Source organism: Vicugna pacos, chromosome 18, assembly GCF_048564905.1.
Source record: "Vicugna pacos chromosome 18, VicPac4, whole genome shotgun sequence".
NCBI classification, from domain to species: Eukaryota; Metazoa; Chordata; class Mammalia; order Artiodactyla; family Camelidae; genus Vicugna; species Vicugna pacos.
In genome coordinates, this window is record NC_133004.1 from 6,116,133 (window position 1) to 6,223,919 (window position 107,787).

At 44.5% G+C, this 107,787-nt stretch overlaps 1 protein-coding gene and 2 long non-coding RNA genes across 18 annotated transcripts; all 3 read left to right on the forward strand.

The window, feature by feature from the left end:
* Positions 1–15,643: 15,643 nt before the first annotated feature.
* On the forward strand, positions 15,644–18,352 carry LOC140686898 (uncharacterized). Of its 2 annotated transcripts, none has more exons than XR_012060902.1 (3): positions 15,644–15,847; positions 17,807–17,927; positions 18,193–18,352. It is a non-coding gene; the product is annotated as an uncharacterized lncRNA (long non-coding RNA). The 2 variants fall into 2 exon arrangements; XR_012060901.1 differs by lacking the exon at positions 15,644–15,847 and adding an exon at positions 17,254–17,501.
* Positions 18,353–20,460: 2,108 nt separating this feature from the next.
* Positions 20,461–32,681, forward strand: LOC140686886 (uncharacterized). The gene is made up of 12 exons (XR_012060888.1): positions 20,461–20,693; positions 20,812–20,893; positions 24,128–24,214; positions 24,549–24,708; positions 25,589–25,673; positions 25,803–25,890; positions 27,618–27,746; positions 28,089–28,221; positions 28,609–28,662; positions 28,939–29,133; positions 30,902–31,011; positions 32,407–32,681. It is a non-coding gene; the product is annotated as an uncharacterized lncRNA (long non-coding RNA).
* Positions 32,682–42,580: 9,899 nt separating this feature from the next.
* On the forward strand, positions 42,581–80,071 carry LOC140686883 (uncharacterized). Of its 15 annotated transcripts, XM_072942048.1 has the most exons (11): positions 42,581–42,984; positions 43,459–43,739; positions 44,266–44,344; positions 65,295–65,321; positions 67,133–67,191; positions 68,078–68,201; positions 72,775–72,834; positions 72,993–73,090; positions 73,369–73,489; positions 78,590–78,699; positions 80,044–80,071. In XM_072942048.1, exons 1-6 carry the CDS (start codon positions 42,792–42,794, stop codon positions 68,093–68,095), a joined length of 657 nt encoding a protein of 218 aa, XP_072798149.1. In that variant the 5' UTR covers positions 42,581–42,791; the 3' UTR covers positions 68,096–68,201; positions 72,775–72,834; positions 72,993–73,090; positions 73,369–73,489; positions 78,590–78,699; positions 80,044–80,071. The 15 variants fall into 15 exon arrangements, 1 of the variants encoding a protein (XP_072798149.1); XR_012060870.1 differs by lacking the exons at positions 42,581–42,984; positions 65,295–65,321; positions 72,775–72,834; ... (2 more) ...; positions 78,590–78,699; positions 80,044–80,071 and adding exons at positions 50,383–50,552; positions 67,389–67,541; positions 68,462–68,724 and having other exon boundaries at positions 43,464–43,739; XR_012060867.1 differs by lacking the exons at positions 42,581–42,984; positions 65,295–65,321; positions 72,775–72,834; ... (2 more) ...; positions 78,590–78,699; positions 80,044–80,071 and adding exons at positions 67,389–67,541; positions 68,462–68,724 and having other exon boundaries at positions 43,479–43,739; positions 44,211–44,344.
* The last annotated feature ends 27,716 nt before the right edge of the window (positions 80,072–107,787 follow it).

The following is a 107,787-nucleotide window of genomic DNA, read 5'->3' on the forward strand; positions in this document are numbered from 1 at the left end:
TTAGAAGCAGCAGAAAGCCAACTAGCGAGCAACAATGACAAAACTGACCCACCTGCAGTTGGACATCATCTGCTCTGAAACGAACCTCTTAAATTTCTTCTTATTAGTGGATGGTTTTCAAAAATATTCCCAAGGAGATGAATCTCACTCCATTTTTCTGGATTTCTTAGGCCTTCTATGACTTTAACTGCAGGCTTCATTTTCTGCACAACATCTGCAGGGAAGCCAGGCAGAAAACGTGAACAGACCCTGCAGGCCGCGGCTGAGGCCTCCCGTCAAACATCCTTGTTGTGCAGAGCCTACGTTCATGGGACCAGTTTCATTACTGCTGTAATTAGTTCTTGTCCAAGTGTCCCACCGGAAATGTTTCTAGATAGAACGTGGCCTGACGCAGATGAGCAGTGGGGATGTGGGGTGCAGATGACACACAGACTGGAAGGAGAAAAGGGAAATGTTTCTTCAGGCTTCAGTTTGGAAGATTTCTGATTTTTATATGGACATTAAACTTGGTCAGGCTGAAGCACCATTTGCTCTAAGACGGGGTGATGTACATGTATCCCTACAACTTCAAAAAATATGTTGAAGCTGGGCGTGACAGCCTAGGGGACAGACAGCTTTGAGTGACACCTCCGTTCCAGGATGCCTATGATCTCGGGCTCACAAAGAGGAAAAGAATACACATATTTTGCCTCTGTAGTTCTATGTGAAATTATTTTGACCCTTGCCGGATGGTGTAAGATCAGAGAGCATGTAGTCTTTCGTACATCGCAAAGACGACAAGTCTTCTTGATGAGTCAGCAGACTGTTTCCGATGGCCCGGGGTCTATGCCAGACATTAGCTGTCTAGACAAATACCACACAGCCCCCCATCCCTCAAGGAGATCACAGTGTGTCGTGGAAGATACAAATTTAAATAGATTTTCAAAACAATGTGGTAAGAGTCACTTTGCATCATATATACTATATGTTCAGAGGGGCTCTTGCACTGCCTGGGGCTGTGTTCTAGAAGGTAGGGAAGGTGTCAGAGAGGAAATGCTTTCTGCACTGACATCTGACGGATTCCAGCAAATCTCTAGACCAGGAGAGTGCGTGGTGGGGACGGGATTCTCAGCAGCTTGCGTGTCTCGTGCAGACCCCTGGTCATGTCTAAGAGCACTTTGCACTTAGGGAAGGAAGGTCAGTGAGGCTAGAGGCTGTGAGGAACTAACGGAAGCTGAGGCTGAAAAAAAGCAGCAACGAGGTGATGAGAAGATGTGACGTTAAATCAGAGAGCGTGGACTTCCTCACACACACAGCGTGGAATTCTTTGCGGTTTTAAGGAGGAGAGTGACACAGATTAGTCATTAAAAGTGAGCAAAGTGGATTGTTCACTCTAAAGTACTGCACTGGGGAGACTAGAAAGGGGTGGGAATTAATGCAGTGGGGAGCAAGGAGCAGGGACTTAGTTGGGGGACATTAAGGAATAGAATTGTAGTACTGATGGGGTGAGGGAGTGGAAAAATAAAGGAAAACTCCCAGATGTTTGGCACAGAAAAGAGATGGGACAGTGATGCCATTGTTTGAAAAAGTAAAACTAGTTCTGGGCGAGTGTAAATCCAGACAAACAGAGCTTGAGGTTTTTATGTGCTAACCAAATGTGAATGTCTACTTGTCAATTAGAAATATATTTCTGGGACTGAACTGAGATGTCCATGCTGGAAAAGATTTGACAGTTAATCATTGGACAGAGAGCAGTTGAAGCCACGGGAATAAATGCCGCCCACTGACAGTTTACCAAAGAAAAGGGAAGGAGGGCACTTCTGGTTCAGAAAATATGGCAGACCAGAATCTTGAAGACCCACTCACTTAAGACACATAAAAACGTAGGACAAAATGCTGCCAGTGTTTTCCTGTTTTTTTTTTAAGGGCACGTTTATTGTGGTATGATAGCTGTACAATAAAATACACATATTTCACATGTACTACTTGGTGAATTTGATAAATGTCTACACCCAGAAAACCATAACCACGATCAAGATAGCTAACATTTCCATCACTCCCCAAGAGGGGCACTTTTCGAATCCCCATATTTATCCCTTCCCATCCCCTTCTCTCCCTGTGAACCGTAAGTTTGTTTCTCTATGTCTGTGGGTCTGTTTATCTTCTGTATTTAAGTTCATATGTTTCTTTTTTTGATTCCACATATAAGTGATATCATATGGCATTTTTCTCTTTTTCTGGTTTACTTCACTTAGAATGACTATCTCTACGTCCATCCATGTTGCTGCAAATGACATTATTTGTTTTTTCATGGCTGAGTAGTATTCCATTGTATAAATATACTACTACTTCTTTATCCAGTCACCTGTCAATGGACATTTGGGTTGTTGCCATGTCCTGGCTATTATAAATACTGCTGCTGTGAGCATTGAGGTGCATGTGACTTTTTGAATTAGAGTTTTCTTCTGACATATGCCCGGGAATGGGAAGGCTGGATCATGAGTTAAGTCCATTTTCAGTTTTTAAAGGAACCTCCACACTGACTTCTCTAGTGACAATGCAGCCCATCTTGTGAAAGCAGAGCCATGCTCAGAAAGTAATGGGTATTTCTAAGGGCCAGACATGAAGTGCAGTGAGTGTGGCCTGTTCAAGAATCAGAGGGCAGTCTGCCAGGGCTGGAGGAGAGTGACAAGGGAAGTGTGGTACAGGTAGGAGTCAGACCATGTGGGGACATGGCAGGCTGGGATAAGGAGCCTGGACTTCCAGTAATCCCTTGGTAACCATGGGGCACTGGTTCCAGGACTCACCCTGAAGTCAACATCCATGGATGCTGACGCCTCTTGTATAAAATGACATAGGACTTGCATGGGACTCATGTACATCCCCCCATCTACTTTTATATATATATACAAACTTTTTTTATTGAGTTATAGTCATTTTGCAAAGTTGTATCAAATTCCAGCATACAGCACAAGTTTTCAGTTATACATGAGTATACACATATATTTGTTGTCACTTTCTCTTTCACTGTGTCCTCCTGTGTACTTTAAGTTATCTCTAGATTACTCATGGTATCTAATACAACATGAATGTTATGTAAGTAGTTGCCAGTGTACGGCAAATTCAAGTGTTGCTTTTTGAAACTTTCTGTTTTTTCAACAATATTTTCAATCCACCGTTAGTTGAATCTGCTGGATAGGGAGGCCCTAGATATGGAGAATCCCCAAGCTCCTCCTTCCCACATCCTATATTTTCACTGCAAGCACTGAAGGGGTCCAAACATAGAAGAGACCCATCTACCTGCTGGAAACCCTGAGGAATTCCGTCAGCGTATGTAGAGCAGGAGAGAAGGTTTAGGGCCAACTAGTGGGAAAGGAGGGCCTGCCTGGAGAGGATGGAGGAAGGACAGTAGTGGAAGCCATCACGTACTCTTACTGGAACTAGCTGACAGCAGTGAGGGACGCCAAGGAACTGGGTACACGTCACGTGTGGGGCGATCCTGGCCACCAGGTGCAGGGTTCACATAACTGGGACCCAGTTTGCAAGATCAAAATAACAAGGAGGCAAAGGGGCTGCCTCAGTCCCAGGATCCTGACAACGGCCACAGCGACGTGACCCCAGCTAATGCGGTTCCCCTAGTAAGCCAGAAAAACGAAACTCTGAGCCAAGATATTGCAGATTCCACTGCAGCCACATGGATAACTAGATCTCTAACCTGACAAAATGTAACCACCAGAAACAGGAATCTTTCCTTTTCTCTTCCTTTGGAACTTTGGACAGGGAGTCACAAATCTTTGACGGGAACCACCTATAAACCAATAGAGAGCTCACTTTTTCAGGAATAAGCATGGAGAAAAAGAGTGGGGTGATGGTTTAAAGCAGAAGTCAAAGTTGAAGCCCATCTGAGAAATGGTAAAAACATGTTTCTCAATGAATTCGAGTTATGGCAAAAAGAAGGAGGAAGGTTAAGGAAATCTCTATTAATATCCATTCACCATAAAAGACTAGCCAGCCATAAAAAGACAACACCTTAAATTAATAATTTTTTTTTTGGTGATGAAAAACAATGCCTTAATTTAAAACAAGGCTTGGGCCATCAACAACACTCTGAGAATTGTTGACGAGGAGAACATAAATCTGCATATAGATATGTAAGTGTTCCAAGTCCACCACTCAAAAACAATTAGTCAATCATGTGTCCAGTTGATTGGGAAATCCCAATAAGAAAATAACTCAAAAGTGGGAAAGACATGGGATTAAATAGTGGTAGTGAGCAATGAAATCCAAGATGTATATACCTATATTTTCTTTGTTAATGTAACAAACTTAAAGCAACTGTCTAAAAAGTAGTAACTGGAGCACACAAACACACACACACACAATTTAGAACAACAGAGAGGTAAAATATGCTAAATTTGTCATTATTGAGGAACAGGATCTAATAGATTATTTCATTTTTGAGACTCTTATAGGAATACTGGTCCAATTGCATAAAAATTTATGAACTTAGAGATGATTTATAAAGATTTAGAGAGAATTTTCTTTAAGAGGCAATATAGCTTCCAAATCACTGAAGAGAAAATTAACAATAAAAAAATTAATTATTCTAGGTAATATGGAGTAACACTGACCATATTTACCACCCTAAAATAAACCACAAAATGGATAAAATATATGAAGCAATGATTTTTAAGACACGTGGAAACGATCATCCACTAGGACCTTGCCTTGCCACCTCGATACCAAGGCTCCTAGGCCTCCTACTGCCATCACAAAGGATGTCCACCAGGAGGCGACATTTCCTTCCTCTGCTCCTACTGCAGAGCCAGTCCTGAGCAGTCCTTTTCCAGGTGTTGGCAGGCAGCTCCCAGAAGTGCTCTCGTGGGCCTTGGTCCCTTTTGGCCACCAGCAAAGGGATCAAGGATGAGCAGTGAGCCTCCTTCCTCATCCAAGACCTAGGAAACTATCTGACTTCTGAGCAGCCCTTCACTCTTGTCTGCTGTCTGGTACTCTCCACCCGGCTTCCCGAGTCCCCGGCACGGGCAGCCTGCACACTGGCCACAGCCCATCAGAATCTGTTCCCCCGCCAAGAGGCCATGCATGATCATGAGCAGGGCTCCAGGCCTCTGGAGCAGTGCGGCTTGGACTGGGTCCTGGCCCTGGGCGCGCGAGCTCCATGCCCTTGGTTGAGTCAGTCAACATCTCTAAGCTACAGTTTCCTCATCAGTAAAATGAGGACATAATCAATATGGAAAAAAAACAGAATCTGAGGGGGACTAAATTTCTGGTGATTGAAGATAATTTTAATTTTGATTTATACAGCAAAGGACATCATACAATTTTTACTACATCGTATTTCTAAAGGACAGCTTCTACTATTAAAAGTAATGCATGCACGTACACACAAACACACGTGCAGACACACTGGCTCTAGTCCACATACATCCCCACGGGCACACACACATGGAGTCATGTACCACCCACACACCCATAACATACGCACAACCACACACATCCTCAGGCGCACACACACACATAACATACAGAACCACATACATCCCCAGGTGCACGTGAGCACACACAAACACACAGTCATGTACAACACACGTCCCCAGGTGCGCGCGTGCACACACACACGTCTTACACACTTTGGCGTTATTCTAAATCAATTTACAATTGAGGGTCACAGTGTCCATTGTTTTATCCACTCAGAAGGTCCTGACTTTGGAGCGTGAAGCAGGAGCTCTCCTCTCTGGAGATGGTCTTTACCAATTACAGTCTCAGTAGAGCCAACATAACTGCTCTGGACCTTTGGAAGTGCAGGCCAGAGCATACCTGGGAGCTCACATCCTGTACATGTAAACATGTTAAGTGCAGTAGGTTCTAAAGTCCTGCCTTTACAAATATACGTTCATTATAAGGGGGAAGACCAGGTTCAAATTTAGAATTCCAAGACACAGGGGAGTCCGGCAAAGAAAGTGAGCGTGTGGGGAGAGCTGATTCCCAGTCTCTGACCACTTGCCTGGCCCTTTTCTTCCCAATGCTGGGTCCATCCCTTGCCACAAGTGGCCTTGGATGTTCACAGGGGGACACTCAAAACTCACATTCGGGATCTGCTCATACCCTCCATACATACAGCTGCCCTTTGGCCTCTCTGTGAGTCCTGGGAATCTGAGCTTCCGGGAGAGCCGGTGCAGGCACTAGGAATGGGTCAGGGGCTGCTGAGACAGGGCATCTGGGGTCCTGGGCTTCTAGAGCATGGGATGGAGCCAATGACCCTGCCCCCTTGGCCCTGCTGACTCCACCCCATGGAGGGCGTGGCCAGAGGAAGTGTCAGGGCCAGAGGGACCCTCTGCAGTGCAGGACCCAGGGCAGCGGGCCCCCTTGCCGGGGTCTAAGAGCAGCAGGCCTAAGGAAAGGTCTGAAGAGGCTGTAAGGTATCTTCATTCCCATTAATTAAACAAAAATAAAAGCATACCACAGGCGTGAGTGGAAAGGGATTTGTTAGAACAAGGGAAGGCACTTGCCAAGGTCTGGCCATAGAGGGCTGGTGGGTTTGTCAGGTTGATGAGGAACCAAGAGGCTGTTAGTCCCTTCTGGGTCTAAACACCTCTTGAATTCCTCCGGGTGACACTGAAATGCAGTGAGACACGGAACTCTCTTAAGTTGTTAAAATCTTCATGGTGAACCATTCAACTCTCTCCTCATTCTTGGCTGCGAAAGCACGATAAACACAGGCCAGAAACTCATCAGCCTGTTGGTTGGTTCACTATCCGTCTGGCGCCTCCTCTTGTAGGAGCCTTTATCACATCACCCAGGGCTGACCCGGCTCAGGATTATAGCTGATTTTCCGCAGGTGGCATCACTTGCTAGTGACATGAAGCAGGCACGTTAGCCACCTCCCAAACACTGAGGCTCCTCCTGGGAGGAGCCTTCAGACCCCCAATCCAGCCTCTGCACCACGATGTTCCTTAGTGTCACTACCGGTTTGCTGCCTTGGCCTCTAGCTTTGACCAGATCCTCGCCAGATTGTCGATAAATATCACCCATATACCACATCTAAGCTTGCGGTCCAGATGTGACCATGGTTCTTATTTTCTTCCCATCGATGGATTGTTTGATCTTTGTGTAATCATGTCGACAGCAAGGCCAGTACAGCCCTCTTGAGGCCTCCCCGAGCCGCCTCTGTGTATAACTGTCCTAGCACCCCAGGGGATCGGGTCTGAAGCCTGGCACTCAGACACGAGGATGTCAGCTGGAGAGACAGGAATCCACTCCTGCTGTGGCTTCTGCTGTGGCTCAATGTGGCCATAAAAACGGATCCCACAGGCCCTGACGTCACTTGACTCACTGCAGGGATGCTCCCACACTGCCGCGTTCCCCCAGAGACTGAGGGCTTTCTGCTTGTTCCGGAAGGCCCCACCCCCGAGGGGACACTGGGTCCAGTGGAGCGTCCAGCCTGCTTCCCCGCCAGCCCTTAGGGCCTTTGTGGGGCCTGGAACATCAACTAACCTCCCCTTAGGGACCCCTTTGTCCTTTGCAGCCAACAGACCTAGGTCATAAGCACTTTAACTCACCTGAGGGTGTTTTCCTCACTTCAGGGGCAGTGAGGACTGGGCTTCTTCACACTCCAAGTGCCCCCGGTCTGGATGCAGACAGTCTGGCTCTCCCCCCAGTCCTGCAGGTTCCGGCCACACCTCCTGCTGGTCACGGAGTCTGTGCTGTATTCTCTTCCAGGACAACAGGTGCACTCTGCCCCCCGCCCCGTCCCCACCAGCAGTGGCAGAGGTGGAGGACAGGCGGGTGAGCTTGGGCCTGAGACACTGCCCTGAAATCAGTGCCCCAGAGGCCGCTGGTGACTAGAGGGACCACGGGGAAGAAGGCAGCATGGGATGGGAGGGGGAGGAAGGTTCAGGATAACGAGATGAAAAGGGGAACAGATAGCACCGTGAGGACCTCGACCATGAAAGGGAAGAAGATAGACAGTGACAGCTGGAGCGGTGTTGGCGTTAAAAGCTGCGGGCATTTTCATTTAATTTTATTAATTACCATTACATATAGTGACATATTTTTATTTGATTAAAGATTAGGTGCCATGTCATATAACAGGATATAGTATATTATTTATTAAATAATACATAATAGCAGATATACTAGCATGTTATGTTCTGTTTATTTATTATCAGATAGTATATAATACATATGTAGTTATTTATATACATAATATATAATTCATGCATCTATATAATATATAACACATAACAATGTAGGATTATGAATATTATATTTTATAACAAGATTACATAACAATAATGATGTAATATTATCCATTGTATATCTTGGCTCATGACACATTCTCACCTTAGGTGCCTGTCAGAAGTATTTATATATTAAAATTAATATTATAAGAAACAGTTGTGAACCTGTCACCCAGCACCAGAACAGGACTATTGACAGTGACATACTGTGTCCTATCCTGCCCTAGGCCTCTTCTCACAGGAAGCAACCAGCATCCTGAATCCTGGCTTACACTTGCCTTGTGTTACTTTCACACACACAACATTTAAGATCAGTTAAAACAAATGAACTGCAGGTACATGCAACGAAGTGGATGCATCATACACCCTATGTTAAATTGAAAAAGTAAGCCCAAGAAGGTAGCCTATAGTGTGCTAAGCTTTTAACTGTGTATATAAATGTCAACTAAACTCACTAAATTAAGAACAACTACAGCTAGAGTCCAGGTGGGAGAGGGACAGATAAAAGGTGAGGTGAGCAGATTTGCTGCAGGTGAGCGAGTTCCCTTCAAGTAACATGTCATTCTCTCTGAAGCAGGAGGCAAGGCCATCTGCTGGGAGTCAGGGAAGAGACAGAGGGAAGCTTAGAGGTGTGCAGAGAGTATAGAATGTTGACACCACTGTGTGGCAAGTGGGGAAATGTGCTCACTAGAGAAATCCTGGAGGATTGCCTGGCAGTGGCAACATGCTGGGCATTGATTTGTAGTCTTAGAAATCTGTGCTGGGAGAGCCTGCTGCCTGCAGGCTCAGAACAAATAGAGCTGGGTGAACCGAGATGGAAGTCATCCTGGTGAGGAAATGAAAAGATCAAGGGTCAAGGGGGTTTTGTTTGTCATAAAGAGAGTGCTGACTGTGGATGCAGAGCTGGAAGGTGGGGAAGTGGAAGTAAGAGGAACGTGGACAGGTAGGAAAGCAGAGGAGTCAGTGCATGATGCCCCAGTGAGGGTGAAGGAGGGCCAACGAGGCTGGTGGAGAAGCAGCTGGATGGCTAGAGTTGGGCACATAAAGGAGAGAGGCTGGACCTGGGGTGGAGACACGCCCGGGTATGAGCCCGCGGGTAGGGTGAATGGGAGGTGTCTGGCTCAGGCTGACGGAGAAGAAGACCCTACAATGACCATACTGGGTGGTGGAGGGAGAATCAACATTGACGTCTTGATGGTAGGCGGTGAGGCAATACAGAGTTGGTGGTCCAGCTGCTCCTGACTGAGGCAGATGAGCAGGGAGGCCAGGGTGGCAGGCACTGCTAGGAATGGACTGGGTTTTCCAGGTGTTCCCAAGAGAGGAGGAGAAATCACCTCATGGGGGAAAGTGAGCACAAGGAGGTCAACCCAGGCTCCTGATCAAACGGAGAGTGTGAGGGGGCAAATCGTCAACTCCAGAGATGGTGGCCTAGGAAGCAGGGACCATGGGTGAAGTGAGGGGACACTCAGAGAAGAGAGAGAGATGAGTCTTCTGGGTGTAGGGGGAAGAGAGGCCCCAGGACAAAGGAGCACAGGGGCACAGTGATGAGGATGGACTGGCTCTGTTGTGACACTGCAGGAATGGCTGGATCTTTGTCCTGAGGGCTTAGTTTGGGGGGGCTACTGGCCTCATGAGGGCCCCCCTCTCAGCAGCCTGGACAGATGCTCCCGCTCCTGATAGCTCTGTGGCCACCACTGTTCCCGGAAGGGCTCTGCCTCCATCTTCTATCAGACATTCCTGCCCAGTCCCCGACTGCCAGCGAGGGAGCCTGGGCCTCACAGCCGTTTGCCGTGGAGGGACACAGGCTCCTTGGAGAAGCAGGCTGATCTTATTTTTCTCCGTAACCCACGGCCTAGCAAAGCGCCAGCCTATGGGTGGGCCATTCAGGGGCTCGGATACTTCTTAAATTAACTCAAAGCAGTAGAATAGCAGAGCTGGAGGAAGTGACCACTGAGCTCACAGAGTTCACTGCCCACACCCCCATTCTACAGATGAAGAAACAGAGGCCAAGCAGCCAAGGTCATGCTGCTCTTTAATGCTGGCCTCTGTTGGGCATACCAAGTGATGAGCTGCACTGAAGGGCCTGAGAGGGGGCTCTGGGGTCAGACAGCTTGGGTTCAAGTCCCACCCCTGCCATTTACTAGCTGTGTGATTAATGACTGTCCTTCCTGTAAAGTGCCACCTCATTTGTTTGTCATGAACACAGAGTTCCTTGAACAGCAGGACAGAATTCTTTAAAGGTTTGCTGTTGCTTTTGTTACTATTATCACCAAGTGAACCCTGAAATGAAGAACAAAGACAGCAAGATTTTTTATTTTAAAAGATTTTAAAATACGATGATGACTGTTTGATCTAATCTATTCAAGTTTGCATTTGACCATTATTAACAACTGCACAATGGATGACTTTTGAGGAAATGTTACTTCATGTCTTTAATTCTCACTAACTACACAGGCTATTCAACAGGAAGCAATTTTTTTCCAGGAAGAGGGACAAAAAGTTAACAATATCTCTGTACCTCTCGGTTCCCAGTGAGTTGGTTGTGATCTGTCAACCCAACTTTGGGGAAATGCCCGCTCCTCCTGGGCTCGCTGCACTGCCACGTGGCCTCCAGGGGGCGATTTACCCCCACACAAATCCAGTATCTTGGTTCATATCTTTGCTTCAGATCCCTCAAGGACTGCCCATGCACCAGGGCCCCATCTGCCCCGCCAGTCTCACCTGCTGGCCTCCAGGAAACTATCCTGGGTCTCAACCATCCTCTGTTCCTATGCCCGCCCCACTACTCTTCATTTTGTCCTTCAAGTGTGGGCTCCTGTGGCTTGCCACCAAGCAGGGGTCTCCCAGTCCTCCACCTTGGGGAACTGCATCGTCCTGCACAGTGCCTAGCGAAACTGTGTGGAGGCCGGAAGAATACAGAACAACAGGTGCTCAGAGGGGCTGCCTTTCCCACTGCAGGGGCCCTGGAGAGCTTTCTCCCAGCTGGTTATTCACAGGCGCTGAAGCTGTGGAATCTCGATCTTACCAATTTAAAGGGCATCATCACTAATTACAAAACAAATCATTTTTTCAGTAGCAAAAGGAGAAAAGACTTTGTGCCCCATGCCCCCATCTTTCTTCCTCCGCCTTCAGAGGTGATTCTCACTCTCTGGGCAAGGGTAGAAAGCAACAAACAGAATATTATTTTTCAATGATTCTTCTTTCCCACTCTGAAGATTGCATCCCAAGACTGATGAAGGCTAGGATGGTTTGGCTTCCCTGTACTGAGTATTCAGAGGCTCAGGGTGGAGGGGGTTAGGGAGATAATTCAGCATTATGGAACCAAACAGAGACATTAAAAGGTTCTACTCTAAACAGAAAGGAAGCAGGATGCTATAGAAATGGGAAAACCATCATTGGAAATGAAATAACGAGTTACAAGACAATAAACATGAAGATGTAAAAAAGAAAAAGTATATCAAAATACAAAAAGGTGGGAAAGGGAGACGGTAGCAAGAAAAGATAGATTTTTTTCTCTTTCTTTTTCCTTTTTCTCATTATTCTTAGGATGTGTTGGAGCCTACGTGATTATCAGTCTAAAGGAAATAGATATGATAATGGGTTGATATACTTGAAAAATAGGGTAACCACAAATCGAAAGCATATAATAGAGTTGAAAAAAAAAACCAAAAAAGAAACAAACTCTAAATGGCTTAAAGACTTAAACATTAGACAAGACGCTAAAAAACTCTCAGAAGAAAACATAGGCAAAACATTATTTGACATATATCTCAGCAGTGTTTTCCTAGGGCAATCCACCCAAGCAACAGAAAATAAAAGCCAAAATAAACAAATGGGACCTAGTTACACCTATCAGCTATTTCAAAGCAATAGAAACCATAAGCAAAATGAAAAGACAACCTATGGAATGTGAGAAAATATTTGCAAAAGATGAGACTGAACATGGCTTAACTTGTAGACTATAAAAATAGTTCATACAACTTAATAAGAAAAAAAAATAAACAACCCAATCCAAAAATGGGCAGAACAACTAAACAAGCAATTCTCCAATGAAGATACACAAATGGCCAATAGGCATATGAAAAAAAGGCACAATATCGCTAATTATCTTAGAAATGCAAATCAAAACTACAATAAGTTATCATCTCACACTACTCAGAATGGCCACCATTCAAACATCCACTCACCATAGATGCTGGAGAGGCTTGGAGAAAAGGAAACCCTCCTACATTATTGCTGGGAATGTAGTTTGGTGAAGCCAATGTGGAAAACAATATGGAGATACCTCAAAAGAATAAAAAAAGACATCATTTGATCCAGCAATCCCACTCCTGGGCATATATCCAGAGGGAACCTTAATTTCAAAATATACCTGCACCCCAATGTTCACAGCAGCATTGTTTTCAATGACCAAGACATAGAAGCAACCTAAACGCCCACTGACAAATGACTGGATAAAGATGTAGTATTTAGATATAAAAGAATATTACACAGTTGTAACAAAGAAGGAAATAATGCCATTTACAGCAACATGGATGGACTTGGAGATTATCACACTAAAGTGAAATAACTCAGACAGAGAAAGACAAGTAACATATGATACCACTTATATGTGGAATTTTTAAAAAAGATACAAATAAACTTATTTACAAAACAAAAACAGACTCACAGACTTAGGAAACAAACTTAGGAGTTTGGGATTAACAATTACAAACTACTATATGTAAAACAGACAAACAGCAAGGATTCACTGTAGAACACAGGGGAAAATGTTCAGTATCTTGCAACCTATAATGGAAAAGAACCTGAAAAAGAATAGACTATGTATATGTACAACTGAATCACTATGCTGTATACCTGAAACTAACAAAACAGCTGTATATCTGAAACTAACTAAACATTGTAAATCAAGCACATTTCAATTAAAGAAAAGATAAGCTCTAAATAGCTGTATTCAAAGAAAATCTTCAAATCTTACCTCCTACAAAAAGTAAAATGGGAAGCTTGAGCAGGACCAAATTATACTGAATGAGAGGTTACATACCTTCTCCAGCACATGGCCCATGGTACACATACATCGTGTTTTCCTTCAGGTAAGAATGGCCCTTACTGCCCAGGGAGCGAGTCCTGCTGGGACAAGGCCTCTGTGGCAGTGGCCTCCTTGTCACCGCTCCATCTCACCAGAAGGCCAGGGTTTTCAGAGGGGAGGGAACACAGAGCTCATACACTTCAGATATATTTCCTGAGAAAAACTGTGGAAAGACCAAATTCACCTGCAGTGCAGGAAACATGAGCACGGCCCCTAAGCAGACTGACAAACCCGAAGCAAGACGGCCCGATGTTCACATCGGAACCAGAACAAAAACCGTCTGGCCCCAGTTAAACGATCACCATCTCACCTGCAATGAACTGTTCGTACTCATTGTCAGGGATGTTTCTGTTGAGACTTGAGAGATCAAAAAAGTCAGACCAGGGAATCCGGACCTGGTGGATGTCCAGGCTCTGCTAATGGTAGAGGCGGCCCCAAGGGGGTATCACCAGCACCGACTCTTCCATTTTCAGCAGGGTCTTCAGGAGGAAGGCGATGTGGATACAGACGCCCCTACGGAGGCTGAAGCCCTCCGGAGGGTTGACATAACACAGAAGGTACCTGGCAGGGAGCAAAGGAGAGCGGGTCTTCAGAGCCAGGTCTCTGCACAGGAATCCCGGCTTAGATAGAACAGATACAATGGGAATCTCTGCACAGCACATGGCCTAGACTCAAGACACGTTCAGCAGCTTCTGGTTTGTATAGTGGAGGCACTGCCCACCGATCTCTGTGTGGCCAATTATTTCGAGTCCGGGAGCACATGCAGAAGACATCTTGGCATCTGTCTATCAACGCTAAGCACCTGACTAGTACCTGAGCACCCGTTCTCCAGGGAATCTCAAACTTCTTGGCCTAAAGACCCCTGTACACTCTTAAATACTGAGGACTTCAAAAGGCTGCTGTTTATGTGGGTTAAATCTATCAATAGTTCCTGTGTTAGAAGTTAAATAAGAACTTTAAAAAATGCTTATGCGTTCACTTAAAAATAATAACAACCTACTACATGATACCATTAATACTCTTAAGCAAAAAATAAGTATATTTTTCTAAACAAAAATCATTAATGAGAGGAATAGCAGTGATTTTAATTTCTGAGAATCTCTTTTGGACTGGTGAGAGCTTAATTCTATCTGCCTCTACATTACCTGTTTTGTGATATCACAGACTAGGTTTTCCCTGGAAAACCCCACAGGAAACTCGGGTGTGCAAGAGTGTGCAAAAGGCAGGTGACTTCCCGGCGTTCCTACGAAAATAGTCTTGCATCTTAGGGGCCTCGGACTCACTTTGATAACTGCTGCCCTACCCTAGGCGAGACTCTCCTACACAAGAGCCAGGCAAGTGTCCTGGCTTCTTTAATGAGTTACCGCAGCAACACCCCTCCCTTCTCTGTGTTAATGTTTCCCACAACCTCCATTACTGCAGATGAGGATGTAATCCTCAACTGAGGCCTCTAATCCCAGAAGACTACCAACCTTGAAAGGGAGGGCCCATCTACCATCTCTACACCCCGCACAGTCTATTTTGAGTCAAGCCCTAGATAACTGCTAATTGACACTGACCCTTGTCTTATTCCTGAGTTTTAGCGAAGGAGCCAACATCTGGATGGAACTGAAATTTCCCTGCTGATATACAAGGCTGATAAACCACCCTATTCCAACATCTGATTCTGGGGCTCTTCAAAACGCGGGTAAGGCCCCGCTTCATAAAAGACGGGTCCTCCACCTGCCCTTCCCAGGGGTTCTGGGAGGCCGCGGCCACGCAGGGCTACCCGGACTCGCGGTCCAAGCCCCAGAGCCCGAGGGGGAGGAAAGCCGGAGGCTGTGCCCCAGCCCTGTCCCCCCCGCCCCAACCCGCTCCCCGGCACCACAGCCCTCCCCGGCCGCCACACCAACCCGGATCCCACCCCGGTCCATGACCACTGGCCCCGCCAACGGCGCTGCCGTACGTTTACCGTCTGTGAGACGCCGCCCCAGAAAGGATGTCGGCCGCCGACTGACGCGGCCAGAACTAGTGGCCCGGCCAAGCAAGCCGCCATCCCCAGCAGCAAACACCGCCATGGTCCCGGGCAGCTGCACACTTCCGGAGCCCGCTGCCTGCCCCAGAAGCGCACGCCGGCCCGCGAGGAGCGCGGCGTCTTTATCCATGGCAACGCCGCGGGGCCCTCCCCTAGCGCTTGCGTCTGCGTCCTCCCGAGGCTAGACGTGCGAGAGCAGAACTTTCGGAGCCAATGGGAGCAAGGGCGCGGCCAGGACGGGGGTGGGGGGAGGCTTATGGGGCAGCTGGGTGGGGCCGGGGCGGGCGGGGCCGCGCGGAGGTCCTCAGCTGCAGGTGGCACCGGCCGGAGGCTGGGGCAATGCTGCCAACAGTGGGCGGGGCGGCGGGGCAGCGGGGCGGGGGCACCCTCACCTGTCTGTGTGCGGGGCTCAGCCTGGGCTCCGCGGCCTCCGCTTGCACCGGAAGTGGACCCAGGCTACCGGTGGGCAAGATAGAGGACTGAGCCCAGGCAGGCACGGCTGGCCAGGTAGGGCACCTGAAGTGCAGATCCGCCAGGCCGGCTGCCGGCCTTGAATACGCGCTGCTAGGCAGTTTCCAAGAAGACGGGATCTGTCCCAAGAGGGGAGGTAGGGCAGGGTGCCAGATGCCTGGTTGGGTGCGGTCTTACAGGAGAGCCACGTTGAGAGGGTGCAGAGCAGCCCCTGTGTTGGCGGGGCTAGGAATTTGGGGTATAGGGTGGGGATGATGTGTGCCATTCCCTGTGGTCTCCCAAAGAACTCGCACCCCCAAGCAAAGGACCCTGCTCCCTCCACCCTTCACTGCATCCCCTGCCTTCCCCAGCACCACCGCCCCTGCCCCCAGAGTGTCCCATGACCTCTCCCCACACCAGGCACCGTCCCTGTTACAGGTACTTATCTCCTGGTGGTTCCAGCCCAAGGGTGGGGGCTGTATCTGACCAGTTAGGATGCCTGGAGCCTTTGTATGAAACCTCAGACTATAATGCAGGCGTGCACAGAGGCCCCTCAAACAGGATTCCCTGCATTCCCTCCCCACCACGCACCCACAGCGCAGCTGCCACACCAGGCCAAGCCTGCTGGAGGACCGCTGTTCCCTCTCCACCTGTCCCTGATCAAGAGTGCACCGCCCACACTGCTGGGTATTTAGGGGGCCTTAGAAGAGCAGCTGGTATTTTCATGGACAAATATTTGCTCTTTTGGGAAGAGTTGAGTGCAAAGGGATGTAGGGTATGCCTTTTCTGTTGTCCTGGAACTGGTGACTAGGATGCAAACTTAAGTCAAAGCAGTTTTTAGAGAGAGCCGCAATATATCTTACCCAAAGATCACTGTTCCCCTACAAAGGCAACACCACCTGGCGGGTGGGGTCCTGGTCCCTCTTTCTGGAGGTTGGGCTTTGCACCCTCCAGCTGGGACACAGCCCGAAACAGCTCTGAACACGCTCCAACAGGCTTTCCCAGCACAAACTGCCTTTATTTTGAATCTGGCTGAAGGAAGCAGCTGAGAAATCTGGGTAAATCTTCCTGGGTGTAACCATGCCTTTTGTGCTGAATGAAAGAGCGGCTCTCCACATGCTAACAGCTTAGAACTGAATGTGTGTCGAAGCCTTCATGCATGTAGCATGTTGGGAACAGCGTTTCATGGTGAGGGGAACTCTATAACTTACATGTGTATGGGGAAGCCCTCACTCCAACAGGGTTTTCCTGCACAAACTGCCTTTATTTCGAAATTGGCTCTTGCTGAGAAATCTTGGTAAGTGTTCTTAAGTGTAGCCATGCCCATTATGCAGGATGAAAGAGCGGCTCTACACTTTTTCACATCTCAGAAATGAATGTGTGTTGAAGCCGTCATTCATGTAGCGTGTTGGGAACACAGAATTTAGTGGTGAGAACTATGTAAATTACATGTCTATGATGAAGCACTCTCTCGAGCCGGGTATTCCAGTGCATACTGCCTTTATTTCGAAACTGGCTTCTCAGAAGCCTGTGGTCTCCACTGCAGGTCTGTCTCCAAACCCAGGGCCAGCATGGTAACTCTGCTCCCCCTGTCTATTCTGGAAGTTCTAGGTGTCCTCCATGGCCCTTCCACCATTATGTTTTTGGAAAACCCCGCAGATGGAATGGGCCTGAGAACAGGAGAGCTGGATGCCAGAAGCCACTGCCCAGTGTGAGGCTCCTGGGAGGGGCATCCCCTCTCCGTGGGCTCTGATCTAACCTCCCCTCTCCCCCACCCCCACCCCTCTCCTCCTGCATTTCCTGATTGATCCCTGGATAATGGTCCATACCAGGAATAACCTGGGAGAGGTTTTATGAGTCTTTAAGTGGAAAAAAAAAAAGAAATCTTTAGACAAGTTACTGAAAGTAACTTCCAGCTTTACCGGGAAAGACCTCATTCCAATGTTTAAGGCTAGTTGACAGGGTGTCAAATTGCTCAACCACTCACATCTGAGCAAGTGCTACCTCTCTCTTCAGCTCCCCGCAGCATCCACCTGTGGCAACTTGGCCAAAAGAAGGCAAGAAAGCTCTTTCCCCTCGCCAGCACCAGCGTGGCTTTGGAGTCAGTGGAGGCTGAGAGAAAGAGCCCCGCCCTGAGGTTTGAGGGGCCTCCAGCCACAGCCAGAGGAGCGGGGGTTTTCAGAGTGGCCCAGCAGGGAAACCAGGCAAGGCCACCTGGCCCAAGTCTTCCCTGCCCAGAGAGCCCCATGAACTGCTTTGGGCCACACTCCCCGTTTGGGCCCCCTGCAAAAAGTTACCACGGGAGCCACACCTGAGAAGGCAGAAGGACAGCCCTTTAGCCTGGGGTCCCAGCAGGTGTGTCCTGTGAGACCTGTGGCCACATAAGTTACTTGTCTCTCCAGGTCACTGAAGGGACTGTGCTGGGCATCTTGGTGGTCAGGGACATGGGAACACCTCTAAACTCTGAAGAAGGACAGAGAGACTCTTCCTGGAAGCAAGGATTCCAGGGAGACACCTTGCCCAGAAATGGGGGACTGTGTCCTGAGTAGACCCCTGGGAGGCAATGTGGGGCTGTGGGGTCCTCTTCTGAGAAGGGAGCAGGTGAGTTTTCCGGGGGTGGGGTCCTGCTTTGTCCAGACATGTCCTTGTGTAAGACTCATTTACAAACACCTCCAAGTCCACCTAGGGGTGGCCCCAGAGGTGGGGGTAGAGGAGGAGAGTGAAGGGTGCAGACTTAGGGCCCCCTGAGCCACCCAGGGAGCCAAGGGTCAGTGGGAACATCTTGGGAGTCTAGTGCAGGGGTGGAGGACAAGCACTAAGAACATGCCAAGTCATGCAATAAAGTGACCCATGACCACGAGACACAGGTGGCCGTACACCAAAAGAGGCAGATAGAAATTTAGACCCAGGATCTGAGAACCTTGAGAGGGGCTGGAGGGTCCCAGGAACCCTCAGGAACAGCTCTTCTAGGGGCACAGACATCCCAATACACACATTTCTCATGGAAGCTTTTTGGGGTGCAGAGTGAGTTACCAGGATCCTGAACTTAGTATGGAATCCCACCCCCTTGTTCATCACGGTACCTGGCAATAAATTGCTGTCATTTGTCCCTGGACATGCACAGGGGAGCTGACTGCTGTGGGGGTCACTGCAGGACTAGAATCTTCTGGTGTCTGCTCTGTGACCACAGAAACCCAGGGGGATTTCTCAACGGGAGAACCTGGAGACCATGCCTGCAAGGACCACCCTCATGGGATGGCCAAGGAGCTCGTGGTACCCAGGTCACCAAGTGACGAAGTTGTGAGGTTGCCTGGGGTATCCTGGGGGCATGTAGATTTCTGAGGTCAGCACGTGGGCCCAGCACTGCTGGATGGTCTGCACAAAGAGGGCCCTGCCCTCCTGATGATGGCTCTTAACACCTGCAGGGAAACTGCTCCCAGGGCTCCTGGAGGTCCATATTGAGAGTGTCCTGCCAGCCTTGTGGGGTCACCTTCCCCTGATGCAGAAGCAGACCTCTCTCCCTTGAGGCCCAGGGGACATCTGGCTCAGGTGCCACCTGTGTGCCCTGGACACGCAGAGCCCCAGAGCTCTGGCACAGCCTGGGGTGTGGTGGTGTCCGGGCAAGAAAGGCCCTGGGAAGGGGGTCATTCAAGGGCAGAGGCCACTCTGCAGGGATGCTGGACCTGGCAGCAATGCACTGCTTCAGTACTCCCTTGGGTTGGGTCTCCAACCTGTGGGATGGAAGGGCCTCTCCTTCCTGCGGTGCAGTCGGGGGAACTAGATCCATCGTCAAGGTCAGCCCTGAAAATGGAGGCTGCGCTACCTCCATTCCTGGAAAGAAAATCAGTCCCCTCCAGTCCAGGAGATTCAGAAAGTCATTCAGCAATGTTCGGGGCCCCCACTTTAGGCTTTGAATTAGAGCTGAGCGGCTTAGGAGGCCAGATCCCTGTCCGTGGCTCCAGGAGCAGGCTTTCTGCTGGGGGACAGGATCCTCACAAACACCTGTGTCTTTGTGGGACACTCCCCTCTGACAAGCTGGAAGGCAGGGTGCAGTTGTGGGAAATCGTGTTTACATGAGCAGAGGGCCACCATGTGGTGGGGGCACAGGAGACTGTGAGAATGAGTCCCACAGCCTTTCTGGAATCAAAAAACTGGCAAATGTGAAAAAGTGCATAATTTGTTTTATTGAACAGGCTGCTTATGTACGTTTGGAGGACCAGGTTCAAGGACTCAGCATCCCTCCAGGACAATAGCCTCAAGAGAAGAACAGACAGAGCAGGAGGAGATCTGGGGTTTCTCCCAGGAATGAGGTGGAACAGGGATTTCTGCAGATTTGCAAGGAGTCCCCGACCACTGAGCATGGGGTTACAGCCCCACGAGCCCCTGTCATGTTTGGCTTGGGCTCTGGTTCTGGCCTGATCATGTATTCTTCCAGCAGAGTTCCAGAAACTCAGAGGGTGGAATTAGAGGGGCTGCGTTTGGAACCTAGTGAGGAGTTGGAGGGTCCTTTATATTGAGTCCCTTCATCCTAATCACCGTAGCTGAAGCCCAACACCCCCCAGGCCTCCATGGTTGCCGTGGAGGGAGAACAAGCCTGGCAGGCGACCTAGGGGTCCCACTACTGTGTCCTTCCCTTGTCTTCGTTCCCTTTCACCCCGGAAGGTGTGATTGTCTCGTGTCATGGTGGCCTCCACAATGTCCCTCCCAGTAATCTCTCTTCTCCATCAGGTGGGGTTCCCAACCCCGCTCAGCCTTCTCTGCATGGGTGCTGAAGGACCAGGCCCACCTGAAGTTCTGAGCTCGAGCAGTAAGGTGGAAACAAAGAAACCAATGGAAAAAAGAAGCAAGTGATTGTGGCAAAGCTCCCCACCACAGAGAAGCTGCCCTGAGTGGAAGGGAGAGTGTGGGCATGCCCGTTTGTTTCCTGTCGCCCAGTGCTCTTAGCTTTCTTATTGCCTACCTGCATGGTTACAACAAAATGATCTGCAAAACTGAAAATATTTACTCTCTCGCTTTTACAGAAAAGGCTGGCCAGCCTCTGGTCCGGTACCAGGCAAGAGATTGGAGTTCCTTTCCAGTTTGGAAACATCTTGGCAGGCCCAGGTTTGCAAAGGTCTTTAAGAGTAGTTACGGAGTTTTGCTTTTAAACTTTTTTACGGCTGTATATACTTGTGAGATGTGGTTGTGATGTATAATTCTGAGCCGGGATTTTCTCAAACTGTTTCTCACTTCTTATACCAGACATTCCTAAATTCCAAGTGGAACTGCATATTAAGGAAGCCATGGAATTTAGCAAAAGGATACAGATCTCATTTCCTTTTAAGCATCGATGTACCTCCATCATGGCAGTATTTGTTATGTGTTATTGATAGGGGAACTAAGTAGTAAACAGATTAATAGAAAATAGGGGATTTTAGGTACACAGGTTCATCTTTTCAACATTGTTTGTAATATTTGCAGTTTAAGATGACCATTCCTGAGAAACAGGCAGCCTCCTAGAATGAAATAGCATTTCCTCTGAACCATAATTAATTTTTATTTTGTAGACAGCAGGAAGGGTAATAACACGTCACACATTTGGGGACGTCAAAGAGAAAATGTAACTTTCTGGGAGCGCACTCCCCCGCCTCCCCCTGCCCTTTTTACTGTCCCATTCTCCCTGGAAGGCTCTTTCTTATCTTCTGCTCATGGCTCCAGTAACTCTTTCTTCCTCCTTGTTCCTCAGCTGGTAAGGTTAGTTTTCTACTTTGAACAAGCAAACAAGCCAACAGAAGAGAAATTTCACAAGCAACTCCCAGCACATCCGCTCGCCTTCTGATGTCTGTGACCTCACTCTCGGTGCCCCACCGCTTATTAAAAGTGGCATCGAAAGCCAGTTCCTCCAAAAGTCCCCGAGGCCCCATCCCTCCCATCTTCTCTGGGTTGTCACTCCCAAAACCATCCTCTCTTTCACTGCCTCATCTATTTTGTTCTCCTGCTAGTTGGCACCATCAGTATATAAACGTCCATCCTCTTAAACCAACAGCACTCCTTGACCCTAATTCACCCCCACCAATTGCCACCCTGTGTCTTTGCAGCAAATCTTTAAGGAGTTGTTTAAACTCACTGTCTGCATCTTCTCTTGAGCCATCCCCTTTTACACCCATTCTGGCTTTTCGCCTGATCCCTCGCTCTATGGAAACTGCCCTGTCAAGGCCATCAGTGACCCCATGTTGCTAAATATAGTGGTCAATTTTGACTCCTCATCATGCTTGGCCCCTCGGCAGCATTTGACCCAGCTCTTCCATCCCTCCTACCCCGTGTTCCTGCTTCACTCAACCTCCAGCCCATCTCTCTGTCTGTTTCTGCTTTTGGCCTGCTGGCTGGTCCTTTGCCAATGTCTCCTGTTTTTTCCAAACATATACTGTGGGTGTTCCCCAGGGTGGGTTCCTGGGCCTCTCCTCTCTCTCTCTGCTATTCCTTTGGTGGAAGCAACCCAGCCTTGGAAATTGGCATGCCATCAATTTCTCGATTTCTCCAAAATTCCCTGATTTCCCCTTTCCATCTGAGCCTTTATCCCTGAGACTCACATCACATTCTTTTCCTTTCATTCATCTTGCTTTCACATTCATACATATGTTCTACTATGAAATTACTTTTCCAAATTTTGAATCAGTACATATATAGCATGTAAAATGCTCAAATATGTATTATTTCCACTAAGATGCTAATTCTACCTTAGAACATTTCTGCACTTCTGTATTTATGTGAATAAAGCGAATAGTATTTCTACAAGCCTCATAGTTAAACACTGTTAGTTTGGGGCTATTATGTAACATGAAATAATGGTACATCAACATAGTCGTTTTTCATTTATTTTTATGTAACACCGAGATGAGGTTTTTGCCCTGAAGACTGGTTTTATTGAAATTTTACCTACGTTACGGACAGTCAGTTTATGTGAAAGCCCTCATTTCTCCCCTTTTTGATATATGCTCCATTTGGCTATATATAACATATAACTTGGCATGAAACAAAATTCCCAAATCATTCACATAATACAATTAATATGTTTAATTATATTTTTTAAATGTTAAAAAGAAAAAGAAAACAGATTCCTCTACCTATTAGGCACTTCTGTGGCAATATGTAACACACCCCTTAACCATGACATTGAAGAACTGAGCTGATACCAGCCCCTTTCCACCTGCTCAGCCCCACCTTTTCCCATCCCCTTTCCCATCTGGAGAGGACATCCCTCCCATTGTCCAGGCCCAGATGTTGGAACCATGTCCTTTCTCTCTCTTTCTTTTACACTCACAGACAGCAAATCCAGCTTGTTAGAAAATTCTGGATATTCTGTCTTAATTAAATACCTGCTCTCTGCTCCCCGCCCTCCTAAGAGCCACCTTCAGCCTTTCCTGGATACCAATAGCCTTCTGTTTCCATCTTTGCTTTCCTACAATCTCTCATCCACACAGAGTCAGAGGGAGCCTGTAAAAACATACATTGGGGGTGGTGGGTGTTGCTCAGTGGTAGGGCGCATGCTTAGCGTGCTTGAGATCCTGGGTTCAATCACCAGCACATTCATTAAAATAAATAAATTACTTCCCCCCAAAAAACACAAACACAAAAGCATAAGTTGGACTACATCACCCCTCCCCTCAAAACTCACTAAACGGGTCACCATGTCATTAGGAGCCAAAGTCGTCACAAAGGCCTCAGGACCCGGCGTGCTCTGCCTCTCTGCCCACACTCTCCCCCTCACTCTGGGGGCCTCTGGCTCCGGCTCTTCCTTCTTCCTCCGGATCTATTCTGCTTCAAGTTCATTACTCCGTGAGATCTGCCAGGATTGCCTTATTCTCTCCTGCCTGCCTCCCACCCCACCGCCATCACCCGAGTTTGCTCATATCACTCTTTTTTAAAAATTTATCCAAACTCTTGTTACCCCAACATGCTGCCTGTTTCCTCTGCTAAAATTCTGAGCCCCCAGTGATGGGGAGTCATGTCTATTTTGTTGACTGATAAAGCCCGAGAGCCTTGGGAACGGTCTAGTTAGGAGATTCCCGTATGTAGTAGGAGCTTATACACATTTGCTGAATGAATGTAGATGCCCTGGTCCAATCCGATGGAGCACTTCTGTGACGTGCTCAAAGAATAACTCTCCTTTCCACCTGAGAGGGGGTGACAACTTCCCTGGTGATTAAAGGCAAGAATTTTTTGCTTTATGCTGTTAACCTTAGGCGGGGAGACTGGGGGATCTTCATATATATTTTTAAATTTGGTTCACTCTGCAGTTGGTCTTTGGTCTCTGTATAATTTTGAGAAACTCTTTATGAGTGATCATTCTTTGATCAGATTGAACAGGTTCCAGGGGGAAGGACCAAGCCTGTCCCATCAGCCATTCTATGTGTCTTGTCCTGGGACCCAGTGGATGCTCAGCATGTAAGTGAACCGACAGGAGTGAGTGAAGAGATGGGAGCATCTCATTATTGTGGCGGATCTCTGTCCAATGCCTTGAGATTTGGGGAAGGGTTTACGAGTGCAGAAGGGAGAGGTCAGGTCCTCTGTGCTTTTCCTGAGTGCCCTGGCCTTACCCATTCCCCCAGCCCCCTCTGGGCAGCCAAGCCAAGGAGCTGGGCCACCAGGGGTTGTGCTGATCAATAATCCACCTTCACCCCAATTCCGGGGGTAGGTACACATGGTTGTAGACACTGGAGTCAGGTCCTTGGAGGAATTCCTCACCGAACTATGTTTTGGACCTTTTATTTTTCTCTAGAACCTCCAGCTGAAGAAGATTGTTTTAGACACATGAAAGTTGAGGACACCTTCTGTCCCCTCGCAACCCAGGTGGGGCTGGGAGTCTGCTGTTTCTATAGCCGGTGGGCTCGTGTTGATTTGGGCATCCCTGTGCCTGAATTCCTGCAGTACACTCGGTGGTAAGGTTGGGGGTGCCTGGCAGGGAGGGAAGCGGGTTGGGAGACTGTACAGCTGGGCTGATGTTAACCTGGGGTGAGCGGGAGCTTGCTGATGCATGGCATCTCGGGGCAGGGAACTCTCCACACTCAAGAGGGGTTCCCACTCCCGCAGGGTCCCTTTGATCAGGGTGCTGGGCTGTCAGGGGACCACAGGGGTCCCAGTGAGGATTAGGGTGCCTTCAGGCAATGGGAAGTGTGGGGTCCAGTGGCAATTGAATTAACTGTGCACCCAAACCCAGCCCCCACCTCTTTCAGCCTGTTTCCTAATCTGCAAAACTGGAATGTTATTAAACATCTCACGGGGTCATTGATGGGCTGGGACAGACTAGACAGTCAGGAGCTGGAATTCCTCTGTCCCCTGATTGTTTGCCTTCTTTCTGACTATTTGCTCTCACAAGCTCAGTCTCTCTGTCTCTCGCTCTTTCACTTCTAAGTGTCTCTCATGCTCTGGTTTCATTTGATTTCCAACCACCGCCCCTCCCCTCCGCCAAACTCCAGATGAGTGAACTTGATTTCTATGTGTCAGTTCCAAATTCCCAGGAAAGATGCTCTGTCACCCTCTGGATCTGCTGTCCAACCCATGAGTTGTGGCCAGAGGAGCGAGTCCTTCTGGGACCAGCAGAGGGTCTCTGCCGAGCCCCCAGCCACCACTGTGGGAGCACATAGCTCTCCGTGGAGGAAGTACTGGCTGTGACCTTGTATCACTAAGTGTGAATTTATGTCTTCTCTTGAACCAACTTCATCCTCCTAAACAAAGATGAAAATTAAACACTCCCGGGATTTGTGTCATGGAACACTCAGGGTGGGGGCTAATGGGGCTGGAATTTCTGCTGTATTTAAGGGGCTACACTGAATCCCCAACGAGAGCCTACAAAGGGAACAGCACCGGCCCCACCCGGCACTTAGGGCGCTGAGTCTGCGTGACGGTGAGCCAGGCTTCTGACCACAGCTCAGGGGTCTGGTCTGAACAGTTAGCCTTTGAAACCAACCAGCTTTGGATTCCTCAATCCCACCCTGAGGTTTTACCTGAACCATCAGCTTCTGTATCTCTGAAGACAGATGCTGAGGACCCTTCACGTAAGCCGTTCGCACAGCCCTGTTCAGGCCTTTGTGCTGCACGGTCTGCCCGGCGAGCTGACCGAGGTTGGTATTTTACTGATGTTAGAAGTAGTCTGGTTTCCCGATGTACTGTTTCACTGAACAAGCAACAGAAGCCACTTCTCGCTGATAAAAGCAGAAAAGGGACATAATTAAAAGATACTGGGAGGGTGTGTGGAGTGGCCAGGACCGGAGCCAACCCAGGAGCTGTAGGAGGTGTTAGGGAGCCCCAGGCACCAGGCTGGGAGGGGTGCTACCGGGCCCCCTGCCACCCCAGAAGGGACCCCCCTCCACCCGACCCTCCACCTCACTCACTGCAGGTTCATGTCCCGGCAGGGCCAGGTCACACTGAAGCCACCAGCACACACCTCAGTTGGGGAGCTGGCCCCGTCTAAGCTGCGGGCGTGCCTGGTGTGGGGAGAGGCCCAGTTAGAGGAAGGCAGTTCCCCTACTGTTCCGAGTTAAGGTGCAAGTCAGTGCCCATCACTCAGGAGAGCCAGGCTGGACGGACCTCATTGTGGTGCCTAGGCTGTCTGAGTTCACTTATTACTTTCTACGTTTGAAGGCCCTGGAGGGAGAAAAAGTGAAGGTTCTAGTACTTATTTTGTGTTTCCCACGTACCAGGTGTGGTAAACAAGCCACTTCAGACAAGGCCCGGAGCAACCACGTAAATAGGCCACGGAGCAAGTCGTGCAGTCAGGCCTCTGTGGTCCCGAAACCCGTGTCCCCATCGGCTCCATAGTTACCAGTGGAAACTAGGGGGATTTATGGGACTGTGTGCTCCTGTGAGGGCTGGGATATGTGTGTTTAAGTCCACATCTTCAGAAACTCGGCTAGAACCACAGCCACTGATTGCACGGTGGCAGAGGAAGGGAGTATTCCAGCCTCTGGTCCAGCTCGTGTGGAGCTCAGTTCTTCCTCCTGTCCTGAAAATAACACCAGATCTGAGGGAGCTGCAAACCCACTGCTCTTCTTAGATCCCAGAAGACTGAGGGGGAAAGCTGCTTCCAACCCAGAGAGGTTGCAAAGGGAACAGCGGGCAGGCTTGGAGAGTCACAGCTCCCAAGGCAGAACCTGCTTTTGTAAGAACCCCGGGGGCAGGCAGATTTAACAGGTCCCTGAGGCCAGCAGGAAGCTCAGTGTGGGGAAATCAGAGTGTGACAACTCCAGGGGGCCAGTCAGAGGGGCCCCATGCTCTTTTTCATGTATTTTACATCCAGGACCGTGTCCTGTTCTCAGAATGAAGGTCAGAGGATAACTCCTCATGCTTCCTGCCTGGAGAGGAGAAAATAACTGTATTGAAATACACCCAGAACATTCTGTTTCATTGGGGGAAGTTGTTTTTTGTTTGTTTTTTTAATGAGAAATTATTTTACCAGAGCCTAACCAACCTGGGAGAAGGGAAATCCCTTCTGTGTCACCCAAATTGGGGTGGGGGGAAAGAGACACACTTGTGGAGGTCACAGCTCAGGGCACAGGCTCAATGAGAACTAATCACAGGACTGCAGATGCCCTGCTCTGTCCCGCTCCCCCAACACCTTACCTCCATGTCAGTAGGGCCCGTGTGTAATAACAGGAATAATACTAACAGAAGTAAATGTCTCAGGAGTGTCTAGGGAAAACCCAAAGACAGCGGGGAGATGAAAACAAGGACACACAGGCTGTTTTAGCCTCTCACACCAATAGCTGTAGCAAACTACACACAGCCCAGCCCCAGTAGATAAACAGACAACCTCACAGAAGAAATTATTTATTTTGGTTCTCTTACCCAGTGCATTCCATGGTGCATCCTCGCCTAGAATTGAGTGGAAGCAAGTCCATCTCAGAAGGGACATAACTGAAGAGGGATGGCTTCCCAGACTCTGAGGGGCAGAGAGAGCACCAGCCTGGGTTAGAGAAAGGTGAGGGGTGGGGTAGGGTGTGGGCTGCCTTCTTCCCCATATAAGGAACCTTCCTGAGGCCAGCACAGTAGGAGGGAGGGCCATGGGGTGGAAGCAGCCAGACTTCATCCTGAGAACTGTTGGGATGCCTCAAAGGGACCATTCAGGTGCCCAAACTGGGCCCTGATTGAGGGAGCCAGTCGGTCTGACTCAGAGCCCAGGACTGAGGTGGGCTCACAGCAGGCCGGTATTACTTGGCGGATCCATTTCACTTCTCCGAAGCCCTGTGTAAAACATGAAGCGTGGACGGCCTGGTGAGCACAGCTCTGCCCTCAAGACCGGTTTCAACTCCTCTCTTCCCAGAGAACAGCATCTCTGAACCCGTCCTGGGTGACCTCACAGAGATCACCCTAGTGGCCCAGGCTAGTGACCGGGAACATGTACCTTCCTGCAGGCAACCCCTGACGTCCACTGATGCATCATATACTGGCAAAGAGTGAGTCACTGTGCATTGGTCTAACAGCAGAGACTCTGCCAAAGGCCCAAGAGGTGGTGTGTGGGACATGCAGGGGTGCAGGAGTGTAAGCAGTGCAAAAGTGTAACTGGTGACAGGGGTGCAGGGGCTGTGGAGGGCGCAGGCATTTCAGGGGATGTGGGGGTGGAGGGATGCAGAATTGCAGAGAGTAGCAGGGGTGCAGAGGTGCAGGGAGTGTAGGGATGCAGGGAGGTGCTCAGGGACCTGGCCAGGATAAGAAGGCAAGTGCACATCCTTGCAGTCAGCCTGACCCCGGTAGGCTATTGCAATGCTTTTGGGCGGCGGCGGCGGCGGTGGCGGTTGGGAGGCTGCCCGGGCAAGCCGATCGATTTCTTCTCTTCCCTGCAGCCTGGCCTGGGGTGGGGCTTGGCCGCCGGAGATTCGCCAGATGTTGCACTCCAGGTAAGCTTGCTCCTGGTAGGTGGGGCGGTTAGGTCAGAGGGCGGTGGCAGCGGCAGAGGGGCGGAGCGGGTCTACCCCTGGTGAACGGGTGGAATAGCTGCCTTGTCCCGGCTGCTGGGCCTGGGAGCGGCCTCTTCTTCCCCAGGTGGCCGGACACTCCTGTCCCACTCAGCTTGCTGAGTGCGGAGTGGGGGCGGGGCCGTTAAGGTGCGGGACCCACGGGGGGAGGGAGGCTGCCGCGGGGGAGCCGATCAATTCGCTCCGCTCTCCCCGGAGGCGGAGCCAGGGGCGGCTTCTGCTGCCCTAGAGGCGGGACGCGGGTCTCCAGATGAACTTGCTCCTGGGAGGCGGCGGCGGAGGCGGCAGGGGCAGGGGATGTGTTCCAGGGAGTTGCTCCATTTCTTCTCTCCCCCACGGCCTGGCTTGGGGGCGACGTCTGCCGCCGGAGATTTGCCTGAGGTCCGACTCCAGGTGAGCTTGCTCCTGGGAGATGGGTGCGGTGCGGTCAGGGGGCTGGTAAGGTGGTGGCTGCAGGCATAGGGAGGCTGCCCCAGAGGAGATTGTGGATTAGCTCCATGTCTGCACCGCGTGGCCTGAAGGCGGCCTCTGCTGCTCCAGGTCCCGGGACACCCCTGTCCCACTTTGCCTGCTGGGGGCGGGAGGCAGGGTAGTCAGGGTGCAGGGGTGGCGGTGGTCGGGGGCCTGCAGCAGGGGAGCGGACCATTTGCTCCCATCTTCCCCGCGTCTTGTCCTGGGGGCGGTCGCTGTTGCCCTGTGTTATGAGACGCGTGTATCCTAGTCGGCCTGACCCCGGGAGTTGGACTTGGTACTTTGGGGGTGGTGGCAGCAGCGGCAGGTTTTCCCATGGAACTTGTCCATTTGCTCCCACTTCCCCCCATGGTTTGCCCTGGGGGCGGTCCCTGTTGTCCCAAGTTCGTCGGACGACCATCTCCAGGTCAGCCTGCTCCCTAGAGAAGGCCACTGTGAGGTCATGGGCAAGAGTGGTGGCTGCTGCGGGGGTAGGGGCTGCCTTGGGGAGCTGGTGGATTGGCTCCCGTCTCCCCGATGGCCTGGTGTGGGAGTGGCCTCTCCTGCCCCAGGTCACCAGACGCACCTGTCCCACTCAGCCTGCTGGGGGAGGGGCGCCCTGGGCGGTGCCTTTAAGGTGCGGGGGTGGCGATGGCGGGGGTAGAAGACCTGCAGCGCGGAGCCTGTCAATTTGCTCTCCTCTTCCCCGTGACCAATCCTGGGGGCGTCCTCTGCTGCCCAAGAAGCCGGATGCCCGTCTCCAGGTCAGCTTGCTCCTGGGAGACGGGCCCGATGTGGTCGAGGGGCAGAGGCAGTTGCGACGGCCGGCTGCCCCGCCTAATGGGGCCACTTCTTCTCCTCTCCCCTGACCTGGCCTGGGGACGTCCTCTCTGGCGCAAGATTCGCCTGACACCCCACACCTGGTCTGATTGCTCCAGGAAGGTGGGCGCGGTGAGATCAGGAGGTGGAGAGGACAGGGGCTGCCCCTGGAGAGCTGGAGGATAAGCTCCAATCTCTCTGCAGGCCTGACGTGGGGGCGGCCTCTGCTGCCCCTCGTTCCCAGGTCACACTTCTCCGGGTCATATTTCCCCGGGGTTGCGGTAGGGTGCGGGGGCGTCGGGGTGTTGGCGGGGGTATGGAGCCTGCCGCTCGGGAGCTGGGGGTTTAGCTCCCATCTTTTCCGCAGATTGGCCTGAGGGCAGCCTCTGTTGCTCCAGGTCGCAAAGCAATTTCTCTGACAGCTTAGCCACTGGAGGTGGGCAGGATGGGCTGAGAGGGCTGAGGCAGCCGCCAAGGCAGCGACGGAGGGGGCTGTCCCTGGCCAGCTGGTCAATTTGTTCCCATCTCAACCTTTGCTGCCGCAGTTTCGCAGAACGCCCTTCTCCAGTTTATTCTTCTCCAGGGAGGTGGGCGCAGTGCATGCAGCCCGAGGTCTGGGCTCTCCCTTGGGAGGGGCAGAACTCTCTTGTTCTCCTTTGTCTTTATTCTTCAGCGAAGTGGTTACTGGACGCAATTCTTAATTCTGAGAAAGTGTAGCCTGTGTTATGGAAGAGCTGCTGGACAGTGAGGTTTCTGGGTGGATTTTCACATCAGCTGATGCCCCAGGCAGGCAGGAAAGCTATTACTCAGAGCTTCTTAGTCTGGGGTTGGGGATGGCCCCGCCATCCTCACCATGCTTTTTAAAAATGTGTTACTCCCCTCTTTTTCCTAGGTGACATTTTAGGTTATTGGGTCTCAGATTGCTGACACACTCATCCCTGTTCTCAGACATCTTTTAAACTTGGGTGAAGTGATAAGTAGGGGAAGATGATTTACTGAAAGGTAAGAATACTTAAATTCGCATTAAATCTACATTCTGTCAATCTTTCTAAAATGATTTTCCTCTGATTCTAAATCCACGACCTAATGAATGTTGTACTCCTGTGTAAATTATTGATCTTCACATCACATTTGTTGAGTGGTCAACGAGATTTGTTAATTAGATTATTCCTGAAAGGAAAAGTTCAGGCTTTTCAGAATTCCTTGTCTGATGTCACCCAGGCAGTCACAGTAGAAGACAGAGCTGATATAAAAATCCCTCAGCTGCCTGAACTGCAAAGCTTCTGGGATTACTGATCCCTGAAATGCAGGTGACTCTTGATGATAATCTGGGGGATGGTTTAAATGATCAGATTCTTCCAGTCCTATAAATGGGTTCCGTGGCCCCAGCCCCGGGAGAACTGGACATAAGGGCCATATCGTGTGTGGTGGGATGGGAAGGCAAGGTGTAAGAGCTGGAATCACTGAGATTCCACACTTGCTAAACACAGACTCCAGAGCCTAATTGTTGTCAGGTTCTGTTCTGGATTTGAGAGTGTGTTCATACATGATTCTTGCCCTTCTGGAGTCACTGCCTGGGTGGAAGTAACCTTTACATAGATCTGTGGAGGATGACATTTAAGTAGATGGGCTGTTATGGTTCTCAATGTGCCCAGGCTTGCTCTTCCAGGCACTCGTGGGACTAACGCGAGTCATGTTATTCACTCATTCACTGATTTATTACCCTTGAATTGATCACTCGTCCCACAGTAAGTGAAACAAGGTAACAGGAAGCTGAGTTTTGTCCCCTCTCCTATCACTGATTGTTTTTCAGTCGGGCGCCCTGCGTATGCATTGTGAAACGGTGGTATTTCGTGCCCAATGGGGCAGCACTGTCAGTTCTGAGAATCAGGGGAGACACATGGGTAGGATAGCACCCTGACACACATGGCACCCCCCATCCCATGAGACAGAATTGTCGATGCTCAGGTGACCCGATGTAGACTGCGGTGCTAAACCTGAGCATGTTTAGTTATCCTGGTGGCTATGAAAATACAGACTACCAGTCGCTACCTCTGGAGACTCTGAGGGTGTGCACCCCAGAATTCTGCATTTTAAGAAGCACTTTAACGAATCCTGATGAAGAGATCTGAGTGTCCCACGGAGAAACACTGGTGTGCGAGGCACCAATATTGAGGATTCTCAGGGAACGATGTCTTTTTAGGATGGTCCATGGGCCCTCACTTTAGACTTTTGCCTTGGGTTTAATTGTATGTGTTCAGAAGTGATGTCTTTCGATTCCAGTGCATGTCAGCATGCTCTGTGCAGGGATTTACTCTCAGTAGATGGCAAAAACTATGATTCTTTAGGTCACCGAGCTACACTGTGAACGATATTTTATTTTGGTTTTCTTTGTAGCAATGCAGAGTCTCCCGAGAAGAGATTTAGACTCAACAGCTTTGTGTCAGACTTTGGAAGACCGCTGCTGCCCAAGGTGTTCTCTGGCAGTGCAATGACGAATCTAGGTCCCTCTTTCACTGCTACATCAATGAAGTGGACCACTTGGACAAGGCCAAAGCTGGTATCCCTACCATAGCCCTTTACAGTGTTATTCGGCTCCAGGAAGCCATCAGATGCAGCAGGTGGCCAGAGGAGGAGCCGAACAGACTCATGAAATGTGACATCCCCAACTTTATCAACACGGACCAGAACTCTGCCTTTGTGGAAGATGATTTCCTGATTTTGTAACTACAGATTGTTCTAGAAAATAAGCCAGTTGCCCAGAACTCACACAAAGACTTGAATTGAGAAACGTGCTTTCTCAGGTATCTTTCTGAAGATGTGAAGTCTGTCTTTGTATGGAAGGAAGTCCCCTTTCACAAAACTGAATGTGTTTGTGTCTGAGAGAGGGAAATGGAGACAGAAAGACGAAGAAGCAGAAGAGAGCCCCCTCAGAAGAGATCTAGTTAAGGTGAGTTTTGTGCCTTTAAAAAACATTTGGGGTTTTAGGGGGAACAAAGTATTTACACTGTCTTATTCTCCTCATTGGAAACCTTGGCCCCGTCGTCAGAGTCAGCGGCCTTGAACGGGGGTTGCACGCTGCGTTTCATCTGGCACTGCGACTTCCACGCTCTGCCTTTAGCACGTTGCTTTGCCTGTCAGGGTTGCCACCCTTTTAACTGTAAGGTGAGGAGTCTGGAGTAGATGATCCACCCCAGCTCTGCTGTTTTGCAAATTTCTGATTTCGTATTCGGATGAGTCTGGGATACACCCAGAGCAGTATAAACCAGGCCCTACCTCCTGCCTATTGCTGGGGCATCCCTCAGGTCTGTGCCTTCTACTCAACCCTTTACTGAGCCCAGCTTTTGTCAGGAGCCCAAGTGCCTACCGGTATGGCAGGGGACTTGTCTTTCGTGGTCACGGTGGCCAAGAATTCTATTGGTGTGCTGAAACAACTCTTCCGAGATCCTCCACCCACCCCTGCTCAAACCTAATGACAGCACTACGGTTCCTTTCCTAGGAGGAGAATCAATCCATGGTGCATTTTATGACAATCCTGTTCCCAGGGATGCACGGAAGTTTATCAGCTGAGTGAGGGGAGGTGCCTCTGTGTCCCTGTATCTCTGTCTGCTGACAGTTCGCTGCCACCGGCTACTGAACAAGAAAAGTGCTATTCACCATGTTGTGTGTTTTCCAAATGTGTAGGTGATGGTCTTGTGGCTCGTGCGTGGGCTTTGATTTGGGATGGTGAAGGGCTTATAAATACCTCATCAACATGTATTCGAGGTGGCCTGGTGCCACACAGATTTGATTCATGAAGGCATCAAGCCTGCACACTGGTTTGGAAACAACTTGGTTTTGATCATTCACACTGCATGCATGACTCGCTGCTAATCTCTGGGTGGTTTTTTCATTTCAGATTTATTCACCCCATGTCTTGCTTAAGCTGAAAAATACATTTATTTCACCAGAATATTCTCTGATTCTTTGTTTACACACATCCAGTTTTTTTAATTCCTTTAAAAATGATTCTGTGTTTATAATGCCTCCTAATTTCTATCATCTCTATGTTGCCAGTGGTCTGAGACATGCACCAGATTTGATGCCGGAACAGTTCCACCAAAAGAAATCCCTTTGCCGTAATATCTTTTGAGGAAAATATTATTCTTTAAGGCTCTAACAGTAAATCGTAGAAGAAAGCATGGAACATTTCTTGTAGTTAATACATGTTCATGCGAAAAGAAATGATATTTTCATTAAACAATGTTGATTTTAATAACTTTTACAAATGTGAACATTATTATTCATAATTTAAGTAACCAGATAAAACCACAGTTATTTATTATGAAGATTGAAAACTATTTACACGGTCTCTTAATTAGAAGTAGCTTTATTAGAAGACTGAAGGGTATTTAAAAGATGGAAAAATACCCATGATGACACCATCATTTTTATTAACTAAATATCAAGAACTGTGCAGGGATAAGATTTAACCCTCTGCAAACTGCCAAGTTAGCATGAGGTAGTTTGTGGATGCTGCCAGAGGACAGGACACTCCCCCAGGATCAGAGACAAAGGACTTCCTGCCAGCACAGCAGGCAGCCTGTGGTTCAAGTTCATATTGGTTCCTGAGTTCCTTTCCTATTGCTGTTGTAACAAAGGACCACAGACTCAGTGGCTTAAAGCAATACACATTCATCTTCTCACTGTTCTAGGGTGCAGTAGTGCAAAGTCAATGTCAGTGGGCTAAAACCAACGAGTGGCCAAGGCTAAGTTCCACACCGAGGCTCTTGGGAGGGATTCATCATCCTACCTTTCCCAGCTTGCAGAGGTGCTCACACTCCTTGGCCCAGGGCCCTGTGTCACTGTGACCTCTGCTGCCACTTTACATCTCTGTCTCTGACTATATAGATATAGAGGAAGAGTCTTCTACATCTGGTATGGACCCTTTTTCCTACATGGACATTGTATCCCTATTTATGTGCAGATGAAAACCCCTTCCCTCCAGGGTGCGGTGGCATCAGCTCACAAGATGACCACTCTGGGCTTTAAGTGTCCTCTTTGTATTGTCATCAGGGAACTTCTCTCTCCATAGTTAGCTCTGTGTTAATTTGTTGTTATATTTTACCCAGAATTACTGAAAGTTTTACTTAAAAGGGATCCTAATTAGCTCTGTTTACCTGTTTCCAGAGCTGAAAGCTTCAGTTCTAGAGTAGCAGTTTGATTTTTCCTAAAAATACATTCCAGTATATTTCTCTGGTGAAAGTCTCTACCCTGTTATCTATTGTCCCATCATTTCCTTATTTTCTTGAATATATTAAAAGTATTTTATAGCCTTTATTGGTAACTCTGATGCCTACATCACCTGGGGTTTGCATCCTTTGTCTAATGCTCCTTATTCTCATGTTATCTGTCATATAGTCTGGACATGTTGCATGTCTAGAAATTCTTTATTACATGGCAGACATTGCAAATGAAAAATCCATGTTATCTTCCGTGAGAGCTTTTCTACCTTCCCGTTAGGCAGACAGTGTGAGGGACTGATCATGTCACTCCAATCAGGCTCTGAGGTGGATCAGGACTAAAGTGCCTTTTTTCTTAAAACAGCTTTGAGGTATACTTGGCAAAATAATTTTCACACGTTTAAAGTGTACAGCTTAATACGTTTTGACGTAAGTATATCCCCAAGGAACCATGACCACACTCAAGACAGTGAACATACCCATCACCCACAAAGCTTCTCTCCTGACTTTTGTTGTCCCTCCCTCCCTCCCCGTCTCTTCCCCTGGGAACCATTGATCTGCTTTCTATCACAACATATTGGTTTGCATTTTCAAGATCCTTATATGAATGGATTCATGCAGTATCTACTCTATGTTGTCTGACTTCTTTCATTCAGTGTAATTATTTTGAGAATCATCTGTGTTGCTGTATTAATAGCTTGTTTGTCTTATAGTAGAGTATTGTTTAGTGCTGAGTTTTTACTGAAGAGTTTATTGTGAGCAGTGTTTGTATAGACCATCATTTCTTTCTGCATTTACTTCTTGATGGATGCATGGGTTATTTACAACTTGTGCTATTATAAATAAAATAGCAGTGAATATTTGGTTACAAGTCTTTGTATGGACATATGCTTTTCCTTTCTAAAGCACCAGATGAGGAATGTCTGGATTATATGGTACACAGGTGTTTACCTTTTTAAAAGAATCTGTTAAAGACTTTTCCAAAATGGTTGTACTATTGTAAATTCCTCGTGGTGTGTATCAGTTCTGGTTGCTCTACTTCCTTGCCAGCACCTTGTAAGGTCAGTCTTTCTAACTGTATTCATTCTAGTATGTATGTGAACTAGTATCTCACTGTGGTTTTTAAAAGTATTTCTCTAATGACTAATGACACCTTTAATCAGCATCTTTTCATATGCTTATTATCCATCTGGATATCTTTACTGAAGTGTGTTTTCTGGCCTCATTCATTCAGGTGTTTGAATTATTATTGAATTTTGAGACCTCTTTATTCTGGATCAGATACAAAGAGAGACCTTTATCAGATATATGATCTGCAAATAGCTTCTGTCTATGGCTTGTCTTTTCATTTGCTTAGCAGTGTTTAGAAGAGCATTGAAGAGTCTTCATGTTCATAAAGTTCACTCTATCAGTTTCTTTTTAAAATAGATGATACTTTTGGTGTCATAGCAAAGAAAAATTTGCCAAACCCAAGGCCATAAACCTTAAGCCTATGCTTGTTCTCCTAGCTGTTTTATAGTTTTAGATTTCCTATTAAGATCTATGATCCATTTTGAGGTAAATTTTGTATATTTTGTGAGGTGTGGATCAAAGTTCATTTTTTTTTTTTTTTTTGCGTATCACGATCTAATTGTTCCAGCACTACATGCTGAAAAGATCCTTTCTCCACAGCATCCTTTTTGAGAATCAATTGTCTGTATAAGTCTTGGTTTAGTTCTGAACATTCTATTGTGTTCCATTATTCTATTTTCCTGTTTTACACCAACACCATAATTTCTGATTACTGTAGCTTTATAAAAAAAAGTTTGAAAATCAGATAGTGCAAGTCTTCCAACTTTGTTTTTCTTGTTCAAAGTTGTTTTGGATTTTTGGGATCCTTTGAATTTTTATATGAATTATAGAATAAGTTTTTAAATTCCTTACATCCAGTTCTGCCAAAATTCCACCCATGTCTTTGGCCGTCTCCAAAGCCACATTTTCTGAAGAAGTCTCTCTAGATCCCAGGTGAAAGGAATTTCTCTTTCGTCTGTGCTCAAATCACATTTGATATTATTTGATTACATTTAATCATATTTGCCTGTATGTACTTGTCTGATCTTTCCAGCCATTTAGTAAATCTCAAAAGATTAGGAATCTTGACTTGGTTCCCTCTGTGTGCTGAGAAACTAGTTCTATGCTTTGCAGGAGTGAGCCCTGCAGTAAGAGGTATCTGCAGCACACATCTAGCTCATTGCTTGAATATTGTCAAGGAATTCTGCAGATTTAGAATTGTTTATTGATTGTTGTCTCCAAGACGGCTCAGTCTTTTTTATTTCTATTGCTACTGCTGCAGTTTCAAAGAACAATGGGCTAGTTATTTTCCAAATATCAAATCATACTCTAATTGTGTTGTCACGCAAATTATGTGCTGCTGTGTCTTAACAACCTGCTTAGTGTTCACAGGCTCCTTCACTCATGGAAAATTTGGGAGAATGTCATATCCTTAGAGATAGCAATGCTGTCTTTGGCGACCTGAGCAGCAGTATCTGAATTCACTCCTGCTGTTTTTCCAGTGTCCCCTCTAGACCTCCTCCAGCCCTCCATGGGGGGCCCTGCAGTTCTGCCCTAGAAAAGCCTGTTGCTTCTCAGGAAGACTTCCCTATGAAACATAACCATGTCCTTCTTGTGGGGACATTCAGTCCAGAGACCTGAAAGCAGGGGAAAATATTTAGCCTGCTTTTGGTAGAACCTAAATTCTTCCATACTTGTTAGAAGCAATTTCAATGAGGAAACTGTTTTGGCATCTAACAAATCAGCATAAATGACTGATGAGGAAGATCAGCTTCCCCATCCCACTCAGTCGTCATGTGGATGTGACACACACATTGGCAAACATTTTCTCCTGTGAGCAACATAAAGTTCAAGACGTTATGAATGGCTTTTTGTTTTTATTTCTTAGTCTTTCCACATTCACTGTGTCTCGTGAGATTATATGAATCCTGCTTATTTTCAGCCCAGCACTAAACTTTTTAAAAGGATCACGTGTTTAAAAGGCTAGTGGACAATTTTTTAGAAGACAGAAATCCTTAGATTTTGGTCCCAGAGTTGAATCTTGGTTAGTGGTGAATGAAAATTCCCGTTAAAATTTTAAATTCAGTGATATAAAGTCTTAAAAATAGTTAAATATTAGTCAATTTCATTAAACACTATAAGAGTTATTTACCTTTAAGCCTGTTTCTGGGGCAATTTTGCAATGATTCCCTCCCTTTATCGATTCCCTCTTTATCAGAATCCTTGAGAGGCCCCTGTCATCATTGTCAGTATCATCATCATCATCATGGAACTGATTCTTCTGGAAGATTCTAGGAAAATAAAGAGATGGACGGGATTATGTGTAGGTCAGTGTGTGCATATACAATAAGAACAGCTGTCAGACATTAGATGCAAGATACCCATTTCATTTAGGGGAGAATGTGGTCATGAAATCCTGATGTGGTGAATGAAGGAAGCGGTGGGAACAGGATAGTCAATGGAAAGGAGGAGGAAGTGAGTGAATTGTAGAGCATAGATCCTTGGTTAGTTGATCAGCACATTGGTGAGAATGAGGGGAGTGTGATGGCAGAATCATGTCCCTCCCCGGCCACAGGGTAGCCACCTGTGACATGTTACTGTACATGGCAAAAGGGATGACAGATATTTTAGGATTAAAAATCTTAGAGGATTTCTGTCTCCTAAATTGTCTATTAGTTAGCCTTTAAACCCATGATACATTATTATAGATTAGTGCAGGGGCACAAATAAAAAGGATTCATATAATCTCACCAGACAAACTGAATGTAGAAAGGATAAGGAAGAAAAACAAAAAGTCACTTATAAGTGCCTTGAACCATAAATTGCTCATGAGGAAATGTTACACAAGGTGAATGTCACAGCCACATACATACTGCCTGAGTGGGATGGGACAAGGGGATCCTGAGATGAGACAATAGGGTGAGTAGTCTGGATTGTCCAGGTGCGCTGAATGTAATCACAGGGGTCCTTAAAATGGAGGATATTTCCCAGCTGAGTTTAAAATCAGAGGGAGGTGTAGCGATGGAGCAATGTTCAGAAAGGCTGCTGACCATGAAAATGGAGGAAGTTGACGGGCACAAGCTAAGGAAGGTGGGTGACCTCTGTAAACTGGAAAAAAAAAAGGAAACATTCTCTTCTAGACCCTCTAGGAGGAAGGAACCCTGCTGGTATCTTGAATTTATCCCAATGAGAACTGTGTTGGATCTCTGACATCCACAGCCATAAGCTAATAATTCTGTGCTGGTTTAAGCTATTAAGCTTATGGGAATTTGTTACAGTGGTAATAGGAAAATAACATAGTGAGTGGTAGTGTAAGGGATTAAAGGTCTAGGATGGGGTGTGGAGAGAATTCTGACATTTACACCTAAAAACAACCAGGTGAAGTGGGAAGGTGTTTTAAGGAAGACCTACCTGGCAGGGCTGTCAAGCAGACTGGAGTGAGCGAATCCTTGGAGTTAGAGGAATCAATTAAACCTCACAAGGAAAATAAGAAATAAAATGTAGCAGGGCTTCAGTGTTAGTAGATGTAGGAATGGAAATGGGCAGAGAGATATAAACATTATTTTGAAATTAGCTACAGGTTTGATGACTGCATGTTTGGGAGAGTTAGCCGATGTGTGGACTGAATGCATCCCCTCAAAATCCATATGTCGAAACCTCATCTCCCAGGGTGATGATATAGGGTTGCGGGGCCTTTGGGAGGTGATTAGTAGGATAAAATGAGGTCATGAGAGTAGAGCCCTCATGAATGGTATTAGTGTTCTTATACAGGGCCCCAAAGTGCTTGCTTCTCTCTCCTCTCTGGGCCATGAAGATAGTGGGAAGACAGCCATCTTCGAGCTGGCAATCCTCTCCCAAATACATTGACCTTGAAAGCCTCAGCCTCCAAACCATAAGGAATATGCTGGTTGTTTAAGCCACCCGACACACGGTAATTTGTTACAGAATCCCAGACTGACGAAGACAGTGGAGAATGCCACTGTGTTTTGCACTGATTGCCTGGAGAATGCTGAAACCCAGGGAAGTGGGCAGCACAGACGTTTACTCATTTAATCCTGCCAACACTGTAGGGGATAGAGTCTACATTTTCCTCGCTATTTAAAAGGTAAGGAAAAAGAGGCACAAATAATAACAATGACAATGACAACAACAACAACAACAGCAACAATAATTTGTCCAAGATTCACACAGAACTCCCTGGAGGGAGAGTGAGAATTAATACTTATGCAGGCTGGCCCCAGAGCCCCTGCTCATAACTACTAAGTCAGATCACCTTGCTTATTTAATCAGTTTTTTTCAACTGTGATATGAGTGTACTGTGTCCAGTAACTTATAATTTCAAAATACCTCACTGTAAGGGAAACATTAGTCGCAGGCATTACAACCCACAGAAAGCTAGACATACAAAAATAACTTGTTAAGGCAAGATAACCAATAATGTTTTTAAATATTATACCTGCTGACCCTTTGCAATAAAGTGTTTATTTATAATTCTGTCTGGCTACAGAATAACATCATAATCCTGCATGTGGCTGGTGGCTCCCGTGTTGGACAGCACGGGTCTAGAGAATTTAAATGACTTGCCCAGCCTTGCCCAGGAAGCTCGTGGTGGGATAAGAGCTATAGTCTGGGACTGTTCCTTCCTATCCAAGTCCCTCATGGAAGTTTAGAAGCTTCTCCTTTGGTGCCCAGCTGTCTATCCGTACTTATGACATCTTGTCAGGTGCCCCGGCCTGCTCCTGAACATCAGCCAGAACCCACTTCTGCTCTTTTTTGGCCAGGTAATACCTTCTAGCAACTTCCATTGCCTTCTTGGCATCAGTTTTTACATGGAAGGGTAGTGGCTAGAGAAGGAAATGTGTCCACATGACAGGTTTTTCATAAATATAGTAGGAGTGGTCAAGAGAAGAAAACCTCAGGAATACGAGTGGAAGCAGGTCATTTAATATACCAAATGCGTACTTTCAATGTATGTTTGTGTTTCCGAGTCCACGCTTGTTCTACTCGTGCATTATAGGCCAACACATCAGGAGACAAGGATTTGGGGCAAGAAATAGCGGCTTTAATTTGTAAAGCCAGCGGAGAAGATGGTAGACCAATGTCCTGGAGAACCATCATTCCAAGTCAGAATTCAGGCTCTTCTTATATTAAAAAGGGGAAGCGGGAATGCTTGGTTGTTGCAAACTTGGTGTATGAATTCTTTGTTGTTAGAATCCTTTGTTCTTGCAGCTCTTCACCTGGGTCAGATCCGTGTAAACCTCCAACAAGCAAATGTTATTTTCTATTCTGTACCTTGTTATCTTTATACGAATGGAAAAGTGATAATATCCTTCAAAGTCAGAGCCTTGAGAATAGGGTCTCCTGTATATTTCAGGATCTAGGCAACATTGTTTCACAAAAGGTGCAGAAACAGCAAGACTAAGCCTAGGAAACAGGGCACAGGTTTAAAGTCAAAGGAACAGATCTAATATGGAGTCAGATTTGTTCTTTCCTATTTCAGTAGTGCCATGGAGAAGGCACTGTGGGCAGCTTTCTGTAGGGTCCTGGAGGCTTTCTCTCTCAGCCTCTGTGCGCCTCTATTGAAAACCCGTCATCGCTATCTGGCCTGCTGGAAAACCAGTCCGCCTGTTTTGCCCTGAAGTTGTGTTCTGTTTATAACTCATCTCTACTCCTTGGAAAACAACTCAATAAAAACTCAGTTGGTTTCCCACCAGCCCTGAGCAGGGGTGAGGGATAGCATGTTATTATTTTATAAAAAAAATATATAAAAAAGTTTTAAAACAGCACTGGGCACATAAGAGAGAGACAATCGATGCTTCCTGGCTTAAATCGAAAATGATGACTCAGTGAGTCTATGGCTGCTGTATTTGCTGAACTAGTTACTCCTTTGCTCCATTACACATTTATTTTAACTGAAAAAGAAATATATGCATATGGTTAAAAAAATTCAAACAGAGCAAAAAATACTCAAGTGAAAGAAGTTTTCCCTCATCCTCTGTTCTTACACGCCTCCCTGGAGATGCCAATGTTTACAATCCTTTGTGTGCTTTTCCAGATATGCTATGCAAGTTCCCACCAATGTATGTAAATTCCTTTAAAGTTTTACTTATTTTTAACTTTAAGGGATTTAAATCCTCAAGTGGCTTCTGCCACAGTAATAGAAAAGAAGAAATCTGACTCCATATTAGATCTGTTCCTTTGACTTTAACCCTGTGCTCTGTCTCCTAGGCTTCTTCTTGCTTGTAAAACAATGTTGCCTAGAGCCTAAAATATACAGGAGAGCCTATTCTGAAGGCTCTGACCTTTAAGGGTATTTAACACTTTTCCAATCATATAAAGATAACACGTTGCAGAATAGAAAATAACGTTTGTTTTGTTGGAGGTTTACAGGGATCTGACCCAGGGAGATAGCTGCAAGAACAAAGGATTCTAACAAGAAGGAATTCCTACACCAAGAAGTTTGCAAAAACCAAGCACATAGGAAAGCAGCCTGAATTCTGACTTGGGGAGATGGTTTTCCAGGACATTAGTTTGCCATCTAGGTCTACAGAAACTTGCTATTCCATGCCCCAACACTTGGTCTCCCAACTTACTGGCCTGTCCTGCACTGAAGAGAATGAATTTGGACTCAATAACACTTCTACCTACCTAGCAAGTTGGACACTGGGACTGAGGGCAGCTCTCCCACACACAGGGGCCTACGGTGAGCCCTTGATTATTCCCCGAGGTTGGGGTGTGGTTTACCCAGGAGGGATGGGGACTCTACACCAACACTCAGGCAGTCTGCTCCTTCTGGGGCTCTGACATTTTACCTCCCGCTCCCTGCCAGCCCAACATTTGGGACAGTGGCGCTAAGGCAGAGATCGTGCCTGCCTGTTTCCCAGCGTGTAAAAGGGGAATATGTACTCTTCCCAAGGTAGTTCTGAGAAACAACACCTGCGGGTGCTTGGTTCCCTAAGCAACAGTAAACCTAGCTCCTTGTGGGGGCAACGGGTATGATACCCGTAGGGTTTCTGCAGAGACCTTAGCTGGAGGGCTGGGCCAGGGACGTAAAATATGAGCTGTGGGCAATGACGGGTAAGAGAAGGGTGTATAGGCAGGACTGCTGCCTCCTTCGGGGTGCCACAAGAGGTAAAACGCTTTCTCCCCATCTCTGTTACTCCCCTCCCAATTCCAGATAACTGCCTTCCCTCTGCTCCTCCTGTCCATGTGTCTCCCTCCACTTTTCCCCGCCTCCCCTCCTCCTCCCCTATTCTCCCTCCCTCGGTTCCCCTTCTCTCTCAGGACCCAGAGCGGATCGCTGGCCCTCCTGCGCATGCGCAGTTGCTGCCAGCTGGACCGCGGGTTGGAAGCTCCAGCTCCGAGCCGGGGATCGGCCCCAATGGCTTCTCAGCTCTGTCGCCCTGTAGGCCTTTGGCTACTGCCTGGGGCCGGGGCCTCTGGCTGTGGAAGTGCAAGGTGAGGGGATATCGGGAAAGGGGTGAGGCGGCTGCGGGAGGGCGGTCGGCGTGTCACAGCCCCCCAGGGCGCCAGTCAGCGTGTGTTCAGCTGGATTGCTCGGGCCAGACCCCTCTGCCCGCGCCACCTGCCCCGGCGCCCCGGCCACAGCTGTCCAGGGCCAGGTGTGCCCCTGCCGCCTCTTGGCCCAGCCGGGCTCCCCTGAGTCCGCGGCTGGCGTCCGCTTCCCCTCTCCCGCCCGCGAGTCCTCCCCTCCCGGGCTTCCTCTCCTAGGCCGCCGACCCGTCCCCACCACTGGGCGGGCTGTGTCCCGGGCGGGCGGGGTCTGCACACCCGGACGGGGCGGGCGGCTTGGGCTGGGGCTGGGGCTGGCCTCCGAGCGGGGCTGCAGCCCGCGTCCCCCACCCCGCTCTCCCTGCCCCGCGACCCTGGGGCTGCCTTCCTCTCCCTTTCCCGATCCCTGAGGTCCAGATTAGCGGCGTGGGCGCTGCTCCCCAGGCTGAGAGCCCGCGGCTGTAACTCCCAGCTTCTCCTGGTGGAGTCGGGAAAAGGGAGCGGCAGTGCTGAGGGAGCTTCTGTCTCCTTGATCAGGATTTCTGCCCCAGGTAAGTACCTTGAACACTTTCAGGTGTTATGATGGCGGTGCTTGTTGATGTCACATGTTTTTATACTGAGAGGGATTACAGTGGTGAAAGCAGGGCTTGGTTCAGTTAAAAATGAGCTGAAGGCATGAGGCTGTCTCATCCTCCATCATTCACTCTCCCAGGGTGAAACGTGAGACCGTCGATCTTAAAAAGATACTTATAGTCCCTAACTAGTCCAGCCCAGCTATTGTGTGTTGACAGGAACAGCACAACCTGAGGCGTTGGAGACCCAGGGACATTGCACTCCTAAAGAGCTCCTGGCAAAATCTGTTTTTTTTTGTTTTTTTTGTTTGTTTGTTTTACTTAAATTGTGGGACAGACTAGTAGTATAGAGGGAAAAATAATTGGCAAGAAGGATTTTTTCATATAACAGATTTATTGTGATATTGTTCACACACCATGAAATCCACCCACTTGAATGTTAGAATTCAGCAGCTTTTAGCATATTCACATTTGTGCAACCATTATTATTCCAGAACGTTTTCATCACATCAGAAAGACCAGTTGAAATGCATGACCTATCCACCCCTTCCCAGTGGTGGTTCTAAAGAAGTTTCTTGGCTGTTCCTGACCATAAATTAACTTGTTACATTCCATGAAATATCTGGGAGGAATTCTAATCAGAATTGCAATGAATCTGTCTATCAAAGCAGGAAGAATTAATGTCTTTATGGCATAAACTTCTTCTACACATGAATATATCTGGGACCCTATCTTTTCATCTGTCCAGAGCCAGGCCTATGGGAAATCCTCATTAATTCTTGGGTTTGTGAATGATGAGATTCAATACATCATTAGATGCAACTGTAGCCTTTCACTGAAGAGAAAAGTAACCTCGTAGAAGCCAAGTGGTTCTCTGATGGTTAGAATGAGTGACCGCCAGTGCTGGAGTATTCGAGTGGACTTGGTGCTTGCAGAGTTCTCCACCACCTACAGCTAAGGGGATTACCGTGTTCTTTTACTTTTTTTTTTTATGGCGTTGCTTTTATTTTTACTTATTATATAAAATTATTTTTTATTGAAGTGTTGTAAATTTACCATGTTAGCTTCAGATGTACAGCAGAGATTCAGTTATAAGCTTATGCATATGTATATAAATGTTTTTCAGATTGTTTTTAGTACAACTCATTACAAGAAATTGAAAATAGTACCCTGTGCTATATAGTAGGTCCTTGTCATTTATTTTATATTTATTAATGTGTATCTGTTAATCCTCCCTTTCCTGCCTGCTAACAACAGTTTGCTTTCTATGTCCATGGGTCTATTTCTAGCAGCACCGTTTTTGCTAGCAATATATGCTGGTTGGCTCTTTTCTGTTTCAGTAGTTCCATCTTATGTGTGGGCGTTTTTCTTCTGGTGGGCCTGTGTGTGGTTTGCACACGTGATAATAGAGATCTGTATTTGGGAAAACTCCAGGCCTCGTGTAGTCCCTCGTATGGAGCGCCCACTGAACTGATGCTTGAACTTGGAAAAAAACAGTAAATGTTGGAATTTCCACTATGGTTGAGACTTCCAGGTTTCTATAACCTCTTTAGCCCACCTAAATTTTGGCTGCACCCAATACTGGATAATTTGGTGGAACTTCATGGTATGGTGGTGTAGAGACAGGGCCTTGTATGCTTCTTCTCTTTCCTTTTTCTAACAATCATTTTCCTGGGCCTTCCAGGTACTCCCCCAGAAGGGCCCAGGGCTGGCTTGGTGTTGCACTGAGGCAATATTTGTTAATAAGTCCCTTTCCTCATCTCTTCTGAGCCTCCATTTCCTTCTCTGCACAATGAAGGCTTAGACTAGATAAGTGCTTTTCAGTTTCTTTTAAAGCCATGTTTCCTTTGAGAAACAGAAAATTCAAATCTCTCCTCCCATCACAACCCTTTAGATTTTGACACGTCCTCCAAGGAGTCACATAGCTCTTTGTGGTAAATTGACGTGATTGTGATTCCACGTGACACAGAAAAGACTCTTCAGAGATTTATTGCAGGGAGAGGGCAGGAAAGGGGCAGTATGTCACACTTTCTTGTGTGAGCACTGGAGCAAAGGCTTGGGTTTAAATACAGTGTCTGATGTGGCATCTCTCTAATCTTGCACAATGTGATAAACCTCTATCCCTAGTTTCTTAATGTGTCAAGTTGGGGTGGTAATGTTTTAAGGCTTTTGTGAAACATTATACACATAAGCCATTTGTGTCTCGGTAGATACAAGACCTGCTAGAGAGTCGGAATTTCTTTAAAAATACATATATATTGTCCACATCACTCTGTCTGTGTGTATTTTGAAGTTCCTGGAGGGTGAGGGTTGAGTGTAATGTCCATCGTGGGACAGGTGGCCCATGGGTCTGTGTGCCTCATATTGCCCCCTCCTCCCCAGTCCTCTTCCTCTCAGTCCAGGATGAAGTTCCCTAGTAGATTTACACACAGGTCTTGTGGAAATGGCTTTTCATTTTATTGTTTCACCAAGGAGGGTTGCCATCATGATCTCTGTGGTCAGGTTTTGGTGACCTGAAGGCTATGCAATTGGGGATTTCTATTTTATAAAAAGAAAAAAAATTACAAATACAAAATTAGACCTAGGTTGGTGGCAGGGGCTTTTGAAAGTGGGGACCATTAGCTTTTTTAGCTTCAGGTGCAGTGGCCTCTGGCCACGAGGACACATCCTCATGCTCTGAATTTGGAGGGACCAGTGGGTTCAGTGGGAATATTTACTGAGTGCATCTCATGGGCTGCGCATTCTCTTATTTGTACTGTGTGTTCCTTATTTGAGACGGTGAGCTGATTTAAACTCAATAGCCTCTTTAAAATAATAGACTTTTTATTTTTAGATGTAATGTAGATTCCCATGTAGTTGTAAGAGATAATATGGAGAGGGCCTATGGACTCTTTGCCCAATTTTCTTTAATAGTTCCATCTTGCAAAGTTGGTGTACTATTCATTCGTGACTCACTAACCCTTTTAGGTTTGTGTTATTGCCCTCATTTCTATTTATGAATAAACTGGTGTTGAGAGAAGCACACAGGTCTGCCCAGGTCACCCACGTGGTTAGTGAAGATTTGGGTGCAACGTGGGCTTGGCATTTCCAAGCAGTACCATTATGATGGTCTGTGGCAGGGAGCAGCATTCACTTTGCTTGTTTATTCATTCATTCAACAAACATTTATTGAATAAACTCTGTGGGTCAGATGCTTTCATAGGGTTATCTGATTCTTCAGCAGTATGGAGAATCAGGTAATGTTTTCTTTTTCTTTTTTTTTTTTAATATGAGAAAAATATCTCTGAGAGGTTATAATCTCCCCAAAGGAAAAATAGCTCATAAATGAGGGATAGTACATTTGTACAGTTCCTTCTTCTTATGCAGGTGGTACCCTAGGCATTTTACATTTGCAAACTTCCATAATCCAGATATATTCTTGTAAGGCAAGAAGTTTTTTTTTAATTGAAGTATAGTCAAGTTTACAATGTTGTGTCAATTGCAAGGTGGTTTTTTTTTGAATTTTGAATGGAGAAAATATTTTTTGAGGGGGTTAATTAAGTTTATTTATTTGTTTCATTTTTCTAAAATGAGGTACTGACTGAGGAATGAGCCTAGGTCCTTGAACATGCTAAGCACGTGCTCTACCACTGAACTGTACCCTCCTCCCCAAAGCAAGTTTTCTTACCCATTATTCTGCACCTTAGGAGTTCAAATAAATTGGCGTTGAAATCCAGATATTTTGATCCTACTATGGTTCTTTTCATTATATCCTGCTGAGGGGTGGGGAAGCAGTTCCTTTATTCATTCATTTATTCAGCAGTTTTGAGCACCGACTTTGCATCAGGGCCTGCCTAGGTGCTTGGAAACAGAAAACAAGAAATGATCCTTTTCTGCAGGGGATGGAAGCCTAGACCAAAAGCTGGGTAATGTGATCTGAGCTTCAGTAGCCATGTGCAGATGCTGAGGACAAAATTATCCCTGATTTGCTTGGACTTCCCTTGCCTTCTGGCTGGTGCACACCAGGTCGCCGCATCCCAGTGAGGCCCGCAGCCCACAGCACAGTATGTACATCGATTTACCCTCCCTTCTCGGCAGGGCCTGCAACATGAACGCCCCTGACTACGTGCAGTGCGCTGAGGACCACCAGACTCTCCCGATTGTGGTCCAACCCGTGGGGATCATCTTAGAGAATTTCTTTTGCATCTATAATGGTATCTCCTTGGTGAGCCAGATCAGACCGTGCGGCTCCCAGTGGGCACTCTGTATCTACTATAGGTATCTCTATGTGCCCGAGAATGGATGGAGTGACTTCCAGACCCACCGCAATGTCGTGGGCCTTGTCACCATTACTGACTGCCTCTTGGCCAAGACCTTCTAGAAGCTCCACGCACAGAGGAGCTGTATGGCACCACGCTCTACGACTCTCAGCTCTTTGTCTTTGTGCTGTATGGGGAGGTGGCCGAGCAGCCGCACACCGACGTGGCCTTCAATCTACGAGGACTGCGGGTGGTGGAGAAGAGGATCGACGACTTCACTGAGTCACTCTTCATCTTGCCCAAGTCCAAGTGGCTGGATGGGGACCCCGAAAATTCTGGGGAGAAGACCCCCCTCCTCTACATCCTATTTGAGAAGGAGGACTTCGTGGGACTGGACACAGACAGCAGGTAAGTCAACCTGAAGGCCGGGCCACCCTGGCTGTGTGACAGATTGCTTCCCTACATCCAGAATGGGATCATCAAGGAGGAGGGCTTTCTTGTAGCCAAGGCGGGAAGGAGGTGTAGCCCGCCGGTTTTCAGACGTTTAAAACTAAATCCGCCTTTGTTTCAGAGAGATCCTTTTAGGGTTAGTGTGGACACTTACTCCCCCTTTTCAGCCAGGACACTTGGGGGGACCCCTGGAGTTGCTGTCCAATAGAGTAGCCACAGCTACTGATGTTAGTAGTGCTGGGGAGGAGGCCGGTCTGAGCTGAGATGTGCTGTAAGTCAAATGCACATCAGACGCTGAAACTTGTCTAGTAAAAAGAATATAAACTATCTTGTTACTTTCTATATTGATTACACGTCAAAATGATAGTATTTTACATACAGTAGAATAAGTAAGGTCTGTTCTTAAAATCAGTTACTTGGTTTTTTTTTTGTTACATTTTAAACGTGGCAACTGGGTAACGTTATTTACATGACTCTCATTTCATTCCTGTTGGACAGCCTGTCCTGGGACAGTTTCATCCCTTTGCTTATAAATGAGACTCTGAATCCCGAGACGCAGAACGAGGTGCTGGTTGAGCTCAGGGTGGAGCCGATGTCTCCTGCCTCCCAGGCCCAGCACCAGCACGGCTCAGGCCCTCTCCCCTGCCTGACAGCCACCATGCCAAGTTAGGACATCAGAAACACTGCCAGGGGCTTCCGAATTAGCTCCTTACGCAGGGAAAGGTGTGTCACGGTGTATGGGACACAGCAGGGAAAAATTCGTCCTCACTTTGTCCCTGTGATTAGGTCAAAGGCCCCACTCTGCCTTGGAAGTGCAGACGATCACTTCTGGGCTGCCTAACCCCTCACCCTCTACTATGTTTCCCTGTGTATCTTTCAAGCTGTCCCTCGGGCAGAAGAGGGTGAGACGTCTTTGCCGAGAGGTGGTCCCCCTTTACTGGGGAGAGTGAGGTGAGCTGTGTCCCCCCGGCCTACGGCCTCGGGCCTTGAGTCTGGAGAGCACTCATGGCGGTCCCACAGGTGACAGTCGGAGGACATGGCACGTGCTGCCGGGCCCGCTGTGCAGGAGGGGCTCTGTGATTCTCTGTCATTCTAAGGTCAGATTCTACTTTCTTGTTGTTGGTAAGATGGAGGAGAAGATGCCAGAGAATTGATAAAAAGAAAATCCACACCAGTCCTGTGAATGACAGACACAGGGGATCCGTGTCCCACCTGTGTGTGGTGCCTGGCGGGCTCTGGAATAATTTTCACTTCCTCCCCGGACATTCCTCTATGGCTTAAGGAAGGGGAGAGGCATGTCGTGGCCATGATCTGTACTTGTCCTCACAGGGCCCTGTGATCTACATGCCCACACTACACTTCTGCTCCTTGGAGATGAGGTGTCAGGTTTAGGAAACTGGGCACTGCTGAGGGCATAGCTGCCAGAACCGTGCTACACCAAGGCTGGCTCCGTTCACCTCACCTGTCACCTCCTGTTGAGTCCTAAGGCGTCATTCAAGGTAGGTGCATCGGTGCAATGAAAGCAGGGACCTCCTTCACCCCCTGGACAGACTGGTGGGTGATCAGTGGAAGCCTGGAGCCCTGCCCCAGCCCCACGCCAGTGCCTCCTATTTTGTCATAGGAGGCACTGGTGACATTTTTGCTCAGCAACTGCTTGGCTCTGATTCTGCAGAGCCAACAGAGAATGCCAGCTTGTTTTTGCCTTTTGAAGTCTGCCCTTGGGATTTGGCGGAGTAGCTGGATGTGTGCTTAGCCCATAGTGGTTGATACTGTCACCATTGTTTACCCAGAACCTCGTGTACCAGGCATGGCTGCCGGCATCAAAATACAGCAGCGCATTAAACCTCCCTCCTGGTGGGTCTGTCTGTTCTGGTACCATAAGGGCTCAGCCAGCATCTGAACGTCAGTGAGATAACGTGGCCAGTGAGCTCGGGTCAAGCACGTTCTCCTCCAGTGACTTTTACTCCATTGTTGCTTTTACTATTACACAGTCATTAATTTTTTAAACAATGCTTTGGTTCAGGAACAGAACCTAATTCTCCCCTGTTCCTCTTGGTGGGAGTGAGTAAAGTTGTCCAGCTTGAAATGCGACCACATTTTGTAGCTCAAAAGCTGTCTACACGCATCTAGGTGAAGTTTTGGTTTGGGGCGCTGACCACGTTGGGGTCCCCCGGCAGCATCGCTCCCCTCAGGCCCCTGCCTTCCCTGGATCAGGAGGTGAGGGTGGGTCTCACCGTCCCCGCGTCCCTGTCCTCATCACACTGACGTAATTTCTTGTAAATGCTGTCAAAGTCATTTTTGTTCTCGTGTGTTTCTAATTTTGGCTGTTCCTCTATTCCTTTTTCTATTTTCCTTTTACCCTTATACCACCCCGTGAGCATGTTGTTGGGTCTGAAAATGTGGGCTGTGCACACCCTGCATTGGAATAGCCAGATCGCCCTCTGTGCCGTCTCCATCGCTATAAAAAGCAAAAACTTAACAGTTGCCATGATTCGTATATTATCCTAGTCATCTTATTTTCTACTTTTTTGGAATTTTTGCTATGTTAGCACATCACCCACTGGAGTTTGATATCTGTTAAAGTCCTTGCTTTGAGGAACCTGTTAGTTCGTCCTTATATTTGGTAACAAATGCTCTCTTACTAATTTTGTTTATTTGTTTTGAAGAAGTGAGATGCGAATTGATTTAGGCGGCTGCTGAGGGATATTTTCATGGAGTATTTAAACTTGGAAAGTCAAATTCTGCAGCACCTTGCTTGATTCTGGCTTTTACACAAACGTGCTCGGCACATGGTTCCTGGCTGTCGCTGTGTGACGTGCGTGACGGCGCTTCCTGGCCGGCGGTCACTGGTGAGGAAGTGGCCGGCTCGGGGGTGAGCAGCTGCAGGGGACGCTGTTGGAGGAAGCAGTCACCGGTTTTTTGTTTTTTGGTTTTTTTTTTGCATTCACCTTCCCAGTGCCATTTACTTTACTTTGCATTCATAGAGGGGCAGGAGCGGGCCTAAAACCATGCCACTCTTTTGTTCCCTTTATGAGGCTGGTTTTTCTAAGTATCAGGAAAACATTGCCTTGTCCTAAGTAACTGGTTCCCTTGGATCTGGTGGACACAGGGACCGCTAAAGGGGACCGTAGCTTCCTCTCTGCTTCAGCCAGTGGGCATTCAGAGCCAGGTCTGTGGTTTGCCTCAGCAGCCGTGCAGGCCTCCCTGCACCGGCCTTTACTTTTACCCCTTTTTGGCAGTAAATAGCTGACTCTGTGTCTGTTGCAGCTGATGTCCACCACTGACGGCCGTGTGGTTATTTTGCGGTAGTGAGTCTCCAACACCCCTGTCAGCCGTGAAGGGACCTTGCATTCTCACCCCGACCCTGGTTCATCTCACCCAGGGAAAGGGCTTGGCCACCACCGTCATGCTGGACATGAGGCCTTGTTTCTCCTTTCATGCTCTGGTCCAAATGTGGACACTTCATCCTTCACTGACTTGGTCTCGCTTGAGACAGTCCAGACTTTCTGAAAGAGTCCATCACATTCTGGGGGGGAACAGAACAGAAGTAAGAGTCGCAAGTAGGAGTCTAGGCTGTCTGGGTTGGCAAATGCAGGCTGGGATCTGTGATGGCCGGTCTGTGCCCTGGAAACTGGCCTTTCCCGTGGCTCCCGAGAGAAAAGGGGTCGGAGCGAGAACAGACTTGCCTGGGTTCCTACCATCCTCATCTGCTCACTGACAGGAGTGTCAGCTAACTAGGAGCTCCCCCAGACCTCGGGCCCTTCAAACCTCAGATCACGGGAGATCCTTGAGTCCCTTCTTCTGGTCCTTCTTTGTGAGAATCCAGTGCCTTCTGAGGTGACTGGCAGCAGGAGATGCCTCCCCCTCCAGGGAACTCCCTTCGGAGGACTGTGACTCAGTGCACCTTGCTGTGAGCTTGTGGGTTTCCATCGTGCTCCCTGCAGAACCAGACTTGAGACTGGCTTAGCGACAGAAATAACAAGACTGATTCCAGGGCAGGGCCAGGTGGAGGGAACAGTGGAAATTGAATGTGACCTCAAACACCTAGGTGGGTGCTGGGGCTGTTACTAAAATGGGGAGCCTGGGAGGTACCTGCCAGGAATCGAAGTCTAGAGTAAATGGTGGACATAAGGCCTTTTTTTTTGACATATGGCACTTTTAAGATGCCATTTGTCATCCAAGTTAGGACTTCCAAGAGGCACTCGTGTCTATGAGCCTGGGGCTCAGGTGAAGGAGCCGGACTAGAGATACACATTGGGATTCGTCATTCTTAGCTGGTGTTCACAGCCGTGCAAGTGGATCAGCTCATCTCAAGAGGTGCAGACTGTGTCTGAGGGGGGGCAGGGCTGTGCCTGGTTTGGAGGAAAGCCCGGACCATGCAGCTTTGGTGTGTCAGTCAGCGGCGTTTGTGATTTTCAGAGCAATGGCATTTATCCTTAAGGTTCTGGGGGGTGGGCAGGGCCACACAGGAAGAAATCTGAAGAGAGGGTTTTGGCCACGTGTGCGCGTCTTGGGACGATCCAGAGGCTGCAGGGTCCAGAAGGGGAAACTCCTCAGAAGCTGGAGTCGGAGTGGGGAGTTGGGAGAATGTAGTCACACTCTCCTGTGATGAAGGGAGGGAGGCCTAGGGAGTCCGCACCCTAGCGGACTCTCTTTCCCATGAACAAAAGGCAATCAGACAGAAGATTTGAGGTAAGAAGGGATGGGCGTTGGGAGAGGAGCCAACCTGGAGAATGGTGGTTGAACAATTCTTGAATAGTCTCCCTGAAACATAGAGTTAAAAAAACCCAGACTCTTAAGAATATTGATAGTGACTGGGGAGGAGGCAGTTGTTTTTCTGACCTCCTAAGGGTAAGGTATGTATCCGGGGATATACAGAAGAATCGGGCAGTCTGTTCCTGGGGCTACACCCTTACCAGGGGGAACAGTGCAAGTTTAAAGGGGGAGAAGGGCAGCGGAGGGAAACTAGCCAGGTCCCGTGTCACGTACCAGTCGGCCGCCCTACTTGCGTGTTGCATTCACATCCATGCCTCCCAAGTGGGCGGTGGCAGCCCCGTTTTGAAGATTGGGAAGCCTCCTCAGAGGTTTAAGGAATTGGTTCATTTAGCAGCTAGTAAATGCTGTAGCAGGATTCCAGCAGGGCCTTGTCAGACTTCAAGGGCATGTTCTCTCTACTAATTCCGGTTGTACCTGAAATGGTGAAGTGAGTCAGTTTCGGAGCCTTTCAGAGAAAGTACGCTTTAAGTGCCTCAGGACTGTTGCACAAAGCTCAGTGTTCTTTCATGGTTCGGAACCACCGCAGTGCTTTTTGCCCCACAGATGTAAGGTCTTACTCCTTTGACGATGGCGTGGTTGTAAATGACATACAGGTGCAAAACCACACTTAGCAGCTTCTGAAGGGAAACTCTCCTGTTCTCCCTTGATCGGCTTTCTTCCACGGGATGTAACTGTGCTGCAGCTAAGGCCTGAGCTTTCCGTATGGAGTGAGGGTTTGATATCCAAATTTAGCATAAAACAGTCAGATGGAGAAAATCGAAGATGACAATATATTTTGGGGTTTCATTAGACAAGACATACTATCTGTTAATGGCTCATAAAGCTAATGAAATTGAGTACAGAACATTGCATTTCTTACTTTCTACTGAGAGCTGTCTTCCAACATAAGGTTCTCTGCTTTGGAACTTCAGCTCAGCCACTAGGGCGCCTGTCATTGTGTTGGTGTGATTGCATTTACACAGTGCATGTAATCTGGGCTTCCTTAGCCCCAAACACTCCAGTGCAGAATCATAGGCTGTAGCCATCACTTAGTTATACAAATACTTCTAAAACTATATGATACCAAAAAAAAAATAAATAAATAAAAATAAAGAGAGAGAGGGAGATTGCCTTTATCAAAGTTCCTTTGGATTTTAACTGCAAAGTGTTGTTGAGCAGCTCTGGTTTCCTTTGGATATGAATATATACATTTCTTTGCATGTAACTTGGATTTCAGGCTTGAACACCAAGCTCTTGTTTTCCATGAGCCACAAAAATCATAGCCAAATGACACACGTATGAAACAGTTTATTCTTTTTATCTGAGACAGAATCCTTGAATTTGGGACTTGAGCTGCGACTTTCCTGTTTGCTCTTCCCACCCCTCTTGTCACCTCACTCCTTTTTCCCACGTGGCCTCCAAGAGGTCATGGTCTCATAGGAGCAGGTGGACAAATACCAGTTGGTCGCCAAGCAGTGCTGCTGTAGATGGAGCCCAGCCAAGAGCTAAAGGACATCATCAGGGAGGACTTCCTGGAAGAAATTGGCTCTACATTCAGTTCTGGGGACAGAGTAAGAGTCAGCCAGGGGAAGGAATCAAGAGGGTGACTCAGGTGGCAGGAGCAGCCCGGGTAGAGGCCTGGAGGCTTGTGGGGTGGGGACTCGGGGAGACTGCCCTGTGTGGTCCAGGGTGGTGGGTGACCCTGCTTTGAAGGACACTGGAGAGGGCCTAGGGGTGGAGGGCTTTGGAGGAGCTTGGTTTTTACTAGAACTGACACAGAAGAGGCAGTGAAGGGTGTCAGCAGGAAGTGACCCTTAGGAGAGCAGCTCTGCCTGTCCTTTTGAGTCCCACCCCTTCATTCTTTTATTCACAACACACGCAATTCTGAGTGTCTAGGGGAGACGGGGTGGACCCACAGTAGTAAGCAAAATGTACTTGCTTCTTGAGAGCTTAGCAGTGTCAGAAGTTGACTTAGATTAAAATGTTTTATTAACACAGCAGGGCACCTAATCCAAAGTGCGGAGGTTGGAGGGAAGGAAGACTTCCTTGACAAACAGTTAAAATGAGCCTGGAGGCTAGTGGGAAGTAGCAGCAGGTCACGGGGCCCCTGAGGTCACTGGGGACCTGGTACTGAGGTGAGGATGGACAAGCAGGGTCGGGGGTGGGGCTAGAACTCTACCAGGGAGCCTTTGATGGGTTTGAAGTGGGGGAGATGTAATCAAATTTGTGCTTTGGGAAGGCTGCCTTGGCTGTGTGTGTGTGTGTGTGTGTGTATGTGTAGCGGGGAAGAGGGGGAGGGTGTCACCAACTGGGAGGGTCATTAGAAGACCATTCACAGGCTCGGAGGCCACCAGTGGGAGAGGGGCGTCGGGACTGCTTGGGGACCGCAGGGGCAGAGTGGATGCCGGGTTTCCTTGTGTGGAGGGCTTGTTAGCGGGGTCGCTCTAGCGACACCTTGTGGCTGGAAGTAAACAGATGGAGGCCGCCAGGTGGACTTACCTCTTCTCTCCTTCCCTGCCTTGTGTGATGATCTTAGCTCTGCCAACATATGGAACAGAAGAGCTAAGTTCCAGAGTAGCCCAGGACTTTGCTGGGCTCGTTCAAGTGAGAGCAGATAGGATTTAGGCTTGTGTTGAGATCTGTAAGTTAACTTAGCTAGAAACGTCCTGTCTTTTGGATTTTCATAGGGGTAGTAATTCTTGATAAAGATTGCTTTCTTGGTGAGAGGAATTTTAATACAACTGATGTCTTTCTCAAAAAATATCTTATCTTTTAAGAAATTTAATATTCAAAATAATAGGAATATTTTAAAATGATAAACTAAGGCTTTCGTGTAGTTTCTTTGGTTTCTGAGTTGATGTGTAGGTAGACCCTTTGCATTACATAATAGCACATCTTTGACAGTATTTAAAGAGCTGTTAGTGAGCGCCCCCAATTTGAAAGCATCATTAAAGCTTGCTCTGAAATAGTGAAGTCATATAGGTCTTGTTTGCAGAAGCCAGATATTTGGTTTATAGTGTGCAGCATAGCTCCCTTTATAAAATAATAATAGATTCAAAATTAACAAAGTGGAAAATAATTGATTTTTTTTAAAAAATGAAACATAAACTTTCTTGTGCTATTGTTGCAACTGGAAATTTTGAAAAGAAAAATCCTATTGTAATATCATCTAAGTGAAATCCATATATGTCTGTCACATTTGAATAGTAACTGCACAGTGGTTTTTGAAGTCAGGATCATTCCAGCTCAGATACTGGCAGTGATGGTTGCTGGTTTTCAATGGAAGAGCCTAAATTTGCTTTCTTAGCTTTATTCTTTTCTTTTCTTATATTTTCTTTTCTTTTCTTTTCTTCTCTTTTCTTTTCTTTTCTCTCTCTCTCTTTTTTTTTTTTTTTTTGGGGTAGTGCGAGGGTTGAGTAGTGCTGTGCCAGCATGATTTGGGGGCAATTTGTGGGCAGATGTCGTGCAGCAGCAGTGAGATATTTCCATGCATTTTACTTTCCGGACATCACCAGGGAACATGTGTGGTTTGTGCCTGCAGGATGGGATGCTGCAGGACTCCCTGGTCCATCAATGTTATGTCTTGGAGCTGCTCCGGTCAGTGAATGATTTTCTGTGGCTTGGAGCTAATGTGGTCTGATGCAGATGATCAGATGTGTAACTAAAGTACTGTTACTTGAAATAAGAGAAAAGCTGGCAAAAATGTCTCTAAAATACAGGATGAGGGAGGAGAATTGGCTGAGCTGCTTGCAGTGGGGAATATTCTCAGGTGACTCCCTCACTGTGTCTCCTGTCACTATCCCCCACAGCCCTGCATGGCAGTCCTACTGAAGCAACCATGCACTTTCTCAGAAACGCGCTGAATTTCCTTGTGCCTCTGATTGTTCACTTTTTTTTTGAAAGCACATCTTGCCCTTTGCTTAAATGCCATCCCTGCTAGCCACCACTTACACTCATTCTTCTGGACCTCGTCCATATATAGCTGCTGAATGAAAGAACAAAATGTAGTATCTCCATTTAGTGGAATATTATTCAGACATAAGAGTGAATAAAAAAGAAAAAATAAATAAAGGGGAATATGAAAAAAGCCATCTGCTCTGGGTAGTCCACCCTGACTGCTAACCCGGCCTTTTCCCTTTGAAACCCCACCCCTTATACCCCACTCTAACTATTTTTGATAGTATTTACCACCTTCTATTAAAGTTTAACATTTTCAAAAAAAAAGAGGCATGCTGATACCACTTCAACATGGGAAAGCCTTGATAACAGCACGTTAACTGAAAGGAACCAGACACAAACGGCCACATATTGATTTCAGTGATCTTAGAAATGCCCAGAATTGGCTCATGCAGTGGCAGAGAGCAGATGATGGTTGCAAGGGGCTGGGTGGAGGGGGGTTGTGGAGTGACTGCTAGTGACAGGGGTGTTCTATTGGGGTGATGAAGTGTTCTGGAAATAGATGGTGGTGAGGGCTGCACAACCGTGAGTGTGCAGAAGACTGCTGAGCGCTGTCTCTGGGAGTGCTGGTTGTTGGGGCGGCTTTATTTTGTTCTCATCCTGTAATGTGAAGGGTCATCTTGTGCTGAGACCATTCAACTCCTGTGAGTGGTAAGGCTAAGAGACTTTGCAGAGTCATGTTTCTTTTTTCCCCCTTGCTGAGTGTAGGCAAAAATGGTTTAAGCTTGAGAAAGTGCTCCATATGCAGAAATGTCTTTCAGTTTTGGCTGGTGTAAAAATCTTGTGAGCTTTTTAATCACTTAGGACAGTCTGTAGGGGGAAACAGCCTGTGAAGCCTGGGTGAGACTTGGAAGAGCCGCGCTACCCTCCCAGACACGGGTGGGGATTTCACCCCCATTCAGGCAGTGAAGGGCCAAGACCCGTGAGAGGAGTTGACAGTCATGAATATTTATGTGTATCCGCTGCTTCATCTTGGATATTAATTTCTAGCTGAGTCATTTTGTGGTGGCAGCCTCATCCTACATCAGGAATTTATAGTATCTGCTCTTTGAGGTGAAGAGCTGACAGACTTGATTATTTAACAGTCTATCTTGTATTGATATCTCAGATTCCTTTGTCAATCGCAAAACAGCAGAAATACAGACGTCCTTTAATGCCGATGTGACCTGGAGCAGGTTTAGTTTCTGTACCTCAGTGACCTTATCTGCGTGTGGGGAAGATGATAACAGTGCTTCCCTCAGAGGGGCTGGTGAGAGGAGACTGAGAAGCACAAATGGAAGACTTACACGAGATGCTCATGAATGACAAAATTTAGTGCTCTCAGCCTGGTGAGGCCTCAGGGGCAGAGATGTCAGAACAGAGCAGTCCTAGCCGGAGTTCGATCCGCATTGGCAGGTTTTATGATCACTATCACCACTGTGGGTTATCAGGTAGTTTTAAGACTTGGTAATATGAATTCATGAATAATGTTAAAGACTAGACAACTCAGATCCGGTTGACATAGTTCTCAAGATTTCCTGTGAGAAATGGATATTTTTTCCCCATCTTAAATCTGAGTGGATTCTCTAAAAAAATTCTGTAGTCCTCCATCTTTTTCCTTTAATTCTCCTTTTTTTTAAATAAAAGTTTTTAAATGGAGTTACTGGGGACTGAACTGAGGGCCTCATGCGTGCTGAGCACATACTCTCTCAACTGAGGTATACTCTCCCCCATAATTTTTTTAAACTTTACTTTCTTAGTATTCAGAGGTTAGAGGCCTCTAATTCTTTTTGGAGACTTGTCCATAAACCGGTAAATCTAAAATTAATGGACAAAATTTGGTTTATTAAAAAAATCATTAGAACTTTTATCAATCCATTCAAAAGGAAATGCTTATTGAGTTAAAATGTTTCTCCTTTATGGTGATTTCTAATTTTTGGTCTAGCTTAACTTATTAAAAGTAATCCTCATCATCATAATGACCAAGCTTGCTGTGAGTGGACACCTACCAAAGGCTAAACTGTTTTTCTCATGTTTTACTTCAAAGCAGGTGTTTGACGGTAGGTATCAATGTCTCCTTTTTGCAGCTGAGGGATTGAGAGGTGGGCAGCTTGTCCCAAATCAAACGCAGCTGGCGGTGCCTAGCTCGGTGCTGGAACCCAGGCTGCACAGGATGCATTCTCAATTTCTCCTCTGATCAGCCTCCCGTTGAGTGGTTTCCCGAACTCCTGTGAGTCCATAAATGACCGATTTTGGCGATCTCAGCCTGATGAGGCCTTCAAAGGAGAGACACCAGTGAGAATGTGAGACAGAGTGGCATAAATTAAAATTGTACATTTTCACAAATGTTGCATTCTCAGGTAATGACTTAAATAGTTTATGTTTTCTTTATATTAGTGCTATGTAAGCACTAAAAACAAAACATTAAAAATGATTATAGTGCAAAATAGGAGTGGGCTTTGAAAGTCCAATCATTGCTAATGATGTTGCTTGTTTTTCTCTAGTGGTGCTTATTGACAGAATAATTTACAATGACTGAATTTGTTTTATGTATGTAGTCTTAGTATGGAGGAAAAGTTTGTCAGTGCGTATTGAAAGTAAAATCTTTACTCTTTTCTTTCCTGATGATAAATATGTACGTTGTTTCCATGGCTTAAGTATATTTCCTCATTTGTGAAATTTGAGTGATGCCGTTTACCATGTCTGACTGTGAGAGGTAGACGCCTTGTATACAAAGCATCCAAGAGCTGCTTAGTAAAAATGTGCTGTCACAATGACAGATAGTTTAGAAGGATCAACTGTGAATACTAAAGAGGGTGGCTTGTTTCTGATGCATATTCAATATGGATATATATGAATATGGCTTAAAGTAACAAGGATTCAGGGTTTTGTGTGTGTGTGTGCGTGCAGTATGAAGTTTTAATGAAATCTGTATCATTCTATTGAGACAGGGACTAGTTAAATTGACTTAAGCAGACGACCTTGAAGATTATTTACACAGAATGTGTATTGTTACAACTCAGTGTTCATGCTGCCGTGTAACTATACACTCAGACATTTAAATTCGTAGGACTCTGACCAGAAGCATTAAGTTTAGAAAAATCCACATTGATCATTTTCAGGGAATAAGCTTCTCTCTTTTGTGATTAAAGAAAATTTTGATTTATTTTTCTGCACTCTTAATAGGTTTTAAAATATCAAAACATTGATTTGACATGTCAGCTTTTTTAATAGAAAAAAGCTCATGCTGTTTTAATATGTAAATAAATGTTTTTGTATTTCAATACACTTCTATGATTTCCTGGCTCTTTGAGAAGTATTTTGCAAGATACTTAGATTACCTCCTGTTGGAAAAATACAGACATGACTTTTATGAATATAGGCCTAGTACAGGTCTGTTGGTTTTTGCTACAGTGCAAGACATGAGGACTAGGAGAGCAGTATGTGCTACATAAGCTTTTAGTTATCTGATTCTTGTTTCTGATCCACAGGCAATTTTTGTGTTGCACCTTTCCAGGCAACCAGGAAGGCCTTTTAAGCCATAGGTGGCGCTGTTACACCTTCTTACAGTCTTAAATTTCCTGTTTGTAAAGGAAGTCTTAAACAACGTTTTTTTTTTTTTTTTGATTCCTTTGCTTAGTGCTTCAGGGTAGCACAATGTCCATTATGTCTGACTACCTGGAACTATTATTCTGCTTATGTCTTAGTTTTATTCTACCATCTCGCTGTGAACATTTCAGACTTCCTGTGCAAACAGTTGCAACATCGGACTTTTCTTGCAGTGTTAGAAACCAGTGAGCCGGGATTTTATAAAAGAGCTAGAAGCGGCCTCTGGAGCACCTTAAAGCTGAAAAGTGTACTGAGTTCCCTAAGTATTATCCCCACCGCTGTGTGTCAATGGGTGGTAGGAGATTTGGTACATATACAAAGGGGTGTGGTGTTTTGACTTGGGTTTGCGTGCACGCGCTGCCACTGAGCTACGTGATCCTGAGACAGTTCTTTCTGAGTTTTTCCCTCATCTGTGAGATGGGGACACTCATTTCTGCTTTGTAGAATTGTGAGAATTAGAAATTATGTAAAGTGTTTAGCACAGTGTGTATGACAAGAGGGCTCATAATCTTAACTGCTGTTTGGTGTGAAGCCATCATTTGATAGTCTTTGGCAATTACTGAGAAACAGGAAAATAAGAAAAGCTGGTTTTATGATGAAAGATATTTGAGGAGGTTCCATAGTTCCTATACACATAATTTAGCATCAGCAGAGTCAGGACAGTTAGACAGTCGCCCTGAACCAATGTTAAGCCACAGAATTTTTGTTACTTCATATATGTTGGGGCTTAAGGGGACCCAATACTTATACACATGTTGTGTCCAGCAGCCAACTGAGAGATGACAAAGAAGAACAGGCAGGCGATAAATGTCTCCTTTATTACTGATGAAGCCACGTTCTCCATGAAATTCAGGGCTGTGGGAGAGTGAGTGTCATGACACTATGTCCCAGAATTAGAGACTTACGCAGTCCCAGGTAACTCTGGGCCACAGCGAGCATTCCCTTGAGAGATTCTGACCCATAATGCACAGGACTGTCTTGCCATGGAACTGAGCATCCCGGCTGCTTCCTAAGGGTGGCCAACACTGGAGGGGAAGGAAAGCTTTCATATGACCTGCTTGTCTCCCCGGACTCACACCTCAATCTGTTAGTGTGAGGAGGGCTAGCCGTGGGCCAGTGGTCAGGGGTGTGAAGGGAGAAGCAGTCTCCCATGGACCAGAGGAGTGGGGAGGAGGGAATCCCCCCTCAGATTAAACAGGTGGTGGCTTGAAACAGAAGGGTGCTCCTCAAGAGTTTATAAGAGGGGAAATAAGGATTTCCTTTGGGACTCAGAATAGTCATGAAACACAGAAGATGATTAGATGGGAGACTTGTAAATCACTTTCTTATTAAATTGAAATTTGTTGGGCACCAAAAATGTGCTACATTCTTTTCTGAGAGTTTTACAGAAATGAATCCTCCAATTTTCACAACAAGTGAGTAAGAAAGATTTGATTGTTATCCCAGGTTTACAGTGTGGAAATTGAGGCACACAGAGGGTAAGTAATTTGGCCAAGGTAACAGAGCTAGTAAGTGGCAGAGCTGGGATTTAAATCGTGGCTATCTGGTTTCCAGGCTCCCAGGGATGGGCTTTGGGTGTTTACAGGTATCTGCATCCCTGGATCTCTGTACCTCTGCATCAGTTAGACCAGAAAGGACAGGGAAAGTGGAGTTATACAGGTACTCACAGTCGTGTTTCAGCCACTGTCCATGGAGTGTGCCCCGTGATTGGCATTAATTGTTTTCCAGGCAGTAGATCTGTTCTTATAACAGAAATTTAGTCCATTGAGTTAATCTAGAAACCCTTCCTGCTCTGCTTCTGTCCACGCTTGCCATGTGACTGCCTGCCCGAGATTGGGCCGTGGAGGAGACTCTGTACTCATGGTTGAACTCTGATATTTCAATCTGGTTTGTAGTTTCACATCTCCTGTTACATTAATAAATTGAATTTCTGGTTTTCTTGCATCAGTGTGTCATAAGTTTGCTTAATGTGAAACCAGTCCATGGGAGCCGAGGGGTGCTGACGGTATAATTTCTGAGCATGTGGCATTTCTACCCGTGCAGAAATGGCTGGAGGATGTCCACCTTCCTCACTGATTTCTCCCAGCAGCAGGGTCCTCTCCCACCCCCGGATGTGAGGATGGGATCTCTCTGAGTAGGCCATTCAGAGGCCGAGTCCACCAATCAGATGAAGTACCTGGAAGTGGGTTTAATAGAAGAAAAGGGCTTCCAGGTAGTCCGATGGGCTGTTTGAGTCCGTTTGGTGAGAAGATGTCCACTGTCTGTGGTTGAGCTGCTTCTTTGCTGTTTAAAAGTCTGTATTACATGAAGGGATTTTAAAAAGCAGAAAGGTGTGATTTCAGGTGGTACATCCACACCGGTGAGTAGTGCTGGATGACCGCCTGTGTGAGGAATAGACAGAGTCTTACAAACTTCATAAAACAGCTTTTAAAGCTCTTCCATCTGAGTGCACTTCGTATGGGGTCCAGTTCATGACTGGTCGCACTGAGAGGGCACGTAACTGATGATGGCAGAAAGGACACGGAGGCATCAAAAAGGTCCCAGACATGTTTTGTTTTTAGAGGATGGTGCACAGAGTAAAATATTTGAGCTGGTTTTTCATTGAACACTTTTGAGTATTTTCTAGGTCTCCCCAATCCCCCATGGTTCCATGCAGCTGGGTGTCCCCTCAGTGCAGCTCTGTCAGCGCTTGCCCTGGGCTGACGCGGTGTCACGGGGAGCAGGACGGTCAGTGTCCCCGGCTCCTCCGAGCTCCGTCTCCTCATCCGCAGAGCCGGGTTTCTCATCCGTGTCTACTTAGTAGGATTGCTGAGAATCACACGTGATGGTTGTCAGGTGTGATATGTGGTTGTCTCTGTGATTGGCGTATAGTCAATATTTGATAGAAACACATGATTTTTATTATAATTGTGGCTCCTAGATTGCAGTGGTTTTTAGTCTGCATTTATTTTTTTATATAAATTTATTCTTATTTTTAAGTAAGCACTTGTATTTATTTATTTTCATGAAGGTACAGGGGATTGAAGCCAGGAACATGTGCGTGCACAACAGGTGCTCTACAATGGAGTAATACCCACCCTCCTTGTCTGCACTTAAAAATAAATATTTCAATACACAAAATATTTCTTAAACACCATCATGGGTCCTATTTTCTGCATAGACAATTGAATACATATGCCATCTCAATAAGAATAAATGTCATAGGGACATACCTTTCTAAATCTGTTTACGTGTTTTAAAACGATCATAGCTAGTGAAAAACACGAGTCTTGGATCCACTACTTCTTAGGGTCTGCTTTGCCATCATGGGGAATTACATTCTACAGAGAAGGCTAATTGGATCTCATTGATATTTGGATGATTTTGCAATGTTCAAGGCTTTCAAAAGCTGACCGTTTTGTATTTTAAACTAACTACAAAGTTATCTTCTAGAAGTTGTAAGTCCTTAGCTTGTGAAGTGCCCAGTAATTCAGTTTGTATATGTCTGTGTCTCTGTGAAAGTGTATGTGTGTGATTTCAGGAATGTAGCAATAAGTTCCATATAGCCTTCTGAAATCTTTCTCCTCCAGTTCAAGGTGTAGGTATATATTTACACAAATAAATTGATACTCTTTTGTGATTTGGCATATTGGTGGGAATAAGAGGTTCTCATAATTGTTTCAGAAGGGTTGGGGAGCATGAGCTTAGAAAATGGGAGGAGATAGAGGCAGGGAGGTTCTTTAAACTTTGTGCAAGATGAGAAACAGTAGCTTTTCTTTTTTCTTCTAAAGCAAACTGGCACTGAATTGTAACATACTAATACTCAGAATTGCTTTTCTGATCAGAGACAAGTGCCTCAGATTTTTCAAGGCAACATGAATGATGAAATGTGTTTTAGCAGTTATCTTTAAAAGTAGTTTTATTTTTCAAGTATAAGTCTATAGACTGTTCTTTTTTTCCAGCTGTACAAGAATTTCTCATTGATCCAGGTACGTGATCAATGTGTTTAGTTTCTTTGGGTTATTTATTTTTTTTAAGTGCTTGATTCATTCTGGTGTGAATGAATGTTTAAAATTTCTGGATTTTGATCTTTAAAACTTGCTGATTTATCAGAACTGCAAAAAACCTGATGTTTGTTCCTTGTTTGGTGGGGCAACCTATTGATTTATGTTGTCTGTTATAGAGGGAAATTCTTCCTCTAGCCTGTAGATAATTAAGTGAATGGTTTGCAGTGTGCCTTAAAAATTATTTGAATGCATTGCGCATGTTTGTCCAGTGAATTTTGGATTGAGTCATAATAATGACTTTGCTTTGATTCTGTGGCTTTTGTCCTCTCCACAAGAATTTGAATTCTCTGTTGCATTTTGTATTCGTGTTCTTAACAGGGGAAGGAATTTTGCATTTTTTACAGAGGTGGGTTTTCCTATCCCCTCTGAATTCCTTCTGTAATTGATACAGCGAAAATCTGTTATTGCAGTGCTTAATTATTTCATAAAAATTTTTTTGGCTTAATCAGAAACAATGACAAAGAATGATAATAAAAAATACGAAAACCTTCCTTCCTTTGAAGAATAGAAATGAGGTGGTCAGGCTCACGCATGCTTTGTACCTGACACACTTACTCTCATGTCATTGTGTATCATGAGTCGGAGATGGAGTTGCTTCAGGTTTATAGATTTTTGTTTTAACATTTGTGTTGAATTCATTCTCTAGGCATGATGATTCCTGTTGCCTTTGTGGAAAGTGTAGATGAAGGGAAACAAATGCTTTGTTTTGTTTTCAGGAGGCCTGAGATGCTGATGAGAAAAGAGTAGAGGGTGGGCTGAGGAAAATAGTGATAGACCCTCACCTCCAGGCTGAAATTGATGAACAAAGAAATCAATTAAGTGTATTGGTATTTGACTAATAGAAGTCAGACAGCCCAGACTGTCTAGTTATGCCCAAAGGAAAGTACTGAATTCACCTGCAGAATTAGGTGCTTTACCATGTAGAAGCAGCTTAGAGCAATCAGAAAAATCAGTCTTATGATGAGATATAAAAAGAATATAATATCTTTTATTTCTGAAACTTTTCTACATTAAGTTGTGTAGAGCTAAAATTAAGTTTCAAGCACCAGGAGTTAAGAGTTTAGGTGGTTCTGTGGGATCGTTATTCAGGGATGTGTCTAGACCCTGCTGGAGTGGCCGAAGCTGGCAGGAAAAGATCCAGAGCCAGGATTTTTCATCCTAGGATGTCCTCCATAATGGTTCCATGTGGGAGCCCATGATTGAGTTAACAAGTTGTAACACATCCCAGCCGCCTGTCAACTTTAAGAAGAAAAAAATGTGCTTATTAACTGCTTTAAAGCAAACACCTGTGCATCCTCACTCCTGTCTCCTTGCCATAAAAAGCAGAGACAATGCCTTGCTTGCATATTTGAGGTTATAGATAGCACACTGCTTATTGCACAGCAATGACCCAGGCCCTCAGCTATAAACGCCAGGCCTGCGTGGTGTTAGATAGTCTATTATCCCCAAAACAGGGACCAGGCTGGTCTGGTGGTCTGCTTTGTAATGAACATGTCTAAAAAATGTATCTTGTTCCCCTCAGCCCATGACTTCCCTAAAGGTAAACTAAGCCTTAGTACTCATGGTGGAGTCTACAATCTCTGTCTCATCCCTTCTTTCCCCAAGTTCCTGCCTACTATCTCACAACTGTTATTGACTTTTTACTTTGATTATACACAATAAATATGGGAGCATTTGAGAGACTCGTGGATTTGGCTCCCTAATCCCTCTCGCTTTCTTTCCTTTTTCCGCAGTCTTGAGAAATTCATTCCGTGTCGGTAAGACTTCCGCCAGCCAGAACCCACAGTTCCAGGTGAGAAGGATGCAGGCTTTATCCCTCCTACCCGAGGGAGAGAGAGGAGATAATTGAGATATGCTCCCCTGTGGTCCCTTCCTGCCCCAGGGCCACTCCAGTTCACCTGCAGCCTTCTGGCCTCTGCTCACAGGGCCTCTGTCCCAGGATTGACCGCAGCCTTTTATTCCCTTGTCAACATTCCCTGTGCCTTTCAGAGGTTGCTCTCTTCTCTGCAATTCAACCCTGGCAGATGTGATGGTGGTCAGCGTGCTGATGGGCAGTTACTTGGGGACTCCCAGGAGCCATGCTGATTCTCCTGAGTCATTCGGGGTTACAGAACTGTCAAGCACTGCAGGAAGCCCATTCACGTGAGTTCAACACAGCATTACATCACTTTCATTTTATTTTTGAATTTTCAGTGGAGAAATTATTTGTAGCACACTGTTCCAGATTTTAGGCCGCCTGCTTTCCTCACCACCATTTCCTTGTTGGCTCTGGTGCTTGTTTTAAGAACCAGGTTTCTTCTCTGGTCATTTGTAGCAGCTGGGCTTTTCGAATCCTTGATTTGCATTTGAAGCAGAATGCTTCTTCGTGATGTCAAACTGATTTTCCTTGTCATGTCTGAATATTTCTTGTACACTCAGCAACAGTTTCAAGTGAAATGCTCTTGTCCAATTTCGGTTAACTAATATTTGCTGATCTCCTGCTTTCATGCTGAGGGCAGTTTCTTCTTCCTGTAATAAATGTTAGCAATTTGCATTTACTATGGAAGGTACTAATCCGAGGTGCTTTTGTTCTTAACAGTTTTAATACAAATCACCCATTAAAATGTACAGCGGATTTTACTCTATGCCCAGAAATGTGCATCCCAGTCAATCTTAGAATATTTTCTTCCCCCCAACAGGAAACCCAGTATGCATAAGCAGACATTATCAACTTCCCCATCCTCCCCAAGCCCCAGGGAGCCACTCTTCTGTCTCTGTGGATTTGCCTGTGCTGAACATTTCATGCAAATCGAGTCACTTCATGTAAGTGGAACCGTCTATTTTGACTGACTTCTTTCACACTGAGTAACGTTTTCAATGTTTGTCCACGTTGTGGCCTGGGTCAGTACTCTATGCTTTGCTATTGCTGAATAATATTTCACTGTATGGCTGGGCCCCTTTGTTTACCCATTCATCACGTGATAGACATTTGGGTTGTTTCTGTTATTTGGCTCTGAAAATTAATGGCGAAAATTAATGGTGAATATTCCTGTAGGAGTTTTTATGTTAACATTTGTTTTCAGTTCTCTTACTTGTGTGCCCAGGAAGCAGAATTGCTGGATCATTCAGAAGCCAAATGTTCAACTCTCTGAGGACGTGCCAGGATGTTTTCCAAAGTGGTCACGCTGTGTTACATCCTCACCAGCAATGGCTGCGGGCTCCGCTTCCTCTGTGTCCTCATTAGTGCTTGTTAATCTTTTTTTGATTTTAACCTATTGTAGTGAATGTGAAGCGGTTTCTCCTAGTTGTTTTGACTTGATTTCCTTTAGAGCTAATGTTATAGAACACCGTTTCATTGTGCTTATTGGCCATTTGTATATTTTCCTTGAAAAATATCTTTTCAGATTCTTTTTTCATTTTTTAATTGAGTTGCCTTTTTATTGTTGAGCTGTGGAATTTTTTTTTTTTTGATACACAAATTCCTTATCAGATAAATGATTTGAAAAAATTTTCTCCTGAGTGTTGTTTTTTCACTTTCTGGATGGTGTTTTTTGAAGCAAAGTTTTAAAGTTTAATGAACTCCAATTTATCTCTGTTTTCATTTTTCCTTGTGCTTTTGGGGTAATATTTAATATCTGATGTATTTTATTAAAACTTGTATATATAAAATAACTTAATTCTTAGGACCGTTCTAGGAGATGGGTGCGGTTGTTGTCCCCAGTCTATGCATCGGAGACTGAGGTGCAGAGAATTTGACTGACATATTAGTGTCAAAGCTACCCAGTGCTGTGGGAATTCAGACCCTCATGTTTTTCCCTAGCATCTGAGCTCAACACCACCATGCTCCAATCTTTCCAGGAAACGTTAATGAAAAAATCTTTACTTTTTTGATTTCTTGTTAGATTTTTTTCTTATTGGGGACCTCAAATTCTCATTTTCTTTTCGGATATCAGTGTCGATTTATTTTAGGTCTCATGTAGGGAGAAGCATTGCTATCAGTTAACTTCTTTATTACTCACTCTCCAGTGATGATTGTTGCTAGTTGATCTAATCAAGTCATGCTTAAGTCTTTCCTGCTCATGACACTAACAGCAGAGTCATGACTTATAGAATGCTCAAAGAAGAAAGTACTTGATTGATTTTATTTTGCCAACCAATCAAACCAATCAAATAAAACCCTGGTGTTGACACAGACTATAAGCCCTCCAAAATAGGGTCACTGTCTTCATTGTGTTTCATTTGTTGGGTCACAGTGTCTGGATAGTGCCTTGCTGTCCAGCAGTTTTGTGAGGATACGGTGCTCGTGAATCATTGTAAGGACAGAAATTTGACAACAGACTGTGTTGTTCATTTCACGACGGAAAAGGTAATATAGAATTACTGTTCAGATCTGTTTTAAAATTAAGCTTTGAATTTTGAGAATAGTTCAAGAAGCCATACAAAGCTCTTTTTCACTAATTTTAGATCTATCTTAGACACATTATGTTTACATAGCAGAGTAACTTATCAAGTAGATTTGACAAAGGAGTGTTATATTGATTATTTGTTTTAGTTGAAATATTCTACCAGGGATAAAGTCATAAGTGCCCATAAATGAACAAATATATTTGTATTTAAATGCAACATGGGAGCATACTACATATGTTTCTATATAATATATATGACTGTGTGTTTTAATCTTTCTGTCAGTGTTTTAATAGTTTTTCAGCAATTTTGTAACTTTAGAATTCTTCTAAAAAAATCACCCCCAATTCTAGTGCAGTTTGTACTGTGTATCCTGTCTTATGCATGGGATTCCACTGTCCCCTCAGTGAGGAATTTCCTCTCCTATTGTGTTAGGAGCAGAGTTAAAGGAACTGTGATTTCTAGGCCTTTGCTCTCCATGCGTTTGCAGTTGGCTCTCAGTCACGATTTTCCCTTTCCAGAGTTTTCATTGTTAAATTAGAATTTCTGAAAATAACTATTAATATGTTGCATTGGTCTCCCTAGAAACTTGACGTCTTTGTGCTTTTCAGTTTTCAATTTATGAAAAATGCAAATGCACTCTTGTTTTTAAGTTGTCCTTTTTCAATAGATATTTATCTCTTAATTGATAGAATAATTTTTCCCAATGAATGAATTGGTATGCATGTTTTAAAGGATAACTTACTTTTTATTTTTCTTATTGTAACAGTAATATTCATTGTAGAGAATTTAGTAAATAAGGATTAACACAGTAATAACTTCACAATGGCCTCTAATCTCACCTGGAGATACAGTTGTAAGGTTTGAAATTGAGAATTATAAGTCCTCTCAAATTTTTCTTTTTCAAGTACGTATAGGTTACTGAGATCCTCGAATTCCCATATGAATTGTAGCAGCAGATAGTCAGTTTCTGCAGAGGAGCCCGCTGGGATTGTGATCGAGACCACGTTGAATATACGGATCGCTCTGTGGAGCACTGCCATTCCAAGAGCACTTTCTTTTGATAGGGGAATGTGTGTGGAGTGTCTGTCCTGGTATTTAGGTCTTCTTTAACTTTTTTTTTCAACAATGCTTTGAGTTTACAGAGTATTATTTTACTTTAATTATCTTTGCCTTTATATTGAGGACAAGTGTGCAAGGTACTGGGATCAGAAGTGTATTTGAGCCCCGCAACTTGCTGCCACCATGGACGCTGCGCTCTTGCTTCACCCGCTGTACAATCTTGCACAGAATACGACCTCAGTAACTCTCTCTTGAATGAATGATTATATGATTGTTGGATGATGCTTGAGAGTCCTTGTGATGATTTTTTTCCCCAGCCTTTCCCCAGTTCTTAACTATGCCCTTTCTCTTCCTAAACTCCAGCCTGGGTTTCAGCCTGCCTGTGGCATTGATTTTCCTTGTCTGTGGACTCTTCCTTTCACTGGTTCCCGATAATGTTACATGTGGGCTGTGGAAAATTGCTAGATGTCAAGAAAGAGCTAATCCATTGTAGGCCAGTATTTTTAGAGTTTGTTATTGTTTTATTGATTGAAATTAAATGAGGCTGCCCCCTGAGCCCTCCCGTGAGCACTTTTGACCTTCCTACAGCTGATACTGCTCTAGTTGCTGCATGTGCCCTTTCCCCAGCCTTGATTTTGTAATTGAATAAGTCACCATCACTGGAGCCCTCTCTTTAAAAGATAAAGAGAACATTTGCTCCTTTTCCCTGTTTGGGGACTTCAATGAGATGAGATCCCAGATAAAGAATGGAGCCCCACCTCTTTCTGACCCCCGCTGTTTCCGTTCCTTTCTTCAGGGGAAAAGAGTACAATTCAACAGTATAAAGATTGATTGTGAGCTAATGAGACAGACAAGACAACCGATCATTTATTAAATAACCTTTCATGATAGAAACAAATGTATTATACACACAAACAGCACACAAAGCACTGTAGTACCATGGTTACAATCGTGGGTCCGAGTTCGTGTCCTGCTCTGGAGAGACCAGTCCTGTGAGATGGAGAACTGGTAAGTCGGCTTAGCCTCTCCAGAACTGGTTTTCTGTCCTGCAGAGACGGGGCTCGCTAGGCGTCCCCCCCGTAGAGGTGCTGTGGGGTGTAAATGACGCACGTGGGCAGCCTGAGCACAGCTGCTCATTCCTCGTAAGTGCAGGGTAGCATAGCTTTTGCGGTGATGGCTTTATGACCGCCCCATGTAGACTGTCAGTGCTCTGAAGGGATGCCTTGTGGTTTGGAGATGGGATTCTCACTTCTGTAAATACCCAAGTATAGTGTTATTGGGTCCTGCTGATTTCAGTCTATTCTTTAGAAAGTACATATTGTAGATATATTTTTCAAGCATGCGTGCTTTTTTTCTTTTACTATTTAAAGTTCTACCCTCTCATCTCTTGGTGTTACTTTTCATGGAATCCAGGAAACAGTCCTAAGCTACCTGCCTCTTCACACTTTTCCGTGGTGGTTTCCTTCCCTGATTAGAAGAGGGTTTTGCATAGGAAATTTTATTTGCTCCCCTTTTCTTGGAGTCTCTCTCTCTGTCTGCCCATCTCTCACCTCTCAATCTGTCCATTTCTCAACCCACTGCTTCTTCTGACATGTTCCAAAACGCATTTCAGGTAGCTTACAGAAGAACAGATACCAAATAAACAGGTGAGAAAATGGGGCCCAGTTCAGACAGTGAGGCTAGGAGGCGAGCCTGTGTGAGGGTTGCAGGCGTGAGACACATGCCTCTGCCATGTGACTTATAAGATCGACAGCAGCAGTGTGCTTCAAGCTCCCAGCAGACACAGGGAAGCAGGATTTGAGGGAGATGCTTACTGGCTGTGAAATAAATAAGTGACTTAGGAGAAGCCCAGCCTTTCCAGCTACTAAGGCTTAGGAGAATATTTTGAGTGTCTTCCAAAATCAGAGTATGGCATCTTTTCTTTTTTCAGAGTTCTATGTATAGTTGGTTACATTCTATACCTGGAAATTTCTCCAAAACTGCTTCCCACGTGAGTCCCATGGCTCGGGGATTGGGTGGTTCTGCTCATTGATGGGGGTTGGCCAGAAACAGAAAATGAGAGCCTCAAAGGGGCCTGGGATTTGTCAGTTATGTTTTGTCAGTGCTGTAGGGTTCAAGAAATGCTTTCACCGTTTCTCTCCATCTGAGGCGGCAGCGTAATCTCTTACCAGCATCAGGAGCTCAGGGCCATGGGATGGTGGGGGCTGACTGCACTGCCGTCAAGACAGCTGAGCTAGTCACTGCAGGTGTGGTTCTTTTACATACTGCATTTCATGTTCTTTACTAGAATGTTTCAACAGGGAGTTAATTAACTGAGTTAATTAACATTTAATAAATATGATCTTTGTTGAAAAGACAGTTATAGGCAGAATATAAGCTGTGAAGTCTTTAAAAACGGTTTCATTACTGAAATTTCATTTGGGGAGATACACGGTTTATCTTATATATGGCTCTCTTTTAAAGTAACAAAGAAACAAGACAGAAAAGGCAGAGGATGATTTCTGTTCTTCCTCTCGGCTTGCAGGTGCCCTCACCCCCAGTAGCATCAATCAAGACACCAGCACTGACACTGGCCGTGCTCAGAACTGCCTCAGCCCTGAAGACACTGCTGACAAATGGAAGGGGGCCACGCCCTGTTACAGCAGGTGCTCTCACTTTGTGGGTCCTTATGTAACTTCGTGGTGTTAATCAGGATCGCCCGTCCTACATTGTGTGATGCTGCTGCTTTGTCTCCTAGTTACTTGTTTCTCTAAGTATTCTTGTATTATTCTCCAATGCATAGTACTACACACCTAAAAATGCTTTTTTTCAGATGAAAAAGAATGTGCATTTAAAATAATAACTCTGAAAAAGAGGGCAAAAAAGGCTATCCTTGTCCCGCTATTCAAAGATAATAATTAACACGTTAACGTATATTTTCTTCAGTGTGGATCACCTCTGTCATAAAAAACCAGAGAGCACTCTGTGACTGTTTACTGTGTGGACACCTCCATTTTCCACTCGGCTTTTTATATGTTTTTCTACAATATTCTATCTCCTCTGGCATGATTTTTGATGACCAGTATAGCATTCTGTCTTGTGGAGGCATTGTCCATTTTACTTCGGACTTAAATAAACTTTTAAATTCCAAGTATACTTAACTGAAATACTGAAAAGAGAACTGTGGTGGTAGAGGAAGGCCCTACCTCCCTTCCCCTTATTTCCGAAGAGTAAAAACTGTTGAAAATTTGATATATATGTTTCATGACCTTTATGCCTATGACATACATATATACACACATATGAGAATTCCATGTATACGTGTGTGTATATATGCTTTATTTAAAAATGAGACCATACTATATGTTTTTCTGCAGCTTGCTTTAATCACTCAGGTGTATATCATAGACGTCCTCCCACTCCAGACTCACACGGTCCTTTCAGATAGAGTGGAGGGGTCTCCTGATTTGCGGGTGTGGTCTCTTTCCCACGCACACCTTTGGTGAGAGAATGCTGTGGACAAGGCCCTGGACCACGGCGAAACGCCGGCTCCCTCATTGCTCGCAGCTCGTCGTGATTTAACGCATCATTGTCTTGATGGTGGACAGTTAAGTTTTCTCCATTTTCCACTGTCAGAAAGGATATTTGACTGGCATCCTTCTTGTACAGACATTCCTGTGATCTTTTATGAGTATTCCTTTAGTTAAGGCTTCTGGAAATTTAGTCCCTGGATGTGACATTTACATTCATCACAGACTCCATTCAAGTAACTCTAGAAATTCCTTCCATAGGGGAATGAAAAGATGCACAATTACTTATGTAACCAATTCTCTATTGCTGGATATGATTTCACTTCAGTTTTTCTTCCCACCATTGTAAACAGTGCTGTGTAAATGCCCTGATGGGTACATCTTTTTGGACTAAATTTGTTTTTTCCTAGAGGAAACGATTCGTAGAAGTGGTGTTGAGTCAGTGTGTACGTACGTTTTTCAGAGTTTACATATCCATTGACACGTCGTCCTCTGAAAATGTCGCTCATGGTTTCTTCTCCCACAGATGGACACTAGATAGAATATCTTTTAAAAATATTTGCCAACATGATGAGCAAAAGTGCTTTTTCATTGTTTTAGTTTGCATTTGATGACCAGTGAGGTATTGAGCATTTTTCACTCATTAGCCATTTGACTTTTTTAAAATGAATGATTCCTTTTATCCTTTGCACACATTTAAGTGGGGGAGCTTCTTGTTGCTTTGTGACAGCTCTTTGTATGTTATGAACATTAACTTCTTGTCTTCAACAACATGTATCACAGAGCTTTTTCTTGTCATTTCTTGCCTTTCATTTTGTTTAGGAGGATTTTAATTTTGGTAGTGTCTCAAAATATTCTTATGATAATAAATGTATTCCTTATGTGTTTTATCTTTGAAATTATTCTTAAAAATAATTTCTTATACTGGAATAAATCTCCTCTGTAGGATTTTTTTTTAATCTCTAAGATGGAGATGATAATAGTACTTGTTAATGTAAGGGTAAGTTGAGTTAATAAGAACAAAGTGTTGTATTTGCTGTTATTAGTACTTTTTATATTTACATCACTGTCTGTAAATTATCTTGTGGTCCTTATGAGAGGAATAGTATTTATTCTTTCTAGGTGATTGTCTGATTGTCTCAGGACAATTACTGAAGTCATACTTTTCTCTTTGATTTGAAATCCCACCTTTACAAAATACTTATGTACACTAGAGTCTCTTTTTGAGCTCATGGTTCCCTTCTGTCAATCTGCCTTTCTTACTCCAGCACCATAACTTACATATTGTAAAAATTTATTTAATAATTGGCAGTCTGAATTTTTTTTCATTCTTTTCTTCCATCCCAAATTTTCTTGTCTAGTATTATGATTTTATTATTCCTGAAGAATTCCAAAATATTTTGTTCAAGTTAAAAAAAAATCAGATTGGAGTTGTCATGGGAGTTTTCAGTAAGTTTTGAATTATTCTGATGGGAACTTACATCTTTACAAAACTGCTTTCCTCCATGCAATTTGTTGATGTCTCTACATTCTCACCTCTTACTTTACCCCTCAGTACAGCCCTGAAGTTTCTCCATTTAGAACATGGGCATTATTTTTTAACTTATTCCAGATTATTGTTTATGTTTTTGTCAATTTTGTAAGTGAAAATTTTTTGCTATTATATTTTTAAACGCTTAAAACTGAAATTTAGAAAGGAAGATTCGGTTTGTAAATACTCACTTTGTAATTTGTCATTTAAAATTGTAAGTATTAAGTAGTTGTTCCAGAATCCTTTCTTTTTTGTTTTTAAAAATTTGTGTCGAAGATTCTCAAAATGTTCATAGCTAAGTAGTATAGGTGGGGAGACAGATGGAGAGAGGTAGTGTGGCTCATGTACAAACTGTGAGCAGTTTCATGGCTGCCTTTAGGCTGGAGAAACCACAGAAGAGCCCAGGTTAGACAAGGAATGGCTTTGTATGCACTTGAAAGCCAGCTTTCCTGCCTGTATGGTGAAGCCTGGTGGGCGTGGCAGGTAGATGATCAAGGTCTGATCAAGGTCATTTGCTGCACAGAGCGCTGTGTCTGTGAGAAATGGTGACCATTGCCATGGCAAATGCTTGGTGCCAGGAACAATGCAGGGGAGCTGGGGAGCCTGTGTTAAGGATTTTCCAGTCCTGGGAGTGGGAAGATCAGACTCTGCATTCAGATCTGAGTTTGAATTAATCCTCTTTAGTTTACTGGACCTCTGACTTTTGTCAAGTTATGCATCCTGTTTGAACTCCTGCTTTGTTGTCTCTCAAAACAGAAGAATTACAGCCTGCTGCTAGAGTGTTTGATCAGGGTAAATGATTTGTGTCTATAAGATGCCACGTACAGTCACAAGCTCAGTGAGCAATGAGCTGTCCCCTCTTCTCCTGCAACTCAGTGCTCGATAAGTCATCAGCAGAAAGCGAGTCCCTAATTTGTATGTGGTGCAAGGAAGAACAAAACTAACGTCTTGCCTTTCCCTGGCAGTATTCTTACTTCTTTGCTTCATGTACCTCTTTCCTCCTTCACTCTCCCCTTTCACCTCCTCCACCAAGAGCCCGAGACTCTCTCAGAACACTAGATTCAAATTATTTAAATGTTGGCTCATTCCCATGAAATGACAGTGACTTAAAAAAACTGTACACATCCCAGAATTCATTGTATTTGATTTACACACACACACACGTGCACACACACACACACACACATCAGGCTACCTCCCATTTACTGAGGGAGAAGGGCCACTTTTTCTGAGTTTTCATTTACTCAGCGTGAGAGCAGTCTCTTAAGCAGAATTTCACCTGGCTTCGTGCATGGTTTTTTAAATTGGATTTCTGCTTTTTGTCCATAAAAATATTCTCCTATTAGAAGACAGGAAGTGGAGACATAGATATTCTGCTGAGATATTGGTGTTATCATATTTGAGTTTTAATGGACATAAGGTGGCATAGAGTCATACATTATTATGGATGGGAATCCATGATGATGTAACTTGGACAAGAATCTGGGTCTCCTGCCATCGTGTCCATGCGGGTGAAGAGGCAACTGGGTGGGGGATGGCAGGGAACCTTCTTGCTTGAGTTCCAGGTTCTTGTTAGTTTTCATTGCTCAGCTGCCTTTAGTTTATGTCCATGAGGCCTCTCATGGGAAGGTCACTATGTCCTGAGAGACTGAGTTACTAATCAGCAGAAAGCTCTGGACCCACTCATATTTTCCAGAGTTTTTCTGCTGACCTGCTGACACTTTATATAAATGAGACCTAACAAACTACTGGATATAAAATCCTTATTGTTATCATTTGCCCTCGAGTTCCATAGGAATGGGGTGCTGTCTCAGGCTGTCTAAGGCTAGATCTGAACAAAGATAGGGTGATAGGCTCTGCTGCTGGACCCTCCCCAGTCGAATGGGATTTCCAACTTAGTTTTTAGAATCAGGCAGATGAGTTAAAATCTTGTCTTTACCAGTTATTAGCTTTGTGACCTTGGGGAAATAACTACTTTTTTGGTTCCAATTTTCTTTATCTGTAAATAAGTTCAGTATTTATTTTAGGGTTTTTGTTTTAGAATTGAATGTGCTAATTCCCTAATTTATTCCTCAAATACTGATCACATGGTTCTATGCTGGTGCCTTAGTAGTTGATTGCTAAGGGACTCAACAGTGAGAATGGGGATGGGGCCCCCTGGATCATACAGCTTATATTCCAGGATATGCTTGTAAAAGACAAGATTGCAGTGGGTTTTTAGTAAATGTCCATTCCTTTCCTAATCCCCATTGATTGTGTATATATCTTTATACTAATATATGAACAATATTTTGCAGTTTAAATCTCTTTGTAGTATTTAAAGAATGTAGCTATAACAAAAATACGTGAAATAAAATGACTTGACTTTTATTTTCCTTTCAATAAGCAAAACAAAATAAAATAGAAAAGAAAAGAAAAAGTATTGAAGGAGTAGAAATAATTTTATTTCCGTGGAATCAACTCCCTATGTTAGGTTTTTCCATTGTGTTGTTCAACATCATATAAAATTGACAGGTTGTGACTTCAGTGTTGATAGCTAGGTGAGTATAGTTTCTTTTTGTGGTTGTCTTTGATGAATTATTTGCACTAGATCATAAATGATGTGCATGTTACATATTGGAAACGAGGAAACATTGGAGACATACTACCTCCAATGCAGTCATTTTGTTACCGAGTCCAAACTCGTTCTGCTCGCCGCATGACAGGCCAATAAACCGGGAGATGAGGTGTTGGAGCAAGGAATAGTGACTTCACTTGCAATGCTGGCAGACCCAGAAGACGGCAGACTGATGTCCTGGAGAACTATCTTCCCCAAGTAAGAATTCAGTCTCCTTTTATACTAAAAAGGGGGGGGGGGTTGTGGTTGGTTGTTGCATACTTCTTGCTTTATGAATTGTTTGTCCTTTGAATCCGCTGTTCTTGCAGCTGTCCATGTGGATCAAATCATGGTACCCCTGTAAAACCTCCAAAAAAACAAAGGCTATTCTCTATTATGCAACTTGCCATCTCTACAGAAGTGCAGATGAGCTAACATTTTTAAAGATCAGGGCCAGGAGAATAGGCTTTCCTGCAGATTTCAGGCTAAAGGCAACTTTCTTTTTCAAATGGTGCAGAGCTACCAAGTCTGAGCCTAGGAAACAGGGCACAGGTTTAAACTCAAAGGAACAGATTTAACATAGGGTAAAAACTGTTACAATTTATTACAATTCCGTTTCCAGCTTCATAGATAATATTAGTAAGAAATATGAGCAATTTTGTATTTTTGCTTCTTAATAACCGATAAGTGTACCAACTATATTTTGTGAGCAGGGATGCTGTGCAGGCATTGGGGTGACAGCAAACTCTTGTAGGGGGTGGCCGACCCTGCAACATCTCTGATGCCCCGTGAGTGTTGGTGAGGGTCCCCGTAGCCAGGGGCTCTCTTCAGGAACCAGCATATGGGCATTGACCTCTGGAGACCTCTTTTTCGGCTGCAGGAATTTTTTCAGATATTGAGATTGAAAAATCACTCCAGCTGGGAATAATTAGGGAAAAAAAAAGAAAAGGAAAAGGGTTTGGAGTAGAGTAGAAGAGTAGGACTTAAGATCACGGAGCCTGAGTGCTTGGCAGCGGGGCCTCGGGAGAGAGGGGAGCAGAGGTGGGGAGGGGCCTGGCTCCGGAACCAGCTCCTGTAATTGTCCCTGCACGCAAGCCACATAGCTTTAAATTGGCCTGGGCCACCTCTCTGGGCTGGATATCACCCTGGGCAGAACCGTGGTATCTGTAAAGTAAAATGACTTCACAACTATTGCACAGAGCTGCAGGTGTAAGAGAGCCTAAGCCTGTCTCAGAGTGCAGGGGACAAGCGGAAAGGAATGGCAAAATTTCCACTGACAATTGAAATTTTGTTAAATAGCCTGCTACAGTTGTTTGCATCACTTGAATGAATGCAGGCATATTTCTGTGGGCATTTATAGGTTCACTGAACCCCACCAGCCCCTCTTGCCCCCATCGGAGATGGGCTTTCTCAAGCACAGTGCCCCTCCTGCTTGGGTGGAAAACGCTGCTGGTCCTTGCCTGGGGCCGGGCTGCTGCAGGGCACTGAATCCCCGAGGCACGGCCTGTGAGACACGACAGGAACATCTCTGCTCTTGACTGGGTGCCTCCGTTTCCCCTGCAGTGTAAAAATGCCGGTGACTGAGTTAGAAGCATGCTTCCAAGCTGTCCATGTCCTTGGCATCCAGAAGCGGAGCCTGGAAGCTTTCGAATTCATCCAGAATGCGGTTTACATTCACCTTCAGCAGGTGAGTGTATGTCCTTACACAAGTGGAGGAATTACTGCAGTTTTCCTGGAACTTTCTCACTACAAGTCCATTTGATTTTTCTGTGCTAGGATTCAGTATGGCCTGCTAAAAACTCTGGAGTGAGATCTTGAAACCCTGATGAAGAGCATTATTTATTTCATTTCTCTATATGATACTCTTTTACTTTTAAAATTCAGAATTTTTGGTTGTTTCAAAAATTTTTTGGGGGGGTTGGAGAATCATGTTTACTCTTACCATCTTTGCAACCTGTTGCTTTGTGCCTCTCACCTGTCTTCTGTCACTTGTGAGGCGGTTCCATTTGTGACCCTGTCCGGGTTGTTCATGTTATAAAACATAAAGCCTGTAAAAGTACAGTCCCTTTTCCTCCGAAGACATTCCACAAATACTCCTTTAACCTGGGTGTGGTTTTAAGAAGACAGAATCTTTAGAACATGTCCTTGCAGGTTGCTAGTGCAAAATCCCAAAATCAATAGTCTAGCTCAACATCTAAAATCTTTCTAATTTACCTTGGAATTGTATGGATAAGTGAAGCAGTTTGCTAAGAACTCAGACCAGGTTTAGAATACAGGCTGGTGTAGCTCAGCAGGTCCTCCCAAGCTGATGCTCTGCCAGAGGGCGGGGCCGAGGGGAGAGGGCGGGTCCTGCCCTCCCTGAGGTGACAATTTCATGGCAAAGACTTTCACCTGGTGAAGAACTTGGAGTTTCTTCTAAGAAGAGTGGGTCTTAAAAGAGTCCAAAAAGCGCGGGAGTGGCACAGTCCCATTTGTCTCAAGTAGGGGAGAGCGGCTGTGGGGCCACTTAGGAGACTCATGAGTCCAGGTGGGCAGTGTTGGTGGCTTCCACTTGAGCGGTGGGACGGTCAGTGTTTAAAAGCGAACATATTGAAGGCATGTTTAGATGGTAAAAAGGAAAGGATGAAGGCTGGCTGTGAATGCAGGATGGAGTAAGGCCCAGGTTTCTGGGTGGATTAATGAGGTAAATGATGGTCCTTCTGTGCTCTGAGGAGGGAAAGCTGCAGAGGGAGTTCTGCGGAAAACTGATGAGTTCAGCTGTGGGTAAAGTGAAAGGTTGTTAGATGTGTGGTCTGGGAGCTCAGGTGAGAGCCAGTAGTGAGTAGGGGGAGGTGAGAGGGACTTTCAAATAATTTTGTATTGTGAACATACAAATAAGTATGAGTAATGACACATTTAACACCTCTATATTCTGGATTTAAAGCCCAGTAACATTTTGCTATACTGACTGCAGAGGTTCTTAATATTTTTTAATAGAAATAAGTAGAAACAAAATAGTGGAGTTAGTGAGCATCTTAGAGTAGATGTGTGTCCTTGTATGTATTTTTATACCTCATCTGTTTATAACCATAATCTACAAAAAGTTATCTTGCTTAGCATAAGAGTTAAACACAGGGACGTGACACACATTGTTGGGGGTTGAAGCTGATCTCGGGCAAATTATGGACCCTCTCTTTGCCTTAGTTGCATCGTCTGTGACTGCCCCAGGGCCCCTCATCACAGCTGATTTCCTAGAGTAGATGTTGGGAGGGAGGCTGCTGAAGGGAGTAAGAGGTGGCAACAACTAGGGATATTGAAGAGAGACAAAAACAGATTAAAGCCGATAAACTGAGTACAAATACCCTCTAAATAGAAGGAATCCCGCAGTGTTTTGAGCCGCTTATCATAAGGGAAAGAAAATCACGTGGATCCAAAGCTCTTGAGCATATGAGTATTGTGGGTGGGAGGGTGTCATTATAAAAGTGTTGAGAAAAGGCCTCTTTGTTTTCCTTGACATTACCAGTAACGATGGGGAGCAGAAGCGAAACCCTCTGCTTCACAGTTGAAGGTGCTGTTTTGTGCGAAACTGACCAAAGTTTGGAAACCAGTCATCAGCGATGCTGGCAAATGAAGAGGCTTCTGGATTGGGTGGGGCACTTGCTGTGACTTCCAGGTGACCTGCTGGCTGGGGGCTGTGTGGCGGGCAGTAGTTTTGCAGGGTAGCCCGGGCATAATCCCTAGCTCTGATGCTGCTGGTCTGATTAACAGACCTGGGCGCACACTGTCCTAATGGGGCAGCTCGGGATGTGGCCCTGCCGTGCTGAGAGCGAGAAGAGGGCTCCCCTGAGGAGGTGTCCCTGCGGAGAGTGGAAACGTACTCCTGCAGGGGAGGAAGAGCCTCTGAGCAGCGGGCCGGATGCACAGGCAAGACCAGCATGAGCACTGATGTTTCCGGGAGCCGGAAGTCATACAGTGGCCCAAACGGCCTTGTTCCTGAGAGACTGGAGGAAATAGATGCTGAAAAGGCAGGCTAGGGTCAGACCCTGTGGTGGGTTATGAGTGACAGGAGAGGATTGTTCAGGCAGGCATGAGACAACCCTGTGGGCGTCCCAGCTGGGGCGTCACGCCGAAGGGAAGAGCAGAGTTATAGACTTTGCCACTTATTAGCTGTGTGACTTTGAGCAATATCACCCCACCTCTCTCTATATATATCTTCATCTGTAAAGTGACACAGTGACAAGTTCGTGTCATCAGAAGTATTAGCTTAGCTCTGATCCTATTTGTCGACTCCTGTCAGTGCTTCCCTGCAAGGTTCTGCAACGGCTGCTTTTACCCTGAGACGGGAGGGCATAGAGGGACACTGTAATACCCGAGGGCAGGAAGGGGTTGCTTTAAAAGCAGACATGTAACAGCCTGCAGCTGCAGACCTGCAGGCAGTTTGGTTGACGGTCCTTGAGAGGACTTTGGAGGCCTTAGCGTCGTCTTAAGTCTTGTTTCCCCTTGGGGACCGGATTTGCCTTTGGGGATTGATGTTGAAGATTTGAGCTTCTGCAAAGCTGTTTTCAGAGATGTGTATATACGTAAAATATCATATAAAATAAAATGATTTATTTAACGTGTGCGAATTTGTAGCTGTTAGGAACAGCTCTGTTGGCCTGGTCTCCACGGAGGACACCAAGGGTCAGCAGAGCGTGCAGGAGGGCAGGCAGCCTGCAGTGCTTCTGCGGGGTGTTCTCCCCAGCAGGGCACTCTGCTGAGTTGAGTCTTCTACGAGTTTTGTTGCCAGAGGAGCAGACAGCAAATTAATGAGTTCTAGAGGGATTGTATAATGACAGGAGAAATAGGAACCCGGAGATTTTCCGGACTAAAACACGCTTTGGTTCCTGATTCAGTGTGTTCCATTACAGAATTGATGAGTTGTGTCTATTCTGGAACGTCATTGAAATAAAGTTCAGCCTATATGTTAAGGGCTTTGTTTTATTTGGCTGGAGGACTCGAGCCGGGATGACAGCCTCTCAGATCACTCTGAGGGACTGCTCCCAAGAGGTAGGGGAGGAGCTAGGATATATTAGAAGCTTACAACAAAGACCAGGTAATTGGAACAATAAAATATTGCTTGTTATCTAAAGAAAACCAGATATCTCAAGTTCAAGTATTTACTGCTTTTCTATGTATGGTGAGAAGCAAACATTTGAGTCATTGAATTCATTCCTTTGGCAAGCCCCTGGCTATCTAGGGCCAGTATCCTGTCCTTTCTTACTGAGTCTGCTCAGAGGGCACCACTGTGAGTGGCTGAGAGGCCGGGCTGTAGGCATTTACTCGCTGGGGGTTGGCAGCAGCCGCTGATGACTCGGATTCAGCATTCTTTGTTTACTGTCATGGTTGCAGTATTTTCATGCACATTGTAGTATTTTCATTCACAGTGCTCCCACTTGGTCCTAAATTTGACCAATATTTTGAGAGAAATTTCATGACCAATTTTGTCCCACGGTGCTAGGATGGCTCATTCCTAGTTCAGGTGAAGAATCTTCTAAGTTGCCATTCAAGGTGTAAGTTTTTTTTTGTCAGGCCCTGTTGATACTAAAAGTTCTCTGGATCACCTGTCTTACTAGTCTATTATGATACAGAAAGTGTTTACCCATCTTTGCTCATTCCCATACCTAGAATCACACTATTATATTTATTTTATTCAGGGTTATAAATTTTATCTGTTTCTTCAAGATGTTTAGCCATCATCAATCTTGTGGGCTTAGTTACACATTGGGAAATGTAACAGACAACAATTTTATAAAATAGACAGGATATAAGTAATACAGCTAGTAACGTTAATAAAGTCACGAGTAAGAATTTAATAGTCAAGAAGTTGTATTTTTGGGTTAAAATTTTGCTTGTGATTCTGAGTTTGATCCTATGAGAAAGTTCATATTTATGGTCAGGGTCAGAGCAGGTATTAATTGGCCAGTTGAAATCTCCCACCTTGTAAGATCAACAGTGGCCTAAACAGAACTATAAATTCTTTTTAGAATAACGTTTCTGAGGGCTATCTAATTAGAGCCTTGGAGTAGGGAAACCCACCAAGGTAACACAGAAGTACTAGACATAGGTAATTTATCATAAACTTAACAAGTGGAGTAGATCATAATCAAAGGTTGGAGAAATTATCAAAGTAATTTGTATACAGTCCTGGTCCGGTGTCTTGGGTCAGCTGTCTAGCTCAGATGTCGTCTTCTTCTCATCCTGGTCTGGTAGCTTTTTCTCCATTTGGGTATTGTTTTAAGGTGAGCAGCACTCGATAGGCCAGTGCACTGCAGGGGATGTTTCAGATAGGAAATGAATCCGAGACTCCGTTTCCTTCAGCTTTGGTGTGTATGGTCTGGTAAAGAGTACCTGAAAAAGGGTCCTTCCATTCAGGTTGGAGACAGTTCTTTAAGTCATGCCTGTTGCAGTATGTATAATCCCCTGGCTGCAGGTCATGGGGCATTGGAACTTTACCCAAGGATAGATTTCTGAGCTTCAGAAACAAACCTAGAGTATCCTTTTCATAATTCAATTAAACCGTACAGTAATGTGACATAACAGCAAGGAATGATCTGGGAAGTGTCTTAGTAAATATGGACCTCAATTAACAAAACTAGAATTTAATATCCACTAAAATATAATTTATTTTCTCTCTTAAGTTACCCTCAGTTTTCTCAAATATAGCCAAATCAAGATTAATTTTTTACAAGTTAAGTCTGATTATTTGATCATATAGGCTTTTTTAAATTGGCTGTGTTGGAAGTTTTAATACGGAGTCTCAGGGTAGAATGTTAAGGTTTGCTAAGGCCAAGAAAGACACGTCAAGGCTTTTCATGGGTTTCTGCCTTACAGATTTAGGTAAATTCTTTTCTCTTTAAAATACTTAAAATATCTTTATACTCCTATATCTGTTAGGAGATGATCTCCCTAATTTGTTTGATAGAGCCACTGGGGACCTAAGTGTTTTTAGTCTCTTGAGGGATCAGATAGAGAGAAAAGATAAGTGTTCCAAGTGTGATTACATAGGTATAATTTATCAAATTGCTGTGAACCATAACTAGCTTAAGGAGAAGAGATACTTTACATCTGGGAAACAGGTTAAAAGCCAGTAGTATTTCAAACAATATCAAAAATTATAACCATATTCAGCAGGTTAATCAGTCCCATGTAACTAATTCTTTTAATGAGAGTTTTCATTAGAACTTTAAAATGTCTTACCCAGTTTAGTTCAGTGCTATAGTGTGAAATTTATTAGGAATCAGTAAATCTCCTTGAAGAGAAAGCATTTTGCAAAACCATCAGAAGAAAACAATTAACTATCTATAAATGACAAAAGATTTAAAAGCATGGTTAAACACCGTTACACTATAATCAATAAAGAAATCTGTTCACTATACCCATAATTATCACTGGTAACATTTCAGATATACCAGAATTTTAGGGAGTCCATATAATTTCTACAATATCTATATTAATAATATTGTCTCATTCAATATAACCTTAGAAGTTTTATGATTCATTTGACAATTCCATGTTATTTAAAATGCCAAATGAAACTTTATAGTTAAAAATCTCTCTTTGGGATGTTTCAGGGGCCTTCTGTAGCATCCCAAACTTAACTGGAGATTAAAAGAATTTTAATTAATTAAATTAATTTTTATTTAATTAATTAGAATTTTATATTTGGGGAGCTTTTTGAAAGATTTCAGAACACTTGATCAGATAAACATATAGATCACTGTAAAGTAGTACTAATTCATTAACAAGAAAATACGTCAAAGGTAAAGGCAGAACAGATCAGCTAAGTGGTATAAGAAGTTTTACAATCTGTTACTGAAGGAGGATTAACATTTTAAGAAAATTTTTTCCTCTTAACAGAGAGAAAAACAATTCTAATCTTGTACCAGCTTACTTCTAAGATTCATTTACGTTGCCCAATTTGTTTCTAAACTTAGCCAATTCTGACCATGTACAAAACTCTTCCCTCAGGGTTCCTTTTCCACAAGCCTTCCACAGCTTTCTATACTTATATTAGTGTGTCCCTTATTTTTCTTCTATTCAGAAGTAACCAGGTTCAGGAGAAAGTCACTATTTTTCATTAACAAAATATAATTCCATTCTTATATCTTCCTTTACGCATTTATATTACTTTCCTAGGATACTGAGATCATTCCCTTACTAATAGAGACTATTTCAGTGTGGCACCAACCATTTATTAATATTTCTATATACCTTTAGTTTCACTGTAAGAGGAAGTTAAATGTTAAGTAATTCGTATTTCAATGTTATTTTATCTGAAAATGGCATAGCTATTTAATAAAATCTTGTGATTTAACTTAATTTAGCACAACACTAGAATTTAAAGATACCAAACACTTAGAGATTATCTTAAACATACATTTTAAAAATATATTTTAAATATTTACCCAAAGCTCTCATGTCATTTGCATTTAATTTACTTAAAATTTTACCACAGCACATTACTTTTATTTTTTTTGACAAATCTGCAACAGATATAACAGGATCTTATTTGACTTTCATTAAACCTAGGTACAGTAAAGGTATTATACATAATATTGATGACTTTAAAGATGTCTATATTAATTAGAACATACTTAAACTAAACAATATCAAATATTATCTTAATATTGAATATTTTCCATTTCACATGACGCTGAAAGTCAATTTGTTCAGTTGTTATTTTAAAAATACTTAATGTTTAAGCTCTTATATTTTTACATCAATTAAGCAGAGCTCTATGACTTTGAATTTTTTTTCTTTAGCAGTAGAAATATCTCACTTCTATAATGTGTACACAGGCTTATAATCAGAAAAAAGCTAGAGATCTCATAGCTTCACTTTAAAACTTACTTATAAGATAGGTATAATAATAGTTGGAGTAAGCTGAATTTGCTTGCTCAAATCATTAAGGCTTACTATTTATGAAACAGACAGTTAAAATTTCTTCACAATGTCTGAAGGACCCTTCAGAGTTCTGAGTTCTAATATGCCAAAAATTTCTTGGCCTTAAGGTTTATTTCGTTGAGCTAATTAGACTCAGTCCTAGGTCACTGTTTGTTGTATTTATATTTCTGATGTGCAAGACAAAGACACTGTCTTCCAGGTCCCCAGAGAACTGCTCTCTCACCCAGGCCGTATTTTATCTCCTTAAATGGCATTTTTGTATCAGTGAGAAGAGCTGTAAACAAAGAATTCCATGTTTTAAAACTTTAAGGCTTACTTAAATATGTCTTCCAAAACTTGCATAAGGCATTTAGTAAGATCTCTTTTCCTTGTGTTATAAGTTAAACCCAGGGTAAACCTGTATTTTTTTATTAGCCACTCAAATTAGTTTTTAGTTTTACATTATATTGGACGGCTTATGTAACTATATTGGTTTATTTTAATTTGTTCAATTAATATTTTCATAGGGACAGATATGTGCCTAGCCTTATAATACCAAGAAGGGGAAGTGTTTTTCCTCTTAAACATATGTATCCCACAACACAAGCAAAAGTTTTGTATAAAGACCATTTAAATATACCAATTTCACAAACTTTTTTCTCAATTTTATTAAATCTTATACCTTTAATTTTTATATTTATTAAGTTTAATCAATAATTCTTATTTCTAGAAGGAGTGCCAGAAACCTTTTTTTGTGTGTGTGTGCATTGTATATAATTTTATAGAAGTCTCTAGGATGCCCAAGATTCAGCCAAAGAGCTTAGGCACTTCTCAGTTTTTAATTTCATTAATTGGTCTGTTATCCCAATTATTGATCAAGTATTTCAGTCTATATATACATATATTTCAAACTGTGGTAAGTAAAATGGGCTTGTTTGAACTTTAATCTTGGGGGGGAGTAGGTGAACTCTTTGGCCCTTTTTTTTTTAACTTTACGTTGTGTAGTATCAAAACCCTGTATGTAAATCCAAAAATGTCCATTTTATTTATTTGATTCAAAATAACCATATAAAAATATTTATCCTTTTGGGATAAGCCACTAATTTTTTTTTTCGACATTTTTACAATCATTTTTCCAGTTATTCAACCTAATTAACATTAAGTATTCTAAGTTTTTATTAGCATATCTAGAAACATTTATCAGAAAGGAAAACACAAACGTAGCTTTTCAAACCAGTTTTATTTTCTTAACTAAGTTCTTAGGTTAACCATTAGATGTATTTTTCTACATTTAAACTTGATTTTAATAGAAACCATAAAACAACTGTTTATAATGAGATCTCTTTAAACTTTCACCAATTAAAAAGTTTTTCCAAATTAAAAAATCCATCATATGGCCGTCAATTTATATACAAATATAATATATATATAGTGATTTTAAACCAATAAGATGAAGAGGCACTTCCACATGAGAGTCGGGGTGTTGCCTAAATAAAATTCAAAGGTTTACTCTCCAAAAGCTAAAAGCCTTTGTGGTCCAGGCTGATGCAGCCAAGTTTAAGATGGCAAAATATCTGAAAATTGGTACAATCAAAGAATTGCTTAGAATCCCAATTTATTTGCGTGGCCACCATATGTACACAATACTTGAAACTTTTGTATGGTGGAGTCCAAGGTTTCCTTTAAAAAATAAACTAAACATACATATACATACATACACACACTTAAAACACCCAGAGAAAGATAAAACATTTACATTTCAAGGACACAGGAAGAGAAATCCAAGTTACCCCTAAAGGGGATTTTGTTTTTATAAGTTCAGAATTCCAAAAATTGTTTTTATCAGGCCTGGTTAGTTATTTTCAGAGTGAGTTTTTTTTTTTTTCTTATTCCCAATTAATGTTGTAAATTTTGTATGTACATAAACCTGGCTGGGGTAATAGTTGGAGACTGGCAATCTGTCATTTCTTTTTCTTTTCTTTTCTGTCCTTTATTTTTTTTTTTGAAATTTCTATTCCCCATTGTAAGGTCGGGTTCTCAGAATAAATTTGCTAGTAAGATTTCCCACAGGGACAACTCTGTGTCATGAAGTCTTTGTGTCTCCACTCCTGGAAGATTCTCTGTCACCCGAGAAAGCTGTTACCAGCCAGGAGGATGGTCCGAATTTTGGAGTTGAAAGTTTCCTCATAAGAGTTTTACTTTTATCCTGAAAAATTCAATGGAGGTAACCAAATTGAGGAAAATATTAGACCAGACTCTTACCTAACCACTCAGTCCTGAACCCAGTGTCTTTCAACTTGGACTCACTCAGGATGTCTCCACTGGGTGAGTATTTTCCTCATATGTTTCCACCAGCCCCACTTTGGACATATCCTCAAGGTGGATATTTCCTGTTATCTTTCAACCAGGCCCCACTCAATATGTCTCCACTGGGTGGGTAATTCACCTCAGTTTCTTTCAACTGGAGGGCCACGTACCTGGATACACCGCCAGATAAAACTTAGGATCATCAACCAATATGTGAGATCCGAGAACCTAGACAGACTCACCCAAATTCATCTGGACTCCCCGAGGAGGTGGATGGGCACAAAGGGCCACTGCTGGTACCAAGGCTCCGGTTACTTGGAGAGTTCAGGTGGAGAGAAATCTGCTGTGATGCTTCATGGTGTCCAAAACTGTTGACTGAAATACATGTGCAGCCTAAAAGTTAAGAGTTATGTTTCATTTGGCGGGAGGACTCGAGCCAGGATGACAGCCTGTCAGAACTCTCTGAGGGACTGCTCCCAAGAGGTTGAGGCAGAGCTAGGATATATAGGAGCTTTACAACAAAGACCAGGTTGTTGGAACAATAAAAGATTGCTTGTTATCTAAAGAAAGCCAGGTATCTCAAGTTCAAGAATTTAGTACTTTTGTATGTGTGAGAGGAAGCAAATATTTGGACTCACTGAATTCATTTTTTAGACAAGCACCTAGCTATCTCGGGCCAGTAGCCTGTCCTTTCTTATTCTGAGTCTGCTCAGATGACACCATTGTGAGTTGCTGTAGCAGCTGAGCTGCAGGCCTGTCCTAGCTGGGGGGTGGCGGCAGCCTTTAATGACTTGGTTTCAGTATTCTTTGTTTACTGTCATGGTTGCAGTATTCTCATTCACATTGTAGTATTTTCGTTCACAGACTGATTATGGATAATCTGCAACCTTGGAAAGCAACCGAGATGGAATTACTGCAGGTACCTTCTGCTTTAATAAGCCGTGTGCAAACATAAACAGGGAGGAAGCATACACTTGGATTTGGAGGTGTAGGAAAGGGATCCTGCACATTGCAGGAGAACGCAATGCAGAATTCCTTACGTCCAACTTTCTTTACTGTAGTGGTTTCTGAGAACAGTTTATGGTAATTAACCAACATTGACAAACTGCACAAATTGCATTTAAGAGCTGGCCGGCTGAAACTTGTGTATTGGAGAGGTGGAATTCAAAGGCAAGTGGTCAGGTGGATTGGAGAGAGATGGAGCCAAGGCCTGGGCCCAGATTCCGGTTTAAATTGCCATTTCTTCACCATAGGGCCTTGGAATAGAATTCAAAATCTCTTAACCTGTTGGTGAATCTGTGAAATGGGCATAATATTCGTTTCACCCTGGGATTGTTGTAAGATCTAAAGAGTATTATAGCACACATGAAGCACTTAACCCACTGGCACTTAGCAGTGTTCACTGTGTGGGGCCGCCCCGCTTAGCATGTGTCAGAGCCGTAAAGGCAGCATTTGTCTGTTGAGGATGCACTTGCAGCCCCTTGGCTAGGTTATGAACTTGGTGATTTCCTATAATCCTTGTAATTCTATGTGCCATGGACAGTTATTTTCATGGACAGATGAGGAATCTCATGGTAAAAAGACTGTATAATTTGCCCAAAATCAGACCATAATTTTGGGTGCAGAGGCCTCGGTTCAGCATGGGCCCCTGGGCCTTCTGCCCTCTCTGTTCAGCACCAGAGCCAGATATGGAGTCGGCTGTTTGCCTGCCCAGAATATCCGGCAGGCCGCAAGACACATCTGGCCCTGTGCTGCTTGAGCAAAAACTCCGAAGGAGAGACAGTTACAAAAGGGATAAACATAAAAACAGACGACAGCAAATTGTGATCAGCTCTGAGAAGGAAAGGAACATGTCTCGCCGTGCAGAGCTGGGAGCTTTCCCGTCGGGGCTGCTCTGGGGGTGTTCATCTCAGCTAAACAAGTTCTGCTGCTGCACCAAGGCAGGAAGACAGGGCGCGTGTGGCCAGGTAGACAGGGCCTCGTTGATCTTACTCATTCCCCATTAAGCGACAGTTGTCTCGGGCACTTAACTAATAAACAGATGTTGGCCATAATCATCACGCACTTTGCTTGGTAGTTTTATTGGTCCCAGCATTGAGATGAGGTCATTGAAGCTGGGGAGTTTGCTGCATGGCCGTGATTACCTTGCAAATACCCCGACTGTTCTTTCAATCTAGACTGGTGTGGCTGTCATGTCCCATCCCTGTGAATGGCATCGTGTAGCTTCTCCCAAGTGGCCCAAATGACTGACATTGATATGCTTAATTCGTTGGAAATAGTATGTGACAATAATAGAAAAAGGTAGTAAGAAATTGTTTGGAAAACTGGAAAAAACTTTTCTTCCCCAGCTGGGGGAGCGTAACCTGTATCACTCACCCTACTCACTGCCTGTCACCTCCTCCCCGCCGACTCCGTGTTCATAAGCCACACTGAGTCTTGGGAGAACATTTTGCCTCATGACACTTTTGACTAGGACCTGCAACTTCTTTGTCCCTGGTTAACTCTCTCTTCAAAGCCATTCAACTTTTTTGCAGGCTCCTCCACTCAGATGTAAGAATAGCCTCTTTAAACTTCTTGATGCAGCTCCTTAATGAAGATCTTGTGATGGAAACCTAGCCAAAACTGGGATGTATGCATATAGTGACTGCAAACTCAGCACTATGTTAGTTCAGAATCAGAGGGGTGAGTGACTCAGGAAATGCTTTTTTAAGGTAACAAGGGGAAAGTGAAAGGACGCTTGCTGTGTGAGAAAGAAACATCTCAATCACAGCCAGTAAGGCACCTGTGTTCAGGATGGGGTGTGGCGAGTGCAGAGTTCTCACAAAGAAAATAGTGGTGTGATGGGAGCGAGGACAGTTGGGTACTTTATTGGGGAGGGAAAAAAGTGGGCTGAACATTTCCTTGTTGAACAAGAGGATTGTGACATGATGTGCTTGTATTTTGGAGAGAAGGGTTTTGTGGGGACAAGCCTAGGAGTACGCTGTATGTCTGGGGAGTCAGCACAACAGAGAAACACAGAGAACCGGGCAGACCCCAAGACCCATGCTGGGGGAGAGACTGCCCACCAATTGGAGCCCTGGAGGCTGCTTCTGTCCCTTAGCTGTGGCCTCAGACCTCCCTTCACAGCCCAGTCCTGTTGATACAAGAATAAAAAACGTTGGGCATGAGAAGGGCTGTGTCCCAGGCTTTCATTGAGCCCCTGGGATGTGCCCCACCAGATTTTGTTCCTTAACTTCATGCAGTAAAGAATTCAAGAGCAAGCCAGTGTTGAGTAAAGGTAGATTTATTCAGAGAGATACATTGATAGGCAAGAGAAACTTCACGAGGTGTGGAGGTTTGATGCTCATATTAGAAGTAGGTACACACTCCACACATTGTGGGCCTTCCCCAAAGAGGGAGAGAGAGTGGTGACCGCGAGGTGGCGCTGTGTTGCTTGTTTTCTTGGGCTTGGTGGTTTCATATGCTAATAAGTAGAAGGACCAGCCTTAGGGCAAGGGGCTAGGATTCCCAGGGAGTTGGCCATTTCCCACCCTTTGACCTTTTGTGGCTAGCATTGGGACTGCCATGTTGCCTGGGGCATGTTATTCACCAAGTTACTATTACAATGGATGTTTACTGAAGCTCAAGATCTGCTAGAAGTTAAATCTCTTCATCCTGAGCCTCAAGGCCTATTGGGGTTTGAATCCTTTAACATTTTGATGTTAATTGCTGTGGCCTTCCTTGAATGGCTGTGCTCTTCCCCCTTCCATCCTGTCTCACTGTGATGACACAGAGACAGCAAAGTTCGGGCCCTACCTGTGCTCCTGCATTTAAAGGTGGGAGGTGTGAGGTGGGCTTATGATGACCCTGAATGGTAAGAAAAATGTTTCAGATTTTCCTACGTGAGACATGGGGTCCTGACAGCAACCTCCGCAGATTTATCTCACGGGCATTATCGCTTGTGTTGTTATAGAAACAACAGGCAAGCCAAGAAACAAGTATAACTCACAAGGTTGTAGTACTGAGATTTATTTCGCTGGCACGCTCAGAGGGGCTTCATTTCCAAAGCTCTGAGCACCTCCAAGACGTGCACATGAGGTTTTATAGGGTTAATTACAAGTATGGGGCTATTAGCCAATAAGGCTCAAACAACAAAAAGCAAGGAATCAGTACACTGAAGCTTATCAATTGGGAACAGATCCCGTTACTGACAATTGTTGTCCTTGGATTTACGTGTTAGCTTATTAGCCCATTAAACTGACACTAAACTTCAGGTTTACCAGGTAGCTCAGCAAAACTTAGATCAGTAAACCGACACTTATCACACTTAGATTTGTGACTTAGCTTGTTAGCCCAGCTGGGGTTTTCCTTCACAGTGTCACTTATACTTTTTATTTTTCTTTTTATCTTTTTTTAAGTATTTAACCCAAATTTAATATCAGGGTTTTTTGGGAAAGAAATTTCTCTTTATCTTTTCTTTGGGGTTCTTTTGGGGGGGAGGTAATTAGATGTATTTATCTGTTAGTGGAGGCCCTGGGGCTTGAACCCAGGACCCCGTGCATGCTAAGCACATGCTCTACCACCCGCCCCTTCATCATTTTCTTTTTGCTTTAGCTGCCAAGAATCTTACAGCTGAATTTGTAGTCGGCCTTTAACACTTGCCCTGACTTCATGGAATCCATTTTTATGAGTTTATCTCCCCCTGGTTTCATTTAAGTATTGAATCTCCATTTTCTCTTCACTCTCCGTTTTGCATTTTTGTTGTTATGGTTGTTAAGCTGTGTTTAACAGAATTGTTTAAATTCTCTTTTAGCAAGAGACTGAATGTAAATAAATATGTAAGCAAACAGCACAATTAAATGCTTTTATACATTCTGAGCTGTTTAGTAGTAACTTAAAAACCGAATTGAATATTAAAGTGATAGCATTTTAAAAATATTTTTTAATTTTTCATAAAAATATACCTGATTTAAAATATGATATTAGTTTCAGGTGTACAATAGATGCTCCATTTATAGTTACTGTAAAACATTGTCTGTATTCCCTGTGTTGTAAGATACATCCCTCTAGCGTGTTTACATTACATGTTGCAGTTTGTATAAGAAAGTTGGGTAACGCAGAGTCTGGAACGTGGCTGTGTATGACTCAGGTTCACGCTCACCCTGCCTGTCAGAGCTCAGGCCTTCACTCCTTTCTGCAGGGGAGCGAGTGGAGGCAGCTCTCATCAGCGCTGTCACCACCCTCTGAGTGGCAGTGACAGCAGTGACTGTGTGTGGACGTGCAAATTGCTTTTCCAAGAGCTTTATATGCGTTTCTGCATTTAATAATTAAAGCCCTCCTGTGAGGAAGCGTTTTTAATGCATAATACATTTTATTTTGATATTGATAGATTTCAAACCTCTGGAAAATTTACAGTAGTACAATAAACGCTTAGATACAGTTCACCTTATAGGGCACTATTTGGCTTTCTGTGTCTGGCTTATTTTAGCATAAAATTTCAAGGTTCATCCATATTGTAGCCTGAATCAGTACTTTATTCTTTTTGTTTGATAATATCCTTTTCCATTTTTTTTTGGTTTTAGTCTATTTAAAAATATTTTCATTGAAGTCTAGTCAGTTTATAATGTTGTGTCAGTTTCTTGTCTACAGCACAAGACTTCAGTTAAAAAGGAACATACCTGCATTCATTTTCATACTGTTTTTAAACATAAGTTACTATAAGATATTAAATATATTCTCCTGTGCTATACAGTATCAACTTGCTCTTTATTCTTTACATACTCAGTAACTGCAAATCTTGAACTCCCAATTTATTTCTTCCCACACCCTCCCCCCTCTGGTAACCACAGTTTGTTTTCTGTGACTCTGTGTCTGTTTCTGTTCTGTAGATAAGTTTATTTTTTTGTTTCTTTCTTTTTTTTTTTTTTTAGATTCCACATGTCAGCAATCTCATGTGGTATTTTCCTTTCTCTTTCTGGCTTACTTCACTTAGAATGACATTCTCCATGTCCATTGATGTTGCTGCAAATGGCATTATTTTATTATTATTTTATGGCTGAATAGTAGTCTATTGGACAAATATGCTACAACCTCTTTATCCAGCCATCTGTCAGTGGACATTTCGGTTGTTTCCATGTCTTGCTATTGTAAATAGTGCTGCTGTGAACATTGGGGTGTAGGTGTCTTTTTTAATTAAGGTTCCTTCTGGATATATGCCCAGGAGTGGGATTGCTGGGTCATCTGGGAGGTCAAGGTTTTGTCTTTTGATGAACCTCTATACATTTTTCCACAATGGCTCCACCAAACTGCATTCCCACCACAGTGTAGGAGGGTTCCCAATTCTCCGCAGCCTCTCCAGAATTTATTGTCTGTGAACTTCTCAATGATGGCTATTCTGAATGGTGAGAGGTGATATTTGATTGCAGTTTTGATTTGCATTTCTCTGATAATGATATTGAACATTTTTTCATGTGCCTACTGGCCATTTGTGCGTCTTCATTGGAGAAATGTTTCTTTAGGACTTCTGCCATTTTTTGAATTGAATTGTTTGTTTTTCTTTCTTATTAAGTGTAAAAGCTGTTTACATATTCTGGGAATTAAGCCCCTAGCAGTTTCATTTATTGTAAATATTTTCTCCCATTCCATAGGTTGGTTGTCTTTTTGTTTTGCTTACTGTTTCCTTAGCTGTGCAAAAGTTTGTAAGTTTAATTAGATCCCTCTTGTATATTTTTGGTTGTTTTTCTATTGCTTGAGTAGACTGCTCTAGGAAAACATTGCTGAGATGTATGTCACATGTTTTGCCTATGGTTGCTTCTAAGAGGTTTATAGTGTCTTGTCTATATGTTTAATTCTTTAACACATTTTGAATTCATTTTTGTGTATGCTGTGAGGGAGTAGTCTAACTTCATTGATTTACATGCAGCTGTGCAGTTTTCCCTGCACCATTTGCTGAAGAGGCTGTCTTTACTCCATTGTATGTTCTCACCTCCTTTGTCAAAGTTTCAATGACCAAAAGTTTGTGGGCCTATTCTTGGTAAATGTGTTTATCCGTTCATTGATGGATGGATATTGTTAGTAACTTTTGGCTACTCTGAATGATACTGCTATGAATATTGATGTGAAATTTTTATGAGAATATGTTTTCATTCTGTTGGCTTTACAGTTGGCCCTCCATATCTGTAGTTTCCACTACATGGATCCAGATGGCTGATTGTAAAGGGACTCGAACATCCTTGGATTATGGTATCCAGGGTGTGGGGTTCCTGAAACCAACCCCCCAAGTGTATTGAGGGATGACTCTACATATAGGAGTGGAATTGCTGAGCCATATAACTCTAAGCTTTTGAGGAAATACCAGGCTTCTCCAAAGAAGTTGCACAATTGTCCCTTTCCCCTGGCCGCATATGAGGTTTCTCTGCCTCCTGAACGACATTTGTTATTGTCCGTGATTTGGTAATAACCATCCTAGTGGGTGTAAAATGAGATCTCATTTTGATTTTGATTTGTCTAGTGATGTTGAGCATCTTTTCATATGCTTATTGGCCATTTTTATATGTATCTAAATTCGTGGTAAATTTAAAAATTGGGTCTGTTTTATTGTATTGTTCAGTTGTAAGAATTCGTTATATATCCTGGATGCTACTCTCTTATTAGATACATGTTTTGCAAAATTGTTCTTCTATTCTGCACATTGTCTTTCACTATGTTTTTTTAAACATTAAAACAATTTCTTTACAGGGGAGGTAGTTAGATGTAATGATTTATTTTATTTTTCTTGCTAAGCAAGCACTCTCTGACTTGAGATACCCATTTCCCCTGTCATTTCACTTTCTTGATGATGTCCTTTGTAAGAAAAGGGTTTTAATTTTGATGAAGTCCAGTTTATCTGCTTTTTTCTTCTATCACTTGTGCTCTTGGTATTGTATCCAGGAAACCAAAGCCTATCCTAGGACCACAAAGATTTATACTGTGTCTTCTTTTAGAAAGTTTATAGGTTTAATTTTTACATTTCTGTCTGTGATCTACTTTGTTTTAATTTTTATTTGTTATATAAAATATGGGTGTTCAGATTCCAGATTGATTCTTTTGCCTGCAGACACCCAGCTGTCCCTGCACAATTTGTTGAATAGACTATTCTTTCAATGGGGTGTTTTTGGCCCCCTAGTGGAAAACTGTCTGTAAATGTAAGTTTTTCCCCGTGGGTTTTTATTGTGTCTCATAGATTTATTTATCCAAACTTATGCCAGCAACATACTGACTTATTACTATAGCATTTTAGTACCTTTTAAAGTGAGTCCTCCAACTTTACTCTTCTTTTGCAAGGTTGTTTTGGCTATCCTGGGCCCCTTGCACGTCCATATTAATTTTGGGATCAGTTTTTCAATTTTTGCAAAGAAGTCAGCTGGAATTTTGATAGGGATTCCACTGTATATGTAGATCATTTTGAGGAGTCTTAATATTTTTAATAATACTGTCTATCATTCCATGGAAATGGGATGTCTTCCATATATGTAGATCTTTTAAAATTTATTTTGGTGATACTTCAAAAAGTTCAATGTACAAATCTTGTAAATTTTTGTTAAATGTATCTCTCATTTTATTTTTAATGCTGCTGTAATTGGAAATGCTGAGTTTCTTATGGGTGGGACTATATATCAATCTTCTTATTTCTAGAATTCCTTAACAGCAATTACCCTAGTTATATGTTTGCTACTTAAATCTATCCACAACAATTCCCCACCCCGTGTTATAAGAAACCAAGACCCAAGTTAAGCTACCTGAACACCTATGTGGAAATGTGAAATGAGACCCTTGGGTGGGGCTTTGTGCAGATGATACTGGAGCTTATTCAGGATGGCTTCATCGTAATTTCTTTTAAACAACCCTTTCGGTGTATTTAGTCAGATACATTCAGAACATGCCCTTTTGATGTGCGGAGTAGCTAAGACTATGATTTTCAAATAATTTCTAATGAGAGTGTTGTTCTTGAAACCTAGTTTGCATCAATCTTTGAAGATTTATGTTTCAGGGGCTTTGACTAAAGAACACCTGTCTTTAATCAATAACGACAACTAAATGCTCAAGCAACATGTAAGAGCTTGAGCAAACTGCCCCTACCCCATAGTGCTGGGTGGCTGCAGCTGCAACTGGAGTCAGCGCTTACCTATCCCAGTACGCTTGTGCTGATATGCTCAAAGTGGTTCGTCCAACAGTTTGTCAGTAGTCTGTTGGACAAAGTCATTAAAAATTGATTGAAGGTTGCTGGAATGCAATATATTCTTATTAATATTAATTAAGCACATATTGAGTGCTTATTGTATGATGGAATTGTCCCTCAGCCTCACATGAATATTATTTTTCATAAAACCTCACATATTTCCTTGTTAATCTCACTTTACAGATAAGGAGACAGACAATTAGGTCTTCTCTCTTTTGGGGGAGCTCATTATCAATGATGGGATGTTATAAGGAAAAAGATATTGATTCATCATGAGAAAACATTTTTCTGAGGGTCAGCAAAGAAGAAGATGAACACTGAAGAAGGTGATCATTGTTCAAGTGAGACAAGCCCTGGGTTGTGCGGAGTCAGCATCCCTGTCCTAGAGAAGGCACGTGTAGAGCTGCGTACTGGGTGAGGCGGCGCGGCCGCGCAGGGAACGCGGATGCTGGGCCGTTGGGCTGTGCTCAGGCCCGGTGGGGCTTTCTCCTAAGGGCAGTGGACCATCATTGACAGATTTTATGTTGGAGAGTGGGGTGCTCTCGTGGTTCACTTTTGTCTTGTAGAATGCTTGGAAACATTTAGAAGGCTTGGCAAGAGGTGATGTGATGAGTCAGAGTAGGGTGGCTGCGAGGTGTAGCAGTGTTCAATTTTCAAGTTGTTTTCAGGCCCAGGCTTGTGGCTCAGTAGCCGTGTCAGTTTGAATGACACACTCAAGGAAGTGAAACAATTTATCTAATCAATTGAAGCAGTGATGTACCCAATTCCCAGGACTGTTGTGGAGATCCAGTGAGATAACGTTTGCAGTGTGCAGCATGGTCCCAGCACAGAGTCAGTGCTGAGTGAGTGCCAGTGAGTATCTGGTAGGTCAGGTGTGGGTGGTGGGACTCGGTGTCTGAGGATATCTGGGCCCTGAAGGAGGGGTCCATTCACATCTGTGAGTGATGGGTCTGAGTTGGGAGAGGCACGGAGAAGTTAGCCCCGGACCAGAGGCCCTGAGCAGGACGGCTATTGGAGGAGCACCGTGAAGTCAGCTCTTTGCAGGTGGAGTTGGAGGTGCCCTTGTGACATCTAAGTGCAGTGTCACGAGCTGAAAGAGGAGGTCTGGGCCCAGGCTGTGCATTTTCGAATAATGTCAACTCCTGAGGACACCGAAGTATTGATCACTGAACGGAAGTCATACTTTACAGGACAAATGAATAGTAGTATCACCTCTGTCATCAAAGCTCACGTCTATTTATTCATCACTCAGTTTGCTAATTGGGTACTTACAGAGCTCACTTCACCGTCCTCCCGTGGGCTCAGGCTCCACAGAAAAGAGCTGGTGTGTCTTCCTCTTTTCCAGAAGAAGACACATTTAGCTTGTAGACTTCTGTACCTCGCCAGACTTAGGATATTAGTTTGTTGGTTTAATTGTATTTTCTGTTGGCCATGTCCTGACAGGAGAGAAATTTTACCTCATGGTCATGTTTCAATTAGCTGTTACTGAGAATTGCTGATCTGATACATAGTGTATGTATTATATTAACTTTGTAGAGTAGTTATCATTTTTCTGTCTTCGCCCTTTAATTTTGATTGCCCCTTCAGTGTTCTATCCTTTTCGGGGCCTTATTTTTTTTTAATTAAAAAATGTCTGTTAACAGTTAAGAAAACAAAAACAAAGAAAAAATGCACATGAGAGCTAAATTTAGAAAATGTCTAGTGTGTTTTCTATCTCGGCAATGGAGGGTTCTAGAAACTCGTGAAAACTTTCATTACACAAGTTCCTTAAAATGCTGATTAAGAAATAAAACCTTCCTTCCTCATCTTTCAAGCTGCACAACTAATTGTCAAGAAAGTGAGGGGAAATTCTCAGAAGCCAAGACAAATGAGAAAGCAGGGTTTCTGGGAGATATGCGAGCCTTAGAATCCCTGGGGTGCTGGTTCGATCCTGAACTCATTTTCAGTTGCCTTGACAGGAGGGCAGGATGTGAGCCCCAGGCCTCTGACACTAGGAGTTGGATGGGGGATCATATTATGGGCCAAGTCCATCCTGAGGATCTTGGTTTACTAAATGGTGAAATAGGAAAAAAAAGAATTCCTCAAGGCAAGAAAATAAGGAAAGTCAATTTTGTTGGAAGAGGGGAAAAATAACAAATCCAAAGTAAGGATATAGTTTAAAGTTGTTCTGGCATTAGAGTGACCACAAACACCTGGCAGAAAAGCACAGCTACTCCTTGATTGATAAGTTGTGTTTTGAATGAATCAATGAACAGCCATTCTGAAAAAGGCCTCCAGAGTCTTGTGGATCAAGATACTGGAGAGCAAACACCTCCCTTCCAAGGTCTCATTCAAATAACCAGAAAGGTTTTAAAGGAAAGAAGCCATGATCATAGTTCTATTTATTAACATTTCTATATGCTACGAATTCAGAGGTGACTATGTAGTTGTCTCCTCTATTATGGACCTTACTTTCTCTTTGGGGAGACAAAATGACATAGTTGGTAATCTTGGTGGAGGGAGGTGTTAGTCTGTTGCACTTAGCCAGGAGAGGAGATTAAGAAAACAGTGAAGGGTGGGTGAAATTTTTAGCTGAGGACAGTCTTGTTCACTTGGCTTTTAATTGCAGGCTCAATGAGCTGTCACTGGAGGGAATAGATCTTACAGAGGATGGACTTAGCTCAGGCCTCATTGGAATGGACAAATGAACCTGGAGAAAGACAGTCAAATCTGTGCAGACATTAAAGTTCACTTGAACGTGCTGCATCCCTGAGCCAAAGATAGGACAAATATGCAGCAATTCTTGAGGACAGAAGAGTGGTTTTTAAGGTTCTCCAAGAATGAATCCCATGGAACCGAGATGGCCAGTTGTCAAACTGAGACTTTGTTCTTTGGACGGTGTACCCAGCAAGGGTATTGGCCTTTTATATGTTTCCATTTGTCTTTAATACATGTCTGTTGATGAGGACATGGGCACAAATGTTTGACACCTTGTCGAGGCGATTTTGGATACCTGCCTAGAAGCACGGGCACAGTTGTGGCTGCTTCATACATCTTGCAGCCCATCCCTTTCCCCGGCTCCGTGATCACGGCAGAGTGGTTCCTTGTTGACCTGTCCGTTTCCTCTGTGACATCATAACCCATGAAAAGACCGGAGCATATTAACTTGGCTTTGTTAAAGTCAAAGAAACAGATCAAATATGGAGTCAGATTTGTTCTTTCCTATTTCAGTAGTACCATGGAGATGGCAGTTTGGGCAGCTTTTTGTAGTGTCCTGGAGGCTTTCTCTCTCAGCTTCTGGGCGCCTCTATTGAAAACCCTTCATTGCTGTCTGGCCTGCTGGTAATGCACACTGCCTGTTTTGCCCTGAAGATGTGTTCTGTTTATAAACTCATCTCTACTCCTTGGAAAACAACTCAAGAAAAACTCAGTTGGTTTTCCACCAGCCATGGGCAGGGGTGAGGTATACCATGTTATTATATCATAAAATAATATTAATAATAGTAATAGTAATAGTACTAGAAATAATAATACTATTATAATAATAATAATAATATAAAAGAAGTCTTAAAACAGGACTGAGCACATTGGAGAGAGTCAATAAATGCTTTCTGGCTTAAATCAAAAGTGATGTCTTAGTGATTCCATGGCTGCTGTATTTGCTAAGCTAGTTACTCCTTTGCTCCATTACACATTATTTTAACTGAAAAAGAAATGCAAGCAAATGGTTAAAAAAAAAACTCAAACAGAGCACAAAAATACACAAGTGAAAGAAGTTTTCCCTCATCCTCTGTTCTTTCAGCCCTGTCTGGAGATGCCACTGTTTACTATCTTTTGGGTGCTTTTCCAGATATGCTTTGCACATTCCCACCTATGTATGTAAATTCCTTTAAAATTTTAGTTATTTTTAACTTAAAGAGATTTAAATCCTCAAGTGGCTTCTGCCCGGGTAATAGAACCGAACAAATCTGACTCCATATTAGATCTGTTCCTTTGAATTTAACCCTATGCTCTGTCTCCTAGGCTTCATCTTGCTTGTAGAAAATTGTTGCCTAGAGCCTGAAATACACAGGAGAGCTTATTCTGAAGCTCTGACCTTTAAGGATATTTAACACTTTTTCATTCATTAAAAGATAGCAAATTGCAGAATAGAAAATAACGTTTGTTTTGTTGGAGATTTACAGGGATCTGACCCACGCAGATAGCTGTAAGAACAAAGGATTCTAACAAGAAGGAATTCCTACACTAAGAAGTTTGCAACAACCAAGCGCGTAGGAAAGGAGCCTGAATTGTGACTTGGGGAGATGGTTTTCCAGAACATTAGTTTGCCAACTAGGTCTACAGAAACTTGCTATTCCAAGCCCCAACATCTGGTTTCCAAACTTATTGGCCTGTCCTGCACTGAGGAGAATGAATTTGGACTTGGTAACACTCCTATCTACCTAGAAAGCTGGGCACTGGAGCTGAGTGTTATGGAAACAGGCCAGCCAAGAAACAAGCACCAATCGGAGTGCTGGAGTACTCAGAATTATTATGCCGGCGGGCTCAGAGGGGCTTCTGCTCCGAAGTTCTGAGCACCTCCAAGACGTGCACATGAGGTTTTAAATACTTCAATACAAGTAAGGGAATATTAGCCAATAAGACTTAAAGAACAAAAAGCAAGGAATCAGTACACTGGAGCTTATCAATTTGTAATAGATCACGTTACTGACACTTGTTGAGCTTGGAATTACGAGTTAGGTTGTTAGGCCAATAAACTGACACTAAACTTCAGATTTACGAGATAGCCCAGCAGAACTTAGATCAGTAAACCGACACTTATCACACTTAGATTTGTGACTTAGCTTGTTAGCCCAGCTGGACTTTTCCTTCACATGAGGACAGCTCTCCCACCCCCAGGAAACCACTGTGAGCCCTTGATGTTTCCACTAGGGTGGGGTATGGTTTACCCAGGAGGGATGGGGACTATGCACCAACACTCAGGCAGTCTGCTCTGTCTGGGGCTCTGATCTTGTACCACACCACTCCCCCCAGCCCAACACCTGGGACAGTGGAGCTAATGCAGTGATCCTTCCTGCCTGTTTCCCAGCGTGTAAAAGGGGAATATGTGCTCTTCCCAAGGAAGTTCTGAGCGACAACACCTGCGGGTTCTTGGTTCTCAGAGCAACAGAAAACCCAGCTCCGCATGGGGGCAACGGGTGTGATCCCCGTAGTGTTTCTGCAGAAGCATCTGATGGAGGGCTGGATCAGGGAGGTAAAACATGAGCTGCGGGACTTGAACGGTTACAGAAGGGTACAGAGGTAGGTCTGCCATCTCAGGGTGCCCTAGAGGTAAAGCTTTTTCTCTCCAACTCCGCTACGACACTCCCCTATCCAGACCCATCGCTTCTCTGCTCTTCCTGTCCATCTGTATCCCTCCACTTTTCCCCTCTTCTCCACCCGCTCCCATCTTCTCCCTCCCTCGCTGTCCCACCTTCTCTCGCAGAATCCAGAGAGGATCCATGTCCCTCCTGCGCATGCGCTGTCGGTTCCTGGTGGTCCGCTGGTTCGAAGCTCCATGTCCGAGCCGGGGATTGGCCCCAAATGCTTCTCAACTCTGTCGCCCGTTAGGCCTTTGGTTCCTGCCTGGGGCCGGGGCTTCTGGCTGTGGAAGTGCAAGGTGGGGGGCTCCCGGGAAAGGGTTCAGGCGGCTTCGGGAGGGTGATCCGCCTTTCACAGCCCCCAAGGGCGCCAGTCAGCCCGTGTTCAGCTGAATTTCTCTGTCCAGACCCTTCTGACAGCACCACCTGTCCCGGCGCCCCGGCCACAGCTGTCCAGGTCCAGGTGTGCGCCTGCCACCTCTCACCCAGCTGGGATCCCCTCAGTCCACGGCTGGCGTCCCCTTCCCCTCTCCCGCCCGCGAGTCCTCTCCTCCCGGGCTTCCTCTCCTCGGCCTCCTGCCCGTCCCCACCAATGGGCGGGCTGTTTCCCGGGCGGGCGTGGTCTGCGGACCTGGACGGGAGCGGGCGGCTTATGCTGGTGCTGGGGCTGGCCTCCGAGCGGGGCTGCAGCCCGCACCCCCCCTTTCCCTCCCCCCTAGGGCTGCCCTCCTTTCCCTTTCACCCTCCCTCAGGACCAGCTCAGTGGCGTGTGTGCTGCTCCCCGGGCTGAGAGCCTTTGGCTGTAGCGCCCAGCTTCACCTGGTGGAGTCGGGAAAAGGGAGCATCAGTGCTGAGCAAGCTTCTGTCTCCTCCCTCAGTGTTTCTGCCGCAGGTAAGTACCTTGAACACTTTCAGGTGTTATGATGGCGGTGCTTGTTGATGTCACGTGTTTTTATAGTGAGAGGGATTAACAGTGGTGAAAGCAGGGCTTGGTTCTGTTAAAAATGAGCTGAAGGCATGAAGCTGTGATATCTTCCTTCCTTCCCTCTCCAAGGGTGAAACGTGTGACCGTCGATTTTAAAAAGACAGTTACAGTCCCTAACTAGCCCAGCCCAGCTAGTGTGTGTTAACAGGAACAGCATCACCAGAGGCCTTGGAGACCCAGGGATATTGCAGTCCTAAAGAACTCCTGGCACAGTTTGGTTTGTATTGGTTTTTTGTTTTTCTTAAATTGTGGGACAGACTAGTGGTATAAAAAGAAAAATATTTGTCAAGAAATATTTTTTCATATAACAGCGTTATTGTGATATAGTTCACACACCATGAATTCCATCCATTTAAATGGTACAATTCAGCAGCTTTTAGCATATTCACAGTTGTGCAACCATTATTATTCCAGAACGTTTTTATCACTTCAGAAAGAGCAGTGGAAATTAATGACCTATCCACCCCTCCCCAGTGGTGGTTCTAAAGAAATTTCTTGGCTAATCTTGACCATAAATTCACTTGTTACATTCCAAGAAATATCTGGTAGGAATTCTAATCAGAATTGCAATGAATCTGTCTATCAAAACAGGAAGAATTAACGTCTTTATGGCACAAACTTCTTCTACCCATGAATATATTTCGGACCCTATATTTTCCTCTGTCCAGAGCCTGGCCCATGGGAAGTCCTCACTACTTGTTGGGCTTGTGAATGATGAGATTCTATACATCGTTAGTTGCAGCTGTAGCCTTTCACAGAAGAGAAAAGTAACCTCGTAGAAGCCAAGTGACTCTCTGATGGTCAGAAAGAGTGACAGCCATTGCTGGAGTGATCCAGTGGACTTGGTGTTTGCAACCAGAATTCTCCACCACCTACAGCTAAGGGGATTAGAGTGTTCTTTTATTTTTTCTTAATGGCGTTGCTTTTATTTTTACTTATTTTTTAAATTATTTTTTATTTAAGTGTAGTCAATTTACAATGTTAGTTTCAGGTGTACAGCAGAGATTCAGTTATAAACATATGCATATGTATATACATATGTTTTAGATTGTTTTTAGTATAACTCATTACAAGAAATTGAATATAGTTCCCTGTGTTATATAGCAGGTCCTTGTCATTTATTTTATATTTACTAATTTGTATCTGTTAATCCCTCCTTTCCTGCCTGCTAAATACAGTTTGCTTTCTATGTCCATGAGTCCATTTATAGGAGCACCATTTTTCCTAGTAATATATGCTCTTTGGCTGCTTTCAGTTTCAGTAATTCCATCTTATCTGTGGGCGCTTTTCTTCTGGTGGCCTTTATGTGGTTTGCACACGTGGTAATAGAGATCTTTATTTGGGAGAACTCCAGGTCTCGTGTAGTCCCTGGTACAGAATGCCCACTAAATTGATGATTGAACTGGGAAAAAAGCACAGTAAATGCTGGAATTTCCACTATGGTTGAGAATTCCAGGTTTCAATAACCTGTTTAGACAACCTTAATATTGGCTGCACCCATACTGGGTAATTTGGTGGAAATTCATGGTATGGTGGTGTAGAGACGGGGCCTTATATTCTTCTTCTCTTTCTATTTTCTAACACTCATTCTCCTGGGCCTTCCAGATCCTCCCCCAGAAGTGCCCAGGGCTGGCTTGGTGCTGCACTGAGGCAATATTTGTTAATAACGCCCTTTCCTCTTCTCCTCTGAGCCTCCGTTTCTTTCTGTGCACAATGAGCGCTTAGACTAGATAAATACTTTTCAGTTTCTTTTAAAGCCATGTTTCCTTTGAGAAACAGAAAATGCAAATATCTCCTCTCAACCCAACCCTTTAGATTTTGGTATGTCCTCCAAGGAGTGACATAGCTCTTTGTGAAAAATTGATGTGATTTTGATTGCAGGTGACACAGAAAAGACTATTCAGAGATTGATTGCAGGGAGAGGGCAGGAAAGGGGCAGTATGTGACACTTTCTAGTGTGAGCAACGGAGCAGGGGCTTGGATTTAAATACGGTGTCTGACGTGGCCTCTCTCTAATCTTGTAGAATGTGATAAAGTTCTCTACCTCAGTTTCTTGATGTGTCAAGTTGGGGTGATAATATTTTAAGGCTTCTGTGAAACATTATACAAATAAGCCATTTGTGTCTCAGTAGAAACAAGATCTGCTAGGGATTCAGGGATTTGTTTAAAAAAAATTCTTGTCCATAGCACTCTGTCTGTGTGTATTTAGACGTTCCTGGAGGGTGAGGGTGAGTCTAAAGTCCATTGTGGGACAGGTGGCCCATATTTCTCCGTGTCCCAGTTTACCCCCTACTCCCCAGTCCTCTTCCTCAGTCCAGGATGAAGTTCCCTAGTAGATTTACACAGAGGTCTTGTGGAAATGGCTTTTCATTTTATTGTTTCACCAAGAAGGGCTGCCATCATGATCTCTGTGGTCAGGTTTTGAAGGGCTGCCATCATGATATCTGGTAAGAATTCTATGCAATTTGGAGTTCCAATTTAATGAAAAGAAAAAAATTACAAATAGAAAATTAGAACAAGGGTGGTGACAGGGGCTCTTTTAAGTGGACACCATTAGCTTTGTTAGCTTCAGGTGCTGT

Bases quoted from the DNA above. Each gene is read 5' to 3' on its own strand.
- LOC140686883 (XM_072942048.1), top strand. From the start codon at position 42,792: ATGGTTTTCCAGGACATTAGTTTGCCATCTAGGTCTACAGAAACTTGC. The intron at 43,740-44,265 runs GTGAGGGGATAT...TGTAACTCCCAG, and splicing joins TCTGGCTGTGGAAGTGCAAG to CTTCTCCTGGTGGAGTCGGG. The intron at 65,322-67,132 runs GTACGTGATCAA...CTTTTTCCGCAG, and splicing joins AGAATTTCTCATTGATCCAG to TCTTGAGAAATTCATTCCGT.